The sequence below is a fragment of the Oryctolagus cuniculus genome, chromosome 15 (genome assembly GCF_964237555.1).
Source record: "Oryctolagus cuniculus chromosome 15, mOryCun1.1, whole genome shotgun sequence".
Lineage (NCBI taxonomy): Eukaryota > Metazoa > Chordata > Mammalia > Lagomorpha > Leporidae > Oryctolagus > Oryctolagus cuniculus.
Window position 1 is genome coordinate 50,578,767 of NC_091446.1, and position 120,599 is coordinate 50,699,365.

The 120,599-nt window shown below is 41.2% G+C and overlaps 2 protein-coding genes across 3 annotated transcripts; one reads left to right on the forward strand and one right to left on the reverse strand.

Moving 5' to 3' along the window:
• Positions 1 to 676: 676 nt before the first annotated feature.
• IPMK (inositol polyphosphate multikinase) lies at positions 677 to 62,802 on the reverse strand. Its single transcript, XM_002718484.5, has 6 exons — positions 62,294 to 62,802; positions 45,316 to 45,401; positions 22,983 to 23,079; positions 10,920 to 11,092; positions 9,300 to 9,381; positions 677 to 5,778 (listed from the first exon to the last, which is right to left on the reverse strand). The coding sequence occupies exons 1-6, from the start codon at positions 62,481 to 62,483 to the stop codon at positions 5,156 to 5,158; spliced, it is 1,251 nt and encodes a 416-aa protein (XP_002718530.2). The 5' UTR covers positions 62,484 to 62,802; the 3' UTR covers positions 677 to 5,155.
• A 1,102-nt stretch (positions 62,803 to 63,904) lies between these two features.
• Positions 63,905 to 83,447, forward strand: CISD1 (CDGSH iron sulfur domain 1). Of its 2 annotated transcripts, none has more exons than XM_002718483.5 (3): positions 63,905 to 64,196; positions 72,209 to 72,414; positions 82,738 to 83,447. In XM_002718483.5, exons 1-3 carry the CDS (start codon positions 64,166 to 64,168, stop codon positions 82,825 to 82,827), a joined length of 327 nt encoding a protein of 108 aa, XP_002718529.1. In that variant the 5' UTR covers positions 63,905 to 64,165; the 3' UTR covers positions 82,828 to 83,447. The 2 variants fall into 2 exon arrangements, with proteins under 2 accessions (XP_002718529.1, XP_008268335.1); XM_008270113.4 differs by lacking the exon at positions 63,905 to 64,196 and adding an exon at positions 70,804 to 70,964.
• The last annotated feature ends 37,152 nt before the right edge of the window (positions 83,448 to 120,599 follow it).

The following is a 120,599-nucleotide window of genomic DNA, read 5'->3' on the forward strand; positions in this document are numbered from 1 at the left end:
AGTTCGGTAGCAGTCTTCACCAGAACAAAGGAGAAACTACTTCACCCAGATCACTCCTCTCCAAAGTAGACAAGGCAGCAGGTGTAAAGGCTAAACTCAATAAACCTTCTGGAGCACTGACTTAAGTGGCTTTGATGCTGTGAATCACACAGCTCTTTCTGCCTCTTGATATTAAAACTGACTCCTCTAACACACAACTCTGCTGGATATTGAGAGCTATGAATCACCACTGAGTAGCTTCTTGTCCCACTTTTACCTTTTTTCTTACCAGCACATATCTTGAAAACAAGTACTGAATCTTATTAAACTCTTCAAAATCCCCAAAGGTAAACAAGTGCTGTGCAGATATCTGACAGAGTCCTTTGCAAACTAATGAATGAAAATAACAATCTGGTTGCTGATTCAATTCAAACACATGCAAAACTGTCTTATCTACTTCTTAGGTTTTAAAACTACAGAATATATATTTTACTTAATTTATTTCTTCTTGGGTGCACTTCTACTCTAGGTAGATTCCAAAGATTTTAGGTCATACATTGTAGTTTCCATGATTTGTCATTTCCCATGTGTATATACCCTATCTCCTATAGGCTCTGGTCCAGACCTGTTAAATGAATGAGTAATTTTCAAACTACAAGGCATGTGCTGGCATGTTACAATTAATGGGAAAAAAAGGTTCCAATGCAAAACATTTTAATAGGATGTCAAATATACAGTTATTAGAATTATCTAAATATCACTTATAAAAATTGGTATATCACATTAGATGATTCTATAAAATAAAAACACAAATCACATTGACAATAACCCCTGCAATCCAAGAATACCCCACATCAATAGTACAAATTACAAACACATAAAAAGACATTAAGACATTTAAACCAAAGTGTAACTAAATACATTCATTCATCAAGTACAATTAACATAGCATTGCTGCTTATAGTCACTAAGAACACAATTTTAGGTGCAATTTCACATGCTTTCATAAATCTTCCAGTACAGTTCCCATAGTAAAGTGTCTTTGTGCACACTATTTTCATTTATATGCAAGTGCATCACATTTCATACTTAAGACTATTTCACCTCATAATTAAACTGTTTATATATTGCAAGTGAACACCAGGCCAAAATTCAACCCCAATCATGACAAAAATTTTAAAAGTAAAAAAAAAAATTATTGAAAGTACATCCCAATTTGTTTAATTGCAGAGGCTACCAGAATGAACTTAATAAGAACTTGAAAAAGATGGAGAATGTAATCTTCCTAAAATATTAATAGGCATTTTAAGCAACAGTACTGTCAGTCAAAAAGTAATTTCATATTCATTGCCAATTTAAAATACCAGTGATGAAGATAAGTTTGAGGCCTAATATATTTGTATTAAATTGAGAAATTAAAAAAAAGTGCAGTTAGTTTGCCTGTGAATATGTAATGGAATGTTTTTCACAGTACTTATGTTCAACACTACTCTAAATGGACAGTCTAATTAAACGTACCTTTACCAGCAAGAAAAGTGAAAAATTAAGGCTTTCATTATATTACATATAACTACTGCCCTAATTCAAAAGTCTAAAAGAGGTCACAATGCTGCAAAATATTATTTCTAACCTAACACACTGTTGCTCCATCTCAACTTGATATTTATCCCTTATTTTTACACAAACTCAAATGCTAGTTATCTTTAAATACATATTTGCTTACATCTCTAAGTCCCACATCTTCCCATCTAGACATAATGCTGGAAAAGGTTAGTCTTAACTCATTAAATCACAACTGTACATTCGTGAGCTAAAAATGCATCACACTGGGTTTATATCCAATAAATATTTTTGAATGAACTAAGAGTAAGCAGGTTGACCTCCAAAGGCAAACCTACTGTTTCTTCAAAGTATTAACAGGTAATGGTTATATCTTTAGATAACCACATCAACAATTAAAAAAAAAATTGATGACTTCTAGGCTATGAAAACATAGGATGCAATAGAAAGGATAACTGAGGTGACAAATATATCAAATCAAGGTTAAAGGCACTGGATAATTACAAAGCATTGTAAACAGTTTTTTAAAGCAAATTAAGTTTTAAAAGTATAAAAAGCCAAATTGCTAAGAGAGAACTGATAAAATGGTAATGCTTTAAAGTAGTGGACACAATTTATATAATTTCACATATAAAATCCTTTCACTGCCCTATCATTTTCTTTTAGCCTATGTCTTTTCCAATATTCCAAATCTTTTAAAAATGTGTTTTCATCTGCATGAAGCAAAAAAACTTGCAAATGAAACACATATTTTTAACTGATGTTATAAATTTGATATTTAGACTTTATAGATATGATATAAAGAAAAATACCTAGGAAATCATTAAGTATTATATTCAAAATTCAGAAAAAATTCTTATTCAACTGAACACAGTCTAGAGCCCCTCAATAACAAAACTGTAGTGTAAAGAGGCATAGTAAGTACAATCTTCCCAGACACATCAAACAAAGAATCAGGAATAGAGTTGAAATACCACAAGCTCCATGGTAGAGCCATTTAATATACATATTTTCATAACTGTTTCTTGAAAAACTATTTAGATAAAATATTAGCATTTATAATTGATTTTAATTTGAATCTATGCAACTTCCATTGATATTAAAATATCAAGTATTGTAAATACTTTATTATAAAACTATTATACAATTTAAGTTTTTATTAGAGAAATGTTTTATTCACAGCCACATTCCTTTAGAAGTCTTTTTTATGAATGCATTCCATAGAAATACACTAAAATCACTATGTTTCCTAGGGCAAAAAAGCTATGATAATCCTATTACCCCAAATGATATCCTTACTTTACTTATTTCTTAAACGTTTACACGTTTAAAATACACTTGGTGAATAGTGATCATTTATCCCCACAGTGGTAAATTTCAACATAATCATAATTGACAGGAACTAGATACAGATACTTATTCTGTTACATGTAAGTTTACTTATAAAATAACATAAAATCAGCATTGGATAACAGTGATAAAAAATGTAAACAAAAGAATTAGATGTTAATCCCTTCCCTGAAAAACAAAAGATAGAAATGCTTGTTTTATTTAAACAAAACATGCTCTATTGTATCAAAAAGATACGACACAGATTTTACAAAACTATATTTCCAAATACAGATAAAAGAAAATCTGGAACAGTTGATTCAGACTTTATTGAGCTAAAATGTGCAAAAAAATCTGATAATACTTCAGTTTATTAAATTCATTGTACATAGGCTGACACCATCCCATACAAAAAAGCCTCTTGTCTTCTAAGATTGAAAATAGTGTTTATTATTTAGCTTAAGGTTTATTGAACCACTACCCAAACAATAACAAAAGTCCATATCATAATGGAAAAAATAAAACTAAAAACTTGTATTAATTATGACTTAAATCCAATCCCACAAAAATCTATAGCCAATACCCATTTGGGCAGCAGAGTAAGGCCATTAAGTCCATATGAAAAATACTTATACTGATTCTAAATAAAAAAATTAAAAGAAATCAAATTTTGCTGTTAACAAAATGCATATGAATTTTCAAGTGATTTTAGTTTAATAGATTTACTAAGCACGGAATTCACAAAGCATTTGGTACTTTTATTTGGCTTCAAATATTTGAAAAGTACCCTCAAAAACGGTTGGAAAATAAAGAAACATAAAATTGTGATACTTTCCTCCAGGACACAAAAAAAGTGCTTAGATTTAAAGTGTAATTTGTAAATTGAAGGGAAAAAGGAGGAGAAAATAACAATTTACAAGCCCAGAACATATTCCAGGATTGTGGTGAGCAAGACTGTTGATTGCTTAAATGAGTTAGTAGTGAATCACAGTGTAGGGGATGGCAGAATTGACAAACATATTCACAGGTTTAAGTATGAAGTTTTATATGTTTTCATGGCAAACAACTAGTTAGCCTGTGAAAAGTGGTGAGTATGAAACATAGCTAAATCCTTACAAATCCATGTTTCCAGGAAATGTAGCTTTGTCCCTGTCCACCATAGAATTATAGTAACTCTGCTGAATATGACAGAAAACTGTTTTTGAGAAATAGAAACATGCATCTCAATACACACCAAACCCTGTGTGATGCACTAATTTTGTTAACTCAAGATTGGATATTGTCTTTCATTGTCTAACAGGAATTCTGAGAAACACTATTTTAAACAACAAAATTTTCATATTACTGATGAACTAAATAGAGACATGTATAAAGTTTTAAAGAAAAATCTCAAAATGTCACTCAAAGGAGAAATAAAACAAGGCTTCAATCAGTCAGCTTTTTGATGCTGCAGTTACAGAAAAAGGTATTCTATGGTAAACTCTACTTTTCACAATGTAGTAAATGTAGATTCTAATTTTCCCATAGATCAAAGATTTCTAAGAAAATATTTTGCTCCTTATAAATAATCTTTCTCTTCTTAATCCCAGTAAGAATATTTAGCATTCTTAATTTGAAGATTTTTGTTGTTGTTGTTGTGCATTTCGGTTATCTTCTTTATTAAGTATGATATTTTGTAAGATATCTACAAATGGAAATTAAATGGAAAATCTGCTTTTGGAATGCAACAATTTTAAGTAATTTCACTATGAAGCACCTTTTGATATGCTGTTCTGACTTTTAATGTAAAACCTAATGAGTACTTAGTTCTGAAGCAATTTTCTCCAGTTTTAATCACTTTATACATAGCAATACTAATGATATCAATCTGTGCTTTCTAGATTTTAGTAGGTATAGTAATAACATAGCAGTTTAGATATGGCTCACTGTCAAGGTGGGTGGACAGAGACTTCATGATAAATTGGCTACAGAAAGCGAAATAAACTCTTAATGACTAAAGAATGATTTCCATTTTGCTTGAGCCAAAAAGGTGTTTATGCCATGTACCACCACATTCCCTGCTGAACACTTCACTTCTAAGTGTCTTTTTCTTCATAGTTTTCTAATGAACAAATTAGTTTTCCTGAGTAAGATTATAAAAAAGTTAACCTTTCTACCAAAAGTATAAAGACAAATAAAATGTCAACACACAATACAAACTTTTTACACAGCATTAGAGGGGCAGCTATAACAACTGCTGCTCTTCATTGTGATCAACCCACCCCTTAAAAAGACTGCAGCAAAGGAGTCAATTGTCTAAAACACTTCGAAGTACAGTGATTAAATGCTTTAGCCCATAAACATATCCCTCATCTATTGCGTTGCTAGGAAACACATGAGCAAAATCTATCATTCGCACTTCTACTTCTGCAATCTCTTGGCAACCAGTGGGAAGATGGTAGAAAACTTTTTCCAGTTGGGAAAGTACATTTCCGTTTAAATGCTCCTGTGACGTGCTTTTCCACCCATTGTCTTGCTCTATATTTTCAACTTTCAAGGAAGTCTGACTGTGATGCTTTTTTGAATACATTTTTCTGTGTCGAGCATATATCTTGGATAAGCTTTTGCCTACAGAAGCCTCTATTCTTCCATTCACTAGGGAACTTAACACATGAAAGTTATTGTTGTACTCCAGTACTTCGGTATCTGACAGTTGTCCTTTGGACAAAAACTTTTCTGCCAAAGTTCTGTCATTCGATTTTGTAGTGGCTATCTGAGATGAACCTTCATAAACAAACAGTAATGAACTTGCATAAAAGTTAAGCTGCTTCTGGCTTTCAAACCACTGAAGAATTTTCTCAATCTTCTGAATACTGGCAGCAACAGCATCTTTTCTTAAGTACAACCCATTATGAAAAAACTTGGAGACTCCTATACAAAAACAAAATCATTAGGATTATTACCCAATTATGAAATAGACAGGAAGAAAATTCATCATAGATACAATTCTTCAATTATTTCCCTATCATAATTCCTTGCAATTAATTCAACAACTAATCACAGAAATTTAAGAATTCTAGTCAGAGAAATTTAGACCTCAATTGAATTTTTGGTGAAGATGCTTACTAGAAAGCATTTAAACAACACTGACAGGAACAGGCATTGTAGTACAGCAAGTAAACCTGCTGCCTGTGACTCCAGCATCCTATATGGGCGCTGATTCGTGTCCTAGCTGTTCTACTTCTGATCCAATTCCCTGATAATGTGCCTGGGAAAGCAGCAGATGATGGCCCAAGAAATTGGGACCCTGCCACCCACTTGGAAGACCCAAACGAAGCTCCTGGCTTAAGCCTGACCCAGCCCAGGCTATTGTGGCCACTTGTGGAGTGAACCAATGGATCAAATATCTCTTTCTCATGTCTCTCCCTCTCTCTCTGTAACTATGACTTTCAAATAAATAAATAAATCTTTAAAAATAAAATGATACTAACGTAAAATGAAACATTCTATTTAGATAAAGTAGAAGTTTATTACAGATAGACTACTAGTTTAGTTCTACTATAAGAAATCTAATGCCAATATTTGCTCTATTTACTCTTGGGAGGAATTTTACAGTAAATTACTTGATTACTTGTTTTTTTTTTTTTTTTTTTGGATTCACATTAAAGAGCTACTCTAAAAACCCAGAGTCAAATGAAAACCATTATTAATAGTGTTAACAGGCCAGTGCCGTGGCTCATTAGGTTAATCCTCTGCCTGTGGCGCTGGCACGCTGGGTTCTAGTTCCGGTCAGGGCGCCGGATTCTGTCCCAGTTGCTCCTCTTCCAGTCCAGCTCTCTGCTGTGGTCCGGGAGGGCAGTGGAGGATGGCCCAAGTGCTTGGGCCCCTGCACCCGCCTGGGAGACCAGGAAGAAGCACCTAGCTCCTGGCTTTGGATTGGCACAGCTCCAGCTGTGGTGGCCATTTGGAGAGTGAACCAACGGAAGGAAGACATTTCTCTCTCTCTCACACTCACTGTCTATAACTCTACCTGTCAAATAAATAAATAAATAAATAAATAAATAAAATAGTCAATTTGGATAATTATCTTGGTGTTGACTAAGGATACCAAGGCAAACACTAACTGCTAAGTTCCCACTGTGGATGTTTGTTCTCTATACATAAAAAATTCTTTCATAAATTCTATACAGAGATCTTCTCTATCTCAGCAGACGTAAAAATAATCTAATATCACTTCAAGAAATCTTGGCGGCCGGCGCCGCGGCTCACTAGGCTAATCCTCCGCCTGCGGCACCGGCACACCGGGTTCTAGTCCCAGTCGGGGCGCCGGATTCTGTCCTGGCTGCCCCTCTTCCAGGCCAGCTCTCTGCTGTGGCCAGGGAGTGCAGTGGAGGATGGCCCAAGTGCTTGGGCCCTGCACCCCATGGGAGACCAGGAGAAGCACCTGGCTCCTGGCTTCGGATCAGCGCGGTGCGCCGGCTGCAGCACACTGGCTGCGGCGGCCCTTGGAGGGTGAACCGACGGCAAAGGAAGGCCTTTCTCTCTGTCTCTCTCTCTCACTGTCCACTCTGCCTGTCAAAAAAAAAAAAAAAATCTTGGCTATCACTACTTTTCTAATATCTCAGCCACAAATGTTTTAGAAGCATATACTTATACGTTAACAGACTTTATTTAAACACTTTAATGTTACTTGATTATTCACTATAATAGTTCAACTACAGATGAGAAATTTCAGTAAAAATACACTATATTTCAGTAGAAATACACATTTTGAAGTCTCTCAGATAGTGGCTTATTTCAATACACCACTATCTAAACTTTTATTTGAAAAATGATTTTTAAAGAGGATCATTTGTTATGGTGATTAGGATGACATTTGGGATGCCCAAATCCCTTATCATAGTGCATGAATTTAAGTACTAACTCCACTTTTAATCCACCTTCCTACTAAATGCTATCCTGGGAGATCCTTGAGTCCTTGCCATGCACACAAGACATGTGGATGGTGTTGACAGCTCTGGCAGGTATCAGGGGACTGAACCAGCAGACAGAAGATCTCTGTGTGAATGTGTGTGTCCATCACTTGCTTTTTGAATAAATAATATTAAATAAAATTTTAAAATAAAAGATAATTTAAAAGTATCCTAAGTCCGGTATTCAGCCAGATATCTGGTTCACAGACTTTTTTTTCCCCCTAAAAAAAGCATACTAATAAGAATAAAAATGTAAAACAGGACTATCCATGGATTCATGGTTTGGGTGCATCATGAACCAGAGATTATCATTACTCCAATTTTGTGAGTATAAATTTCTTTTTGTAAAAAAATGGTTTATTTTTATTTAGTCATCATTCAAAAGTAAATTAAAAGTGAAATAACTTGGGGCCGGCACTGTGGCGTAGCAGGTAAAGCCGCCACCTGCAGTGCCAGCATCCCATACAGGCGCCAGTATCCTGGCTGCTCCACTTCCCATCCAGCTCTTTGCTATGGCCTGGGAAAGCAGTAGAAGATAGCCCAAGTCCTTGGGCCCCTGTACCCGCGTGGGAGACCTGGAAGAAGCTCCTGGCTCCTGGCTCCAGATCAGAGCAGCTCCGGCCATTGTGGCCATTTGGGGAGTGAACTAGCGATGGAAGACTTCTCTCTCTCTCTGCCTCTCCTTCTCTCTGTGTAACTCTGATTTTCAAGTAAATAAATAAATCTTTTTTTTAAATTAAATTTAATTTATTTTTTTGACAGGCAGAGTGGACAGTGAGAGAGAGACAGAGAGAAAGGTCTTCCTTTTCTGTTGGTTCACCCCTCAATGGCCACTGTGGCCGGTGCACTACGCTGATCCGAAGCCAGGAGCCAGGTGCTTCTCCTGGTCTCCCATGGGGTGCAGGGCCCAAGCACTTGGGCCATCCTCCACTGCACTCCTGGGCCACAGCAGAGAGCTGGACTGGCAGAGGGGCAGCCAGGACAGAATCCGGCGCCCCAACCGGGACAAGAACCCAATGTGCCAGTGCCGCAGGTGGAAGATTAGGCTACTGAGCCGTGGCGCCAGCCAATAAATCCTTTTTAAAAAAAAGTGAAATAACTCTAGAATTATTTTAACTATCCAATAATAAGAGCATTATTTAAAACTAATTTATTTACTTCTCTGAAAGAGTTACAGTGAAGGAGAAGGAGAGGGAGAGAGAGATCGATCTTCTCATCTAATGGTTCATTCCTCAGATGGCTGCAATGGCCAGGGCTGGGCCAGGCTAAAGCCAGGAGCTTCATCTGGGCCTCCCACGTGGATGCAGGGGCCCAAGAACCATGGCCATTTTCTGCTACTTTTCCCAGGCCACCAGCAGGGAGCTGGATAGGAAGTGGAGCAGCTGGGAATCAAACCAGCGTTCATATGGGATGCCAGCATTGCAAGCAGTGGCTTTACCCACTACAACACAACCAATAAAGGCATTTTAAATTGCTTACCATCCTTTATAGTTTCTTTTGTTAAGTTTCTTCCATAGTGCTGGTTCTGTGTCTCATAGCTATCAGAATGAACATGATAAACCTGTCAAAGACAAGCAATTAAAAGTTAAAAAACTAACGCTTTACCAAGAAAAAAAAAAAAAGAAAACACACACACACACACACACACACACACAGCTAACTAACTAATGTTTCTTGACCATGAGGGGTTTATTCCAGCAACACAAGGGTGAGGAAAGATGAGATCTACTGATGTAATAGATTTCTGAAGAAAAAAATCAGTCTTAAGAATGAAGCAGAAAGACATTTTACTAATTTAATATCCACTATCGATGAAAATGTTTATAAGAAGAATAAATATTTCCAATATTAAAAGTTATTTACTTTAATCCACCAAAAGTTAACCTGAAGTGTAAAGGGAAAATAATGAAGCATTTCTTTTCAAATCAACAATACGTATGAGGAGGATTAGCCTAGTGAGCCGCGGCGCCGGCCTAAAAGAACTCTCTTATGTGAGCCTAGCTCAAATCGCAAATCCACAGAATTCCAAGCAAAATCTAAAACAATCACCTAATGTTTTAATTTCTATTTTGAAAACATAAAAAAATTACAGAAGATATAAGGAATATTTTTCTCATGTTTTTTGGTGCCAAATTACCATATAAACATAATATCATGTTTACTTTAAAAATCTACTTTGCACTTAACCTTAAAGCCTCTTTAAAACAAAATTACCAGAGTCACAGAATTGTGGTTGAAGCCTTCATTGGTTTATTAATCACCTACTATGGGCCAGGACTATTGAGACACTAACCGTGTTTCAGTCAACGAAAAATAAAAATCTCTGGGGCCGCTGCTGTGGCATAGCGTAAAGTTGCCGCCTGCAATGCCAGCATCCCATATGGGCGCTGGCTTGAGTCCCGGCTGCTCCACTTCCAATCAAGCTCTCTGCTATGGCCTAGTAAAGCACTGGAAGATGGCTCAAGTCCTTGGGCCCCTGCACCCACGTGGGAGACCCTGAAGAAGCTCCTGGCTTCATACTGGCTCCACTCCTGCCCTTGTGGCCATCTGGGGTGTGAACCAACAGATGGAAGACACCTTCTTCTCTCCTTTCTCTCGTTCTCTCTGCCTCTCCCTCTCTGTAACTCTGCCTTTCAAATAAATAAATAAATCTTGAAAAAAAAAATCTCTGCCCTCTTCAAATGTTGAGTTGCATGCATGAACCCTCCAAATTTACACTGGTTGATAAATCTGCCTTCTGCCCCCATGATTCAGGTCTTGTTTTTACATGGGTTGTTATTTGTCTCCATTTGTATTAAATTGCTACCTACTCATCTGTTCTTAAACACAATCCACCTGGAAAGTGTCTTTACTTCTCCTACCACCCTGTTTTCTGAATGCTGTGGACTTTTTTTGAATGAAAAATAAAAAGTTTATTGCACAATTAAAAAAAAAATCCCTGCCCTCATAAGCTGACACACTGGGGAAGAGTCAATTTAATCCCAAAATATGCTGTCCTCTGATACACTGGTATTGTTATAATGACATCCATAATTTCCAAGGGAAGAACATGTGAAAAAAAAATCCATATATTTTACTAATAACCATTCTTATTCTTACCCTCATGCCAAGCACCAGGAATCCAATTTCTTCCATTAATGGGTACTTGCTGACCTGTTGCTGAATCTTCTCAGACGATGCAAATGGATCATAGCTTTTTTGCCCTATTTTTACATCCATTATACAGGGCTTATTAAATTTGTGGGTCACATCTTCCAGTTTTAGGTATAAATCTGTGATCATAGAAAAACCCTAGTTAGTAATGCTTGTATTATTATGCAAGTGTCTGCCTGGGAAAACAAAAATGAGGAAATATTAAAACAGAGAAAACAGTTAAAATCAATCTGGAGTTAACAAATGGCATTATTCCAAATGAAAGGAAGACTGACCAATAAATTTATAACAAGTGTGAATATCATAGAGGAACTCTTACAAGAGAAATTTTTTTTAACTTTTATTTAATGAATATAGATTTCCAAAGTAAAGCTTATGGACTACATTGGCTCCCCACCCCCCATGACTTCCCTCCCACCCGCAACCCTCCCCTTTCCCACTCTCTCTCCCCTTCCATTCGTATCAAGATTCATTATCAATTTTCTATATATACAGAAGATCAGTTTAGTATACATTAAGTAAAGATTTCAACAGTTTGCACCCACATAGAAACACAAAGTGAAAAATACTGTTTGAGTACTCGTTATAGCATTAAATCTCAATGTACAGCACATTAAGGACAGAGATCCTACATGAGGAGTAAGTGCACAGTGACTCCTGTTGTTGACTTTACCAATTGACACTCCTGTTTATGGCATCAGTAATCTCCCTATGCTCCAGTCATGAGTTTCCAAGGCTATGGAAGCCCTCTGAGTTCTCCGACTCTTATCTTGTTTAGACAAGGTCATAGTCAAAGTGGAAGTTCTCTCCTCCCTTCAGAGAAAGGTACCTCCTTCTTTGAAGACCTGTTCTTTCCACTGGGATCTCACTCACAGAGATCTTTCATTTAGGTCTCTTTTTTTTGCCAGAGTGTCTTGGCTTTCCATGCCTGAAATACTCTCATGGGCATTTCAGCTGGATCCGCGTGCCTTTAGGGCTGATTCTGAGGCCAGAGTGCTGTTTAGGACATCTGCCATTCTATGAGTCTGCTGTGTATCTCGCTTCCCATGTTGGATCTCTCTCCCCTTTATTTATTCTATTGGTTAGTATTAGCAGGCACTAGACTTGTTTATGTGCTCCCTTTGACTCTTAGTCCTTTCATTATGATCAATTGTGAACTGAAATTGATCACTTGGACTAGTGAGATAGCATTGGTACATGCCACCTTGAACAAGAGAATTGTAACACTCAACATGAGAAAAAGGTATGAGGTAGATATAAGGCTTCCAAGGACATTAGAAAGGGAATGAGATTATTTCAAAAGTTGTTCCAGAATGCATTCATTTCCCCTTTGATATCATTTATGCCATCTATATTTCAGCAAATTTTAGTATTTTAGTTTTTTTAATGATTTTTAAAAGTTTATATTCTTCAGTGCTAGTGTTGTGGCATAGCAGTAGGACTGCCGCCTGTGACACAAGCATCCAATACTGTCGTTGGTTCAAGACCTGGTTAATCCACTTACTTTTTTTTTTTTTTTTAAAGATTTTCTTTATTTATTGGAGAGGTAGAGTTACAGACAGTGAGAGGGAGAGAGAGAGAAAGGTCTTCCATCTGTTGGTTCACTCCCCAAATGGCTGCAAACAGCTAGAGTTGTGCCGACACGAAGCCAGGAGCCAGGTGCTTCTTCCTGGTCTCCCATTGGGCCATCTGCTTTCCCAGGTCACAGCAGAGAGCTGGACTGGAAGAGGAGGAGCCAGGACGAGAACTGGCACCCATATTGAGTGACCCTAGGAAACTGTCATCACATCTATACCATAAGGTTATTATTTTTTACTTGTCAATTAGTAGAGGTTAAAAAAACAAACAATAAGCTGTTCATCTGCTAGACAGAGATGACAAAAGCTATAGTGAATATAAAACTGTGTAAGTCTTGAATATAAAGTTCCCATTTCTTCCTTCTCCTCTTCGAAAACAGAAATATAAATGTGAACTCTGTATATATCAGGATACAATATTTGCAGAATAAATGAGGGTTTGCCCTTCCCAAATATACTACACAGAACTTTGGACTTGGTCTTCCTAACGGTATAATAAAATTGAGTCATTCCTTCAGTAAATGGGACTATCACAGGTTTTATTTACTATTTATTTCGACTGCCCAAGATGCCTTTCTTTATCTTACTTTCAGGTTCTCAATACGCTTTATATGACTGGAATTGCCAAATTACTACTAGATTATTTATTCTTGGCTTTTAGAAGTTAAATCTTTAATTTAAGGCCTAGTTGTCACTCCCCCATTCGCGGAGGAACGACACCAGATCCTGCGCTGTTCTCTTATCTGCTCGGCTCTTCCCAGGTTAGCTGCGGACGACACTGTCCTGGGTTAGCTGCCGGCCCCTCCACGGAGGTGGAGGGGCGGCACCCCCCGCCGCTTTCCCCACCTCCGCGGAGGAGCGGCACACCGCTGGCCGGCTCTCTCGGGGGCTGCTCAGATGTTCCTCAGGTGTTCCTTCAGATGTTGTCTCTCCTCTCCTTATAGTCCTCTTCCACCAATCCCAACTCTGCTACCCATGCGCCAAGCACGTTGCTCTCCTCCAATCAGGAGCAGGATTAGCTCCTGCAGCTTATCAGTCAAATTGGCGAGAGGCAGCTGCGTAGAGGTTGTTTGGTCTCTCTCTCAATGCCATATTGCGGGAGATCAGATGCATAGAATTAGTCCTAGTTCCAGTAATTTAGTGTAGTCTCAGTTGCTCCCCACACTAGTGAGGATTAGGTTAGTGTTTGTCTTAGTTCTTTTGTCAATTCTTTTTAATTGAAAATAAAAATCTCAGATTCTTATTTCTGCCTTTCCTTCTATGTTTTAAAAGTAAACATCAAGGGGCCGGTGCTGTGGCACAGTAGGTTAATCCTCGGCCTGAAGTGCTGGCATCCCATATGGGCACCGGCTCCAGTCCCAGCTGCTCCACTTCAATCCAGCTCTCTGCTGTGGCCTGTGAAAGCAGTAGAAGATGGCCCAACTGCTTGGGCCCCTGCACCCGCATGGGAGACCTGGAGAAAGCTCCTGGCTCCTGGCTTCGGATCAGCACAGCTCGGGCCGTTGCGGCCAATTAGGGAGTGAACCAGCGGAGGGAAGACCTCTCTCTCTCTCTTCCTCTCACTGTCTGTAACTCTACCTCTCAAATAAATAAATAAATAAAACCTTAAATAAACAAACATCAAAGCCTGCTTTAGAGAGAATTCTTGCAGCAGCTTACCACAAGTGCTACTAAAAAAGGTAAACAGTGAAATGGGTCATGATCTGGGCCTTGAGATCTTTACTGATGTCTCAACAAGTTATCATGACAGAAAAAATATGAATATTCATTCACTGTGAAAAATGCAATTAGCAGATTCTTTCTATGGATTCGAGCTTTCTTCAAGGTAGACCATGCCTGAGATTCGGATATTAAAAATTCAAAGTCTCACAAGATGGTTAACACTGCACATCCTTGCAGCCAGCCCCTCTGGGTATAGAGTAGAGAAGTATCTTCCCATTTATAGGATTACAATAATGGATTACAAATTCAACGTAATGGTTTGTAACCAACATCTCCTTGAAGGAAAGGGAATAGAAAAAATATGAGACTGTCTCACAAATTAGTAGCAGTAAGTATGTTTGTGAGGTTAGGAATCAAACTTATGATGAGCTGCAATGTAAAAAAGAATTACAGGTCATAGACAAAGAAATTTTAAAAAGCAGTGGACTAGACAGAACATCACTGTCATGGTGTCTACCTATCTCAAGAACTATTCTCAAACTCATAACAGTAAATGCTTTGGCTTTGCAATCACTGTCATACTTTGGGAATTTAATCCCTTGGCTACAGTCCCCAAAGCAAAAGTCAACACCTGCTACAAGCTTTGCTCATCTTGTCAATAAGGAACTGAGACTTAGCCATAATCTACTGGTAACCTTTGTGGGTTAACAGTGCTATATAACATGTAAATCTCTTAGTGGGGAGGTAGGAGATGGGATGACACAGGAAAGCAGAGAAGAGAGGAGGAAGGATAAAGAAAATGAAGAAAATATACAGAGATCTCCTTTGGCCCAGATAGGTTTTGGTGTCTGGTTCCAAACCAGACACCCTTGGGCTCAGATGCATAGAACCTGACTTTTTTTCTTCTAACATATATCTATTTTATTTATTTGAAAGACAAAGGTACAGATAAACAAGGGTGATCTTCCATCCACTGGTTTACCTCCTAAATGACTGAAATGGCCAGGGCTAGGCCAGGCCGAAGCCAGGAGCCAGGAATTTCATCTGGGTCTCCTACATGGGTGACAGAGGCAAGTACTTGGGCCATCTTCTGCTGCTTTCCCAGTCACATTAGCAGGGAACTGAATTGCAAGTGGAGCAGCCAGGACATGAACCAACACCCATACAGGATGACAGTGTAGCAGGCGGAGGTTTAACCCACTACACCACAATGCCTGCCCCTGCATGTTCACTTTCATGTCACTTCTGGTACCCTTATAATAAACTTTTCCATTTTGATTACAGTTTAATTTTATACACAAAGAACTTTAACTGAAATGAAAGAAGTAATTGTTTTAGAAGCAAATAAATTAGGTTCAATTCTATCATTTGCTAGCCTGTGACCTCAATAGTATGTCTTTAAAACTTAATTGTGGCCAGCGCCACGGCTCACTAGGCTAATCCTTCGCCTTGTGGCACCGGCACACCGGGTTCTAGTCCCGGTTGGGGCACCGGATTCTGTCCCGGTTGCCCCTCTTCCAGGCCAGCTCTCTGCTGTGGCCAGGGAGTGCAGTGGAGGATGGCCCAGGTGCTTGGGCCCTGTACCCCATGGGAGACCGGGATAAGTACCTGGCTCCTGCCATCAGATCAGCACAGTACGCCGGCCGCAGTGCGCCGGCCGCGGCGGCCATTGGAGGGTGAACCAACGGCAAAGGAAGACCTTTCTCTCTGTCTCTCTCTCTCACTATCCACTCTGCCTGTCAAAAACAAACAAACAAACAAATAAAAAAAAAAACCCTTAATTGTATGTAAAATGGACATCATTATATACCAAAGAGATATCATGAAGGCTAAATGAAATACTATATTGTAAAGTGCTTAGCATAGTGTAGGTCCTAGTTTCATAAATGAAGATTATACACTCTCTCTCTGCCTCTCTGTAACTCTGCCTTTCAAATAAATAAATCAATAAATAAATCTTAAGGCAGGGGGGTGGGTGGCACTGTGGCATAGCGGGTGAAGCCACTGCCTGAAGTGCAGGAATCCCATATAGGTACCGGTTCTAGTTCCAGCTGCTCCACTTCCAATCCAGTTCTCTGCTACGGCCTGGAAAGGCAGTAGAAGATGGCCTGAGTCCTTAGGCCCCTGCACACCTGTGGGAGACACAGAGGAAGCTCCTGGCTCCTGGCTTCAGATCAGTATGGCTCTGGTTATTGCGGCCATCTGGGGAGTGAACCAGCAGATGGAATACCTCGTTCTCTCTCTCTCTCTCTCTCTGCCTCTCTATAACTCTGCCTTTCAAATAAATCTTTAAAAAAAAGAAAGTTAACAATGCTCTCTCTGCCAGGGCCACGGCTCACTTGGCTAATCCTCTGCCTGCAGTGCTGGCACCCCGGGTTCTAGTCCCGGTCGGGTGCCGTATGCTGTCCCGGTTGCTCCTCTTCCAGTCCAGCTCTTTGCTGTGGCCCAGGAGTGCAGTGGAAGGTGGCCCAGGTCCTTGGACCCTGTACCCACATGGGAGACCAGGAGGAAGCACCTGGCTCCTGGTTTCAGATCGGCGCAGCGCACTGGCTGTGACAGCCATTTGGTGGGGTGAACCAACGGGAAAGGAAGACCTCTCTGTCTGTCTGTCTGTCTCTCTAACTCTGCCTGTCAAAAAAAAAAAAAAAAAAAAAAGAAGAAGAAAGAAAGAGAAAAAGAAAACAATGCTCTCTCAATCTCTCCAAAATAACATGTTATTCATTCAATATGTAGTTAATGAACAAGGTACTCTTCTGGGATATATAACAGCAAAAGTCCTGTTTCAAAATTTTTTTTTTCTTTTAAAGATGTATTTATTTATTTGAAAGTCAGAAAGAGAGACCAAGTGGGAGAGACAGAGAGAGAGGAATCTTCCATCCACTAGTTCACCCCCTAAATGGCAGCAACAGCCAGGGCTGGGCCAGCTTAGGCTGAAGCCAGGAGCTAGGTTTCATCTGGGTCTCCCATGTGGGTACCTGGGCCCAAGCACTTGGCCTATCATTCACTGCTTTCCCAGGCAAATTAGCAGGGAGCTGGATAAGAAATGGAGCAGCCAGGACTTGATTCAGCACCCATATGGAATGCCAATGTCAACAGGGATGGCTTAACTCCACACAACAACAGTCCCTGAAGCTTTTTTTTTTTTTTTTTTTTTAAGAAAAAAGCCATTGTGGAAAACAGTATGGAGATACCTCAGAAATCTGAATATAGAACTACCATATGACCCAGCCATCCCACTCCTGGAAATTTACCCAAAAGAGGGCCAGTGCTGTGGTGCAGTGAGTTAATGCTCTGGCCTGAAGCACTGGCATCCCATACGGGTGCTGGTTCACGACCCGGCTTCTCCACTTCCTGTCCAGCTCTCTTCTGTGGCCTGGGAAAGCAGCACAAGATGACTCAAGTCCATGGGCCCCTGTACCCGCATGGGAGACCCGGAAGAAGCTCCTGGCTTCGGATTGGCACAGCTCCGGCTGCTGTGGCAAATTGGGGAGTGAACCATCGGATGGAAGACCTCTCTCTTTGACTCTCTGCCTCTCCTTTCTCTGTGTAACTCTGACTTTCAAGTAAAATAAATAAATCTTTAAAAAAAAAAAAAGAAATTTACCTAAAGGAAAAGAAATCAGCATATGAAAGAGTCATCTATATCCCCATGTTTATTGCAGCTCAATTCACAATAGCTATGATATGGTCTCAATCCATATGCTTGTCAATTGAAGACTGGATAAAGAAATTATGTGATATATACACTACACTATGGTTAAAAAAAAAAAAAAGAAAAGGAAATCCTGTTGCTTTCAACAAAATAGAATCAACTGGAAAACATTATACTTAGTCAAATAAGCCAGACCCAAAAAGACAAATACTGTATGTTCTCCCTGATCTGTGGTAACTAGTGAGTACCTAAAATGTAATCTATAGAAGTGAAATTGACACTTTGACATATAATGACTTTAAACAGCCCTTGTCTCCACTTCTGAGGAACAGGTTGTTTGTTTATTTTTTTCATACTATTTGTTGAACTCTGTTCTTAGTGTAGGGTTAACCTTCTATGTATAAAGTTAACTGAAAACAGATCTTAGTAAAAAATAATGGGTACAGGAGAGGGAGGACGAAGAAGGGTGGGAGTGAAGGTGGGAGGAAGGGTAGAGTGGGAAGAATCACTATGTGCCTAAATTTGTATTTATGAAATGCATCAAGCTTGTATACCTCAAATAAAAGGTTTTTGGGGAAAAAAACAAAAGAATTCAGTGGAAATAGCATTATATGTATCATAATTTTGGTGCAAATCTGGCACTCATTATACATGTTAATTTTACCTATAAGCATTTTACCTGTAAGCATATTAAACATGCACACAACTGTTAAATATTAAAATCTGCTGTGTTAGGTCACCAAGGGGTCCAGGTTGAACTTTAATACTAAGCAAAAAAAAAAAATTAAGTTGATTTTTTGGCATCTACACACACTTCAAGATAAGACAAGCATAATTTAATAAAAAATCAAAAGATATAGTCACAATTCAATTAGACTATCCAATCCTGAAGCTAATAGCAAGCCTTGACCTGCAGTTAAATATTAACAAGAACATAGTACTTATTATGTATTGATTTTTGTCTCAAATTAAAATAACTTGTTAAATCATAACTTCAAAACATCAACTGATCACTAATCTCAAGCAGGCCCTTAATGTTGCCCAGCTGTTATATACAGTTCCCAAATCTACCCACTTTTCCATCCTCTGGGATTACTGTTTGACACTTTCATCCTCATCTATCTCCCAGGCTGCCTTTTTTTTAATTCTGAAGAAAAAAATTACAGATTAGTTTAACATCATATATGCTAAATATTACTGCAGTAAATATGAGAGCTGTTTTGGTTTATTCATTCCATTTTAATGTAAAAAGATGTTGTCAAATATGGTCTATCTGGAATAGTTTAGGTTCACTCTGACCTAGGTCAAATATATAAAGTAGCCTGTATTAACATGTTTGGAAAACAGCTTTTAAAATATTTACTATGAGGCACATTAAAAAAGATATAATTTTGAGTATTTAAAAAGCTGATATTTACATATGTAAAAATGTATACGTACAAATCCTGAAAACAGATACCACAATTAAGTAGATTTACTTTTTAAGGTTATCTAAATTCTATTTAGGACAACTGATTTTTTTAAGACAAGTCTTTTTTGTTTATTTTATTATTATCTTATTTATTTGAAAGGCAGAGTTACAGAGGGATAAATGAGAGAGAGAGAGAGAGGGAGAGAGAGAGAGAGATATCTTCCATCTGCTGGTTCATTCCCCAAACGGCTGCAACGGCCGGGACTGGACCAGGTCAATGTCAGAAGCCAGGAATTTCATCCAGGTCTCCCATGTGGGTACAGTGGCCCAAGGACTTGGGCCATCCTTTGCTGCTTTCCTAGGCACATTAGCAGGGAGTTGGATAGGAAGTAGAACATTCGAACAGGTGCCCATATGGGATGCCGGCATTGCAGGCGGTGGATTTACTTGCTGCTATGCCAAAATGTTGGATCCAGAACAACTGATTCTTACAAAGATGATCTTTCAGTAGCCTAATAACTGATACTATAAATCCCAAATCTAAGAGAAACTCTATAAAATTTAATATTAGTAAATAAACTATTCATTAATAGGTGAAGCTCATTTTTAGAGTTAGCAATAACTAAGAATACAGTTAAGTTTAAGAGGCTATAGCCAATAATCTAAAATTTAACTCTTTGTAAATAATACAGGGGGAGGCATTGGGCACAGCAGCTAAAATGTTGCTTGGAGGCCTTGCCTGTCATATCAGATTGCCTAAATTAGAGTCACAGCTCTACTCCTAATTATAGCTTCCTGCTAACGTACACCCTAGAAGACAGCAGAAGATGGCCGAAGCAGTGGGTCTCTGCTAACCAAGTGAGAGAGATGAACTGTGTTCCCAGATCTTGGCTTCAACCTGGCCCTGCCTGGCCATTGCAGGCATTTGTGGAGAGAACCAGCAGAAGATCTCTGAACCTCCCTCTTCCTCTCTCTGCCTTGGAAATTATACAACACTACTGTGGATGAAGGAAACTTTTCTGTTTTGTTAAATGTATATAACTAGTCTAACTAAACAAACATAAATTGACATACTATTTTATAATATGCTAGATATATATAAAAAAAAAACCTCCCTTAAGCTAATTTTCTTCTAGCGGAATAAAGTTTCAACAATCTAGGAAAGAGAGGCAGAAAATTTCCCAGTACCACAGGATGAAAAATGTAAACATCTGAATTATCGGAAAAATATTAAAAACTTACAGATAACAGTAAATATGGAAAATGTCATCTTTTTTAAAGAAAAGACAAGGGGAAGGGCATTTAGGGAACTGAAGTCTTAGATCCTCAATGAATATTAAGGATTTTATAAATTATATAAATACAGGGGCCAATTTCTATTAGATTTTTGTCTACTATATCTTGACTATCTACTAGGTATTAGCTTCATCTTTATTTCTGAACTTTCCAAAAAAGAAAGGCCAAATAAGGAACCAAGGCCCCCTATGAAGCTAAGTGGAAAACCACAGAAGTTTCTGCTTTTTCATGTTAATCATCAACCATTTCTGAGAACAACAGAAGCTGAAAGTAAAAAGAATTACAAGTTGAGACTTTAAGCCCTCAAATCTAGGGTAACAGAGATGGGAGAGAACAAACTTGTAGGCCAGCTTGTGTTATGAAACTTAACTTCTGTTTCACAAAACTTCACTGGTAGCTAGATCTAGAAACCTACCAACCCAGCAGGCTGAAGCTTGCATTTGAAAACAATTTGCTCAAATCAGCTTGATGTTATTCTTTCAAATAACTACCAATATCTAAAGATACATGTACTGTGTGTCTATATACAAGTACAAATGAGATTTATCATATCTAACTGGCCTAAGTCATCAAAGATGACTTCATTACCAAAAATTGTGATGTTTGGAAAAAAAAAAAAACACTAGTCATGTCCTAAAAATAGATAATGGTGCTGACTATACAATTGTAAATACAGTAAAACCAATGGAATTTTATGATTTAAATGGCTGAGTTTTATAGTATGTAAATTATCTCGATAAAGCTGTCATAAAAAAGTCAGAGAGAAAAAAAGCCTTTCTTACTTACTGGTCAGTACATTCTCATGACCAAAGTTATGCAACAATATTTTGTTGAATAATTTGGCTTTCAGTATTTTCCTACTTCTAACATATTACTACTATGAAGTCTAAAAAATTCTAACAGTTTGAAAACATGTATCCTAAGTCCATAAAATGCCCAAACTAAAGAAAAATCAGTCAGTAAATAATGTCATTAATTCAATGAGAAAGAGAAACAGACACATCAGGGGAGGAAGTGGCAGGAGGGAAGCAGAGAAATACAGGCTGAGCACCCCTAATGAGAAAATCTAAAATGCAAAATATTTTAAAATGCGAGACCTATTGACTGCCAATACAACACCACTAATGGAAAATCCCACACCTGACCTCATGTGGCAGGTCATAGTCAAAACAAAGGGAACACCAAAAACACTGTAAAAATTTACCTTCAAGTTATGTGTATAAGACACAAACAAACATAAATAAATTTTGTGTTTAGACTTGGGTCTCATTCCCAAGATATCTCATAGTGTATGTTGAAATGTTCCAAAATCTGAAACATTTCTGTCCCAAGCACTTCACATAAGGGTTTCTCAACCTGTACACAGCTGAAGAGCCTCAACTCACTTTCTTTTTTTCCACACAACAGACTCCTAAATACTCAAGGGAGCCAAGAACTTACTATCACCTAGGTAAGAATACTCCCAAGGAGACACAGATTTCCCATTAATGACTTAATGATACTTGGCAAAGAAAGTCAATGAATGAAAGCAAAAGAACTGAAAGGAACCAGCTCAAACTGGTTCCTCCAATACAGAACTGCATAATCCTCCAATACAGAACTGCATAATCAAAATGTCTTGAGAGTTAGGCCTAAAAATTTGGATTTTAATCAGGCTATAGGTTATTCTCCTCCCCTGCTCCCCGCCCCCCAGATGTATTTATTTACTTGAAAGGCAGAGTTAGCGGGAGGAAACAAAGAGAGAGAGAGATCTGCCATCCTCTGGTTCACTCCCCAGATGGCCACATAGGAGCCTGAAACTCCATCCAATGTGGGTACAAGGGCCCAAGCATTTGGGCATCTTCCACTGCTTTCCCAGGAGCATTAGCAGAGAGCTGGACACGAAGTGGAGCAACCAAGATTGTAAATTATGGCATACACGTTATTCTTAAAGCCATTCAAGTTTGAAATCCTTTCTATCCATTGTCATCAGTGGTTTGGCAGTCCTGTTTCTCCATTAATAATTACATTTTGTCTGCTTTGGCAAAGGCCTTTAAGGGGCAAATACTGCTTCAAGCATTAACTAATGTTAAAAGAAAAATTCTGTGTCCTTAATATAGATCACTTTATCCTCCATGAAACTTTGACCAGTGTTTTTCAGAAGGCTGCAATTTAAAGCCTGGAGGTGAGGGATAAAGGCTTACGTTAAGAAATAGGGATGGAGTCATGGAGAGAAAACAGTTTTCTTATTTTTTTATCATTGAAAACGCAAATGAAAAGCAAGTATATTGTTCTGCTTAGTAGACAAAGGATAGAAAATATGTATTCTGTATTTTCATAATGCCCAATTAGTTTAGTTTTACATAAAGCCTTTTGAAAAACCTACTTTCCTGAATTACAACTAAAAATGAAGGTTTTTAAGAGAACATTACCATTTGGTGCAGTGGGAGGTGACCAAATGCCATAATATTTTGGCAAATATTTTCGTAGTTCTAGAAGAACACTGTCACTACAATCAGCAGCATACACCTGGAACAAAAATATAACGCTTGTTAGTTTCTCATAACATTCTATTTAATAGCCCTACATATTTCTCAACAAATACAACTGAGTCACTGTTCATGTGGTATACGTTTTCAGCTGGAAGTAAATTTGAATTAAGTAAAAGAGATGATTGTGTCTCTAGTAAAAAAAAAAAAATATGTATTATCTGCAGAACACTCCTTTGGCTATCTAATTCCAGGCTTTCACTGTCCTTGAACTGTTTTACAACTGTGAAAGTTGCAATAAATGATAACAAATGCAAAATAATTCTTGTCCCTAACATGCAAATAATTCTGGCCATAGGAGATGCAGGTGACTTCCTTCCATACTCCAAAGGAAGAGGAGAACTTTGTATACAAATCTAAATTCATATCATCTTCTTTCTATTCCATATAAATTTGCGCTTCTTTCTCTTCTCTTTTAAAACAACTGTAACAGAGCCAGCTCTGTGGTGTAGAAGGTTAAGCCTCTGCCTGCAGTGTCAGCATCCCATATTGGCTGCTCCACTTCAATCCAGCTCCCTGCTAATGCACCTGGGAAAGCAGCGGAAGATGGCCCAACTACTTGGGTCCCTGGGAGACACAGAAGAAGCTCCTGGCTCCTGGCCCAGCCCCGACTGTTGTGGCCATTTGGGGAGTCAAACAGAGGATGGGAGGTCTCTCTGTCTCTCTTAGTCTCTCCTCTCTATATCTCTGCCTTTCAAATAAATATTTAAAAAAAAACAGCTGTAACATCTGCCTAGTTTCCTCATTAAATATATTAAGTTAAATACATGTTTATATCAATAAGGGAACTGATTTTCACCTTTTTAAAAATATTACCCTTCAACATAGTAAGTTTAATTTTTGCACACTTAATTCCTTGATTTATAACCACTAATGATTCTAGAAGATGCTAGAAAATTCTAGATATCCTGGAGCCAGGTTCTAGTTTTATTCCCATAAAGTGAACAAAATATTTTTGTTTTAAAAATGACTTGTGGGGGCCGGCGCCGAGGCTCACCAGGCTAATCTTCCACCTTGCAGCGCCGGCACACCGGGTTCTAGTCCCGGTTGGGGCACCGGATTCTGTCCCGGTTGCCCCTCTTCCAGGCCAGCTCTCTGCTGTGGCCAGGGAGTGCAGTGGAGGATGGCACAAGTGCTTGGGCCCTGCACCCGCATGGGAGACCAGGAGAAGTACCTGGCTCCTGCCATCGGATCAGTGCGGTGCGCCGGCCGCAGCGCGCCAGCTGTGGCAGCCCTTAGAGGGTGAACCAACGGCAAAAGGAAGACCTTTCTGTCTCTCTCTCTCACTGTCCACTCTGCCTGTCCAAAAAAAAAAAAAAAAAAAGACTTATGGGGAGGACAGCATTGTGGTGTAGCGGGTAAAGCTGCCGCCTGCAGTGACAGCATCCCATATGGGCGCTGGTTGAAGTCCCAGCCACTCCACTTCCAATCCAGATCTCTGCTATGGCCTGGGAAAGCAGTAGAAGATGGCCCAAGGCCTTGGGACCCTGCACCTTCGTGGGAGACCAGGAAAAAGCTCCTGGCTCCTTCAGATCAGCTTCGGATCAGCGCAGCTCCGGCTACTGCGGCCAATTGGGGAGTGAACCAGTGGATGGAAAACTTTCCCCCGCCATCTCCCTCCTTCTCCCCTCCCCGCTGTGTAACTATGACTTTCAAATAAATAAATAAATCTTTAAAAAAAAGTGACTTGTGGGGTAGATATCTGGCATAACAGTTAAGACACCACTTGGGGGAGGGGTGCTGTGGGGCAGCAAGTTAAGCAGCCATATGCAGTGCCGACCTCCCACATGGGCACTGATTTGAGGCCCTGCTGCTTCTGCTTCCAATCCAGCTCCCTGCTTATGTGTCTAGGAAAGCAGCAAAGGATGGTCCAAGAACTTGGGCTTCTGCACCTACATGGGAGACCCAGAAGAATCCCCTGACTCCTGGCTTCAGCCGGGCACAGCCCCGGCCATTGTGGCCATTTGGAGAACAAACCAGTGGGTGGAAATCTCTCTGTCTCTTCCTCTCTCTCTGTCACTCTGCCTTTCAAATAAATAAATCAACTGTAAAATATATGTATTTTCAATTAAAAAGTTTTCATTTTATTTAAAAGACAGTGACAGAAATAGATCTTGCGATCACTGGCTCATTCCCCAAATGTCCACATTAACCAGGGTGAGTCAGGCTAAAGCCAGGAGCTGAGAACATCTTTTGGGTCTCTCATACAGGTGGCAAGGACCAAAATACTAAAGCCATCACCTGCTTTCTCCCAGGGTGTGCTATTAACAGGAAGTTGGATTTAAACAAAGCCAAGACTCAACCAAGCATTCAAATACAGTATGCAGATATCCCAAGTGGCATCTTAACTGCTGTGCTAACACTCACTTCTAAATTTTTTTTTTAAAGTAACAGGACTGCTGTTGACATTGTGGCACAGAAGGTTAGCCATATCTTACAAAGCCAGCATTCCATACAGAAACACTAGTTTAATTCTCAGCTGCTCCGCTTTTGATCCAGCTTCCAGATAATGAACGTGGGAAAGCAGGAAGTGATGGTACAAGTACTTGAGCCCCTGCCACCCATGTGGGAGGCTCCAATGGAATTCCTGGCTCTTGGCCTTGGCCTGTCCCAGCCTTAGCCATTGGGGCCATTTGGGGAGAGAACCAGCAGATGGAAGATTTCTTTCAAATAAAATAAATCTCTCTTTAAAAACTAACAGTACTGGTATTTATCTTGCCTGTCATGTTGCAGTAATCTAAAAGCCTTTCCATAAAGGTCGAACAATAATAAAAAGAGTGCAATAGAGGCCAGCGCTGTGGCATGGTGGTTAAGCTGCTGCCCGCAGTGCTGGCATCCCATATGGGTGCCGGTTCAAGTCCCGGCTGCTCCACTTCCTATCCATCTCTCTGCTATGGCCTGGGAAAGCAGTAGAAGATGGCTGAAGTTCTGAGCCCCTGCACCAGTGTGGGAGACCCAGAAGAAGCTTCTGGCTTCAGATTGGCACAGCTCTGGCCACTGCAGCCAATTAGGGAGTGAACTAGCGGATGGAAGACACTCTCTCTCTCTGCCTCTCTTTCTCTGTGTAACTCTTTCAAATAAATAAATAAATAAATAAATAAATCTAAAAAAAAAAAAAAAAAACAGTGTAACAAATATTTTCTTAAATGCATAGAATTCCAGGGGGCATGAGGTTCGGACAATCAACAAATCCTGAAGATGTTTGGGCTTCACAGTGGTTCACTATGAGGCCGTGAACCTTTGAAAGGACCCCTGAGCTTAGGGACCAAGCAGACCTGAGGACAGAGTTACTACACTAAAACATGGATAATAAATTTTAAAAAATCTTAAAAACTGAATAGTGAAAACTCTGACTTCCTTTTCCCTTCCCCAACCACTACAACACTTCAAGAATGCTGGCATGCCAGGCTGACTGAGAAAAACAGGGAAGCGGCAAATAAAAACAGGAAAGAAAAGGGAACGATAATTAGATTTAGCAGAAAGAGCAACAATAAAATATTACGAAGAACTCTGTCAAGTGGGTAATTCCAAATAAAAAACAAAATCGACTAGTTCAGGGGCCAGTGTTGTGGGGCAGCAGGTTAAGGCCACCTGCAATGCCAGTATTTCATAAGCAACTGTTTGAACCCAGGCTGCTTACCTTCTGATCCAGCTCTCTCTGCTAATGTGCCTGGGAAGGTGGCAGATAATCCCCCAAGTTCTTGGACCTCTGCTACCCATGTGGAAGACAAGAATGGAATTCCAGGCTCCTGACTTTGGCCTGACACAGCTCTGGCAGTTGCTGCCATTTGGGGAGTAAATCAGTGGATGGAAGAGCTCTCTCTCTAACTTCACTCTCCTCCAAATCCTTAAAAAAAAAAAAAAAAAAAAAAAAAAAAAAAAAGGTTTCTTCCCTTTTCCTTTCTCTTCTACTATTCTTCTCCACCTAGAGGCTGACTTGAATTAACTGTATCAGTGGAGACCATTCCCGCTTGCCAATGGGAGCAGGTTCAAGTCCTGGCTGCTCCAGTTCCAATCCAGCTCCTGCTAACACACCTGGGAAAGCAGTGGAAGATGGCCCAAGGGCTTGGGCCCCTGCATCCAAGTGGGAGACCCAAAAGAAGCTCCTGGCTCCTGCTTTAGCTTGGCTTAGCCCTAGCCATTGCAGCCATTTGGGGAGTGAACCAATGTTTGAAAGATCTGTTTCTTCCTGTCTCTCTATAACTCTGCCTTTCAAACAAACAAACAAAAAATCATCTTTTAAAGATTTATTTTAGTGGGTTAACACCCTGGCCTGCAGCACCAGCATCCTATACAGGCACCAGTTCGAGACCCAGCTGCTCTACTTCTGATCCAGCTCTCTGTTATGGCCTGGAAGAGCAGTAGAAAATGCATCTGCGTGGGAGGCCCAGAAGAAGTTCCTGGCTCCAGATCGGCGCAGCTTCAGCCGTTGCAGTCAATTGGGGAGTGAACCATCGGATGGAAGACCTCTCGTTCTCTCTCTCTCTTTGCCTCTCCTTCTCTAACTCTTTCAAATTAGACTGCTAATATAAAAATAGTATATAAATATCTGTTTCATTCTTATATACTGAAAATCACTGGGAAACTTAATTATAAACAAATAGAATATACAATGAAACTAAGATACTTAGAAGGAATACAACAATCTATGTATAAGACTTGTATAGAGGCCGGCGCCGCAGCTCACTAGGCTAATCCTCCACCTAGCAGCGCCGGCACACCAGGTTCTAGTCCCGGTCGGGGCGCCGGATTCTGTCCCGGTTGCCCCTCTTCCAGGCCAGCTCTCTGCTGTGGCCTGGGAGTACAGTGGAGGATGGCCCAAGTGCTTGGGCCCTGCACCCCATGGGAGACCAGGAAAAGCACCTGGCTCCTGGCTCCTGCCATCGGATCAGCGTGGTGCGCCGGTCGCAGCGCGCCGGCCGCGGCGGCCATTGGAGGGTGAACCAATGGCAAAGGAAGACCTTTCTCTCTGTCTCTCTCTCTCACTGTCCACTCTGCCTGTCAAAAAAAAAAAAAAAAGACTTGTATAGAGTAAACACAATCTATGTAGAAGACTTGTATAGAGTAAACACTTTCTTCAAAAAGGCAGCAGCATACAGTAGCTTAAAGTGCAGATTCTAGAGTCAGACTGCCTACATTCAAATCCTGGGGCCACCATTTACTGATCTTAGTCAAAGTAATTAAACTAGTTGCACTTTGGTGTGTACATCTATAAAATGGGGACAACAGTATTTAATTTGCATGTTGTTGTGAACTGATATTGGTAAAGCACTACAGGAGTATCTAGCAAAGGTTCTGCATGTGTTCAATAAAATAACATCAAAGAATAAATGGAGATAAATGTCATGAGGATGATTCAATATAGTCAAAACATGGATTCTCACCACAATAATCCTAAAACTGTACCCTACGAAATTTATATTCATTAAATAAAAGCATTCTAAAACAAACAAACAAACAAAAAACACCATGGATTCTCTTAAAAGTAATTTACAGTTCCATATTTCAGTAAGAAAAACAAACCAAGGGCAAAATGAGTAGAAGTTATAAAGAAAAAAATTCTTTTTATTTTGTAAAGATTTATTTATTTGAAAGAGAGAGTTACAGAGAGATAGAGACAGAGGGAGGGAGGCGGGGGGGGGGGGGGGAGGTTTTCCATCCTCTAGTTAACTCCCCAAATGGCCACAACAGCTGGAGCTGAGCTGATCTGAAGCCAGCAGCAAGGAGCTCCTTCCGGGTCTCTCATATGGATGCAGGGGCCCACTGCTTCCTCAGGCGCACTGGCAAGGAAGAGGATCAGAAGTGGAGCAGCTGGGACACAAACCAGCAACCATGATACCGGCACTACAGGCCAGGGTTTTAACCCAATGCACCACAGTACTGGCTCCAAAGAGAAAATTTTTGGACTATAAATGAATACAAACAAACCAAAGGGGCAGGCATTTGGTGCAGCAGTTAAGATGCAGCTCAGGACACTCACTTCCCACGTGAGTTCAAGTCCCAGTTTCTCTGCTTCTGACTTGCTTCCTGCTAATGTGCACCCTAGGTGGGAACAGGTGCTATGACTCAAGTACTTGGGTCCCTACCACTCACAAAAGGAGACTAAGATGGAGTTCCAGACTCCTTCTGTTGTATGAATCTGGAGAGTGAACCAGTAGGTGGAAGATTTCTCTCTGCACTGCAAATAAAATTAAATCAATAAAAATGTTTTTTAACAATGAAAATACATTGGATAGCAATAGCAATTAGGCACATAGAATAGTAAAATCTCATCTATTAATGTTTGGTAAAAATTTACTTTATTTGTATTAAAATATATTTTATTTATTTCCCCCCTCCAAAAAAAAAAACATTTTATTTGAGGAATACAAACTTCATGCATTTCATTAAGTACAACTTTAGAAATATAATGATTCTCCCCACCATACCCGCATCCCCCCCCCTTCCTCTTCCATTCTCAGTCCCATTCTCCACTAACATCCATTTTCAATTAACTTTAAACACAGAAGACCTACTCTATACTAAGTAAAGAGATCAACAATTAACACACACAAAAAAAACTTTCTCAAAAGTCGACACAAGGGCTATTCAAAGTCATTGCATCTAAAAGTTCATTTCATTTTTTCTAGAAACTTAATAAACTTTAAAGAAGCACCCAAGAACAATACACCTTTTGCAAGCACTTAGACATGACTATACCTTATGAGACATAAGAATATCCCCTACTTTATATATTAAAAGAAAGTAAGTCCTTGAGAATGAGTTTTATCATTAATTAAGGAAGCACCTAAGAAAACAAGCAATGTAGCTGGACTTCGGCATAACTAAAACTAAAACTCATGAGACATAAGAATACCCTCCACTTAATGCTAAACCGAAATAAATCTGTGAGAACACATTTTATTGTTAACTCTTTGAGGACAGATGTCCTGCATGGGAAGTTAGTGTGCAGTGACTCCTGTTGTTAATTTAACAATTCACACTCATGTATGATGTCAGTGATCACCCAAGGCTCCTGACATGAGCTGCCTAGGCTAGGGAAGCCTTTTGAATCCACAAACTCTGTCAGTATTTAGACAAGGCCATAAGCAAAGTACTTCCTAATGTGATGACCATGTCTTTCTACTGGGGTCTCACTCACAGAGGTCCTTCATGTAGGACATTTTTTGCCACTGTGTCTTGGGTTTCCATGCTTGAAATGCAGTTGTGGGATTTTCAGCAAGAATAGAATGCCTTAAGAGCTGATTCTGAGGTCAGAGGCTACTTAAAGCAACTGTCATTCTGAGTCTGCTGTGTGGACTTCTTCACATGTTGGTGCATTTACTCCTTTTTAATTCTATTATTAAATACCACTTAATTCTATTTATATGTTCACTTTACCATTTAATCCTATCTATATGATCACTTTACCGCTTAATCTTACCCATATGATCACTTTAACACTTAAAATGCTATGTTTACCACCCAGCTTAAGGGGATCTGGGATTCCATGACAAATTTTTAACTGTACCCTTAGAAGTCATGGGAATGTATGCAGAACTATACAGCTTTACAGTTACAAACTTCATACACTTCACAATTACAACTTTAGGAACATAGTGTTATTCCCACCGTGCCCACCCTCCCACCCCTCTTCCTCCTTCATCTCTTACTCTCTTACTCCCAGTCTCATTTTCTACTAACATCTATTTTCAACTAACCTTATATGCAAATGATTAACTCTTAAGTTAAGAATTCAACAAATAAAATGAAAAACAAACTCTCAACAGTCAAGACAAGGGCTGTTCAAGTCACTGCTTCTCAAGTGTCAATTTCACTTCTATAGATTGCCTTTTAGGTTCTCTATTAGCTATCACAGGTCAGGGAAAATATATGGTATTTGTCCTTTTGGGACTGCCTCATTTCACTAAGCATGATGCTTTCCACATTCATCCATTTTGTTGCAAAAGACTAGATTTTTTTTTTAATTGTTGTGCAGTATTTCATGGTGTATATATCCCACTTCTTTATTCAGTCTTCAGTTATCAGGCATTAGGGTTGATTCCATGTATTAGCTATTGTGAATTGATCTGCAATAAACACTGGGCTGCAGATAACTCTTTCATATGCTGATTTCATTTCTCTTGGGTAAATTCCCAGGAGTGGGATGTCTGGGTCACATGGTAGGTCTAAGTTCAGATTTCTGAGATCTCTCCATACTGTCTTCCATAGTGGCTTTATCAGTTTACATTACCACCAACAGTGGATTAGGGTACTTTTTTCCCAACATCCTCCCCAGCATTTGTTGTTTGTTGTTTTCTGTATGAAAGCCATACTAACAGAGGTGAGGCGAGAACTCATTGTGGTTTTGATTTGCATTTCCCTGACAGCTACTGATCCTGACCATTTTTTCAAGTGTATGTGGCTACTTGGATTTCCTCTTTTGAAAAATGTCCGTTTAAGTCCTTGGCCCATTTATTAACTGGGTTGTTAGTTTTGTTGTTGTGATGTTTCTTAATCTCTTTATATATTCTGATTATTAATCCTTTATCAGTTGTATAGTTTACAATTAATTTCTCTCATTTTTTGGTTGCCTCTTCACCTTCCTGAGTGTTTCTTTTATAGTACAGAAGCTTCTCAATTTGATGTAATCCTAGTTGCTAATTTTGGCTTTGACTGCCTATGCCTCTGGGGTCTTTTCCATGAACTCTCTGTCTATCCCAATGTCTTACAGGGCTTCCCCAATGTTCTCTAGTAATTTGAGGGCATCAGGTCATAGAGTTGGGTCTTTAATCCATTTTAGTGGATTTCTGTGAAAGGTGCGGGTCTTGTTTCATACTTCTGCATGTGGAAATCCAGTTTTCCCAGCACCATTTGCTGAAGAGACTGTCACTATTCCAGGGATTGTTTTAGCTCCTTTGTCAAAGACAAATTGGTTATATATGCTTAGGTTGATTTCTGGAGTTTCTATCCTGTTCCAGTAGACTATCCATCTGTTTTGATACCAGTATTAGGCTGTTTTGGTTAACACTTTCTTGTAGTATGTCATGAAATCTGGTATTGTGATGCCTCTGGCTTTGTTTTTGTGGTATAAGATTGCTTTGGCTATTCGGGGTCTCCTAATGAATTTCACCATCATTTTTTCTGTATCTGAGAATATCCTTGGTATTTTGACTAGTATTACATTGAATCTGTAACTGCTTTTGGAAGAATGGACACTGATAATACTGATTCTACCAATCCATGAATACAGAAAAGTTTCTTTTTTTTTGCACCTTCTTCTATTTCTTTCTTTAACATTTTGTAATTCTCATCGTAGAGAGCTTTGACATCCTTGGTTAAATTTATTCCAAGGCATTTGACTTTTTTTTTTTTTTTTTTTTTTTGTAGCTACTGTCAATGGGATTGATCTTCTAAGTTTTTCTCAGCCGTGGCATTGTCTGTGTATACAAAGGCTGTTGATTTTTTTGTACTGATTTTACATGTTGCTACTTTACCAAACTCTTCTATGAGATCCAATAATCTCTTAGTATAGTCTTAGATCACCTATATACAGAATCATGTCATCTGCAAATAGGGATAGTTTGAATTCCTCTTTTCCAATTTGAATCCCTTTGATTTCTTTTTCTTGCCTAATGGCTCTGGCTAAAACTTTTAAGACTATAAAGAATAGCAATGGTGAGAGTGGGCATCCCTGTCTGATTCCGGGTATCAGTGGGAATGCTTCCAACTTATTTCCCATTCAATAGGATGTTGGCTGTGGGTTTGTCAAAAATTGCCTTGATTGTGTTGAGGAATATTCCTTCTATACTCAATTTGCTTAGAGTATTCATCATGAAACGGAGTTGTATTTTATCAAATGCTTTCTCTGCATCTAATGAGATAATCATATGGTTTTTGTTCTTCAGTTTGTTAATGTGATGCATCACATTGAATGATTTGTTATTGTTGAACCATCCCTGCATACCAGGTGAATGATCTGATACTTTGTTGGATTCTATTAGCTAAAATTTTGTTGAGGATTTTTGCGTCTGTTCATCAGGGAAATTGGTCTGTAGATCTCTTTCTCTGTTGCATCTTTCTCAAGTTTAGGAATCAAGGTGATGCTGGCTCCATAGAAAGAATTTGGGAGGATTCCCTCCCTTTCAATGATTTTGAATAGTTTGAGAATTATAGTTAGTTCTTTAAATGTCTGGTAGAATTCAGCAGTGAAGCCATCCAGCCTGGGCTTTCCTTTGTTGGGAGGGTTCTTATTACTAATTCCATTTCCACCTTGGTTATGAGTCTGTTTAGGTTTTCTATGTCTTCATGGTTCAATTTAGGTAGTTTGTATATGTCAGGAAATGATCTATTTCTTCTAGGTTTCCCAGTTTGTTGGCAAAGCTCTTTGTAGTAATTTCTGATGACCCTTTTTATTTCTGTGGTGTCTGTTGTTACATTTCCTTTTTCATCTCTAATTTTATTAAATTGGGTCTTATTTCCTTTTTTTGGTTAGTTGGGCCAATGGTGTGTCAATTTTGTTTATTTTTTTCAAAATGCCAGCTCTTCACTTTGAAGATCTTTTGTATTGTTTTTCCAGTTTCAATTTTGGTGATTTCTTCTCTAATTTTAATTATTTCTTTTCTCCTACTAGTTTCAAGTTTCATTTTCTATTGTTTTTCTAGATCCTTGAGATGCACTGATAGCTCATTTATTTGATGCTAATTTCTTTATGTAGGCACTAATTGCTAAGACTTTACTCTTAACATTGCTTTTGCTGTATACCATATGTTTTGATATGTTGTACTGTTGTCTTCATTTGTTTCCAGAAATTTTTTGAATTCTCTTTTGATTTTTTCTATGGCCCACTGTTCATTCCAGGAGCATGCTGTTCAGTCTCCATGTGTTTGCATATGTGCTTGAGATTCCTGAGTTGCTTATTTCCAGCTTCAATGCATTGTGATCAAAGAAGATGCATGGTATGATTTTGATTTTTTTTGAATTTACTGAGACCTGCTTTATGTCCTAGCATATAGTCTATCCTAGAAAACGTTCCATGCACTGATGAGAAAAATGTGTATCCTGTGGCTGTAGGATGAAAAGTTCTGTAGATATCTGTTAGGTCCATTTGGCCTATAGTGTCAATTAATTCTGTAATGTTTCCTTGCTGATTTTCTCTCTGGTTGATCTGTCCATTGCTGAAAGTGGGGTACTGAAGTCCCTCATTACTACTGTATTTGAGTCTATGTGTTCCCTTAGGTCCCTTTAAATTTCTTTTAAATAGCCAGGTGCCCTATAATTAGGTACATGTACATTTATAGTAGTTACATCTTCCTGTTGAATTGATACCTTAATCATTACATAGTGTCCTTCTTTGTCTCTTTTAACAGTTTTTCTGTTAAAGTCTATTTTGTCTGAAATTAGGATGGCTGCACCAGCTCTTTTTTGTTTTCTGTTAGCATGGAATATCTTTTCCCATCCTTTCACTTTCAGTCTGCATTCATCTTTGTTGGTGAGATGTGCTTCTTGTAGGCAGCAAACTGATGGGTTTTTTTTGTTTTGTTTTGTTTTGTTTTTTAATCCATTCAGTCAGTCTGTGTCTTTTAACTGGTGAGTTGAGACCATTTACATTCAAGGTGACTATTTATAAGTAATTTGCCCTGCCATTTTTCCATAAATATTCCTATTTTTTACTTTGGATTTCCTTTACACTTTTACTGGGAGATTTTCTGCATTTACCTTCTTTCATGGTGATGACCATATTTCTGTATTTCTGTGTGCAGCACATCCTTAAGCATCTTTTGCAACACTGGATAAGTGGTGACAAATTCTTTCAATTTCTGTTTGTTATGGAGGGCTTTATTTCGCTTTCATTCATAAATGAGAGCTTTGCAGGGTACAGTGTTCTGGGTTGACCATTTTTTTTATCTTAAGATTTGAAATAAATGAGAAAAAAAAAAGATTTGGAATATATCTCACTATTCTCTCTTACCCTGTAGGGTTTCTGATAAGAAGTGCACTCTGAAAGTTATCTGGCATTTCTCTCCTGCACATTTTAGAATCTTTTCTACTGTGAAGAGTTTTATTACAATGTATCATGATGAAGATCCTTTCTGGTCATGTCTATTAGGAGTTCTATGTGCTTCCTGTACTTGGATGTCCCTTTCTTTCTCAAAATTAGGTAAGTTATTATTTCATTAAAAAGGCCTTCTAATCCTTTCCCTCTTTCTATGCCTTCAGAAACTCCTAGAACCGTATGTTGTATGTTTTTTAGTATCCTGCAGATTCTCAAAAGTTTTTTCTAATTTTCAAACTTCTTATTGTTTTCAGTCTGACTATATAATTTCCTGCCATTTGTCTGCTAATTCAGATATTCTTTCCTATTTTTCACTGATTCTGTAGTTAAGGCTTTCCACTGAATTTTTTATTTGTTCTATTTAATTCTGCATTTGTAAGATTTCATTTAGATTTCTCTCTTTTTTAAAGATTTATTTATTGATTTGAAAGAGTTACACAGAGAGAGGAGAAGCAGAGAGAGAGAGAGAGAGAGAGAGGCCTTCCATCTGCTGGTTCACTCCCCAATTGGCCACAATGGCAAGAGCTGCGCTGATCCAAAGCCAGAAGCTAGGAGCATCTTCCACGTCTCCCACGTGGGTGCAGGGGCCCAAGGACTTAGGACATCTTCTACTGCTTTCCCAGGTCACTGCAGAGAGCTGAATCGGAAGTGGAGCAGCTGGGACTCAAGCCGGCGCCCATATGCGATGCTGGCGCTTCAGGCCAGGGAATTAACCTGCTGTGCCACAGCGTTGGCCCCGATTTCTCTCTTAAAATATTTATTTATTTGAAGGTCAGCGTTACATAGAGAAAGAAGGAGAGGCAAAAAGAAAGAGAGAGAGAGAGAGAGGGAGGGAGGGAGGGAGGTAGGGAGGTCTTCCATCCGCTGGTTCACTCCCCAGTTGGCCGCAATAGCCGGAGTGGCGCTGATCCGAAGCCAGGAGCCAGGAGCTTCCCCCAGGTCTCCCGCACTGGTGCAGGGGCCCAAGGACTTGGGCTACCTTGTACTGCTTTCCCAGGCCATAGCAGAGAGCTGGATTGGAAGAGGAGCAGCAGGGACACAAACTGGCACCATATGGGTTGCCAGCACCACAAGCGGTGGCTTTATCCACTATACCATAACGGTGGCAACTGATTTAAGATCTCAATTTTGTGTGAGAATTTTCTTTCATGTCATGTATGGATTTCATTAGTTTGTGCATTTGCTTCTGATTACTTTTAAATAATTCAACAATCAAATTTTGAATTCTATTTCTGACATTTCTTCAATCTATTCATCTTCACAATCTAGTACTGTGTTCTTTGGGGGTGTCACAGATAAGCTGGGACTTGAATTGGCATTCCAACATGGGATGCTGTCATCACAAGTGGCATTATCAACTCATTGTGTCAGAACATCACCCCTTGTGTATTTTTTTTAAATCAACGCATAGTAATTGTACATATTTGAGGATACTGTTCAGCAACTCAAGATATGTACATGAAATGTCATGATCAAATCAGAGTCACTTGTCTATTTATCACTGCAGATATATCATTGCTTTGTGTTGGGACTGTGACCTGGAATAAATCTTAACATGTTCAGCTGTTGTTATAGCAGTTATTATAATGAAATGAGGTTTAGATAGTATTTAATTCACTCAAAGTCATACAAATACTAAGTAGTGAAACTGAGAGAAAAAACTGTCAGAATTCTAAACCATTATACTATATTTTGCCTTTCTGATGTGAAATGAAATTGGACATACTTAACATCATCAGTCTTTCCTAAAGTTAGAATAGAGAATATACATAGAATGTGCTCACATTTGCAAATCAAAACCTACAATTCCTTGACATGAATAAGTACATTTAGAATAAGACTACTTTAAGTCAAGACTATTTAAAATATACCATGTATAGCTGTCCGAATGGATCTATGCCCACCCATTCTCATTACATGAAAGACAAAAAAACAAAACAAAAAAAAACCTCTAAAGGCTAAGTTTATGACTTAGTTTCCCAGATACAATACACTGCATCCCATTTGTCCTCAAAATTATAATTTCTTACAAGCTTAATGATTTTTTTTTTTTTTTTGACAGAGTGGACAGTGAGAGAGAGAGACAGAGAGAGAGAAAGGTCTTCCTTTTGCTGTTGGTTCACCCTCCAATGGCCGCCGCAGCTGGCACGCTGCAGCCAGTGCACCACGCTGATCTGAAGCCAGGAGCCAGGTGCTTCTCCTGGTCTCCCATGGGGTGCAGGGCCCAAGGACTTGGGCCATCCTCCACTGCACTCCAGGGCCATAGCAGAGAGCTGGCCTGGAAGGGGGGCAACCGGGACAGAATCCAGCGCCCCAACAAGCTTAATGATTTTTAATTCTACTCATTTAGATATGCTTCAGGCTGACAAGTCAATAGATTAGATTATTCTTAAGCTGGGGAATAGGGAAGTTCCTTGCTTTATGGTAAGGTCTAAATTGTTAATGAATTTATACAAGGTAGAATACTATACAAGTCAAATCTCACTACAACAAATTTCCTGGGAAAACTATAATATAATTTTATTTTTACCAGAAACTTACTTTCAAATCTAAAAGGGAAAGAAAATTAAAGTTAATATCTCCAGAAAAACAACAAATAACTAAGTGAATAAGAAACGGTCTGCATTGACCAGAATAAGAAAATGGCACTGTGACTGAAACATCCTACATGGATCACAGGCTATCACCTAAATCTCATTACAACTCATAGTTAACACCTCTGGCGGGGTATAAGGTATAATGGTGGGACTGAAATCAAGACACAGATCTGTTTCATTCCAAAGTCTATGCCCCAAGGCAAGCTCACCTCCCAGAAATGCAAAGAAAACAAATCTTCACTTTGGAGAGAACCAACCTATTGCAATGGGCTGAACTGTGTTCCACCAAAAGTCATACGTCCTAATCCTTGGTACTTCTAAGCGTATTTGGAGACAGAATATTTAAAGTTGTTATAAGGCTAAATGGAGTTACCAGGGTGAACCTTGGGCTGATGACTGATGTTCTCATTAGAATAAATGAGGACACAAACATATTCAGAGGGAAGATCATGTAAAGATAACAGGGAAAACAGCCATCTAACAGCCAAGCAGAGAGGGTTTTAAAAGAAATTGACCCTGGCAACACCCTATCTTGGACGTGTAGCCTCTAGCAATGTGAAAAAACAAATTTCTGTTGTTGAGGACCATCAGTCTGTAGTATTTTGTTTTATGACAGCCATAGAGAATGCATACACACATCTATTCCTTCCACTATAATCTATGAACCTTCTGATGTCTTATTTGATTTTGTGGCCTCAACATTTAAGAAGATTCCTGGCCAGCGTCGCGGCTCACTAGGCTAATCCTCCGCCTTGCGGCGCCGGCACACTGGGTTCTAGTCCCAGTCGGGGCGCTGGATTCTGTCCTGGTTGCCACTCTTCCAGGCCAGCTCTCTGCTATGGCCCTGGAGTGCAGTGGAGGATGGCCCAAGTCCTTGGGCCCTGCACCCCATGGGAGACCAGGATAAGTACCTGGCTCCTGCCATTGGATCAGCAGGGTGTGCCGGCCGCAGCGGCCATTGGAGGGTGAACCAACAGCAAAGGAAGACCTTTCTCTCTGTCTCTCTCTCTCACTGTCCACTCTGCCTGTCAAAAAAAAAAAAAAAAAAAAAGAAGAAGAAGAAGATTCCTTAGGGTCTGGTGCTGTGGTGTAGCAGGTAAAGCTGCCACCTGCATCCTCAGCATCCCATATGGGTGCCGGGTGAAGTCCCGGCTGCTCCACCTCTGATCCAGCTCCCTGTTAATGCGCCTGGGAAGGCAAAGGGAGATGGCCCAAGTACTTGGGTCCCCATACCCAAGTAGGAAACGCGGAAGAATCTCTTGACTCTGGCTTTTGCCTGGCTCAGCCAGCCCTTGCCATTGCAGACATTTGGGGAGTGAATCAGTGGGCAGAAGAGCTCTCTCTGCCTCTGCTTCTCTGTAACTCTGCCTTTCAAACAAATAAATCTTTAAAAAAAATTAAAGATATATTTTTATATTTATTTAAAAAGCAGAAGAGGATTCTTATGGGGTGAGATAATAAATAGTAGAATACGTTAGGAGAGAGCTTCCAATAAGGGGAAAAATTACCATTCATGTAACACTTAATGCAAGTAAAAATATACTAACCAATACCAAAAAAATATAAAGGACAACAATAAATGAGTACAATTTACTTACAAATAAATCAGATTAAGAATTATTTTAGAGCTGGCATTGTAGTATATCGCAGGTTAGGTTGCCACCTGCAACTCCAGCATCCTGTATGAGCCCCACTTCAATTTCCTGCTACTCCACTTCTGATCCAGCTCCATGCTAATGCACTTGGGAAAGCAGCAGAAAATGGTCCAAGTACTTGTACCCCTGCCACCCATGTGGGAAACAGACCCAGATAGAACTCTATGCTCCTGGCTTTGGCCTGACCCAGACCTGGCTATTGCTGCCATTTGAGGAGTGAGCTAGTAAAAGGAAGATCTATCTCTTCCTCTCTCTCCCTCTCTCTGTCTGCAATTCTGCCTTTCAAATAAATAAATCTTAAAAAAAAAAAAAAAAGAATTATCTTCAAAGTCATACAGAGATCTCTCAAAATTTATGCCAAACTGAAATAGATAATACTAAATATCACTGACTATAGGTCCAGGAGCCATAGTAATTAGCTTGAGAATTAGACATTAGACAAATGACTTAAGAGTTATCACAAGTAAACAGCACCATATTTTTAGTATAGAAATAAGAGTAGTGTAAGCATGAAGATTTGGAAAGCATTTGAGTTTTTTATTAAAGCACATTTGGATTATATGGCAAATTAAAATTATAAAATGTTTTGGAATGCACAAAAGGAATTCCATAAATTGTATAACTGCATGTTATTCCTTAATTGATGACTTTACTCACATAGAATGAGTATCAATTTAGGGGCAATAAGGAGAAACTACACAGTGAGTTAAGCAATGAATATTTAATACAAAGATTATTAAGCACTGATAAAAGAACAATACAAAGATATAAATAGAGCTCTGAAAGATTCCCTATGGCTGAAGGAATGTACCCCGGGAAGGACAAACTTGGAAAGTAGTCCTCAATGGGGCTGGGGTTGTGGTGCAGTGAGTTAAGACACCACCCAGAAAATATATTGGCATTCCCTATGTGCAGGGCTTGAGTCTTGGCTGTTCCATCTCCATCCAGCTCCCTGCTAATGTGTGTAGGAAAGCAGAAGATGGTCAAAGAACTTCAGCCACTGCCACTCACCTCGGGGAGCAAGATGAATTTCCAGGATCAGCCCCAGACATCTGGAGAGTGAAACAGCAGATAGAAGACTTCTCTCCTTCCCTCTGTCTCTCCCTCTAACTTTGCCTTTCAAGTAAATCCATCTTTTTAAAAAAAGGAAGCTTTCATTGTAACCACTAAATGAGAAGTCCGCAATTGCCCAAAGCTGGCCCATGTTCAATAGTGACATATGAAGCAACCATTCAGGGAACAGATAAGACATAGCCAGTGGGCAGAGACATGATCACATAATGGAAATTCAAGAATCAAAGTAGGCAGAAAGCCTGGAGTATATGATGTCCATGCAAGGATGTGGCAAGAGACATGCCCTTAAGAAGCAAATGTAAAAATAAGTCAGGGTACCAGTGTTTTCAGAATGCCCTCTATGTTCATCTCTGAGTTTGTTGAGTATCTGCACATCCAGATATGTGGTTATGCCAGAAAACCATTCACTTCTGACCAATGGGGCAGAAGATGGAATCAGCAGCAGATGGAATCGGCAAAAAAAAGACCTTAAACTCACAGTGCCCTTCTGGCACTCTACTGAGATAAACACTGCACTCATTGTAAGAGAAATACTTACAGGGGCCAGTACTGTGGCATAATAGGTTAAGCCTCCACCTGTGATTCCAACATCCCATATGGGCTCTGGTTTGAGTCCCAGCTGCTCCTCTTCCGATCCAGCTCCCCATAGTGGCCTGGGAGAGCAGTGAAAGATGGCCCAAGTGCTTGGGCCCTTCCACCCACATGAGAGACCTGGAAGAAAATCCTGGCCCCTGGCTTCCAATCGGCCCAGCTTCAGCTGTTGCAGCCATGTGGGGAGTGAACCAGCAGATAGAAGACCTCTTTCAAATAAATGTGTTTTTTTAAGATTTATTTATTTATTTAAAAGTCAGAGTTAGAGAAGGAAAGGCAGAGGCAGAGGGAGAGAGAAAGAGAGCTAGACAGAGATCTTCCATCTGCTGGTTTACTTCCCAAATGCTTGCAAGGGTCAGGGCTGGGCCATGCCAAAGCCAAGAGCCAGCTTCATCTGGGTCTCCCACGTGGGTGAAGGACTCAAGGACTTGGGCATCTTCCACTGCTTTCTCAGGCACACTAGCAGGGAGCTGGATCGGAAGTGGAACAACTAGGATTCAAACTGGCACCCATATGGGATGCCTGCATTGTGGCTGCAGTTTTACTCACTCTATACAGTGCTGGTTCCAATAAATCAATCTTTTAAAGAAAAAACCAAAAGAAGAAGAAGGAAAAGAAGAAGAAGACGACGACGACATATGCCCTATCCCACTCCTTCAAAAAAGAGAGAAAGAAATGCTTAAAGCAACTGACTCTATCGCCAGGTCACAAGGGTGAATATGGGACTGTGCTGTGGAGGGCCATAAACTGTTAACTTGAAAAGAGTAGTTAGTAGTTTTCCAGCACACGAAGAGTTTTCATTTTATGCTAATATTATTTTCTGTTTCAAACTGAGTCTTTTTTAACAGCCAAAATAATCTGAAAAAGAACAAAGTGGGAGGATTCTTACATTACAATTTCAAAACTCACTATATAGCTAAAGTAATCAATAAAAAAAGGATAGACATTTAGATCAATGGAATAAATTTGAAAGCCTATAAAGCATACTGTACCAATTATCAATTTATTGCCTCTCAATTCCAAATTCATTCATTCCTTCATGCAATACTAGACAGAATTCCTTTAAGCATTTTTCCTTTATATTTATGGCCAACTGATTTTAGACATGGCTGCTAAGATAATTCAGGGTGGGAAAATATAGTCAGCTCAACAAACTATGTTAGGACTAGAAACCCAAAGGATTAAGTTGGATGCCTTCCTCATTCATACACAAAAACAGATGAAAGGCCTAAATTTTAGGGCTAAAGCTATAAAACTTTTAGAAGAAAACAAGTATAAATTGTTATGACACTGGATTAGGCAAAAGTTTCTTAAACAGGATACCAAGAGCAAAGGCAACTGAAGAGAAATAAAATAGAATTCATTAAAATTTTAGAAGCTTGTGCTTCAACGAACATGACCAACAACATGAAAAGATAACCTGCTGGGGCTAGTGCTGTGGCTTAGTGGGTAAAGCCAGCATTCCATATGTGCATCAGTTAGGGCCCTCAGCTGCTGCACTTCTGATCCAGCTCCCTGTTAATACACCTGGGAAGGCAGCAGAGGGATCGTCAAGTACTTTGGCCCCTGCTTCTACATGGGAGATCCAGAAGAAGCTCCTGGCTCCTGGCTTAGGAGCAGCCCAGTTCCAGCCTTTGCAGCCATTTGGGAGGTGAACCAGCAGATGGAAGAGTTCTTTCTGTTGAAAGGAAGGAGGAAAGAAAGGGAAGGAGGTGGGAGGGAGGGAGGAAGGAAGGAAGGAAGAGAGAGGGAAAGAGAAGAGAGGAGAGGTGAGGGGAGGGGAGGAGAGGGAAGAAGCAAGGAAGGAAAGAAAAGACAACCTGCAGTATTGCAAAAAAATATTGCAAACCATGCATCTGAGAGGAATAAGTATGTAAAGAACTCTGCAACTTAAAAAATGAGAACTCTAAAAATGGGCAAAATATCTGAATAGACATTTTCTGCAGAAGATACAAAAATAGCAAGTATATGAAAAGATGCTTAATATCATTAGCTATCAAAGAAATAAAAATCAAAACAAGTCATAATAAGATAACATTTCATATTCAAGAGGGTGGCCATTGAAAAAAATAATATAATATGAGGATGTGGAGAACTCTCATACACTACTGGTAGGAATTTAAAATGGTGTATCCATTTTGTGTAGCCATAGTTTGATAGTTTCTCAAAAAATTAAGTGTATTATTATAGGATCCAGCAATTACATTCCTAAAAATACATCCAAATAAATTGGAAACAAATATTCAAACAAAAACTTCAACATGAATGTTCAAAGTACCACTATTAACAAAAGCCAAAAGGTGAAACAATTTAAATGCCCATCAACAGCTCAACGGATAAGGAAACTCAGCCATCAAAAGAGAAGATGCACTGATGTATGCCATAAAGTAGAGGAACCTTAAAAACATTCTATTAAACAAATGCCAAAGGTCACATATTGCAGGACTCATTTATATGAAACACCCTGAATAGGAAAATCCACAGATAGCAGACTGACAATTAACGGGGTGGAGGGAGGGAGAAATACTACAACCTGGCTTAACAAGTAGAGGTTTTCCTGAGGGGTGATGAGAATGCTTTGGTGTTAGTGGTGATTGCAGTACACTGTGAATGAACTAAAAACTATTCCCAGTCACACGGTGCATGAGATGTGAAGCACAGCCCTTTTCTCTTTGTGGAGAGGCATAGCACATATCAGGACATGGAAGACTTTCAGAAATTCTTAAAATAGTAAAAACATCTAATGCAGCATTTCTGAGAACTATAAAAAGCCTCTCAGTGAAGTGTTTTTCAAACTGCAGGTCAAATCCATACTTTGTTGGGGGCCGGCGCTGTGGCATGGCAGGTAAAGCCCCCACCTACATTGCCCAGCATCCCATATGGATGCCAGTTCGAGTTCCGGCTACTCCACTTCCAAACCAGCTCTCTGCTGTGGCCTGGAAAAGCAGTAGAAGATGGCCCAAGTCCTTGGGCCCCTGCACCCACAAGGGAGACCCAGAAGAATGTCCTGGCTCCTGGATCCTAGCTTCGGATCAGCGCAGCTCCGGCCATTGTGGCCAGTTGGAGAGTGAACCAGCAGATGGAAGACCTCTCTTTCTCTCTGCCTCTCCTCTCTCTGCGAAGCTCTGACTTTTCCAAAAAAAAAAAAAAATCTATACACTGTCATCATTTTAGCAGCTTCAAATAAGAATCTTTAAGAAATCACATAGAATAGGTAATACTAGATTATATCACATAAAGACAAGCATTGTGGTTTTTTTTAAAGATGTATTTGTCTGAAACACACAGTTACAGAGAGGCAGAGAGAGAGAGAGAGAGAGAGAGAGAGAAAGAGAGAGAGAGAGAGAGAGAGAGAGAGGGAGAGAGGTCTTCCAACCACTGGTCCACTCCCCAAATGGGTGCAACAGCCAGAGTTGGGCTGATCCTAAGCTAGGAACCAGGAGTTTCTTCCAGGTTTCCCACGTAGGTGCAGTGGCCCAAGGACTTGGGCCATCTTCCCAGGTCATAGCAAAGAGCTGGATTGGAAATGGAGCAGCCGGGTCTTGAACTGGCAACCATATAGGATGCCGGCACCGCAGGGGGTGAGTGGCTTTACCCAATATGCCACCGTACTGGCCCCTATAGTGCAGTTTAATTTTGATGTTTGATTTTTTTTTTTGGTCTAGATGGTCTGACCATTGATGAAAATGAGGTGTTGAATTCTCAACATTTAATATATTAGAGTCTGTTTCATATAATTAAGTGGTCGAGCATCAGATGCATATATTGTGATTATTTTTTACAGCTATATATTTTTAGCACCTCATTCTAAAGCACTGTGTTTCATGAAGCTTTTGTCTGTTACACATAGTAAATGAGGATACACTGTCAAATATATATATTTTTCACAGACTTATTTGAAAGGGAGAGTTACAGAGAAAAGGAGAGACAGAGAGAAACAGACAGATCTTCCACCTCCTGGTTCACTCTCCAAATGGCCACAACCTGCAGAGCTGGACCAGGCCTAAGCCAGGAGCCAGAAGCAGGTCTTCCATGTAAGTAGCAGGGGCCCAAGTACTTGGGACATCCTCTGCTCTTTTCCCATACACATTACAAGGGAGCTGGATTTGAAGTGGAGCAAGCATGCCCATATGGTATGGCAGCATTCCAAGTGAGGCTCAGCCCGCTATGCCACAATGGTAGCCTCCAAATATATTTCTTATTTTGAGTCAATACAAGAAAACGTTGAAAAACACCCTGAACACAGAAAATCTGACACCACTTACCATATTATAGAATTCCAGCTCTCTTGGGCCCCTTGGAGGTGGTTGTAACTGTTTTAAAACTGTGCCATCTGGATGCTGCAGTATACCTATAAAACAAAAATCAGAAAATGTTAATTCTTTCATAATACCACACCTTGCTTCACAAGGTAACTTGTTCCTGAAGTTACAGATAAACCACTTTTATAAATTTAAGATTTACTAGGCCAGCGCCGCGGCTCACTAAGCTAATCCTCCGCCTTGCGGCGCTGGCACACTGGGTTCTAGTCCCGGTCGGGGCGCTGGATTCTGTCCCGGTTGCCCCTCTTCCAGGCCAGCTCTCTGCTGTGGCCAGGGAGTGCAGTGGAGGATGGCCCAAGTGCTTGGGTCCTGCACCCCATGGGAGACCAGGAAAAGCACCTGGCTCCTGCCATCGATCAGCGTGGTGCGCGGGTCGCAGCGCACCGGCCGCGGCGGCCATTGGAGGGTGAACCAACGGCAAAGGAAGACCTTTCTCTCTGTCTCTCTCTCTCACTGTCCACTCTGCCTGTCAAAATTTAAAAAAAAATAAAAATAAAAAATTTAAGATTTACTTTTCCTTAAGAAACTTGAACTTTCCACCAACATGTTTCAGTACTTTTTGTATGCAAAGCAACAGAACACAAAAGCTACAAAACAGCTTAGTTTTACTATCTCCAACCACTACTCCCTTATGGCCCCTCAGACTGTTTGATAAATGAAACATACATAAAAATTTTCATAGAAATTCATCATTAATAGACTTTCTGTGAGATGTTAAATTATAATGAAACAGGACAAACATAATAGCACAAATCAATCCCACTTTTATAAACAAACCAAAAAAAAGTGTTAACAGTAGCTATATATGAATTTAGAAATTTTGTCTCTCTCATCCGTTAAAAGAAAGCACTTACAATTTTTTTATACAGATGCACTGTGCCCAGCTACACACATAATATACAGGTATACAGCCAACAGGAACCATGAGGACTGAAACCAGGCACCCATACTGAAGCAGGAAGGGACACCTTTTTATAACTGCCCACTCAAAGAGTGAATATTTTTCTAAAGTATATATATTATGGGTATATTAACACTAGCCCTATCACCATATGTGAAAACTCATTCCCAAATTTAAATTTTAAAATATTGGGATTTTACAAAAAGAAAAAAAAGCAGAAAAACAAGATGAAGGCATCTAAGATCTGTGGAATAGTATCAAGCAGTGTACAATAACTATCATTATTATCTCAGAAAGAGATGAGAGAAAGGCACACATACCCATGTTGATTATAGCATTATTCACAATAGTTCAGAGATGGGAACAATCTAAATATCCATGAACAGACAGAAAGACAAGAAAATTATTTATGTCCAGGCAATGGAAAGTGATTCAGTCTTTAATAACACATTCTGTCTTATGCTACAAAATGGATGAAATCTGAAGGCATGCTAAGTGAAACTCAAAAAAAATATAAAGACTGCACCATTCCACTTACATGAGGGATCTAAAGTAGTCAGACTCATAGAAAGTATAATGAATGGTAGTTGTCAAGAGCCTAGGGAAAGGGAAAAAGGGGAGCTGTGGTTCAACAGATACAGAATTTGACTTTCTAAATATTTATTTATTTATTTGAGTGGAAGAAAGGAACACAGAAAGGTGGGAAAGCTCTCATCCACTGGGTCACTACTCAAATGTCCGCACCAGCAAGGGCTTGGGCCAGGCTGAAGTTCAGAACCCTAGTCAGTTCTCCCACACAGGTGGTAGGGTCACAAATACTTGAGCTATACCTGCCTTCCAGGTTGATCATCAGTAGAAAGCTGGAATCAGGAGAGGAGCTAGGAGTAGAACACCAGCACATCTATACATAATGAGAGCATCCCAACTGGGTTACTAACGCTGAGCAAATGCTGCATCCCCACCAACCTCCAGGAGTTTCAGTTTCAAAAAATGAGAAAATTCTAGGGATCTGCAGTTAAGAGTGTAGGATTTAGGCTAGAGAAGGGCACAAGAACAGAGGCAGAGAATCTCAAACAGTTTGCTTGTCAGAGCTTGTTTTTCAGAGAATGTTCCAGGAAAGCTTATCTTACAACATGTACTCAGAGGGAGGCAGATCACTAGTCAACCAAGAAAAACTATAAGAAGTTTGAGTCTGGATTTTTTTTTTTAAGGAATTATTTATTTACTTGAAAGAGTTACAGAGAGTAAGAGGAGAAACAGAGAGGGGGAGAAAGAAAGACACACACACACAGAGAAAGAGAGAGAGACAGAGAGAATCTACCATTCGCTGGTTCATTCCTCAAATGGCTGAAACGGCTAGGGCTGTGCCAGGCTGCAGCCAGGAGCCAGGAGCTTCTTTCAGGTTCCCCACATGGGTACAGGAACCCAGGGAATTAGACCATCTTCCCTGCTTTCCCAGGTGCATTAGTAAAGAGCTGGATTGGAAGAGTAACAGCTGGGAGTTGATCCAGCGCCCATACAGGATGCAAGCCATGGCTTAAGCAGAAACATCGCCAGCCTCAACTCATGATTTTCAACATACAATGTATGAACATGTAACCCGTTGCTTGAGCAGAAAGAGCCCTCCCGCTCCCTCTTTTCTACATCCTGGATTCTTTCCTAACCTTGCTATAATTTGCTTCTCAGGAAGGCAGTTTCTATGAGAAACTATACCTTCCCACTGTCTCCTTCACTTGACACAATAAAGCTTTCTTCCAGGCAACTCTCACTTGAGGCTAGTTATTCAACAACACCTGAAACAGAATCCTGGGTACAGTACGAAAATATATATGCACTGTTAACATTACTGTACATTAAAAATGGTTAACATGGTAAATTCTTACATGTTTATCACAAGAAAAATTACAGATTCTGTAGGACTAAAACTTCACAACAGGGGCTGGCACTGCAGCATAGTAAGTTAAGCCTCCGCCTGCGGTGCCAGCATCCCACAGGAGCACCTGTTCCAATCCTAGGTGCTTAACTTTCGATCCAGCTCTTTACTAATAGCACGGGGAAAGCAGTGGAAGATAGCCCAAGTGCTTGGGCTCCTGCACCCAGGTGAGAGACCCGGAAGAAGCTCCTGGCTTTGCCCTGGCCCAGCACTGGCTGTTGCAGCCATTTGGAGAGTGAACCAGCAGATAGAAAACCTCTCTCTCTTTTTCCCTCTCTCTGTTAACTCTTCTTCTCAAATAAATAATCTCTTTTTTTTTTTTTTTAACAAAAATGACTTAAGAACTTTATAACATAAATTCATGTTAAACTTCCTATCTGCGCAGCTGGCGCTGCAGCTCACTAGGCTAATCCTCTGCCTGCAGTGCTGGCACCCAGGGTTCTAGTCCCGGTCGGGGCACCGGATTCTGTCCCGGTGGCTCCTCTTCCAGTCCAGCTCTCTGCTGTGGCCCGGGAGTGCACTGGAGGATGGCCCAAGTCCTTGGGCCCTGCACCCCATGGGAGACCAGGAGAAGCACCTGGCTCTTGGCTTTGGATCAGCGCGGTGCACCAGCTGCAGCGTGCCAGCCACAGCGGCCACTGTGGGGGTGAACCAACGGAAAAGGACCTTTCTCTCTGTCTCTCTCTCACTGTCCACTCTGCCTGTCAAAAAAATTTCCTATCTGCACAAGGAATATTCTATGCAATTTTTATTTCCTTTGTTTATAACTGCTGTACAGAAATTTCTATGATAAATATATACTGCTTTAATTATTTAAAAAAATTGTGATTCAAGAAAATAGCACTCATATACAGTAAGAACTATATATTCCATTTAATCTCAATTTTATAAACACAGCATTGAAAAAGATGGGGGAGAATTTTAAAAGGAGAGAAAGAGACTGAGGAAGTATATGACAATACAGTGGTTGAAATATTGACAAACACAGAGCCAGAAGGGTCAGATGAACCCCAAACAAGATGGAAAAATCCTTCAGCACTTTAAATACAAAAACACAGGGATGGCCAGATGCCCACATCCCAAATTAGATTGCTAGTTCAAGTTCTGACTGCTCTGCTTCCCATCTAGCTTCCACTAATGCATCCTGAGAGGTAGCAGATGATACGTAGGCTTCTGCCACCCACGTGAGACCTGGATGGGGTTCTGAGCTCCTGCTTTCCACCTGGTCCAGTCCTGACTCTTGCAGGAATTAGGAGCAAGAATTAGCAGATGTAAGATTTCTTTTTCTGTCAGTCTCTCTCTCTCTGTTGCTCTTTTAAGTATATGAAAATAAACATGTAAAAAGAACCAATGAACTACAATTATACAGGAAAGACTTGAAAGGGCACAGAGATTCACAAAGGAAAATCCCAGTTACTTTCTCAGTAACTGATAATAAGCAGACTTTTTTTGGCTAAAAAAAAGAAAAAAAAAATTCGAGCCAACACTATCAAACAACTTCACTAAACTGATACAGAATGCTACATCCAATGGGATATATATTCTTCTCAAGTATAAATGGAAAAGGCGTACCAAAATCAACTATGTGCTAGATCATAAAAACAATCCTACAGTCTGAAAGGATTAGAATCATACAGAATATTCTCTGCCCATAATGAAATTACTCAGGGGAAATATCAAATAGTTGAAAAGTAATTGTGGGGCCAGCACTGTGGCATAGCGGGTAAAGATGCCTGCAGTGCCGACATCTCATTTGGGTGCTGGTTTGAGTCCTTGTTGCTCCACTTCTGATCTTGCTCTCTGCTATGGCCTGAGAAAGCAGCAGAAGATGGCCCAAGTCCTTGGACCCCTATGCCCATGTGGGAGACCCGGAAGAAGCTCCTGGTTCTTGGCTTCAGATCAGCCCAGCTCCCGCCGTTGTGGCCAATTGGGGAGTGAACCAGCGGATGGAATCTCTCTTTCTCTCTCTCTCTCTCTGCCTCTCCTCTGTGTAACTCTGACTTTAAATAAATCTTAAAAAAAAAAAAAAAAAAAAAAGTAACCAGCACACTTCTAACTATCCATGGATCAAAATTCACAAGGAAAATTAGAAAGTATTTTAAATTAAATAATAATAAAAACAATATGTCAAAATTTGGGGGGCCAGCGCAGCAGCTCACTAGGCTTATCTTCTGCCTGCGGCGCCAGCACCCCGGGGTTCTAGTACTGGTCAGGGTGCCGGATTCTGTCCCGGTTGTTCCTCTTCCAGACCAGCTCTCTGCTGTGGCCCGGGAAGGCAGTGAGGGATGGCCCAAGTGCTTGGGCCCTGAACCCGCATGGGAGACCAGGAAGAAGCACCAGCGGTAGCAGCCACTGGGGGGTGAAAACGGAAGGAAAACCTTTCTCTCTGTCTCTCTCTCACTGTCTAACTCTGCCTGTCAAAAAATTTTTTAAAAAATAAAAAAAAAAATTTTGGAATGCTGCTAAAGCTCCACTTAGTATTTAAAGAGAAATAGGTAGTTGTGAATGTTTGAATTAGAAAAGAGGAGGGGGTAAAGCCATTGCCTGCAGTGCTGGCATACAATATGGGCACCTTTCTGATCTAGTTCCTTGCTAATGCGCCTGAAAAGGCAGCAGAGAATGGCCCAAGAGCTTGGGTCTCTGCATCCATGTAGGAGACCCAGCAAGAGGCTCTTTGCTCCTGGCTTTGGATTGCCCAGTTCTAGCCACTGTACCCATTTGGGGAGTGAACCAGCAGATGGAAGACCCCTCTCTCTCTCTCTCTCTGCTTGTTAACTCTTTCAAATAAATACAAGAGGCCGGCGCCGCGGCTCACTAGGCTAATCCTCCGCCTAGCGGCGCCGGCACACCGGGTTCTAGTCCCGGTCGGGGCGCCGGATTCTGTCCCGGTTGCCCCTCTTCCAGGCCAGCCCTCTGCTGTGGCCAGGGAGTGCAGTGGAGGATGGCCCAGGTGCTTGGGCCCTGCACCCCATGGGAGACCAGGAAAAGCACCTGGCTCCTGGCTCCTGCCATCGGATCAGCGCGGTGCGCCGGCCGCAGCGCGCCAGCCGCGGCGGCCATTGGAGGGTGAACCAACGGCAAAGGAAGACCTTTCTCTCTGTCTCTCTCTCTCACTGTCCACTCTGCCTGTCAAAAAAAAAAAAATAAATAAATAAATTAAATCAAATAAATACAAGAAAGAAAGAGAGAGAATGAGAGAGAAAGGAAGAGAGAAAGGGAAAGAAAAGAGAGAGAGAGAGGGAGAAAGAGAGAGAGAGAGAAAGAGAAGAGAAGAGAAGAGCAAAGAGAAGGAACTGGCATTTGGTGCAGTTAAGACAAATACTTGGGATGCTTGCATATCTTATCAGAGTGCCTTGGGTTCAAATACCACCTCTGTTTCAAATTCTAGCTTCCTACCAATGTATATTCTGGGAGGCAGCAGGTGACAAGGTAAGTAGCTGCACCCTTGCAACCCATGGGAGACACCCATGGCCTCTGCCTTTCAAATAAATTTTTATAAAGGAAGAGAACGTTTAAGTATTAGGAAAAAAGCATAATAATAAATAGAAAGATGGCAAGGTAAAATTAAAGAAGCAATAAAAAATGAACAAAAATCAATGAGAACAAAATGTGGTTCTTTGAGATCAAAAAACTTGATAAAAAAAAAAACAAACTTCCAGCAGAATGGAAGATTTCTGTCTCTTACTCTCATTGTGTAATTCTAACTTTGAAATGAAATAAATAAATCTTAAAAGAAAAAATCTGAAGTACCATATTTCTACTAAAAATACTGAATTCATAATTCAAAAATCTCCTAAGACAAGCACAGGCTCAAATGGCTTTACTAGTAAACTTTATCAAACATTTACATTAAAATATTAATCTTCCCACATTTATCATAAAATAGTATAGCAAGACATTTGGACAGAGAAACGCGACACTGAGGCTTTAGCAGGAAGCAGGATTTATTTATGCCAGCAAAAGGCCCCGTGGATTCATATCCAAAAAATCTGAGCCCCAAACAAAGCAAGAATTGCCTTATATACAATCTGAGTTCCTCTGTTTCCCTTTATATGATTACATACATTCCGACTGGGTACTTTAAGGTTATAGGATCACTATAAGTAGTTGTAAGGTTTCACATGCATTAACAGTTACTGGTTAGGTCACATTGCCCTTTCTTTGTTCTGGGAGAGCCATTAACTTTCCCTTTTGAAAGTCCCTACATCAGTAGGAAAATATCACCCCCATTTTATGAATTCAGTATAATCATGATTTTTAAAACTCCAACAAGGACTTCATAAAAATTGAGCATGACGTCATATGAACATAGTCATAAAAATCTTTAACAAACACTGAAAAATCTAATCCAGCAATATATGTATGTATGTACCGGATAGTTTATCATGACCATGTGGAATTGACATCCCAGGAATCCAAGTTGGTATACAAATATGTATTTCTTTTTTTTTTTTTTTTTTTTTTTTTTTTTGACAGGCAGAGTGGACAGTGAGAGAGAGAGACAGAGAGAAAGGTCTTCCTTTGCCGTTGGTTCACCCTCCAATGGCCGCCGCGGCTGGCGCGCTGCGGCCGGCGCACCGCGCTGATCCGATGGCAGGAGCCAGGAGCCAGGTGCTTTTCCTGGTCTCCCATGGGGTGCAGGGCCCAAGCACCTGGGCCATCCTCCACTGCACTCCCTGGCCACAGCAGAGAGCTGGCCTGGAAGAGGGGCAACCGGGACAGAATCCGGCGCCCCGACCGGGACTAGAACCCGGTGTGCCGGCGCCGCTAGGCGGAGGATTAGCCTAGTGAGCCGCGGCGCCGGCCCTAAGTTGGTATACAAATATGTATTTCAAAATGAATAAATATATTATTGGAAAAGACAGAGTTCCTGACAAAAAAGGGAGATGCCTATATAGGATGGTGGAAGGCAAAGAATAACCATGCCGTGTTGGATTTAAAAAATAAGTATGAGAATGAACTCAGATTTTTAAGAGTATGAAATTATATATTTCATAGTCCATTCTGCTGAAAGGACAAACAGCAACCACATACAACAGTCAATGAGCACATCTAGTGTCCACGCTATGTTTCTAAACACTGTTCAATCCTTTAAAAATCAGAATTTCTTGATGAAAACCTGGCTCACTGGCCAGCACCGCGGCTCACTAGGCTAATCCTCCGCCTTGTGGCACCGGCACACCGGGTTCTAGTCCCAGTGGGGTGCTGGATTCTGTCCCGGTTGCCCCTCTTCCAGGCCAGCTCTCTGCTGTGGCCCAGGAGTGCAGTGGAGGATGGCCCAAGTGCTTGGGTCCTGCACCCCATGGGAGACCAGGATAAGCACCTGGCTCCTGCCATCGGATCAGTACGGTGCGCCGGCGGCCATTGGAGGGTGAACCAACGGCAAAGGAAGACCTTTATCTCTGTCTCTCTCTCTCACTGTCCACTCTGCCTGTCAAAAAAAAAAAAAAAAAAAAAAAAACAACCTGGCTCATTCCAAGTCTAGAACAAAGTACCAAAGGAACATGGAACATCTTTTTACAACAGAGAGTAAAAAAATGCTGTAAAGGAAAAATTGAGACATGTCCAAAGGACCCAGAGCCAGCTTCAAGAGGCTTCTAGAGGCTCTTAGGCATCTTGAGCATCAAAAGAACCAGCAAGAATGGCTACCATCCCTCTCCTGAAGTTTGAAAAACCTGTCGGTCCATCCTAGAATAAACTAATGAGGAGAATTAAAGAATGAATAAGAAGAATTTTTTCTTTAATGTATAATGGCAGGTAACAAATAAACAGGAATGAAGGAATTTTGCCATTGTGCCACTACTATAATAAAAAGTGACTCTGTGAAATACCAATGGGTGTGTAAATGATTGAAGTTTGAGAAAGAACAAGATACACAAGTTTCAAAATATTCCTCTCAAATTACTTAATTACAGTGTAAAAGCAGTAACTTCAGAGTAGAAAAAAGTAGGTATCATTTAACCATGTGTTCAAAGTTTTACCTTCAATAATATAAATGATATCTTGTACTTTAGGATAAGAAACTTTGAAGACACAACATAATGTATATGCTGCACTAATCCTCCACCTAGCGGTGCCAGCACACCAGGTTCTAGTCCCGGTCGGGGTGCTGGAATCTTTTCCGGTTGCCTCTCTTCCAGGCCAGCTCTCTGCTGTGGCCAGGGAAGGCAGTGGAGGATGGCCCAAGTGCTTGGGCCCTGCACCCCATGGGAGACCAAGAGAAGCACCTAGCTCCTGCCTTCGGATCAGCGCTGTGTGCCGGCCGCAGCGCGCCAGCCATGGTGGCCATTGGAGGGTGAACCAACAGCAAAAGGAAGACCTTTCTCTCTGTCTCTCTCACTATCCACTCTGCCTGTCAAAAAAAAAAAAAAAAAAAAAAAACAGAAATTGAGGAAGGACTACATAAATGGAAAGACACCATGGCTGGGTACTGGAAGACCCAAAATTCACGAAAGCAGTCTATAGATTCAAAGCAATGCCAAACAAAATCTTATTAAGTTTTCTGGGAAAAGTGGCAAACTGACTTGAAATCTATATGAAAATACAAAGAGCCAGAAAAATACATATATATATCAAAGCAGAAAGTAGGATGCTTACTCTAACTGTTCAAGAATTAGTATACAGAAACTGAAATCAAGACAATCAGGTTATTACCTAAAGACAAATAAATAAGTCAATGGAAAAAAAATAGAAAGTCAAAAGCAAATCTAGGAAATTGAATAAACTTTGATATACATACATCATGTTATACAAATGGGCTGTGAAAAAGAATTAAGAAGAGCTCTGTGAACTGATCAATACTGATTTCTAGGATAGATTGTTATTTCTTTAAAAAAAAAAAAAAAAGGTATGCTCACTTGCATCTTCCTGTAAGAGGCCTACTAAAATCTGTGAAAATGATTCACTAGACCCAGAAAATCCCACAAAATCCTACCAATCAAGGGGTTCCAATCTTAATGTTCACTTTAAGAACACCCGTGAAACTGGTCAGACCATCCAGGATAGGCATTTCTAAAAAGCTACCAAGTATCTGAAAGATGTCACTTTAAAGGAGCATTCTGTGCCACTCCCTCAACACAATAGTGGAGTCAGTAGGCGTGCCCATGCCAAACAATGGGAGCCAACAAAGGGTCAGTGGCCCATAGAGTACCGAATTTATGCTGTCTGTGTTTAAAAATGCAGAGAGTAGAGTCAAAATGAAGGGATTAGATGTGGATTCTCTGGTCACTGAACATATCCAAGTGAAAAAAGCACCCAAGATATGCTGATGTCCTTACAGAGTCATGGTCAGATTTCACCCTCACAGGAGCTCCCTGTGTCACAGAGATGATCCTTAGTGAAATGGAACAAAATATCCCTAAGCCAGAAGTTGCACAGAAGAAAAAGATATCCCAGGAGAAGCTGAAGAAACAAAAACTCATGCTGCGGGAATTCAGCATAAAACAAGTACAAATAAAAGTTGAGAAAAAAAATCAATATTTACTATTCCAAGAAGAAACTCAGGACAATTCAGAAAACAACTGAGATTGGTTACCTGTAGGGGATTCTGAGCAATGGGGTGTGTGATGAGGAAATGAAACTTATGATTTTGTTTTTTTGAAAAGTTTTGACTTTTGGAAGCATTTAAATTTGTTAAGTATTCTAATATATAACCAAATAAACAAAAACAGAGGAGAAGGAACTGAATTTAAACAAATAAATGAACCCATTTGCATTTCAAATAAGTAACATTGCTGTGAACCTAATTATTTTTGAACGCAGTTTTCAACAACATACTCTCAGTATAAGGGCATATTCTCAAATTCTGTATTTTACGTTTGTTTCTGCAATATAATAGGTATACAAATTTTGTAAATTATAGGAGTAAGCAAAAGATTAAACATTTGGAGAACCATGATTCTCACTATGGAAGAAGGAAAATACAAATATAATATCAAATAAGGAAAGGAAGAACTCGAGGTTAGAATTAAATTCATGGCATGAAATCATGATTTCTAAAACATACACAGAGCAGCTTTTCTTAAATCCACTGAAAAGGACTGGAAATGACACCTGAGCAGCAATGACCATACTAGCACCCATTTCTTGGTTTCTAAATACCATTTCAAAAGGTAAAAGGAACTATGGATCTTTGGAGAAATGGATGATATTAGAGCTGGAGAACAGAGGGATGCTATCAGTATAAAATCATTTGTAACAGAAACAAAGGAAATACTCCCAATGGCCAAATTCAGGACAGTGTGAGTAGTGAAATAAACTAGTTCTGTAACAAGTTCTTATACACATTATAAAATATGAATCCATGAATCCAAACTGGTCATAAATAAGAATACATATAACACAGGAATAAAAAGAGGGTTATTTCTCCTAACAGAATTCTAACTGTTAAAATGGAAGAAGTGGGCCAGTGCCGCGATTCACTAGGCTAATCCTCTGCCTGCGTACATGCACCCCGGGTTCTAGAGCTGGTTGGGGCGCCGGATTCTGTCCCGGTTGTTCCTCTTCCAGTCCAGCTCTCTGCTGTGGCCCGGGAAGGCAGTGAGGGATGGCCCAAGTGCTTGGGCCCTGAACCCGCATGGGAGACCAGGAGGAGGCACCTGGCTCCTGGCTTCAGATCCACGCAGCATGCCGGCCATGGCAGCCATTTGGGGGGTGAACCAACAAGAAGGAAAACCTCTCTCTCTCTCACTAACTCTTCCTGTCAAAAAAAAAAAAAAAAAAAAAAAAAGGAAGAAGTGGTAGAATCAGAAAAATCATGATTTTTGCAATTATCAGAGTAAAGATTGCTTCAGGCAAGAACTATCAACGGACAGGAAATCTAGTGGAAACATTAGATAATGACCTGAATATTTACATGATCTCAAACTGTCTCCCTATAGATAAAACTACAAGGGGAAAATATTAACTATGTACTGAAAAAAACAGACCACACTTGGACCAGATGATCAAAATGTATACCACTCATAAATAGCAGATGGATACTGTGGGCCTCCTGATGTGATACTTTAAATAGTACACTCTCACATTATGTCCCAGGTAGAAATGCCTCACCTGTATCTCATCATCAGGACACAACAGAAAGTTAAACTGAGTCATCTTTCATAAACTAACTGGCCAGTACTCTTCAAACTGACAATATGATAAAGAGAAGGCTGAGACCATAGAAATTAAAGGAGACAGAGATTTAAGAAATATATATAATCTACTATCCTCAACCGAGAAAAAAAGTATCATAGACATTTCTGGGCAAGCTCACAAAATGAGAATATGAACTATAAAGTATTGTATCACTGTTAAATTTCCCGTATTTGGTTAAGATGCTGTGGCTACAAAAGAGAATATACTTGTTCTCAGGCAACACTATTTAAGTGGCATGATGTATACAATCTACTAACAGTTCAGAAAAAAATAATACAGAAAAAGAGATAATAAAACAAATTTGCCAAAAATTAAGTTCTAATTTTCTTTCGGCTTTTCTGAAAGTATCTTTTTTTTTTTTTTTTTGACAGGCAGAGTGGATAGTGAGAGAGAGAGACAGAGAGAAAGGTCTTCCTTTTGTTGTTGGTTCACCCTCCAATGGCCGCCATGGTTGGCGCGCTGCGGCCGGCACACCGCGCTGATCCAAAGCCAGGAGCCAGGTGCTTCTCCTGGTCTCCCATGGGGTGCAGGGGCCAAGCACTTGGGCCATCCTCCACTGCCTTCCTGGGCCACAGCAGAGAGCTGGCCTGGAAGAGAGGCAACCGGGACAGAATCCAGCGCCCGGACAGGGACTAGAACCCGGTGTGCCGGCATTGCTAGGTGGAGGATTAGCCTTTTGAGTCGCGGCACCAGCCTGCAAGTTTCAAATTATGTTAGGTCAATTATTTGCAGAGGATATCTAGTAAGGCCAAACTAGTTCATCTTCACGAACATCAATGTAAGCCCTTGTTTTTGGTATAAACTACCTCATTTGTTTTTTAAAAGGTTTATTTATTTGAGAGGCAGAGTTACAGAGAGAAAGAAGGACAGAGAGGTTTTCCATCCACTGGTTCGCTCCCCAAATGGCCGCAACGACAATGAAAAGCCAGGAGCTTCTTCTGGGCCTCCCACATGGGTGCAGGAGCCCAGGTACTTGGGCCATCTTCCACTTCTTCCTCAGGCCACTAGAAGGAAACTGTATCGGAAGTAGAGCAGTCAGGTCTTGAATCGGTGCCCATATGGGATGCCAGCGTCAGAGGCGGAGGTTTAACCTACTATGCCACAGTGCCAGCCCCAAACTTAAATATTTTCAATTACTAAAGGCTTTATCAGGCTGTAATCCCAACATAGGCCAAGGATCACATGTATATACTGAGTCCAAAATACAGGTATATGAACATACACAGTATAGGCTGGAAAAGAAAAGTTGCTGCTACATGCTTTGTACGAAAAATAGAATTGTGGTAATGCTCAGAAAAAAAGGCCTAAAAGGACACACAGGAAATACTTATCAGTGATTGTTCCTATGAGAATCAGTAGAGAAATAAGCACCCCTTAAAACAAAATTTTTCCCAAAATACCATGTCCTATTTTTACAATTTGAAAAAATACTTGGAGTATGCCTTCTGGCTGCTCCACCTGCCATCTAGTTCTCTGCTAATGCACCTGGAAGACAGTGGATGACGGCTACGTGTGTTTGCCCCCGCCACTCATACAGGAGACCCAAACGGAGTTCCTGGCTTTAGCCTGACCCAGCCTTGGCTGTTGTAGCCATTTGGTGAACAAAACCATTGGATGGAATATCTCTACCCCTCTCTGCTGCTCTGCTTTCAAATAAATAAATAATTTTTTTTTAAAAAAAAGTCTTCTTAGAATTAAGATTTAAATATACTTTGATGAAATGATTTCAGTGAAGAACACACAACACAACTAATATCAGCACTACTAATATAATCTTAATCTTAACTTAGCTATAACAAGATCCATGTTTCTGTTCAAGCACCTTTGCTGTATCGGGTTCCATGTTTTCCCTTTTCAAACTAACAAACCCAACAATCCTTTTAGGAAATAAGTAAGACATGAATCCTAAATTGAACTTCTGATTACTTAATAACAAAAATTTAAAAACAAATACTCAAACAACATCTTTAACAAAACTTATTCTGAGAATTATTTCAGTTGACAAAGTGTGATCTAAACAATGTACTTTAAACTCTAAGCAATTTATGACCCTGGAAAGACACAATGAACTGTTGAACTCTGAATGTTAATCATTTTATGAGTAGGGAAGATTATCATCATTCAGGTGATCTTTTACAGTACTACCAATATAAGTAGGATTGGATAATTATCTGAGAACTAAATTTGACAAATACATATTACATTTGGAGCACAGTATTTCAAGATGTTGTACCCTGGTGATACAAAGAGTATATGGTCAAAAGATGCACTCAACATTGCAGGAAGTTTATTTTAAATTGAATGTAATAAATAAAATTAAGCTCTACAAATTTCTTCTCAAGAATCTAAACTACTAATTTCATTAGGCAATTTGGATAACAGAGTAACTATTTCAGCCACTGTTTGCAATGTAGTTTTAGTTCACATTTAGGGTACATTTTTAATTAGAGATAACTACTATTATTGAAAAGCAGAGGAAGGTACATAATAAACAAAATTTATTTGAGATACAAAAGACAGAGACAGAGAGAGCAAAAGCTGCCATTCACACACTTCCAAAATGCCTGTGAAGGTCAGGGTTGGGTGGGGACTAAAGCCCTGAGCCAGGAACACAATCCAGGTCTCCCACATGGGTGGCAGGAACCCAATTACTTGAGCAATTGCCACTCCCTCCCAGGATGCATTATCAGGAAGCTAAAGTCAAGAGACTGAGCTGGGTATTAAACTCTGGCACTCACATACCAGACCTGACTGCCAGGTTAAACACCCGCCCCAGCAGTGGTTATTCTTAAGCAACAATCATCACAGAGATTTGTTTACCTTGGATTTTTTTTTTTTAAATCTATTCTTCTTTGCACATAAATCAATCTCTAGAGACCCTTATGGAAAGAATCATTTTTTATCAGGCCTGCTGAATATTATTGGGGCCATTCTCATCACAATTTATTCATTTTACTTTTAATATTTATTTATTTTTATGTATTTGAAAGGCAGGGAGACAGGAAGATTTCTCTTTCATTGGTTTACTTCCAAATGCCTGCTGAAGGCCAGGGCTGGCCAGGAGCTGGGAATTCAATCCCAGTCTCTCACATGGGCAGCCAACACCCAATCACTTGAGCCATCACCTGCTGACTTCATGATGAGCATCAGCAAGAAGCCAGGACTCTAATCCAAGCATTCTGACATAGGATGCCAGTATGCCAATTGTAACCTTAACCTCTGTGCACCTGTCCTCCCCCACTAATAAGTCAATCAGCATTCCTCTATGAGAACGAGATCTGAGAACTGTGAGATTCTCAGTTAAGAACTCACAAACTGTAGTACAGAGATCATGAGATAGTATTTTTTAAAAAGATGAACTCTCAATCTTCTATTCCCAGGCATGACACACAAGCGGAAACTTCTATGCTAAGCAGCTTGAGAAATTCGTTTCCTTCCCTCCGTGTATCAAAAGAACTGCCCACTTTCACTCTTCCAACATTTCCCCAGTGTAAATGAGTTCCAGTCTCTACACATGACTGTAAGATCAATAGGTTTGGTCTTTTTTTTTTAGTTTGTATTTTTTCTTTTTCTTTCTTTTTTTAACTTTTATTTAATGAATATAAATTTCCACCAAAGTACGGCTTATGGATTACAATGGCTTCCCCCCATAACGTCCCTCCCAACCAATAGGTTTGGTCTTTAACCTCAAAGAACTCACAACACAGAGGGCAGATAGGACGCATACAGACAATGTAGATGGCAATGACAGCACCATTAATGCACAATTTCCATCAAGAAAAAAAAGTAGGTGAAAATAATGTAAAATGTTTCTAGTTGCCAAGAAACATAGATTCCAACTAGTACTTATTCATTCTCAAAAGGCCTCGTTGGAATAGTTTCTGCAAGCTCCACACAAGACATTGCTCCAAAGGACAATTCCTTGGTTTCATGATTCTGATACACAGCACCCGTGTGACTTCAGGTTTGTCACTTACTCAGGCTGAGTCTTAGTTACCTCATTTGAAAACGTCAGTTTTATCTTATCAACGAAACATGAATCATTTTACCAGCATAAGCTAAATGTTCTCCAATGGCTGCTGCCGGTCAAAGATCCTCAAAAGTCATACACTCATCTATGGGATTTCCCCTCAGGTCATCAATAGCCAGGGAACCAGTTAGGCGAATTACAGTTCCTCATCTGAGATAGGTCCTGTGCTGTGCTTTAAGTTAGGAACTCACAAAATGGACTGCAGAGGCTATGAGCAGTCTTACAAAGATGAACAAGAATAAGTGAATGTTTTAGCGGTGGACCATTCCAGTACAACAGCAGGGTATATTTCGTACCAGAATTCGAGTTTTTGCACTGCTGAAACCACGCCTCCCAGGGAAATCAAGGAGACACCAAGAAAAACCTCCTCAATGGGGCAGGGAGAGATCCCGGATAAGCCAAGTCAAGCTTTCCCCCTCTCTTCACGAAAAGAAAAAAAAAAAGGAAAAAGAAAGAAAGAAAAAAAGAAAGGAAAGGCAAAGCTGTTTTTTTTTCTTCCCCTCCAGCTATGCAGCTGCACCCAACAGAGAAACAGTAGATTAGCATCATCTGCATTTCATTCCTTTTCTTTTGCAATAGCTCCTCGCCTATAATAAACAGACCTTGTGCTCACGGGAGAATTTCCTTTCCCGTCCAGTAAAAACCAAGTTCCTTATTTTTACTAACAACGTTGTCTCCAATCAACACCCACCCTCCCCGGGGAGACCAGGCCGCCTCTCCCTGCCACCCCTCTGTAAGCCCATCGCCCCACACGCTGGAAATCACCCCACTTGGAGGGTGACAAGGCTCCGGGGCAGAGCGGAAGGGCCAGGGCGCGGCGGGCAGACCAGGGGAGACGTCCAGCCCGGCCAGAAAGAGCCCGACTGCTCCGCCGGCCAGGGGCGTGCGGGGGCGGAAGGGGCGCGCCACCCCCACTTACCCACTTTGTCCTTCCCGTACATGTGCCCGGCCACCTGATGCGAGAGCGGCACGCAGCCGTTGAGGAAGCGGAGCCTCCCGCCCGCCGGCTGCTGGGTGCCCTCGGGGGCGGCCTCGCTGGCCGGTGGGGTCCGCATTTCTGGGGGGCCGGGCGCCTCGAGCCGGAGAGGGGATGGCGGTTCCGTTGCCATAACGGAGAGCACAAACGGCAACGGCGGCGAGAGCAGGAGAAGAAAAAAAAAATAGGACGGAGGAGGGAGGGGGCGCCGGAGAACCCGGGGGTCGCTCAGGCTCGGCCGCCGGGAGGCCCGGGGGTTCCCGCGGCTGGTGCCCGCTGAGGCCCAGGGAGGGGGCCCATGACGCCGCGAAGGCGCCGGCGCTCCCCTGCCCAACTCTCGGCGGAGCGCGGTTCCCGGCTCCCACTCTCCAGCCGCCGCGGCCACCAGCGCCGGTGCTGCCCAGGAGACGGAACCGAGCAGAGCAGCGGCGGCGGCGGCGCCCCGCGCTCCCTGGGGCCCTGACGGCGACGGCGGCCCCACCTCCCGCGCCCCCGCCCCCTCCCGCCGTCCTCCAGTCCCCTCAGCTGCCGCGCGCGCGTCAGCGCCGCCCGCACTGCCGCCGCCGCCGCCGCGAGCTTCCGACTGCGCGACCCGCGGCCGCGGCCGCTACTGAGCATGCCCAGAGGCCGCCCGACGGGACCCCCGCGGCGGGCCGGGCGCGCGGCCGGGCGGGGGCCGTCTCCCGGTCACCTGGACGGGGCGAGCGCGCTGGCGGGCCTTCTCACCCCCAGCGCGGGGCTGGCGTCAGGTTGTGGCCAGCGCTGCTGTGCCCTCATTCATTGCAGGCGGGTTCCAGCGCTCCCCAGGGGTGGGCTCAGAGATGCCAGGGGCTTCCAGGAGTGAGGGGCAGCCAGGTATTTAGGAGGGTTGGGAGGCAGTGGCAGTGCCAGGGGTGGCGTGGGAGGCCACCCTTAACCTGCAAGCAGCTCCCTCAAATCCCACCCCCCACAGAACCAACGGAAGTTAAAAACAGGTCGCGTGTTAAAAGACGCACCTTCAAAATACTCGACAAATTCATCCTAGCCCCCTCCTCAGTTAATGCTTATAAACTGGTCTCATCAAAAAATTTTAGAGCCGAGACGTGTTCAGGCTGCAGAAGCTATTGTCCTAATTCTTTTTAAGTGGAAACGTTGTTTGAAGAAATGAGCAGGTTTTCCCTTTTCTCTGCCACGCGACCTTCAGCTAGGGCAGGTCCTAAGTATGGGACTCAACTCGGTCAAAGGCAGAAGAGAAGGATAAATGCACACCCGCAGCTACGGAAGATTCTGGAATGGGACTCTATCCCCGATCCCCCTGTGTCTGCCACAGGCATCTTACATGAAACCTGGACCTGGCCTTGCAGCTAAAACAAAAACAAGAATTGAGCAAGAGAAAATTCGGGGTAAAAGTCTTAGATACCTGGTGTAGGTGGTAGGCAAGTGCCTTACTAACACCTGTCCTCCGCCGCCCTACACACCTGGAGGAGACGGAAAATCTGGCCTGGACTCCTTATTCCCAAAACTCTGCCTCTGGACTCCAGGGCCCCGCCCCTCAGCGTTGCGCAAACTCAGTCGCTACCTCGTTCAGTCCCTTCCTCCTCCCCTCCTGCGGCTGTCAAAATCCGGACTCGACTTCCTCAAGGCCCGGGGCTCAGCTCTGCGCATGCGGGTGGATCTCTCGCTCACACACACGTGCTGACGGCCTGCCTCGGCGCCTGCGCGCTAGCCTCCCGGTGCCCGTGCCCTTAGGACGCCTAATTGCCTTAGCTTCGGCTGTGGACACTAGCGGGTTCGTGCTGGGTGGCCTGTGCGCACGCCTTGCGAACTGACGGCGCCATGAGTCTGACTTCCAATTCCAGCATACGAGGTGAGGTGGGGCCTGGGAGAGGGTGAGGTTGGCGCCTTGCACGCAGCTTGCAGCGCCCGCAGCTCCTCTGTGTGGTTTGCGCTGCCCTGCGCACCCGCGCGTCCAGTAACCTTGAGGTGCAGAAGGACAAGCGCTTTGCCGGGCCGCGGGCTCTGAGCGGGACGCGGAGAGGGGGCGAGGTCGGGTTACGGGGTGATGGTGTCACCGTGCATAAGTGGCGTGCGACCGTGCAGCCATCTGCTTTTCCTGCTAACTATCCAAATCCCAAAACCTAATAACTCCGCTGCTGGCTTTTCCTGATGTCCCCTGACTCGCTTCTCTATCCTTAGATCGCAGGGCCTGTTGGGGGAAAGTGTTCTCCCTTCTCACGTTTCTATCAACGTGTAACGAGAAAGTCGGTTTCCTGCAATCCTGAAGCGGTGCATGACTAATCACATATTAGTTTTGCAGATTTTTTTTTTAAAGAGAAGAAACCCAATCCGAGGTCCCCAGTTTTCCCTGTTTTTTATTATGCCGCTGGCATGCGGCGCTCCGTGAGAGAGCACTGAAAACTGGGTTCGTTGCGCCCTCAGTTTTTTCAGCCTTCCTTAGATAGCTTTTGGAAGCCGTACTTCGCAGAAGAGCCACTTACAATTAAAAGAATATATAGAATTTGTTGAGTGTGGAGTTTCACTTTATAACAATTCTTGGTGATGTTGCAATTGTTAAATTACCGTCTCCTAGCTACGTGCCCACTCATAAAATGCCACTCCCCAGGGTTGGTTACCTGTAAGTCTAGTTGAGTATAGGTAAAGAGGTTATCTACAGGTTAAAATTAACCCACTGATTCATTCAGTCAATACTGAACGTCTGTCATACCAGGATTTGTAAAAACCTCCCTACTAACTTGAGCCCTAATTTTTTAGTACAGAGGTAGATCCCATAAATGAGAGAGTTCCACTTCCGTTGACAAAATTTACCTGGCAGTGTGAGGGTGATAATCCATGACATTTATAAGTTACTAATGATAAACAGTAAAAATTACTTCAAAGTATATTCATCTTAAGACTTTTACATAGAGTTAAGCCTTGGTACATTTCAGATAGGGAGTGATTTATGTGTATGATTTAAAAAAAAACTATTTGAGAATAAGACTTGTAAAATCATATGATTTTGTGACTTGCACCACTGATATTTTTATACGAAGATGGTTTGCTCATGTGTGGGATGGGTTGAAAGACTCCAAAGTCTGTTTTTGTTTAAAATGTGGGGTCATGTCGTATAAGTAGGCATAAAATTCTGTTTAGGTAGCATACTGTTGAAATGTGAAGTAGAACTTAACATCACTGTCTAGAGACATATCTTTGTTGTAATCAAGATGAGTTTCTTGTTTTTTAAGTGTAACCATTAGGGAATTCAAAGGTGATTTTCCCATTAGTGTGCCACTCCAAGGAATAGGAAATTGATGAAGCAGATTATGAGCTTTAAGTATTCAGCTTTGTTGTTTATTTCACTAAAAAGCAAAAAGGTTCTGAGGCCTCTAAGGGTAGCCCCAAACCCCTGTAAATGTCTTCTACCCACACATAGCTAGTCAAATACTAGGGAAGGCGGAGACAGAGAATGTCTTGGGAATCTGTTAATGCTTAGGTCTCATAAAAGTTTGATGCTGCTGGTTGTTTTTAAAAATTCCTATGGGTCGGGCCGGCGCCATGGCTCACTAGGCTAATCCTCCGCCTTGCGGCGCCGGCACACCGGGTTCTAGTCCCGGTTGGGGCCCCGGATTCTGTCCCGGTTGCCCCTCTTCCAGGCCAGCTCTCTGCTGTGGCCAGGGAGTGCAGTGGAGGATGGCCCAGGTGCTTGGGCCCTGCACCCCATGGGAGACCAGGAAAAGCACCTGGCTCCTGGCTCCTGCCATCGGATCAGCGCGGTGCGCCGGCCGCGGTGGCCATTGGAGGGTGAACCAACGGCAAAAGGAAGACCTTTCTCTCTGTCTCTCTCTGTCCACTCTGCCTGTCAAAATAAATAAATAAATAAATAAATAAATAAATAAATAAATAAATAAAAATTCCTATGGGTCGAACATCAATTTAGATCTTCTAATTAGGGGGAGGGTGATCATATCTTAACTAAATTAATTCATCATTATAAAGAACTTAGAATGGTATAAAACAGTGGTAATCACTATATCCATATATGTCAAAAAAAAGTTAGAAGTACAAATATGTGCGTAGATTCTTGTTTATATTCAGAAAACAATGAGTTATAAATAAAAAGTAATGGTCTTCAGCTGAAAGTCACTCATAATTCGCCATCTCCTTTCAAAAAAAAAAAAAACTGACTACACCATATACTTTTAAAGGACTTCGTTAACCTGTCTTCCTCTCAAGTCACTTTTTCATGCTTTGCTTTACCCTCAAGTTCCAAAATGGAGACTTACCTGTCCACCTTGTGCTTTGTTACCCATCCCACACCCTGATTTTTCTAATACAGGGAGCCAAAACTGCATCTCATAAATTCTTACTCTCTGACTTTTCTATCTTTGTGTATTTTATTGAAATGAATTCTTAATTTTCCAATTCATTTCATCTCAATATAGGAAAACACCGTCTTAGTATCCATAAATTCATTAAGTTATTTAAAGTAACTGTTCAAAGCAGGGCTGAGGGCCATTTGGATATTTATAACATCATTCGTGGGCCATACAGGCTTACCAGCTTGAAAATTAGCCTGCTATAGATTTATTGAATTTTAAGTCCCACCTGCGGCTATCTTAGCAGGGCCTAACCACACTTGTAAAGGGTTCATTTTTTGCCTGAGAAGGAATATGCAGATCATATTTACAAAAAAAGAGCTCCTATAGGTTATGAACAATAAATAAATGATGGGAGGGTGGGATTTGGAAGCAGAGATGAAACAAGATTGGCCATCAGGTGATACTTATTGGAGCTTAGAGAGTTAAATGGGGATTCATTGCGGTGTTCCCTATGTGTAACCCAGATGTTGCATATAATAAAGTTTTTTTCCATTCTTAGGAAGTAAATTCCGTACTTTGAAACAGTAAATTAAGAAGGCGAAGGTGTAAAAGCAATGCAGTGGTAGTTGGACAGATGGAACTGCAAATTCAAATGAATCAGTTATTTCTTTTGAACTCTTGAATGCTGCATGAATGCCAGACACAACCTAGCAATGTATGGCAGCCTCAACGACATGAAAAGATTGCCAAGCCCAGCATACAGTATACCAGATCTAAGGGAAGGTTTTTTTTTGTTTTCTTTTGTTTTGTTTTTTGACAGTTTCCCTCCCTTGGTTCACCCCCCAAATGGCCACTACGGCCAGCACTGCGCAGATCCGAAGCCAGGAGCCAGGTGCTTCTTCCTGGTTTCCCATGCGGGTGCAGGGGCCCAAGCACCTGGGCCATCCTCCACTGCCTTCCCGGGCCACAGCAGAGAGCTGGACTGGAAGAGGAGCAAGCAGGACTAGAAGTCCGGCGCCCATATGGGATGCCGGCGCTACAGGCGGAGGATTAACCAAGTGAGCCACAGTGCCGGCCCAGGGAAGGGTTTATTTATTTATTTATTTATTTATTTATTTATTTATTTATTTTTGACAGGCAGAGTGGACAGTGAGAGAGAGAGACGAGAGAAAGGTCTTCCTTTACCGTTGGTTCACCCCCCAGTGGCCACTGTGGCCAGCGCACCGCGCTGATCCGAAGCCAGGAGCCAGGTGTTTCTCCTGGTCTCCCATGCGGGTGCAGGGCCCAAGCATTTGGGCCATCCTCCACTGCACTCCCTGGCCACAGCAGAGAGCTGGCCTGGAAGAGGGGCTAGAACCCAAGGTGCCGGCGCCGCAGGCGGAGGATTAGCCTATTGAGCCGCAGTGCCAGCCATCAGGGAGGGGTTTAAATAGAACTCCCCTCCCCCTCTCCTGATAGAAGAGGAACATTCTGATTCTATGACAGTTGACAGTGGGCAGTGGTGAGCAGTTTGGGGCAGACAAGGAGCCAAAGGAGGTACGGTTTTATCTAAATTAGAGCAAAATAACCCTCACAGTAAGAAAAATTAGGGAATGGGTCATAAAGAAAAGGTGTGGGGCTTAGGAGCAAATCTATGCTCTGAATAATTTTAAGAGTTTCATAGACCTAGGAAAGAGTAGGAAAAGGAGACTGACTTTGAATTGTTACCTTTATCTGTATTATTGTTCTTTAATGGTATTTGTGTAGGTAGAAAGTATTGTTAAATGATGTTGGGTAAGGTAGGGATTGATCTAACTGTAGCAATCTCTATACCTTAAGAAATGTCTGTGGGAGAGGAAAGTGAGGATAAACCAGAAGAGGTAAAAATCATGCTCAAGTCTCTTCTAGACCTGAGTTCTAAGCCATTGTCTGAAAGGTGCCAACTGAAATTATCTTCAAGACTTGGCTCTTCCTAAAGTCCCATTGTTAACTCAGTTGTGACTGCTCCTAATAGGCTTTTCTCCCTACTAAGGACTTAAAGCTCCTTGAGTTTTAGTACTTGTGTTTCTTTACTTTTCCAGGTTTTCAGTTCTTTGTCTATTCTAATTATTGACTTTTGATTCTGTCATTGTTTTTGCCTGCCTTAGTTGGTATGGTTTCTATTTGCTTCTTTTCCCTATATAGTTATACCAGTGGTATCCGCAACTTTTTTGTCAGAAAAGACTAATTTGGGCTCCAGCAATGATAAAATAGCAACTTTTGTTTTCTTTACTTCTGGGAACTCTTAAATTTGTCCCTAATGAGATTAGAGAATTAGGATTCAGGGGAAAGGACAAAAAATAAATGGAGATTCTTTTCTCTGTGAGTTTAAAAACATTCATTTAGAACAAATACGAAGCCATTTTTTTCTAGCACACGTAAGGTACTATGATATTTACAGAGGACGATAAGTGACCCTTACTAAGGTAGCCCAACAGTGCACATTTTGATATGAGGCAAGCCCATCTTGGGTAATACCTACAGGAAGCTTCCGGTTCTCCCAGTGGTGCCACTGGTGTTGCCTCTTTTCTCTGCCAGTTATTCTGTCACCCCTGTCAATGTCAAAAAACCCAGGGGGAGTAAACAATTTTTTTAAGTTATTGAGTGGGGGCCCAGAGTTATGGCACAGTGAGTTAAGCCACTGCCTGCAGCACTGGCATCCCATTTGAGTGCTGGTTTGAGTCCTGGCTGCTCCACTTCCCATCTAGCTCCTCCCCAGTGTGCCTGGGAAAGCAGCAAAGGATGGCTCAAGTGCTTGGCTCCTGCCACCCACAAGGGAGACCCGAATACTCTGGCTTAGGTCTGACCCAGCCCAGGCCTTTGCAGCCCTTTGGGGAGTAAGCCTGCAAATGGAACATATCTTTCTCTGTCTCTGTTTCTCCCTCTCTGTCACTCTGCCTTTCAACTAAATATAAAAAAAAAAGTTAACAAATGGATTCAGTTGGTAATATGAGAAAATTTTTATGAGTAGAATTTTTTAATGAGCCGGAGAGATTCTTTTGACATATTATGATTTTCAGACAGAAACTCCTGTAGAATTCTCTTTATATCAGGAAAATACTAGCAAAGTAATACTAGCAAATTATAATTGTTCCTTGGATCTCAGGACTTTTAGCAATATGGAGTCACCATTAAAACAAATATGTTAGTGAGTACTTCATAATTCACCTAAAAACAATGGTATTACTAAGATCAAACTGCATTTAGGGAATTGTGTTATTTTAGTCTTTTAAATTTGTACTAAAGGCAGTATTCAGCAAACATTGAGTATATACTATACAAAGCAATGTTTAGCCCATTTGGTTATAGATACATTAGCTACTTAAAGTTGTTTTCCATTAGCTAAGAAGTGGATTGCTACAGCATCTGATGTAGGGAATATGGTCTCAAGAAAGTTCCATAGTAAATAATAAATCAGAAAGGGAGATCTTGAATCAAGCTAGAAATCACAACACAGTGGTGGCCCTACTTGGAATTGCCATAAAGTAATGCCATGAAGCAGTATTAACATTCAAGACAAATCTATGCAACATGTGTATTAAAAAAAAAAAAAATCCTTCCAGGAGGCCAAAGGTTTGAGACTGTCAAATAAATTAACTTGCTTTCTCAGTCATGCAGCACTCGAACACAAAAATTTTAGTTAATGTTTATTTTAGGAGACTATAGCAAGGGGGAATGCAAATGTGGTGGGAAGGAAAACAGCCTGAAGTGCCTTGTAAAGAAAAATATTACTGTAATTGAAATTGAAAATAGAATCCAGGGAACATGGTAATTAGAAACATTTGATAAAAGCTAAATTATTAAAACTACACAAGAGAAGACCAAGATAAAAAGAACTGAATGTGAAAATGATTGCTCCTTTCCATTAGAGTTTTATAAGATTGAGCTTCAGTTCTGGGTAATGATCACATTAGTGAAATAAGAAATTTGATTCAGTAGTGCAACTAAGCCATAAAGTTAATTATTCATCATATGTTTCTATCCCATATTGGAATATGGGGTTTTTTGTACTTATCTGTCTAGGCCTTTGTTTGATAGCCTGGGAACTTATTTTAAAAAAAACTGAAGGTCTGACTCAGGAAGTGCTGGGAAGCAGTCCAGTGTGTTTATTCTGACCCCTGTTCAACTTCTTCCTGCAGCCCACTCCATGCTGAGAATAGACAACTCTTCTCTGAGGCTGAGACTAACCAGATTATGCAGAGCTTTCTTCTCTCCATCCTTGCCTGGAGCTGGGGTAGTTGTTAAGCACTTTTGGGTTTCTAAGGATCCCTTGAAAAGCTACACAAAATAAATGGCCTGTTAGTCCAACAAGTATTTTTATTTTTTTATTATTATTATTATTATTATAAGTAGAATAGTGTTATTAAATTTAAGAAGAGGTTTGTAGGGGATTCAAATAATAATCCACTTGTGGAGAATAGAAATTTAGAATTTATTGACTGAGATTATAACTATAATATATAAAGCATGTTTTCTACAAAATGTAAGATTAATGTATTTTGATTTTTATTGTACTAATGAGAAAGCGCTTTGATGTTTTACAAAAAAAGATTTTTTAATGGTGTTAGAAACTAGAATCTTTTTAAATGTTTTGCTCTAAGGGTGGTTTTATTTGTCCTTTTTTGTTGTTTCTTCAGATACAAATCCTGTTTGTAGTTATACTCTTTGCAGTGGTTGCAATTTAGTTTTGGTAAATTAACTCCTTTAAAAATAACCCCGGGGGGTCTTGCTGTTTAAATTAACTGTGATGAGTCATGTTTGTTAACATAATCACCTCCTGATTTGTCTTTAATTTGTAATCTGAGTTTTTAGGTTTTATATTTTTAAGGATGTATTTATTTATTTACTAAATTTGAAGGGCAGAGGGAGAGGGATGGAGGGTTGAGGGGAAGACATCTTCTATCTGCTGGTTCACTTCCATCTGCTGGTTGCATCTGCTGCCACATGGCTGAGACTGGGCCAGGCTGAAGCCGTGAGCCTGCAACTCCATGCTGGTCTCCCTCGTGAGTGGCGGGCTCCCAAGTATTTGGGCCACCTTCTGGTAACTTTCCCAGGCACTTTAGCAGGGAGCTGGATGGGAAGCAGAGCAGCCAAAACTCAAGCTAGCACTCTGATAAGGGACCCCGGCATTGCAAGTAGAGGCTTAACCTAAAGCACAACTCTGGATCCTATGTTTCATATTTTTTTAAACACTAGCTACCTGAAGTCACATACAGAATTTGAAATCTATTTATCAAAACTTTTTCGAAGTCTAGGCCTTGTTTTTCCTTCTCTATCAGTCAAATGTTTGTTTTGTTTTGTTTTTAAAGTTTTTCTCTTCTATCTTGTTTTGCTGCCATCACTGGATAGGATACACACAATCCCTCAGTGAAGGCTGGGGGAGCTTTTAACAATGGATGTTACACAGTGGTCCTAGACATTTTGAAAATTCTGTAAGAGTTGGGTTGCTTAATACTGAAAAACTAGGTTTTCTGATCATTCATATTAGTTCATCTGTGTATATTTTGATTTTGATCATTATTCCTGCTTTCCCTCCCTCTAGTTGAATGGATAGCAGCAGTTACCTTTGCTGCTGGGACAGCTGCACTTGGTTATCTCGCTTACAAAAGATTTTATGTTAAAGATCATCGCAGCAAAGCCATGGTAAACCTTCATATCCAGAAGGACAATCCCAAGGTAGTACATGCTTTTGACATGGAAGATTTGGGAGATAAAGCCGTGTACTGCCGTTGCTGGAGGTCCAAAAAGGTGAGGAAAGCCAGTCCTTCTTACAAGTGCCATTTCATTGTCACGTTCTCTTTCAACTATAAAGCTTGTCACCAGATACTTTTGAAATAGACATCTCTCTTTTTTTTCCTTCTTTCTTCATGGATTCTATTCTTCTGTTTTTTATCCACTCTTAAGGAATGTGTTTACTAAAATATATAACCACTCTGCAATAAAACTGTGTTGTACCCTCTTTGAGTTCAAGTGTGTTTAGCAGTATTCTTGGCCAAATGAGAGAAAATCCCCTTTAATTTCCTCTTGGGATTTCCTCCGCCATAGTAGATCTTAGCTTCTATTACCCAGGGGGAAAAATGCATAACCTAAACACAAAGGGAAACAAAAGTCAGTTCTTTTTTGTGAGCTTTCAGGCTTTGGATTCTAAGACAAATTTTTGAAATTTTCAGAAGAAAGTTTTTAAAAATTGCCCTTGAGAATTTCGTATATAATAAATATCCTAAACCTTTCAGCTGCAGCTCCTGTAGTTAAATGTCTAGCAACAGAGCATTCTTAAATACTGTATTTCTTTTAAGAAAATTTCATTTTATCAAGTTCCTTGTGGAAGTATAATCTTTGATATCTATAGGTTTTAAACAAGATGGCAGCTAGTGATCAATAGAGGGTAAAATCCTCTCCCAAGGTCATTTTGAAAAGATTTGTACACTGAATGACTTCAAGATTTCTGGTGAATTGTGAGAAATTTGGCATAAACACTGTATGTACTGCCACATTAGCATTCAAATAAAATATGGTTTTATTATTTATTTATTTGAGAGTCAGGCTTACACAGAGAGAGGAGTGGCAGAGAGAGAGAGGTCTTCGATCTGATGGTTGGCTGCAACGGCTAGAGGTGCACTGATCCGAAGCCAGGAGCTTCTTCCAGGTCTCCCACGCAGGTGCAGGGGCCCAAGGACTTAGACCATCTTCTGCTGCTTTCCCAGGCCACAGCAGAGAGCTGGATCTGAAGTGGAGCAGCCGGGTCTTGAACCAGCGCCCATATGGGATGCCTGCGCCTCAGGCCAGGGTGTTAACCCACTGCGCCACAGCACCAGCCCCAAAATGTGTTTTACACAGACACTAGAAGAATCCTCCCAAACAAACCAATAAAAATGATACATTTCTTTCTTTCTTTTTTTGTTTTTTTAGGGTTTATTTTACTTGAAAGGCAGAGTGAAAGAATGGGAAGGGGAGAGACAGAAAGAAATCTTACATCCATCATTCAGTCCCCAATGGCTGCGATCGTTGGGTCTGCACCAGGCCAAAGCTAGGAGCTAGTAACTCTGTCTGGGTCTCCTGGGTGCAGGAGTCCAAGAGCTTGGGTCTTCTGCTGCCTTCCCAGGTGCACCAGTGGAGAGCTGGGTCACAAGAGAAGCAATCGAAGACAGCAACTTCACCTGTTGCACCACAACACTGGCCCTGATGTATCTATTCGTGAAGCATGTTATGTTGGGGACCTCTTCCCATAGTGGACACCATTTTCACAAATCCCATATCACAAATAATGGAAGGGGGCCAGCATTGTGGCATAGCAAGTTAAGCCACCACCTGGGTCACTGGCATCCCATGTGGGTGCCCATTGAGACCCAGCTGCTCCACTTCCAATCCAGTTCCCTGCTAATGCACCTGGGAAAGCAGAGAAAGATGGCCCAAGTGCTTGAGCTCCTGGCTTTGACCTGTCACAGCCATTGCGGCCATTTGACTAGTAAACCAGCAGGTAGAAGATCTCTCTATTCTCACTCTCTCTCTCTCTAACTCTGCCTTTTCAAATTAATAAAAAATAAATCCTTTAAAAAAACATTAGAAGAAGCCACATATGAGATACAGGAAATTATATTTCACTGATGCCTTTCTCCTGATATGATTGATATTATACAATTCAGTGAAATATTGCTTTACTTATGTCATTATGTTCGAAAACTGCTTGGTAAACATGTAGAATATGAACCAAAAAATAATAGGCCCATTACAACAAATTGTACATTAAGACAAGCCCTGTTTGTTTGGCATAGTATTGTCACTAAATATCCTTATTTTTGCTGCAAAATAGTCAGTCAGTAATATTCTATAGACTACACTTGGTCTGTTCTTTAAAACAGTGTGCTTAAATTGAATGGGCTTCATTCTCTTGTTGCTCACTAAAACACAGGAAGTAATGCATGTAGAAATTGTCAAAGTTGTAATAGTTCTTTAGTGAGTGATCTTAAATATTAAATAATTTATTTACTGCCTACTATATATACAAGTACATGCATGAGAAAAGTTAAATAGTAAAATATCAGGTATCATAAATACATATAGTAGAGGTAGCACAAGTATTCCAGATAAAAGGAAGCGCTTACTCCAGTCTAGAATCTTCCAGGAAAGCATAGTCATGCTCTTTGGAAGTTAACTTGCCCTTGGAAAGGTTGATTGCATTTGAATAAACTAAGTACATGGAACTCTTTCAAACTCTGCGGGAGTGGACCTGTAAGAGCAAAGGTAGGATGGATGATGCATCCGTTGCACTCCCCACAAGCATCCTTACACCTCCTCTGCCCCCAGAATAACTCTAAATTGAGTAGAGACTTGAGTTTCAACAGGAAGAGTTTGTGCCTCCAGATGTGGGGGGAGTTCCATTCAGGGATTTCAGCTATAAAGTTGTGATATTTAAAATGCTAGCTGGAAATGGAAAGAAGTAAACAGATATATGAATCTTTTGAGGAGGGTAGGATTAGCCCAATATAATCCTTTTTGTGTGGAAGGTGGGAGAAACGTCACTGAAGGGCCCAGAGCATTCTAGAAGAGGGTGATGTTGCAAACAGAAATAAGGAATTCAGGTTGATGAGCTAATTTTCCAGGACAGTGATAAGGATTTCAATTTCACACAGTGAATTTGAGGCAACAGTTGAATGGAAATACACAGATGACAATCTGAAATGTGGGAGTAAGGCTAGGGCATCGGGGTTAAAGATAGAGATCAACAAAACTGATGAGTCAAGTGTAGGAATGCAACTGATCCTTGATACAGATAGAAACTGAGGGCTAAGTATGAAATCTTAGAGCATTTTCTACATTCTGAAAAAGAGCAAGAGCCAATTAAGGCAATGGAATGAACTAGAACTAAACTAAAAATGTGGCTTCAAAGTGCAAAGGACAGAATTCCCAAAGAATTGGTACTGAACATCAGCTTGTGTAAAGACAACCAGCTAAATAGACTATTACAATAAGACTGAAGACTGTTGGCTTAAGCAACTAGGCAATTGACTGGTATCATTTCAAAGAATAATTAGTATAAAGGCTACATCCAAGAGGATTAAGAAATGCTAGAAGTCAGGGTATGAGGATTTCAGTAAATATAACAGTGAATAGAAAGGAAAATAAGGTAACTGCTTGAGTAAACTCTAAAACTTGGCTTTGAGTTGAAGTGAAGGGTGTTTGCTTTTTTTTTTTTTTTTTGCTAGAGGGTGAAGGATCCAATAAAGTAAATATGGACTTTCATGAACTAAGATCCGAAGTATTTCCGGAAGAATCACAAAATGGACACAATCTAGTCTCTTGCATTTTACAGTTTCTAGTTTCCAGATGGTTACACGAGGGATTGCCAAGAGAAGAAATGCCAGACCAGTCATTTTATTTTCAATGTGTTTTTGTTATTGTTGGCTTATTTTTTGTGCCATTTGGTGATCCTCTTTGCCCATAGGATTTGCCAGTTTTGTGTTTTCACTGTATCTTGGACTCTTTTAATCCTGTATAAATCAGTTGAGTTCACTTTGCATATTATTAAAGTGAATGAGTGCTCTTATTCTTCAGACACCTTGGGAAACTCCCCACATTCCTGAGGCTGCAAACCCCAAGTCTCACTCACATGCCATTCACAGAAGACTTGTCAATATCTTTGACAAATTGGCTAGGTTGAGTTTATATTCAATAATTTTCCCTCATAGAAACCAGTTGTGTCGAATACCTTTTTACCAATCAATAAAATATTGCTGTGATATAAACTCATTCAGTTCTAATTCATTTTTCAAAAAAAATTTATTTATTTATTTGAAAGGTAGGGAGAGAGATAGACAGAGGAGAGGTATGTTCTATCTTCTGTTTCACTAACCAAATATTCACAGCAGCCAGTGCTAGGCCAAACCCAAAGTCAGGAACTAGAAACTCTGTCTCTGTCTCCCACATGCATGGCAGGAGCCTAAACACTGGGCCATCGTCTGCTGCCTCTTGGGTACGTTGGCAGGAAGCTGGATCTGAGGCATGGAGTAGTATGGGAAATGGGCACCACAAAACCTGCTGCCCCATCACACCACCTCTCTAATTCATTTTCTTTTTTAAAAAAATATTTTACTTACCTGAAAGACGAATCACAGAGAGAGATAAAGAAAGAGATCTTCCATCCACTGATTCATTCCCCAAATGGTTGCAGCAGCCAGAGATAAGCCAATCCAAAGCCAAGGGCCAGGAGCTTCCTCTGGGTCTACCACATCAGCGCAGGGGCCCAAGGACTTGGGCCATCCTCTGCTGCTTTCCCAGACTCATTAGGGAGCTGAATTGGCAGGGGAGTTGCCGGGATTTGAACTGGTGCCCATGTGGGATACTAGTGCTGCAGGCCAGGGCTTTAACCTACTGTACCATGGCTCCGACCCCTCTAATTCATTTTTGTGTGTGTGTGTGTATGGTAAAGATTTATTTATTTATTTGAAATGCAGAGGCAGAGAGAGAGGTTTTCCATCTGGTAGTTCACTCCCCAAATGGCCACAACAGCTGGAACTAGGCCAATCTGAAGCCAGGAGCCAGGAGCTTCTTCAGTATCTCCCACATGGGTGCAGGGGCCCAAGGACTTGGGCCATCTTCTACTGCTTTCCCAGGCCATAGCAGAGAGTTGGATCGGAAGTGGAGCATCTGAGACTTGAACAGGTGCCCATAAGGGATGCCGGCGGTGGAGGCAGTGGCTTTACCAGCTATGCCACAGCTCCAGCCCCTTTAATTCATTCTTAAGCTAGTCACTAGTGACCTATTGTATGTCTCTAAAATTATAAGTAGGTTTGCCAACTAAGATGAATCAGATATTTTTGTAATGTGCACAGATTACATTTTCTCCTTTCCTCTCACCAGGATTGTTAACTGGCCTATTTCCCTAGTATTTCACAAAGGACTACTGCTATTTGAAGTGAGAATGCCAGGAGCCAATAGAGAGGAAATGATTAAAATGACTTAAGGGAAAGGTATTGTTTGAGACGTTGTTATCTTGTAAGAGAGTGGAAGGAAATGACAAAGCAAAGATGTGAAACAGCCTTAAAAAGTAAGAGAGAGTCTTAGTTTCCAGTCAGAAAGATTAAAGAACTTTGATGTAAAAGGGGAAGAGTGTGCATCCTAGTCTTGCTGAACTTCTCATTCTCCCAGCCCTCACCTCAAGTGAGTTACATCATTAGGAAGCCAGGGAGGGGTTGACCAAGGACAGCAAGAGACTGCAGACTAAGAAATAGAGGAACACTTTGCTGGTGAATCATTTTTTCATTGACAACTTTGAGATTTGAGTTATGATTTTGTTGGTGGTGGTGATGGGTTTGTTTTTCTTTTGGGGGGTGTATGAAACAGAAAACCTCCATCCATTAATAGTTTGGAGGTTGGGTGTACTGAGTCCATTCCTTCATAGAAACAATATTTTTAATGTTGGTTAAGTTCCTTGGCCAACACCTACATAAGGACAGTCTGCTAAAAATCTTAGTTTCCCACACAATATGTTTTCATGTTATATCTACTATCTTATATTTTTTTAAAAGTACATGTGATATAAAATGTCATTTTGTTCTCTAAAGTAGTAGTTAAGATCTCACTGTTGTAGTTTCCTTCTCAACCAGAGAAAGTGCATTTCTCAGAGTAGCTTGTAGTTCAGGAGCCAAATTGGCCCTGGGCAGTTTGGAACACAGAATCAAAAGTCTTATTAAAAGTACAAAAGTTTGGAAAAATAAGATAATAATTTTCTTAAAAAAATTTTTTTCAAGTGAAAGCAAGAAGTCAGGAGCGTTTTTAAATTTCTGTCTTGACTCACCCTAAAAACAAACAAATTTGAGATGTGGAGCCATTAAAAAGAAACACATTTTGTGTTTATGATAAAAACCCTGATCAAGTTGCTAGTTTTCCAGAGGGAGAAGAAGGATCACTGGTGGTTTTTGTCCTAAACCTTCATTATGGCCTCTTTTCCCCACCCTCCCTTCTCCAGATGTTGCAGGGTGGGCATTTAGCCTAATGGTTAAGACACTGATTCCAGTTTCCTGCAAGTACATTGTCTTTGAGGCATGATAATGGCTCAAGTAATTGGGTCCCTGCCACCCATATAGGAGACTTGGACTGAATTCCAGCTCTTGACTTCTGGGTGACCCAGTCCTGGCTCTTGTGAACATTTGGAGAGTTACTCAACAAATACTAATACTCTCCCCCCCAAAAAAATTTTTTTTTTAAATATTGGCATTTGTAGTTTTCAAGTTAGAGTTAACAAGCAGAATATTTTCTGGACATACCAGAAAATACCAGCCTTAGTATAATGTATTCTTAAGAAATTTATAATCTGGGGAGGATTGTATATTTATAATCTTAAACTGCTTCCTACAATGCTGGCATCCCATGTCAGGTTGGTTCCAGTCCTGGCTGCTCTGCTTTTGGTCCAGCTTCCTGCTAATGTTCCTGGGAAGGCAGTGGAAGATGACCCAAGTAGTTGGGCCCCAGCCATCCACATGGGAGACCCAAATGGAGTTCCAGACTACTGGGTTTGGCCTACCAGGCCCAATTGTTGGGACTATTTAGGTAATGAACTAACAAATGGAAGATCGATCTCCATCACTCTCCCCTTCAAATAAATAAATTACTCATTTGAAAAAACTTTACAGTCCTGCCTTGAAAACACTCATTTTGGCCCTGTTTGGGGGGGAAAATGTTTTTAGTCCTTTCATTATCTTATAAGTGAGATTTCACCAATGAGCAAATATAATACGAAGTTTGGAAGATGATTCTGATTTAAGGTTGTAATTTTTTGGGTTAAGTGGTATAAAAAGTACCATTAAAAAGATACCCATTTTTTTAGAACAAAGTTATTTTAATACTTAGTTTCCATTTTTAAAGCACCACAATTATATATACTTTAAAGGCATGAAAATTTTTTCTTGTTTGCTTTTCAGACATGAGGCAAATAAGCTAACTACAGTATTTAGGCAGAATTAGATTATTAGGAAAATATATTCCCATTTATATATGGCTTTCTAATGTTTTATAATATTTTATTTGTATATTTCTATATTTCTCCTGTTCTTGATTCTATATATTGAAGAAGATAATTTGATTTAAAAATAGTTTCTAATATTTTCAACATGAGATAAAAAAGAAATTAAACATTTCCATTTTAATGAGTGCTTTGAGGTTTTTTATTTAGAAATATTTCATTTTTCATAAATATATTTTATAACCTATATAGACAAAACTTTACAGTAAAATGTTTTACTTATGTTATTTGTAAAAAATGAGGGTCTTTACAGTGTAAACTTTTATTCTCACTGTAAAATGATGTTTGTTTATTAAACATGTCACTTTGAAATGCTATATTTTACTATGAGATACAGTTTTCTTTGGTTTTTATAGTCTCTCAGCCATGCTAAGAAAAAAAGGAAAGCTTGTGTTCTTGTTTTTGCTGAAAGAATTTGTTTTTAATATATATTACATATACATTTTACTAACTAAAAAAAAAGAAATAATGTGAGCTTTACCTAAATTACTTTTACATTACCATCTACTGTGAGATAGAATTATATCTAGAGGGGCTGGCCCTGTGGCATAGAAGGTTAGGCCCCCGCCTGCAGTGCCGGCTTCCCATATGGGTGAAGGTTCAAGTCCTGGCTGCTCCACTTCCAATTCCACTCCTTACTGGTGCGCCTGGGAGGGCAGTGGGCAATGGCCCAAGTCCTTAGGCCCCTGCCACCTATGTTGGGAACCCAGAGGAAGCTCCTGGCTTTGGCCTAGCCCAGTGGATGGAGGATCTCTCTCTCTCTTTCCTTCTCTCTCTGTATCTTTGCCTTTCAAATAAATAAAATATTTTTAAAAAATTTTATCTAGAAACATGATCGTAAAATTAAAATTGGATGTATTTACTATCATCCAAATACTATTTTAATCTAACTTCTGCATATCCTAGTTGAAGATTATATACCTTTATTGTCAAGTTTGAGTTACCTAAAATGATACTCCCTTGAGTAGGAGTAGTAAGTTGATTGTTCTATTAAAGGCCAAACCCCTTGTTAGTTTGCTTTTTTTCTTTTCTTCCCCTCTTTAATTTGGTTTAAGGAAAGGCAGAGAGAAAGATACAGATTTTTTATCTGCTGGTTCACTTCCTCAATGGTCTGCCAACATCCAGGGCTGAGTTAGGCCAGAGCCAGGAACCTGGAGCTCCATCTGAGTCTCCCATATGGATGGCGGGGACCCGAGTGCTTGAGCCTTTATCTGCTGCCTGCTCAGGGAATGCTATTAGCAGAAAACTGGATAGGCAGGACAGGAACCGAAGCACCCAGGAATGCAGGAGTCTGTAGCAGTGTCTTAACTACTATGTCAAATGTCTAACCTACTCTACTCCTCTAAATAGGCTCCTACAAGATAACAGCATACCATTTACTAAACAGTGAAACTCTAGAGTGTAGGTATGTTCAGAACATAAAAAATAACACAAAAACACAAGGATGTTCTCATCATTTCTCATGAAATACAAATAAAAGGTGTAAATACAGAAGGAAAGAAATAAAAAATGTACTGGTAATTGCACCTTCCAAGTGTGAAGTCCTGAGCAGTCACCTAAAACGTTGTATTCTTATTTCTGTCATGTAGCAATAGGAAGGATATACTTGGAAAACCCAGGAGTATTTGTCTGAAACAAGAGTATTCGGATATGAAATATACCTATTTATAATAATTATGAAAATCTTAACAGAAGATGCCTGAGTTCTAAGTATGAAAACTACAAGAGAAATGAGACTTGGAAAAAAAAAAGTGTTAAGTTTATCTGAAAGAATAAATAAAGCTTAATGAAGTTTAACGAAGAATAATAATGAAGGAAAACAATCCATATCAAATGCTGAAACTTATTTTTAAGCACAATTGCCCCCCTGTAGTAGACTGATCAAAATGGTAACATTATATCTATAAATAGGCAATTCAATATGTGGAATTTATTTTGATAAATTATACAAATATAACAAGCTGAGAAATAATGGCCTCTAATAAAACTGAAGCAACAGGATCTTACAAGAGCATTTTGCAAAGTATGCTCTGCAAAATAGTATGCAGGGGCCAGCGCTGTGGCGAAGTGGGTAAAGCCACTGCCTGCAGTGCCGGCATCCCATATGGGCACCGGTTTGAGTCCCGGCTGCTCCACTTCAGATCCAGCTCTCTGCAGTGGCCTGGGAAAGCAGTAGAAGATGGCCCAAGTCCTTGGGTCCCTGCACCCAAGTGGGAGACCCGGAAGAAGCTTCTGGCTTCTGGCTTCTGGCTTCTAATCAGCACAGCTCCAGCAGTTGCAGCCAATTGGGGAGTGAACCAGCGGATGGAAGCCCTCTCTCTCTCTCTGCCTTTCCTTCTCTCTCTGTGTAACTCCAACTTTCAAATAAATAAATCTTTAAAAAAAAGTATGCAAATGAATGGCAGTTTATGCTATCATTAAAGAGGGCTCTCTGGTTTGATTTTCAAACACAAAATGAAAGCAAATCAGAGTATTTTGCAGGATTCAGCTTCCTTGGTGCAGTCTGGGAAACAACAATTGGAAATTGTTTTGTTCCTTTCTCTCGTGAGACATCAACATGTCAGTTATATCCAAAATGTGAAATCATGGGAAGGAATGTAAGTTTTCATTTATCACATCCCTAGAAGAAAGAAGTCTTCTTGAATGCCGTTTAAAAAAGGTGTATAAAAGTGGAAAAATTTAGGATATGAAAAAAGTTAAAGCAAAATGGAAAGGTTTGGGGGGAAAATTCCTATGAGATAATCAAGATGGGATAACATACAGATTGTTTTTAAATGAATGAACTTGAAATCTTGCAAAATAAATAGGTAGTGGGCATTGTTCACTACAAAGGAATGTAACTAGCACAAAACCATGCAGAAAGTTTCCAACATCCATAATCAAATGTCAATGAAATTCAATTAATAGTCTATTACAAGTTGATTTTTTTTTCCTACTTAGTTTATATGCTTTACATTTTGTTATATATCTGAATTAATCATCACTCCACACTCTGCCAAGCATCATACTGATTTTGAGACTGGATGTTTCACATTCTCTCTTTTCTCTTCTAGTTCCCGTTCTGTGATGGGTCCCACACAAAACACAATGAAGAGACTGGAGACAATGTGGGACCCCTGATCGTCAAGAAAAAGGAAACTTAAATGGACAGTTTAGATACTGCAAACCAACTCATCATGTTACCTTACCTGATTGTTTAATTAGAGTAATTACCACTTCTGTCTAATTCACCTCCCTTGGGTTCTAGATGTGGTATATTGCAAACTGCAGCTTTCACATTCATGGCATTTGCCTTACTTGTTGAAACATTGTGGTGCACATTTGTTTAAACAACAACAACAAAAAAAATGTAAAAACCAACTTCATGGCCTGTGGGTTATTTTGGTCTTGTAAGGATCCGTTTCTTTAAATTTAAAATAATGTTATTAGAATATAGTTGTTATCTTGAGGTTGATGTATTAAATTATTCTCCAAATCATGCATATGCAGATTGTACTCATAAGTTTCAAAGAAAAATTACCACCTTTTCATAGCACTTCGTTAAGCTAGAAAGTAAATAGGGTATGATTATGCTACATAAACTTAATGCAATCTAGGAAAAACCTGTTACAACCTTGATTTTCTTCTTGACAGTAGTAATGACATTGAGAAAATACTGCTGCTGTGTTTTCAAAGTTTTCGATCAAAAAATGAACTATTGAGTGTTACTCTGCTTAATTATAACTGTCCAGCTCAATAATAAAAGGGCAGTAACTTCTTGGTATTTATCTTGATGGATATTTCATTGATCAAAGTGGTAATAGATTTGAAGTCATGAAGAATGTCTTACAACATACTGTTCGAAAACTGTAGCCACAGGAATGGCAAGCACTGGAACCGAGGGCACCAGCAGTTGGAGCACACAGAGTCAGCTGTCTTCAAGACAAAGCCCACATCCATGACAGAAATAGTACTCACAAGGTTAGATCAAGGGCATGGCAAGATTTCTCCCACCCTGCCCCTGCCTCTGGGTAATTTAGTGCATGGCATACACTAGTAAAGAGGTGGAGGTACACCTTTCAGTTATGTGATCTTTTTTGGAAGGCAAAGATTTGAACACAGTGTTGATATAATATTCTTCAAGGACTCAGACCAGAAGCATTATATTTGTTGCTGATTCTAAAAAAAAGAAAGAAAAAGAAAAAGAAACTTGAAGCTAGTTAGGAGCAATAAAAGAAAACAGGAATAGTTGATATATGAAGGGTCTTCAAAAAGCTCATGGAAAATACATAGGGAAATCTATGGATGGATTTCCAAAGTATTTGCACCAAAATGAACTAGCCTTTGAATTCCTTTTTTTTTTTTTTTTTTTTTTCTGACAGGCAGAGTGGATAGAGAGAGAGACAGAGAGAAAGGTCTTCCTTTAGCCATTGGTTCACCCTCCAATGGCCGCCGCAGCTGGCGTGCTGTGGTCGGCGCACCGCGCTGATCCGAAGGCAGGAGCCAGGTGCTTCGCCTGGTCTCCCATGGGGTGCAGGGCCCAAGGACTTGGGCCATCCTCCACTGCCTTCCCAGGCCACAGCAGAGAGCTGGCCTGGAAGAGGAGCAACCGGGACAGAATCCGGCGCCCCAACTGGGACTAGAACCCGGTGTGCCGGCATTGCTAGGTGGAGGATTAGCCTATTGAGCCATGGTGCCGGCCTTAATTCCATTTTTTAATGAACTTTCTGAAGTACTTTAGTATAGTTTTTAAAGAGATTAGGTTCCGGATTTTATAGAATGAGAAAAATATAACAAGATACATATGCAATATGGCCAGCTGAACATTTAAAATGGGTAAAACGGGTAAATATTCTCATTTCTTTCTGTTCACTTGAATTCTCAATAGTCATTTGTAAGTTTCCACTTAAGAAAGTCCGCTTAACCTTAGAAGTCAGAAGAATCAAAGAAATCAGACAGCAGTATTCCTAGTTGGATTGCTGCAATTTTTAAAATGTAGTTTTGTGTACTGTAGTAGGTTAAGGTTGATATTAAAGTCATGTGGACTGGGTTTAAGTAGCCCACCTGACTGACTTGGATGTGTCTTTATAACACCCGGTGCAAACTCTAAAATCCTACACACCCTGATGCTATCATTTATAGGATAACTTTTTTCCTAAGATTTTTATTTATTTATTTGACAGAGTGACAGACAGTGAAAGAGAAACAGAGAGAAAGGTCTTCCTTCTGTTGGTTCACTCCCAAAATGGCCGCTACGGCCGGTGCACTGCGCTGATCCGAAGCCAGGAGTCAGGTTCTTCCTCCTGGTCTGCCATGCAGGTGCAGGGCCCAAGTACTTGGGCCATCCTCCACTGCCTTCCTGGGCCACAGCAGAGAGCTGGACTGGAAGACGAGCAACCGGGACTAGAACCCGGCGCCCATTTGGGATGCCGGTGCCACAGGCGGAGGATTAACCAAGTAAGCCACGGTGCCAGCCCTAGGATAAATTTTTTCCATGCTTTATCACTATTTTTCAAATAGATATGAATGGGTCATCAAAAGAGAGATTTATGTTTTGAAAGATCTTCAAAAAATTTGTGAATTCCCAAAGTTTTTAGTAAAGGAACATTCTTGTAGCTTACCAGAGTAAACTATAATAATTTTTATTTTGAATTTGAAGTTGTTGGTTATATATTTTTATAGTTGGATGGGCCTGGAACCAATTCTAAGAAAACTATTTTTGAAAGGTATATTGGTATGTATGTATGTGGTACAATTGGAAATGATAGCTTAACTGGAAATACAAATTTCCTTATGCATTTTGATAGTCCAGGATAAGTAAATGTATTTTCAAGGTCATTTTAAAATTCAGTTACATGCTTTTGAACTAGAATTCTATTATAATGTTAAAACTTTTGGCCAGCGCCCGTGGCTCAATAGGCTAATCATCTGCCTTGTGGCGCCAGCACACCGGGTTCTAGTCCTGGTCGGGGTGCCGGATTCTGTCCCGGTTGCCCCTCTTCCAGGCCAGCTCTCTGCTGTGGCCAGGGAGTTCAGTGGAGGATGGCCCAAGTCCTTGGGCCCTGCACCTGCATGGGAGACCAGGAGAAGCACCTGGCTCCTGGCTTTGGATCAGCGCAGTGTGCCGGCCGCAGCACGCCAACCGCGGCGGCCATTGGAGGGTGAACCAACGGCAAAAGGAAGACCTTTCTCTCTGTCTCTCTCTCTATCCACTCTGCCTGTCAAAAAAAAAAAAAAAAAAAAAAACTTTTGTCAGGGGCTGGTGTTTGGCCTAGCAGTTAAATTGCTGGTTAGGATGTCCATGTCCCACATGAAGTACCTGGGTTTTAATACCTGGCTCCGGTTCCTGATTCCAGCTTCCTACTAGTGCAGCTTTTAAGAGGCAGCAATGATGATTCAAGTCATTGAGTTCCTTTCATCCATGAGGGGGATCTGAACTGAGTTCCTGGTTCCCTGCTTCCTTGAAGGCATTTGGGGAATGAACCATTGGGTGGGAGCTTCCTCTCTGTCTCACTCTGTGCCTCACAAATAAAAAAAATAATTTTTTAAAAAGAACTTTTTATATTTAACCTAAAAAATAGTGGGCGTTGTTAGGTTAATGTGAGATATTTTCAAAAAACATTGTGTGCAGTTGCTGTTCTAGTTAAACGCCTTAGTTGTCATTTGATTGTGATATCAGGGCAAGTGAGTCTTCCCTTTTTTTTGTTCCATCTTATTTTTTTTCATGATTTCTAAATATCCTGTTCCTAGTGTGAAGAGCCTTGATTTGCAGTGATGTTGAGTGACATTCATGTGTTTATTTAGCGGATATTTATTAGGTATCTACAGACCAGGGAACTGATAGACATTTTGGAGAATTAGAAGCTCACAGTTTAGATTATATCATTTATGACTTAAATTGTATGAGTTGAGGCTATATTCCTTGACAAATATTAATCACTACAGCCATTGTTAACAAAAATGTTATAAAGTAGGTGAAATTATTTGATTTTACATTGGTTATGGAGGTTTTTGATTTTTTTTGAAGATAAACATTGACAAAGGTTCCTAATCAGTGACATAGTTGCTTGAATGCCTGGGGGAGTGTATTATGTTACTAGTTGTGAGAAGTTAGTCTTTTCTTGACCCAATTTTAATACTAACTGACCTCAAGTAAAGCTTCTCATGTCTCAGCCTTTTAAATTACAGTGATTGAAATAAATGTCATTTTAGGCAATTGTTCCCAAATACCAGTGCAATTTTTCAGCTAATATAAGGTATTAACTCTAATTGTTATTATAAGAGTATTTTAACTTGTATGGTATTGAAGTATCCTTTTATGAATTTTTTTAGAGACTTATTTATTTGAAAGTTAGAGAAGGAAAGACAGAGAGAGAGAGAGATCTTCCATCCACTAGTTCACTCCCCAAATGGCTCTAATGGCTGGTTCTGGGCCCATCAGGAGCCAGGAACTTTCTCTGTATCTCCCATGTGGATGCAGGGGCCCAAGTACTTGGGCCATCTTCCACAGCTTTCCCAGGTGCACCAGTGGAGAGCTGAATCAGAAGTGGAACAGCTGGGACTCGAAACGGTGCCCACATGGGATGCCAGCACTGCAGGCCATGGTTTCACCTGCTGCATCATATTGCCAGCACCTGAAATATTAATAGTATAAGTTGCTTTAAATATTTTTACTTAGCATAAGAAAAAGTAAGCAACTCTATATTGGTCATATACCCCCACTCCCCCCCCTTTTTTTTAAAGCATCTCCATGAAATTAAGTCTAGGTACCACTAAGCCAAGATCTTGTCTAAAGTACTGAGACTTGGGGCTGGTGGAGCACAGTGGGTTAAGCCACTACTTGCAATGCAGACATCCCATATCAGAATGCCAGTTCCAGTCCTGTTGAAATCCCTGCTTCTTTGTTTCTGATCCAGCTCCCTGCTAATGTCCATGGGGATGCGGTGGAGGATGGCCCGAGTGGGCCTGTCAGCTACATGGGAAACCAGGGTGGCCCAGCCCTGGCTTTCAGCCATTTGGGGAGTAAATCAGCAAATGGGAGATCTGTCTTCCTCTCTGCTATCACTCTGCCTTTCAAAGTAATATTTTTTAAAAAATTGCAATTTTATTGATTTTGATATTGTTTTTGAAGTTTTTAATATGTAATTATAAGCACAATACATTGAGGCTTCATGGAAAGTTAATAATTGTAAGAAATTTTTTTCCTTCCATTCAGTTTAATATTATGGATCCAAACTAAGGCTAATGACAATCTATCCTAATCCCTTCTCAACCTATAACCTTAAATGACTAAAATACACAACTCAGAGATTTACAAAGGATGGGTTAACTGAAAAAAAATGTATTTTTATGGATTTAAGTGAAGAAGTATTTCACAAAAGAATAAATTAACAACTTGCCAGGAATTATACTAAACAATAAAGACTGGAGTAAGATTTTTAAATTGGTAAATCTGTGAAGAAAACGTATTAGATTGTGTTATTCCTTATGTCTCCAAACAGTTAAAAAAAAAGGCTGTAGGCGGGTCAACCTCAAACACAGAGCAATGCCAAACTCAGAATGTTCACTGTGTGCTGTGTAACTGAGGTGCTGTTCACTTTCAGTAATCCCTAAGTTGGTGGTACTCACTGAGAATAGTTACTTCTTTCTGGTTCTTCCAACCCATCTTTTACAGACAACGGAAAGTCACTTTTTGTCAAGACCTCGTTCTTTATAAGATTATTTGCATATGTAAGTGTTCACAGTTGCATAGATTCCCACTTCTATCTTTCATTTAAAATACTGTTGACCATTGCCTAGCAGTCCACGCTCATTGCTGGGAGACATATTATGTTGCCACTGATAATGCTTCCTACCAACATTTAAGCAGTGGCTCTTGAAAGTACACAAGGTAGATGTGAGAGTTGATGTCTCAAGTGGCTCTGTCATCCATTAATCTCTGTTAAATTTATCTCAAAATCCACCAACTCTGAAAGGTAGAGTTGCTCTTTTGTGGTGTGTCTCTGCACAATCTCCCTTTTTCTTTATCTAAAACTCTTCATACAGATTCCCTCTCGTTATAAACCATAAGGCTGTGTCCTCACCTTAATACCAGGGGTTTCAGGCCAGTGCTGTGGCATAGCAGGTAGAGCCACCGCCTGCAGTGCCGGCATCCCATATGGGTGCCATTTTGGATCCCAGCTGCTCCTCTTCCAATCCATCTCTCTCCTGCGGCCTGGGAAAACAGTAGAAGATGGCCCAAGTCCTTGGGCCCCTGCGCCCTTGTGGGAAACCTGGAAGAAGTTCCTGCCTGGCTCCTGGCTTCAGATGGGCACAGCTCCAGCTGTTGTGGCCAACTGGGGAGTGAACCAGAGGATGGAAGATATCTCTGTCTTTCTCTCCGCCTCTGTGACTCTGCCTTTCAAATAAATAAATCTTTAAAAAAGAAACAGGGGCAGTATCAAAGAAATGCAAACAGAAAAGAAAACCAATAGATAGCAGTTTAAAAAAGGGAGGGGTATTCAAGTTTTAATTTTCTCACCCTTCATTTTTCCGATGCAGTCTGTTCTGTAACTCACGTGAACTTTTTCCACACATCTTCACCTTCTCATCCCTTCCAGCAAAGAGCATTAAAGCAACCTCGGCTTTTTCTCTAATACTGTTTGAATCCACACGGAAGCTGCTTCTGGGGCAGAAGCTGTAACTTTGGCTTTCCGTTCCTGGTTGCAGCTTCCATCCTGGCCCTTGGCGCCACCTAGTGTAGAGTGGTGGTGAAAACATTGTCATAAATTACGTTTTATAATTTAATAATGTCATCCAGTATGCACACTTATTTCCCTGATCCTGAAGTGCCTTTGTACCCCCCAAAATTTATCCACTTAACAGCAGCTTACATTACTGTGACTATTTTTTAAGATTCCTTTGTTTGAAAGGCAGAGTTCCAGAGAGGCAGAGACAAAGAGAGAAAGAAGTCTTATATCCACTCCCAAATGGCCGCAACAGCCAGAGCTGGGCCAATCCAAAGCCAGGACCCAGGAGCTTATTCTAGGTTTCCCACGTGGGTTCAGGGTTCAAGGACTTGGGCCAAATTCTACTGCTTTCCCAGGCCATAGCAGAGAGCTGGATTGGAAGCGGAGCAGCTGGGACCCGAAATGGCAACCATATGGGATGCCAGTGCTACAGGTGACAGCTTTACCTGCTATACCACAGCTCCAGCCCCGTAACTCCATTTTGTTTTTCTTTTTAAAGATTTATTTATGTATTTGAAAGAGTTACACAAAGAGAGAAGGAGAGGCACAGAGAGAGAAAGGTTTCCAACTCCTGGTTCACTTTCCAGTTGGCCACAATGGCTGGAGCTGCACCGATCCAATGCCAGGAGCCGGGAGCTTTTTCTGGGTCTCCCACACAGGTGCAGGGGCCCAAGACTTGGGCCATCTTCTGCTTTCCCAGGCCATAGCAGAGAGCTGGATGGGAACTGTAGCTGGGACTCACACCAGCACCCATATGGGATGCCGGCACTGCAGGCGGAGGCCCCACCTGCTATGCCTTTCTTTTAACAACTGGTTTTGAAAACCATTTGTAGTGTTCCAGCACCCACTTGTTTTTTTGTTGTTGTTTGCTTGGTTTTTGGTTTTTGTGGGATGTTTTTAAAAGATTTATTTATTTTATCTAAAAGGCAGAGTTACAGAGAGGCAGAGAGAGAGAGGCTTTTCATCTGCTGGTTCACTCTCCAAATGGCTGCAACAGCTGTAGCTGTACGAATCTAAAGCCAGGAGCTTCCCCGAGGTCTCCCACGAGGATGCAGGGGCCCACGAATTTGGGCCATCTTCCACTGCTTCCTCAGGCCATAGCAGAGAGCTGGATCGGAAGTGGAGCAGCTAGGACTTGAACTGGCACCCATGTGGGAAGCCATCACCACAGGCAGTGGCTTTACCCACTACACCACAGCACAGGCTCCACCCATTTGCTTTTAATTGCCGAGAGAGAAAATAGTGTTTAGAATTTCTGGTCATTACAGTATTCTCGGTCCCTCAATAACTTGTAAGTTCATGGCATATGTTCAATAAATACTTGTTTAATAAGAGATTTGAATGTAAACTTTCAGTGGAAGATGGCCCAAGTCCTTGAGCCCCTACACCTGCATGGGAGACCAGGAAGAAGCACCTGGCTCCTGGCTTCGGATTGGCACAGTTCCAGCCGTTGAGGCCATTTGGGGAGTGAACCAACAGAGGGAAGACCTTTCTCTCTGTCTCTCCCTCTCCCTGTCTATAAATCTACCTCTCAAATAAATAAGTAAAATCTGAATGTAAGCTTTAAAGGACACAAAAATAATTGCCAAAAAGCAAACATATCTGTCTTCTGCCCCCAACCCTTGATTATCCTTGCTTCAGATTTGTGTCTCTTTATCTAGTATTAAAACTTTCAAACATGCCTATTAGGAAAATTTACTGTTATTGTGGCAACATTGGGTGTGCCTCGGTCTACCTAATCACCACTTCAGTGGCTAAACTTGAGATACTAACCCATCAACCAATAAAAACCATCCAGGCCTGCTTGTTTGAAACCAAAATGCACACGGTGCATCATCACTGGGGAGAAACATGGTACTTGGGTTATTTCAACTCTGCAAACAATTCTCTAGGAGAAAGCTATTATGAAAAAGACCAAAGTCTCTGGCATTTGGCAGGCTGGAAATCCTGCTCTGCCCCTGATGAGTTGTGGTTTGTGATGGTCAAGTTTATGTGTTATTTTGGGCCACAAGGTGATCAGATATTTCATCAAACATTCCTCTGGATGTTTCCAGGTTGTGGAATGCCATTAAAATCAGTAGATTGCGTCAAGCAGACTGGTGCCCCTAAAATGGATAGGCGTAAAAAGAAGGAAAAGGCTAAAGTTCTTCCAGAAAGAGAACTCTTCCTTCCTGACCCTCTTGGAACTGACACCTGGGATCTTCCTAGATCTCAAGACTGAAGCCACATCTTTTGTCATTCTGGATCCCCAGGCCACTGATTCTATAGATCTTACCAGCCTTGGAAATAAGATGAGCTGCTTTCTCGCTTGCTCTCTCCCTCCCTCAGCATCTCCATCCTATAAGGTTCTGTTTCCCTGGAGAACTCTAACATAGCCTATTTTTGGTTTCTCTCTTACATAAAGATGTACAAGGGAGGATATACCTACCTGCCCTGCGAGGGTTAGAAATAATGAATTGAAGCATCTATCATGGTTATATCACACAAAATACAGAATAGCTTAGCTTCCTTACCCTAAAACATCATTTGTGAAAGGTACCACAAATATTCAGAGTTGTATCCTATGAAAATAATACAGAGAAATAATTGAACATTGGTAAAATTATTTTGCTAACCTTCCCAAGACAGTATTGAAAAAAGTCCCCTGTTTTTCTGCATAGGAAAAAATCAATTTTTAAAGCTAGGGAGTCTTTCTACAGTATTTTTATAAGGTTTATTTATTTCTTTGAAGGTCAGAGTTAGAAAAAGATAGCTCTTCCATCCGCAGGTTTGCCTGCGGACAAGTGGCTGCAACAGCCAGGGCTGAGCCAAACTGAAGCCAGGAGCCAAAGCTTCATGTGGGTGGCTGGGGCCCAAGCACTTAGGGCATCTTCTGCTGCTTTTCCCAGGCCATTAGCAGGAAGCTGGATTGGAAATGAATTAACGGGGACTCGAACTGGAGCCCACATGGGATGCCAGCATTGCAGGCAGCAGCTTTACCTGCTGTGCCATCAATATGGGCCCTTAGTTTTTCTGCAAATAATTATTGGGTACCTACTATTTGCCAGGCTATAAGTAACAAGTAATTCCTGCTCTCTCAGAACTTATAAGTTTATCAACACAACCCTCCCTCCAACTCTAAGCAGGGGTAAAAGTCAGTGTTAGAGATAAATAATAAGGTCATTATTGAAGAATGATTAGGGATGATGGAGAGGAGTACAAAACAAAAAGCATGAGAGGCATAAATGTAGACCCACAGGCCAGGGTTTCAAACAATTGAAGAATCATTACATTTGGAATGGCAGGCATGTGTCCAGGCTGGGCGACCAGTTCAGAGTAGTCCACTTTATACCCTCCCTCAAGATGGCGCTGGTTGATTCTACCACTTGCTATATCTGCAGAGTACCTTCCTGTGGAATAATATCATTAATAGTATTACTCCCCCCCTTAAAAAAAAAAGTGTTTATTTTCATAGGCAGAGAGAGGAAGAGTCGGAGATCATTCTTCTGCTGGTCCACTCCCCAAATGGCCACAACAGCCAGGGTAGGGTCAGGCTGAAGCCAGGAATATGGAACTCCATCGGGGTCTCCCATGTGGGTGGCAGGGGCCCAAGCACTTGTGCCATCTTTCGCTGCTTTCCGGGGCACATTAGCAGAAGTGGAGCAGCCAGAACTCCAACCAATGCTTATATGGAATGCTGGCATCACAGGCGTGGCTTAACCCACTACACCACAATGAGGCTCCTCCTCCTACTTTTAATGCCCAGGATGAAATGCAGTTGTGAAAGCGCTACAAAGGCAAGATTAAAGCAGGGTAGAAGAGGTTGGCCCTTGTTGCCGTGGCCACAACTTAAAAGGTCTTGAATTCAACTATGACTACTTCACCAAAGAGGCTAAAAGTTTAATCAGTGGTGGTTGTGGAGGGATGTCATCCTGTAGTGAAGAAACACCTGATCCTTAGGGAAATGTTTCATGACCCCAGTACAAACAGTGATGTTTTAAGTTAAGCTGTACAACAATGTAACTTTGAAGAGGGTTCAGTGGGTGTTCATAACAAAACCATTGTCAGTACCCCCTGCCCATTAATGAGCACCCTGGGGGAATCCCTAACAAAGAGTTAAGGCTTCGAGATCAGGTCATTTAACCTCTGTGAGCCCCTATAAAGCAGGGATAATAGGACTATCTCACAGTGCTGTCATGCAGATAAAATGTATATGAAGCACCTATCATACAACATTGCAACCAACGTAGTTACAGATTTAATTGGCTTTTCTTTGCAGTTCACCAATAAGAGCAGCCTTCATTCAACAAAATGGAGCTCCCACTGGGCAATAGCAGAGCAGTAGGCTTTGAAAGGTTAAAGCAAGGAAACAGAATGACAGAAGGAAAAATAGAAGCTGATTGCTTAACATAAGATTCCTTCTGGTTACTTGTTTGTAAGAGTTAAAGCAGAGGAGGACTTCTTAGGAACTTGATTCAGGGAGAGTGCACTTGTTTCAGGAAAAACAGTTCTGTTTTGGATCTGCTCCCTTAAATCTCACTTTGACTATATAGCATTCAGCATGAGTGACTGTAGTTTGGTGTGGTCTGATTCTAGTGCAGAATCTCAATCCTAAACAATGGTTTCCCGTAACTTTTTTTTTTTTTAGCTGCTGTGTCCAACACCGAAGTAACTGTTCTAAATTATTCATTATTGTCCATTTTATTCAACTGTTGAATAGCGTATCAGACTGCTATAAGAATCTTTGCTACTGCACTGTCATGATTGTTCCAATTCAAAGATGCTGTTTCTTGATCTGAAACTATAATTTGATCTTAAGTATTTTTTTAAGACTTATTTATTCATTTGGAAGGCAGAGTTACACAGAGAGAGAGGTGCAGAGAAAGAGATCTTCCATCCACTGGTTCCCTCCAGTAATTGCTACAGTATAATTGCTGTAACAGCCAGAGCTGGGCTCTGGGCCAAGAGCCAGCAGCTTCTTCCCAGTCTCCGACGCAAGTGTAGGGACCCAAGCGCTTGGGCCATCTTCTACTGCTTTCCCAGTCCATAGTGGAGAGCTGGATCAGACGTGGAGCAGTCAGGACCCCAGCCGGTGCCTGTATGGAATGCTGGAACTGCAGCTGGAATTTGAACAGGGGCCTGTATGGGATGCCAGTGCCGCAGGTGGCAGCTTTACCCACCACGCCAAAGCACCGGCCCCAGTCATAAGTATTGTCAACCAACTAGTGTTGATTTGCAGTTTAAGGTTGCTTTGCCTTTGTTATACCCTTTGTTTGATCTACTCTTTGCAAAGACCCAGAATAAGAAGCTGGAAAAAGAAGTAATAAACACCTCACACAAGGGTAAGGAGATCAGGGATTTGGACTGAGAGAAGCAGCCCAAACTTTCCTACATGTTCTTGTTCCTCTTTAGTCTTTAGTCCTTTAACCTCCTCTATGCTCTGCTCTGCTCACCCCTGGTGAGAAATGCAAAGTTCTGGAAATTCCCATGCATTGCACACCTGGAGGAAGAATCCAGGCCACACTTTCCAGGGCAAGATAAGTAGGTGTGGTAGAACAAGTCTCTTTTTAATAAAAGTTTCTCATTAACATTTCATCAAGATCAGAAAGACTGCAGTACTATTGACTAAAGGGAATGTACTATTTCAAAGAAGTGATTTCAACCAGCTAAGTTTTCTTTTCCTAAGAAAAGAAAGAGGAGAATGTCAACCCCAGGGACACAATCAAACACAGCACAGTCAGCTAATCAAAACAAGCAGATCAGCTACTATGGTGGTGCAGAGGTCACCTGTATCCCATATTGGAGTGCCAGTTCCAGTTCTTGCTGCTCTGCTTCCAATCTAGCTTCCTCCTAAGGCACCTAGGAAGGCAGCAGATGATGGCCCAAGTGCTTGTACCCTTGCCACCCATGTGGGAGATCAGGACGGAGTTCTTCACTCCTGGATTCAGCCTGGCCCAGCACTGGATGTTGTGGCCATTTGGGTCTGTCAGTAAGCACAGAAAAAAGGCACAAAAAATTGTCACTTATAGTATAAGAGCTCTAAGAAATCTCTCATGTAATATCAGAAAATTTCTAATTTTCTGTTACCTTCAAATGCATCTTAAACTATGGGGCAGTTTTAAAATTATATACTTCCTTGGTGAAACACATTTCTCTTGCCTTAATCAAGAATTCCAAATATTCATAATTCTTGGCTAGGTAAAATAAAAAGTCAGTTATCTATGTGTATGTATCTGTCTATGAAGGGACTTCAAAAAGTTTATGGGAAAAATGAAACTGAAAAATAAGTTTTTTTTAAAATTTTTATTTATTTATTTCAGAGACAGAGGCAAAGAGAGGGACAGAGAGAGAGTATTCTCATCTACTAATTCACTCACTAAATGCCCACAGTAGCTGGAATTGAGTCGGGCTGAAGCCAAGAACCAGGAACTCAATCCAGTTCTTACACTTGAGTGGCAAGGACTCAACTATTGGAGCCATCACCTTCTGCCTCCCAGAATCTGCATTGACAGGGAGCTGAATTAGGAGGGAAGCCAGGACTTGAGCCTAGGCAACTGCAATATGGGATGCAGGTACTTAACTAGCATCTTGACAATCAGGCTACATACTTGGGCCAATAAGTTTGTTTGGGTGCAAACAATTTTGAACTCCATGTATGATTTTTTTTTATAAAATACATTTTTCATGAACTTTTTGAAGATGTCACATATGCATGGATTTACAATTTTATTGTACCAAAATAAACTTTTTTAAAAAAAAAAAGTAGCCATTTATTTGAAAAGTAAAGTAACAGAGAGTGAAAGCAAGAGCAAAAGTGAGAGAAACAGGACACACAGAGAGAGAGATTTTCCATCTGCTGGTTCACTCCCCCGAACAGCTGAACCAGCAAGATCTGGGCCATGATTGAAGCCAGGAGCCAGGAACTCCATCCTGGTCTCCACATGGATGGCAGGGGCCCAAGTACCTGCGGCATCTTCCCTTGGTTTCCCAGGCACAGTAGCAAGGAGTTGGATAGAAGTAGCGTAGCTGGAATTCAAACTGAGGCTCTGATATGGCATGCCAGTGTCACAAACAGCAGCGTCATCTGCTGTTCCACAATGCCAAGCCCTAAATAAGCATTTCCTTTAACCCTATTTTCCATTAATTTTTGAAAATCCTCTCATATCTATGTATATTTATATATGTGGTAGGTATCTATGATGTCTTACAAGTATCAGCTACAAGCCAAAAAGTCATTTGACAGATATCAATCAAGGTATAAAGCATGCAACTAGATTAGAAGTAAACATACCTTTGGGGGGTCATAATTATTTCACAAGGTGTACAAATAGAAAAATACAGAGGGATCCAGAAAGATATTTAAATTGTAATTTTGTCCTTGTTTTTCAAGATTTATTTGTTTATTTGAAAATCAGATTACAGAGAGAGGGAGAAACAGAGAGCGAGAGATCTTCCATCTTTTGGTTCACTCCCTAGGTGGCTGCAATGACCAGGGCTGGGCCAGGCTGAAGTCAGGAGCTTCATCGGGGTCTCCCACAAGAGTAGCAGGGGCCCAGTTAGACCATCTTCCGCTGCTTTTTCCAGGTCATTAGCAGGGAGTTGGATCAGAAGTGGGCACCCACATGGGACCCCGCTTTGCAGGCAGCAGCTTTACCTGCTATTCCATAATGCTGGCCCCAATTTTGTCCTTTGACAGATACAGACTGCCATGTTCCTTGGGCTTCCATTGATGACACAGACCTCAACTTCAGCAACATCTAAAATAGTCTCTAATTGGATATAAGATTTCAAAGCACGTATTTCAGGACTCATTTGTCACAATACCACCAAACGTACATTTCTTAGGTCTGCATATCAAAAATCTCTGCTTTATATTACTGGATTTACTAGAAAACGTCTTCCACCTAATTGTATTATCTCCAGCCATCTCATTCTTGAGTAGTAATGTGTGTGAGCCATCTTTGACCTGCTGCTTAATGCTATTTCCTGTAAAAACTGTTCTTCAGATCTCATTTTCCTTCAGAAATTTCCTCATACATAAATCATAAGCCTTACATAACATTCAATGTCTCTAAACCTAGGCAAAGTGAGATTTTTCACATCAACGTTTCATCTGCAAAATCCCTAAGGACCAGCTGACATAGAGGCTAATCCCAGCAACAGGTAATCTTTGCAGAGATTTCTGATCCAGTGTTTTCTCTCTTAGACATTGCTGACCTTCCCTTATTTACTGCATGACCTTAGAAAAGTATGTGGATGTCCCAGCAGTATCAGAAGTCCCTTGGCCTTTCAACCTCCTTAAATTACATTGATATTTCTTTTCACTGTTTTTCTTTCTTTTGTTTTCGCAGTAAGGCACAGACACATAGTTCTTCCATCTGCTGGGTCACTGCCCAAATGCCAGCAACCTCTGGGGCAGGGACAGGTCAAAACCAGGAACCTGGAACTAAATCTGGGTCTCCCACATGAGAGCAGGGACCCATCATATTAAAAATAAATAAATAAATAAATCTGGGCCAGTGCCACAGCTCACTAGGCTAATCCTCCACCTGTGGTGCCGGCACCCCGGGTTCTAGTGCCGGTTGGGGCACCGGATTCTGTCCTGGTTGCTCCTCTTCCAGTCCAGTTGTCTGCTGTGGCCAGGGAGGGCAGTGGAGGATGACCCAGGTCCTTGGGCCCTGCACCCACATGGAAGACCGGGAGAAAGTACCAGGCTCCTGGCTTCAGACTGGTGCAGCTCCGGCCGTAGCGGCCACTGGGGAGTGAACCAATGGAAGGAAGACCTTTCTCTCTGTCTCTCTCTCACTGTCTAACTCTGCCTGACAAAAAAAAAAAAATCTGAAAATCTCCCACATTTCTGAATAATGTCCACACCAACTACTAAAGCTGAACCCTCAGCTGGACATTGAGGCCTTTCCTGATAAAACCCTAACTTAACTTTCCGGTCATTCATTACTCTCCAATACATGATTTATATTTAACCCCATTCATTATTCAGTATTCCCCAGCATTTACCTTCCTGTTTTGGCCGCTGTGTCTTTGCTTATATGAGTCCATTGAATGATATACTCTCCCTCTGTTTTGTATCTAATATTACTTTCAATATCACTTCGAATACTAACTCCTTTAAGTTGCTGATGGTATTTTCCTCCTTGTACACTACCCCAATACTCTATTCATTCAGCGCACATGTACAAAGCATCTTTCTGACGCTTTGCTGCAAGGGTGAATGTTAAAAATGATCCTGGGCTTTAAAACAATTCCAGCCCTGATGGAAAGCTAATAATGATAACAACTATAAAACCAAATGTTGGTGCTAAATGAAATGAAAGTATGTATAAAGCACAGTAGTTCAATTAATCCAAATTCTGTTGGGGGTTCCAGGAAGTTGGACTGCCTCTACAGAGAAAGGACCCAGGAGATTTCCCCAGTCAGAAAAAAAGAAGGCCGGCGCCGCGGCTCACTAGGCTAATCCTCCGCCTTGCGGCGCCGGCACACCGGGTTCTAGTCCCGGTCGGGGCGCTGGATTCTGTCCCGGTTGCCCCTCTTCCAGGCGCGCCGGCTGCGGCAGCCATTGGAGGGTGAACCAACGGCAAAGGAAGACCTTTCTCTCTGTCTCTCTCTCTCACTGTCCACTCTGCCTGTCAAAAAATAGAAAAAAAAAAGAATAAATGAAAACATGACACAGGGACGTGGGAGAGAGAAACCACTGGCGAAGAATTGAAGAGGCATTAGGTTAGGGAGTGTGTGCTAGTGCAGAATGAACTTATGCAATGTAGTTCTTTGTGACCTGGACTAACTTCCCTTTGGATGCCATCACTCACCGTCCCCAAGCCACCCACTGGGAGTCATCTATTTCCACTCATTTGGAGCCCTCACCAACTTGCTCACCCTTCATGGAATGCCTCCCCATATTCCCTATCTGCCCTCCTCAGGGACATCTAACTTCTCTTTCAAGAATAGACTTAGATATTGTCTCCTCTGGAAATCCAGCCCCACTCCCTCAGCGAGGGTTGACTCAACAGAACTTGATTTCAGAGGTTTTTGTTAAAAGCCAGTTATGAAATCTTACATATTCTCCTGCTATGTAACATGTGTGTGGATGCATGAATAAATAAATGGGCACCTATTATGTGCCAGAAACTCTGGTAGACCCTGGGAGGGGGAGCACAGTAATCATAATCCTTAAGGAGTTTACAGCCCAGGTCAGTCATAAGCTCTGTATCAGCGGCTGAGGATGAGGGAGAAGGGGGACATATTGAGTTGTAGTTGCCATCTGCTGAGCCTGGAGCGAGGAGAGAAGCAGGAGGATTCCCCAGCACCTACCAACACAAGGGCTGAAAACTGGGGGACCCATAACCAGGAAAAAGCACAGGTAGGTTTTGTCGAGTCTTTTAAGCTAACATTAAAAAATCAAAGATTTTATATATTATGATGGATTTCTGGTTTTGATTCAGAATGAAGAAACAGTTGCCTTTTTTAGAATATCATTTTGTGCATTTCCCAGTTTTAATTTTTTATCTTATTTTTGAAAACAAATATTTGTTAGAGAGGAAAAGGGAGAGGGCAGACATGTTCTAATCTACTGGTTTCCTTCCCAAATGCCCACAACAGAAACTGTGCTGAGTGGAAGCTGGGAGCAAGGAACTCAGTCACTTGGGCCATCACTGTGGCACCTGAGTGTCTGCATGAGCAGGAACCTTTGTCAGCAGGAGCTGCAGCTGGGCATCAGGCCAGGTACTCCTATGTGGAACAGAGGCGTCTTTTTTTTTTTTTTAATTTTTTTATTTTTACAGATAGACAGTGAGAGAGAGAGACAGAGAGAAAGGTCTTCCTTCCGCTGGTTCACCCCCCAAATGGCAGCTACAGCCAGAGCTATGCCGTTCCGAAGCCAGGAGCCAGATGCTTCCTCCTGGTCTCCCATGCGGGTGCAGGGGCCCAAGCACCTGGGCCATCCAGAGGCATCTTATCCACTAGTCTAAACACCTGCATCCCCTAGGTTTTTTTTTATTTTATTTTAAATAAACATTTCAGCTAAGAAGAAAGTGACTTTAAAATAACTGTTGAGGCAGTGAGGATTGTTCCTAAATGATGGTCTGAGGCCATAGAGAGTGACCCATGGACTCTTGGGTTTACCAGCACTGCCCACTCCACCTCCACTCTCATCCTCCAACAATTTTAGTCAAATTGCAGATAGAAGTTGGGTGAATCTGCAAGATTTCTTGCACATTGCATCCTTTATAAAGTGCCATCTGTGTCATTATTTTCTAGAATTAACCTCATCTGATATTCACATTGTAACCCCTACTTTCTTTTTATTTGTTTTTTTTTCTTAGAAAATCTTTCTTCTTCCTCTTATTTTCAAGCTTTCTGAGTAATTTTAACTTACTGTTTTATGTGCAGAGTATACAATGTAAATTTTCTTTACATTATAATTCAACTAGTCTTTGTAGGTACATTGTAGCATATATATATTTATATATATAGTGTGTATGTGTGTATATGTGTGTATATATATATATATGTATAGCCATAGAAGATGATTCTTAGCCCCATTATTTTTTCTTTTTGGCTTTTTCAAGATAGGATTTTTAAATCCTATTTTGTTTTCTTTTGGTATGCGTGTTTCTTCTGACAATTTGAAAAATTTGTATTTTTGTTTGAGTTTTTATCTTTATCATGAAGTGTACTTGATCTCCTATTTGTTTAGATAGCATTTAGCTACTACCTACTAAGAAATTATGACTTAAGCACATGGGTACCTACCTCCTTTACCCTGTTTCTATCACTGCCACCAACCTAAACAGATATCTGAAGATAATAGAAACAGCAAGTGTAAAGGTAGGGGTGGGTTATGCCTGGTTTGTGTATGTGTTTGTTGGAGGAATATCAGGGAGGCTCCTGGGGCTAGAGCCAAGTAAATCAGGGGTTGAGAGGAGATGAGGTCAGAGAGGTCATCAGTGCTGTGTTGGCCAAGGTTAGTACAGTCAGGCACCATAAAATTATAATGGAGCTGAACAATTCCTAGAGCCTAGTGATGTCCTGGCTGTGGTCATGTCATTACCAAATGCATTACTCACATTTTCACGGTGATGTTGTTGTAGAGCAAACCTACTGTGTAGCCAGGCACGTAGAAGTCTGGCATATGCAATTATATATAGTACATAATACTTGACAATAATAATAGATGACTATGTTACTGGTTTATACCATAGTGTACTATACTTTTTATCTGCAAATATGCTCCTACTTATTTTTTAAAAATGATTACTATAGGGGCCGGCACTGTGGTGCAGTGGGTTAATGCCCTGGCCTGAAGTGCCGGCATTCCGTATGGGCGCCAGTTCTAGTCCCGGCTGCTCCTTTTCCTTTCCAGCTCTCTGCTATGTCCTGGGAAAGCAGTAGAAGATGGCCCAAGTCCTTGGGCCCCTGAGACCTGGAAGAAGCTCCTGGCTCCTGGCTTCGGATTGGCGCAGCTCCGGCCGTTGTGGTCATCTGGGTAGTGAATGGAAGACCTCTCTCTCCCTGCCTCTCCTCTCTCTGTGTAACTCTGACTTTCAAATAAATAAATAAATCTAAAAAAAAGTTTACTATAAAAACAGTAGACTGTGTTGTGTCAGCAGCAGCCTCACGTATCTTGTGTTTACCAAGCCACTGGATAGCATTGAGAGGATACGCCAGTGATTGACTTATACCATCCAGGCTTGTGTAAGTGCACTCTCTGATGTTCACACTATGGCAAAATCACCTAATGATGCATTTCTCAGAACATATCCCTATGATTAAGCAATGTGTGGCCATGCTTGGCTTTTGCTCTGAATAAAATAGAATGCTACTACTGAAGGTTTTTTTCTTAAGTTTACCTATTTATTTATTTATTTGAAAGGCAGAACAAGAGAGAGGCAGAAAGATTGAGAGTGACATCTTCCATCCACTGATTTACTCCCCAAATGCTATGACAGCTAGGGCTGTGCCAGTCCAAAGTCAGGAACCAGGAACTGTATCCAGGTCTCCCACATGTGTGGCAGGGACCCATGAGCAATCATCTGCTGCCTTCCAGGGTGCAAGCAGTTGGACTGAAAGCAGAGGTGGGACTTGGTCCCAGGTACTCAGACATGAGATGCAGGTGTCCCAGGCAGCAGCTGATTCCACTGCACCACAACATCCACCCCTCCTGGAGGGTTTTGAGAAGGCGGATGACATCTGATTTACATACAATCAGGTTTCTGTTGCAGAAACTAGAAGGTAGGACACCAAGCACAGAAACAAGGAAATCGTTTGAGAGGCAACAAGTATTGTAATAATCCACATGACCGAAATAATAGTAATCATGTCTCAAATGGTATGGTAGAAAATTGGTCAGGCTCAGGATATATTCTGATGGAAGAATGGAGCAGGTTTGTTGATGGATTGGAGGTAGTATGTAAGAGAAAGAGAAAGGATTACTGCAAGCTTTTTGACCTGAGCATTTACTGGAATGTTCTTCAGCTCATTGTAGGAGAATAGCAAGACCTATTATTAAACCCCAAATTAGCAAGTCAGATATTTAAGCCTATTATTAAACTACAATAAAAATTGAAATGGCATGATAAATGGAGCATGAATTTTTAAAAATATAATAGAAATTTAGAAAAGGTCTTAAGTCACATGAGAATTTGTTATAGAAGTCAACATGACCCTTTCTTCTCCTTGAACAATGCCCATATATGCACATGGCTTTTTCTCACCTTGTAAATAAACCTTATCACTTTGCACATTGTGTTTGTGCCTGTACTTAAGATGTATCTCTAAGTAAGAAGCAATAGCCTAGAATAGGAATTTAGGCCCAGTCTAGCCCAAAACAGTAGGAAGTCATTAGACTGATGTTCAGTAGACCAAGGCTGAGATATAACAATGGGAAATAACAGTAATGAACCATTTTCAACAACTGCTGCCTCCTTCTTTTCCTGTATCCCCCTCTAAATTGCCCTTCTCATGAACTATTCTCTTTGCTCACCAAGAAGTCCAAGTCCCCCAAGAAATCCACATTCCTATTTTTTTCTGGTTCCCCTCCAAGTCTGCTCCTTCTTCTACAACATCAGCCAGCCATACTTTCTTAAAAACAATGTTGTTTTTTAAAGATTTATTTATTTATTTGAAAGGCAGAGTTACAGAAAGGCAGAGGCAGAGAGAGAGAGAGAGGTCTTCCATCTGCTGGTCAACTCCCCAGATGGCCGCAACAGCAGGAGCTGGACTGATCCAAAGCCGGGAGCCAGGAGCTTCCCCCAGGTCTCTCACATGGGTACAGGGGCCCAAACACTTGGGCCATCTTCTACTGTTTTCCTATGCCATAACAGAGAGCTGGATCAGAAGTGGAGCAGCTGGGACTTGAACCGGTGCCCATGTGGGATGCTGGCATTGGAGGTGGCAGCTTTACCCACTATGCCACAGTACCAGCCCCAACATTTTGTTTTCTAAATAAATAGAATGGTTTTAAATTTACAAAACAAAGATTGTGAAGTAGTAATACAAAAATCTGCCATATAAAACCCATTCATTTTCTTGGCTAATTGCTTAGGTTGTGTTCATTTTCTCAGGATGTGTACCCCAAGTTGGACCTCTGTTGCTGGATTCTCATGCTTGTCTTAGGACTAGCACAGCCAAGATCCTAACCGCATCTGCTCTGGGTTTCTCCAGGCCTTGAAAAGGACTAAGCAAGAATCAAACATTCCTCTTCTTTCAAGAATTCTCTACACTCTGCTCCTAGCCCTTTCGACCTTGTGAAGTTGGATGTCTTAGTCTAGGAGGCAGCTTTGTTTCTTTTCTAGTTGCGATATGTCTCCAACTTTCCTGCTCGCAGTCAGTTTTCTGGCTCCCAGATGTAGGTTAACACTTTGTACACAGTGCAGACTCCAGCAATGTGGGATGAATGAACTGAAAGCCATAGGCTTTCATGGTAGGCTGCTTCGGAGAACCCAGCAGATGGTACATGGCATTCAGGGATTAATCTTTCATTCTAATGAAACTAATTTGGTTCCAGATAAGCTTTACAAGAATAAAAATCAGTGTCAGTCTCTGTGAAGGGGATTTTGACACTATCTTTAAAAATCAAAAAGACACTTCACTTCTAGAAATTTGTCCCAGAAGTTTATTCATGCATGAGCAAATGTTACAGTTTTAAGGGTATTACATGACATGCTGTTTGCAATGGTAAACCCAAAGAAACAACCTAAGGGTAAAATAATAGGGTTCAGACAAACTAAATCATAACACATGACTACAATAAAACATGAGGACTCTTCAAAAAGTTTGTGAAAATTTGTACTGTTACAAAAATTATTCATGGAGCTCAAAACGTTTTGATTTTTTTTTTATTTATTTATTTATTTGAAAGGCAGACTTGCAGAGAGAAAGCGAGCTTCCATCCCACTGGTTTACTCCTCAAATGGCCACAGGGACCAGGCTGAGCCAGGCTGAAGGCAAGAGCCTGGAGCTCCATCTGGGTCTCCCACGTAGGTGGCTGAGGCCCAAACACCTGGGCCATCTTCTACTGCCTTCCCAGGTGCATTAGCAAGTAGCTAGATTGGAAATGGAACAACTGGGACTTCAACCAGTGCTCATATGGGATGCCAGCATACAGAAGGCTATTTAATCGCCTATACCACAACACTGGCCCCTAAACTTATTTTTTAGTTCAATTTCTTTGTAAACTTTTGGAAGTGCCTTGTAAAATGCATCCATGAGAGGCCAGCATTGTGGTATAGTGGGTAAAGCTGCCACCTCCAAAGCTAGCATCCCATTTAGGTGCTGGTTCAAATCCTGTCTGCTCCACTTCTGATCCAACTTCCTGCTAATGCACCTGGGAAAGCAGCAGAAGATGACCCAGGTGCTAGGGCCCCTGCACCCATGTGGGAGACCCACAAGAAGCTCCTGGCTTTGGCCTGGCCCAACCCTGGCCTTTGTGGCCATTTAAGGAGTGAACCAGCAGATGGAAGACCTCACTGCCTTTCCCTCTCTCTTCCTCTCCTCCCCTCTCTCTCCCTGTAATTTTGCCTTTCTTTTCTTTTTTTTTTTTTAAGATTTATTTATTTTACTTGCAAGTCAGAGTTACACAGAGAGAGAAGGAGTGGAAGAGAGAAAGAGAGAGAAAGAGAGATCTTCCATCCACTAGTTCATTCCCCAATTGGCCACAATAGCCGGAGCTGTGCTGATCTGAAACCAGGAGCTAGTAGCTTCTTCCAGGTCTCCCATGTGGGTGCAGGGTTCCAAGGCTTGAGCCATCTTCTACTGCTTTCACAGGCTATAGCAGAGAGCTGGATAGGAAGTGGAGCAGCCGGGACTCGAACCAGCACCCACATGGGATGTCGGCACTGCAGGCGGCAGCTTTACCTGCTATGCCATAGCGCCGGCCTCTGTAACTCTGCCTTTCAAATAAATAAAATAAAACTTTTAAAGAAATGCACCCATGAACAGAAATGAGGTAGTAATTTCTATACTGATATAAAACTGATCACAAGAGATAGTAAAAGCAAGATGCAAGAGTTTATGATATGTTGTACTTATAGCTAGCATTCATGTAAAAATATGTACTTGTGTGTGTATTTGTATGTATTTGCATATATACAGCAATTAATTTTCATAAAGTTTCAAGAAAAATCAGTAAAAAATATAGCTACCATGCTTGAAATTTACATTTATGCAGTAGCATTAGCTTCTAAAACTCAAGCCTAAATGTGAAGATGACTGGAAAGGATTAGGGTTGCCATTAGCCAAGCATATAATGAAAATAGATAGTCAGCACCTGTGGGCGCCAAAAAAAAAAAAGGAGCAGATCCAACTTTGCGAGTTTTCTCATGTCATTCCTCTTTTGTTTATAGTTCTGAATCTAAGTACTCCCTTTAAGGCCCTGTTCAACACTTCTCCACAAAGCTTTCTCAACTGAGAGCCCCTAGTAATGGCTCCCTTTCCTTGTCCCAGGTCTTACTGGGCACTTGGCATATATTACTTTGTTGTTTTATCTTTATGTATATGTTTCAAACTCCCAATTAAACTGTGAACACCTGCAGGGCAATATTACTCATTGGGAGGTAGACAGATCTGCATTCAAATCCACTACTAGTTAGAAACCACATGTTACCATGTAACCTTGCTTGCTTTACTAAGCCTCCCTAAGCTTCATCTATAAAATGAAGATAATGAAACCTACTTCATGGGACTGATGTGATAACTGAACTAAGCAGCACATGAGAACCTGCCTGTCCTACATCTGATACATGCAAGCCTCAGATGTGAGTCTTGTTGTTCCCCCAGTTTCTAAATGTAATTTGCAGGAAGAAAGTCATTAGTCCATATTTATTTAGGGTAGCATAGGGGCTTCTTAAAAAAAAAAAAAAAGAAGCCAAACAAGATAGTAATTTTCAAAGATAAACAATGTAGTGGTCAAATATCTTGCAGATTAGATTCTTTAAAATAGTCCTCCCATTCTATATGAGAAACCTATTTTCAGTAATACCATGGAAATAAATGAATGACAAGAGCCAGAAAAACACAAATGGAGAAATTTCTTTTTTAGAAAAGTTATTTATTTATTTGAAAGAGTGATACAGAAAAAGGGAGAAGGAAGAGAAAGAGAGAAAGTTAAGAGAGAGAGCTGTTACCCAGTGGTTCACTCCTCAGATGGCCACAACAAGCAGAGCTGGGCTCCATCCGGGTCTCCCACATGGGTGGCAGGGACCCAAGTAATTGGGCCATTATCTACTGCCTTCCCAGGTGCATTAAAAGGAAGTCAGGTTGAAAGCATAGTAGCCTGGCTGGCGCCACGGCTCACTAGGCTAATCCTCCACCTGCGGCACCGGCCCTCCAGGTTCTAGTCCTGGTTGGGGCGCCGGTCCTGTACCGGTTGCTCCTCTTCCATTCCAGCTCTCTGCTGTGGCCCAGGAGTGCAGTGGAGGATGGCCCAGGTCCTTGGACCCTGCACCTGCATGGGAGACCAGGAGGAAGCACCTGGCTCCTGGCTTCAGGCCGTACCGGCCACTTGGGGGGTGAACCAACGGAAAAAGGAAGACCTTTCTCTCTGTCTCTCTCATCTCTCACTGTCTAACTCTGCCAGTCAAAAAAGAAAGAAAAAGAAAAAAAAGAAAGCATAGTAGCCAGGACTCAAACCAGGTACTGTGATATGAGATGAAGGTGTCCCAAGTGACACCTTAAGCACCACACAACACCGCCACCCCAAGAAATTTTCTTTTCTTTAGTTTCATATATATATTCACTTCTGTAAAAGAACAAAAATGATAGTTCAGTATTTTTTAAAGATTTATTTATTTGAAAGTTGGCATTACACAGAGAGAGAAGGAGAGGCAGGGAGAGAGAGAGAAGTCTTCCATCCATTGGTTCACTCCCCAAATGGCCACAATGGCCGGAGCTGCGCTGATCCGAAGCCAGGAGCCAGGAGCTTCTTCCAGGTCTCCAACATGGGTGCAGGGGCCCAAGGTCTTGGGCCATCTTCTACTGCTTTCCCAGGCCACAGCAGAGAGCTGGATTGAACGTGGAGCAGCTGGGACTGGTGGATGCCGGCGCCCGAATGGGATGCCAGCACTTCAGGGCGGCTTTACCTGCTACACCACAGCACCGATCCCAATAATCCAGTATTAACTAAAGGCATTGATGCTTTTTTGAAAAAAAAAAAATAAATTTTTACTTATTGATTTGACAGGTAGAGTTAGAGAGAGAGGGAGAGACAGAGAGAGAAAGGTCTTTCATTTGCTGGTTCACTCCCCAGATGACCACAAAGGCCAGAGCTGCACCAATCCTGAAGCCAGTAATCAAGGAGTTTCCTCGAGATCTGCCATGCGGGTGCAGGGGCCCAAGCACTTGGGCTTTCACAAGCCATAGCAGAGAGCTTGATTGGAGTGGAGCAGCTGGGACTCATACCATCACCCATAAGGGATGCCGGTACCGAAGGCGGAGGCTTAACCCACTACGCCACAGCGCCAGCCCCTCAATGCTTTTTAATAAAGGTAAAGCATTAATGTTTTGAACATTTTCATTTATATACTTTAAATTTTTTTAAATTTATTTTATTTTATTTTATCTGACAGAGACAGAGAAAGCTTCTATTATTCATTGCTTCACTCTCCAAATGCCTACAACAGCCAGATCTGATTGAGGATGAAGTTGGGAGTCAGAAATTCAACCCAGATGTCCTTTGTGGGTGGCAGGGACCTAAGTACTTGAGCTGTTACCTGCTCCTTCCCAGGGTGCACATTAGTAGGAAGCCAGAACTGAGACACAGAGCTAGTACTCAAATCCAGGAACTCTGATATGTGATGCAGGCATTCCAATAGGCTGCTTAGTGGTTGGGGCAAATGCTTGCCTCTCATTTATGCTTTCTGAAAGGAGAAATACCTATATTTTGATCTGTAGCAGTATTGAATAACATTACATTTGCAGTTTCTGAGTGTTAGAAAAAATTTGTCCTTGACTTCACATTTGATCTTTTCACCTTCACATTCTAGATAGCCACATTTACCAGTCTATCTTCAGGGCAAAAATGTGCTTTAATCATGGAAAAGTTTCTGTCACATGAAGCAACAACACACATGTTGAGTTAGGGAAAGCTTAAGCATGAGGATGAGTTTGGCATAATCATAAAGATCCGATTTAACAAGAAATTGTGGTACTCTTTGTGTCTTTAGGATCAATTCTAGATTTCCAATATCTGAAAAAAATTTTATTAAGATTTTGTCTTTGGGGCCAGCACTGTGGCATAACAGATAAAACTGCTGCCTGCAGTGCCAGCGTTCCATATGGGCGCCGGTTCTAGTACCCCCTGCTCCACTTCCGATCCAGCTCTCTGCTGTGGCCTGGGAAAGCAGTAGAAGATGACACGAGTCCTTGGGCCCCTGCACCCGTGTGGGAGACTCGGAAGAGGCTCCTGGCTCCTGGCTTCAGATCAGCAAAGCTCCAGCCTTTGCCGCTAACTGGAGAGTGAACAAGTGGATGGAAGACCTTTCTCTCTCTGCCTCTCCTTCTCTCTCTGTGTAACTCTGACTTTTCAGTAAATAAATAAATTAATTAAAAAAAAAGATTTTGTCTTTGTCAGAAATTGCTTTTTATAATTTAGTAAAAAAAAAACTTCCTTAAGTTTTTCATTCTAGACAAAAATATTAGAAAATGGCTGAATAATAGTAAATATTTTTGGCATTTTTTGATCCCTGGCTTTTAAAATGGGTGTCCAGTGTTGGTATTCAAACACTGACTATTGGCTTTTCCTACCAGTAAAAAATAGCACCTTTTGTTGTTTCTCTTGGCATTCTTCTTCCAACTTTTATTCTTTTTTATGTAAATGTGCAATTTCCTTACATTTTGTTGTTGTATAACGTTTTCCACAATCTCTATGATAGATATTCAAGGAATAATTTTAAGGCATCACGTTTCCCTGAATATTATTTATATCTGATTCTGGCTGTTCACAAATATTTTTGGATCTGATTAATCTTTTCTAAAAATTTCATACCAGAATAAAAAAAAATTCTTATAGCAATCATAGTTTATTTTTAACCTATTGTTTAAATGCAAGAACCTGTAAATCACAGAGACTGGAGGCAAAAACTGCCAGAGAGAATTCCAGACCATTATGAACTTGCCTCCAACACGAATGTGTGTAACTGAATTCCTCTGGGTCAGGGACCAACAATAGAACTGGAAATTATCCAAAGTAACTTCCCTGCAGTGTGCAGAACTGTTAAAGGATTAGTAATAAAAAGGTGCTAATTAGAAGCTTACACGTGTGTTACTAAACTCAACAATGCAATGAAAATCTGAACTTAGATTGTGCTGATGGCCACACAACTTTGTGAATATACTAAAAATCATTCAGCTCTATACTTTCAATAGGTGAATTTTATGGTATGTGAATTAAATCTCCATAAAGATACATATAAAAGGAAAACTCCAAGAGAAAACTCCAAGAGAAACTGCTGAAATTATGTAGATCTCATTTCAGTGATGTATGTTTGGGGAGAGGAGCCTCTCATCACTAGCATTCTTTAAAATTGCTGGAAATTTTAAATTATTCTTCAATTCTACTTGAATGAGCCCTGTGTGCCTGCGCCCTACCCTTGGCACATCACTGCATCCATAATTCTATATGATGCAGTTGTTACTAAATTCTACTCATGAAGGCTCCAAACTCAGGGCAGGGATCCAAACATACAGTGTGCCTTTTATAGCCGCCCAGATGCAAAACTGCAGTGTTCAAGGGCTTGCTTGTATAGTCCAGCACTAAACAACATATTTGAACATGACCTTGCAGTTTCCCTGCCTCCGATACTGAATTTTCTGTCATACAGTTCCTTATCTGTTTCTCTCTCTCCTCCTCTGCCTTTCCCTTCTCTAGTGTTTTCTGTGTTAGAAATATCTGAAAATTATTCCAAGAGGCTTAATGTTCTTAACGCTGTCGGTGGCCCGAGGCTTTTAACACAGCAGAACAATAAGGTGATTGTTCCTTTTCAAGGTGTGAAGACAGCTGCGCAGCTACAACACCTGCACAGTAATTCCAGCTCCTTTTCTTGCAAAGGCAAGACTGACTTCAATCCAGACACCAGAGCTTTGCTTTGTTTAAAGGTGGATGGGATGCTAATGTGAAGATGTGACTCAGTTCTTCGCATCCTCTGCCAGGGTGATGGACTGGGGAGAGTTCAGAACAGCAGTACTTATGTAAGTAAACCCTTTATAGGGTGTAATTGTCAAAACCCAGCAAGTGGGGCTTGCCTCCCCATTTCTATTCAGTTACCTTCTTCCCATTCCCAGATGGGCATCTGAGCAAACACTGGGTCTCTGCCTAAAGTCTCCGGCTTCTTTTCCTCCTGTTTTATATGTTTTCTCTTCACCCCTTCCCAGACAGCTGTACTCCTCTTCACTTTGAATTTTTGCAGAGTTGACAACACTTCCTCTCACCCCTCATTTTCAATCTCTTCCCATTGCTTCCATTTCCTGATCATCTGATGATAGTCTGTCATTTTTTTCACCGAAACAGCGATGGATGGAGCCCTCTGACAAATAAAATCCAGAAGAGACAGACCCACAAAAGGGACTGACATCTCTGCTCCCCCACAATGGAAGGAAGAAGCAGCACTTCCTGGCCTGGCTAACCAGGGACCAAGCTGGGTACATTGAGAGAATGCCAACTCTCACTCTGAGATCAGCTACTCTTAGAAGACGATGGGGAGGGCATTTGGCGCAGCTGTTAAGACACCATCTCAGGGGCCAGCGCCATTTCAGGGGCCGGCGCCATGGCTCACTGGGTTAATCCTCTGCCTGTGGCACCGGCATCCCATATGGGCGCCAGGTTCTAGTCCTGGTTGCTCCTCTTCCAGTCCAGCTCTCGCTGTGGCCCAGGAGAGCAGTGGAGGATGGCCCAAGTGCTTGGGCCCTGCACCCGCATGGGAAACCGGGAGGAAGCTCCTGGCTCCTGGCTTTGGATCGGCGTAGTACCGGCTGTAGCAGCCATTTGAGGGGTGAACCAACGGAAGGAAGACCTTTCTCTATGTCTTTCTCACTGTCTAACTCTATCTGTCAAATAAATAAAATTTATATATAAAAAAAAAGACACCATTTCAGACACCTGTAGACACCTGTATCCCATATCAGAGAGTGTTAGTTGGAGTTCTAGCTCCACTCCTGATGAGATCGGGAGACTTGGATTGAATTCCTGGTTCTTGTCTCTGGCTTGATTCTTTCCTAGCTATTGTGGGCCTTTTGGTGGTGAACCAGAATAAGGAAGATCTCTATCTGCCTTTCAAATAAATAAATAAATAAATAAAATGTAAAAACAAAAACAGGGTGGTTATTTGAAAATGTATATTATAGTGGAGTGCAAGGTGTGTAGCACAGCCTTTAGCTCAGCAACTTGCAGGCTATGTGGTCTCATGCAATGATCTTTTTCTCTGTAAATCAGTTTTTATAAATGTAAAATGGGCTAATAAAGCTAATAAAGTATTTTCTTCAATGAAAGGCAGGATCTTTTTTTCTATTTCACTGGTTATGAAATTGGGACACCCCTCAATCTGTGCTGGTTTTGGTTGTCTGTATCCTAGTGACTTCCTTTTGGGGTTGTTGAGAGGCTTACAGGTGACAGTGCCTGTAAAATGCGCTTCATCGGTGGGGATTTCTCTAGTGCAGATGCTTTGTCTGCAGGAAGGAAAGGAAGGCCTGTTAGAATCCGTGGGAAAGGGAAATGATGTTTGTGTTGGTGGGACAGAGGTGTATGTGTGTGTGTTCATTTCACTCACAAGTCTTCAACCTGGGCAGGGCTTAGTGGAGACAGCTCATCTCTGTTCCAGGAGGCCCCAGACCCAGAAGCGTGAGTAGGCTGGAGGACCAGCTTCCAAGGTGGCTCTCCTGTATGCGGGCTGTGGTATTTTTAAAAGTTTTTAAAATTTCAACATTTATTTTATTTTGCTATAACTTATGCATCATAAAACCAACCAGTTTAAAATGTGCATTTCAATAATTTCTTTTAGTAAATATATCCAATACAAACATCACTATCATCCAGAATTAGAACAGCTCCTTCACCCCAAATCATTCCTTTGTGTTTGTTTGCAGTGAATCTCCACTTGCATTCTCAAACTTAAACAAATGCTCGTCTGCTTTATTTTGGTCTTTATAAATTCATCTTTGTTGCACATCTCATATAAATGAAATCATACAATATGAAGGGTTTTTGTATTTGGGCTGTTTTACCATTATTTTGTTAAGGCTTGTGGTTTTTTGTTTGCTTGTTTTTAAGTGGTAAGCGTGCTAGCAATAGAAATAATGAAGAGAGTACACCTGGCAGATCAGGTGGGCATCTCAGTAAAGAACAGAGAGCCCAGTATGCATTCAGACTGGAGTTTTTACAGATGCTGGGTGTGGGCCTTTCTCCTTCCCCAATACCCTTTCTGGAATACTGCCTGGTGGAGGACTTTCTGGATGTAGAATCCCACCCAGCACTTCATAACAGTCCCCTGGGTGAAGGGCAGATGAGATTCCCTTAAGCTGCCCCTAGGGAGAAGACAGGGACTCATCCAACCGGGTTTTTGAACAATGGCAAGACTTGAGATATATAAATTATGGTTTGCTGCCAAAGCTTGCTTTCTTGTCCCATCACACAGAAATTCCCATTTTTCTTCAGCCCCTTACACATACATAGGCTCATGTCTACCCAGCTGCCTTAATATTTCTCTCCACCCCAAGAAGTAATCCATAATCTTATGGGGGTAACATGGATGAGAGTTCATCTTCTATGTCTTCTTCAGAGCTGACATATGGACACAGAGCTGCTTATGGGTATTTCTTGCTAGCTGTCCTAGAGTGTTCAGAGGTGGCCTGGGAAATGATTGTTTTGCCTGATGCAGAGGATTGATTATATCATCCAAAAGGATAGCCTGGGAGCCCTGTCTCATGACCATCTGGAGTTGGACAGCTTATACTCTATTAGAAACAAAATGAACAGGAGCATTAAAGAAAGACACATGGTCCAAAGAGAAGCAGCAAGAGTATGAAAGTTAAAGGGCCAAGGAGGGGCAATAGCCAGAATTTCTATGACCAGATGTTAGGCCTAAATTTCCAGCCTTGTTCAGCCTGGTCCTGGCCTTACGGTGAACATGGTTTTGTACTTATACAGTTTGATTGACCACACTCCCTCAAAATCTTTTTAAAGCATGATACAGACACCCCCTTGGGCAACAGTTAGCTTGTCTAACTGCCTACCTGTTTGAAGGACTGGGTTTAGCAGCCCTAGTGCAGGGGCCCCACTCATGACAGCCCTTAACTGGGCTAAGGCTGTGTTTTGTTCTTTCCCAAAGGAGGGGGCCCCTGCTCTGACTTGCTCTTGAAAGCCTGATACAGAGCCTGTTATAGGAACTTTGCTATTTTCCTTTACCTAGGGATCCATAATCTGTTAGTTGGAGCTGGATTAAGGGTGGTGGGGCCAGCACTGTGGTGTAGGTTAAGCCTCTGCTTCAGTGTCAGCATCCTGTATGGGCACTGGTTCAAGTCTCAGCTGCTCCACTTCCGATCCAGCTTCCTGCTAATGTGCCTGGGGAATCAGCAAGATGGCTCAAGTCCTTGGGACTCTGCTTCTACATCGGGTACTCAGAAGTTCTGACTCTTGACTATGGCCTGGCTCAGCCCCAGCTGTTGCAGCTTCTTAGGGAGTGAATCAGCAGATGGGAGATTCTCTCTCTCTCAACTTTTTCCAAGGGTCAGAGAGAGTTACACACAGAGAAAAGGAGAGGCAGAGAGAGGTCTTCTATCCATTGGTTCACTCCCCAATTGGCCGCAACGGCCGGGACTGTGCCGACCCGAAGCCAGGAGCCAGGAGCTTCTTCTGGGTCTCCCACATGGGTGCAGGGGCCCAAGGACTTGGGCCATCTTCTACTGCTATCCCAGGCCATAGCAGGGAGCTGGATCAGAAGTGGAGCAGTCGGGACTAGAACTGGCGTCCATATGGGATGCCAGCGCTTCAGGCCAGGGCGTTAACCCACTGTACCACAGCGCTGGCCCCTAAATAAATCTTTTTTAAAATAAAAAAAAAAAAAAGGTTTTAGGTCAAGAATCTCTTTCATGGACTGTATTCTTTCTGGGGGTCAGTTTCCATTCTCCAGAGGTGAGGATGAGCTCCTCATAGCTTATTTTCAGATACGCCAGTTTTACCCGCTGTGCCACAGCGCTGGCCCCAAGTCAATGGATTTTCAAAAGCAAAGAGTGGCTGGCTTTCTGGGTCTGGGATATGCAGAAAAAGCCATTGTTAAGATCTAGCATGGAAAAGAAATTGACAGTTTTGGGTATTTGGATCAGGAGGATATAAGGATTGGGGAGCACTGGATGGAGTGGGACCACTGCCTCATTAATGAGCCTCAGGTCTTGGACCATCCTCCACCTATCCGGCCCCCTTTTGATGCCCATGATTGGTGAATTTTAGAGGATGAAACATTCCTTAAGTTTTCCCTGTTCAAGGAGGCCATTAATGATTGACTCAAAGCTTCTTTTTATCTCTGGACAGAGATTATATTGTTTTTTGATGGGGAAAATGGGTGGATTGGGGGAGGATCCTGAAGTCTGACTTGTGTGGGAATTAATGCTGGAGCTCTTTAAAAAAAAGTTTTATTTACTTTTTTGAATTTGGAAAAGTGACAGAGAGAAAGAGAAAGGGAGAGAGAGAGAGAGAGAGAGAGAGAGAGAGAGAGAATCTCCCATCCACTGGTTCACTCCTCAAATGCCTGCAATAGCCAGGGCTGGATCAGGTTGAAGCCAAAAGCCAGGAACTCCATTCTGGTCTTTTCCATGTGGGTAGCAGAGACCTAAGTACTTACTGCCTACCTACACCTCCCAGAGTGTACATTAGCAGGAAGCTGAATCAGAAGCAGAGTGGGGAACTCAAGCCCAGACACTCTGATATGGGCTTGAGGCACCTTAACCACTGCACCACATGCCTATCCCAGCATAATGTTTTTGATGTTCATCCATGTTGTAGCACGTTTCTTTTGGTACTTTGTTCCTCTTTAATATTTACTAATATGCCATCATATGGACATACCACATTGGGTTTATCTGTGCACTGTTGAGGGACATTTGGGTTTTGTCCAATTTTTATCTATTATGAATAATACTACTATGACCATTTATGTACCTATGTTTGTATGGATATATGTTTCATTTCTCTGAGGTACATTGTTCAGTGTGCAATTGCTGGATCCTATGTTTATGTTTAACTTTTAAAGAAACTGACAAAATGTTTTTTTGAAAATGATGGTGTTATTTACAGTCTCACAAACAGTGGTTGAAGGTTCCGAGTTTTTCCATAGTTTCTCCAGTACTTGTTTGTCTTCTTAATAAGACCAGTTTCTTTGTTTTTAAATTATGGTTAAAAAGAAACAAAAGACATAAAAGTAACCATCTTAACAATTTCTTTTTTTTAAAAAAAGATTTATTTATTTATTTGAATGTCAGAGTTACACAAAGAGAGAAGGAGAGGCAGAGAGAGAGAGAGAGAGAGAAAGGTCTTCCATCTACTGGTTCACTCCCCAACTGGCTGCAATGGCTGGAGCTGTGTCCATCCGAAGCCAGGAGCCAGGAGCTTCTTCTGGGTCTCCCACATTGGTACAGGGGCCCAAGGACATGGGCCATCTTCTACTGCTTTCCCAGGCCACAGCAGTGTGAGAGGCCAGAGCCCCGCCATCACAGGCTTCTCACAAGACAAAGGAACTGGCTAGGCCCAGGATGCACCTGGTACAAGATGAAACTTGACACCGGGAAGTCCTTGGTCCGGCAGGACCAGATGGGGGCAATCAATAAGGTGGGCTGTCCTTGGTCCAGCAGGGCCAGGGGAAGGAAGGAATGCAGACATAATACTTGTTTGCTCTGGGAGTATAAAAACCCTGGAAACAAAGAGAAGGGGGTCTTGGTGTCCCAGCACTGGGTTGCACAGGAGGCTGGGGCCCCAGCATGCTGGATCTACAAATAAAGTCCCTTTGTTCTTTGCATTTCGGTGGGTCTTGCTGGTTTTTTCTATCTGGGCAATCCGGAACACAACAGCAGAGAGCTGGATGGGAAGTGGGGCAGCCAAGACTTGAACCGGCACCCATATGAGATGCTGGCACTGCAGGCAGTGGCTTTACCCATTATGTCACAGCAATGGCCCCCATCTTAACAATTTCTGCACCCTCCTGGGAGACCCAGAAGAAGCTCCTGGCTTCTGGCTTTGGATCGGCCCAGCTCCTGCCATTGCAGCCATTGGGGAATGAACGAGTGGATGGAAGATGTCTCTCTCTCTCTCTCTGTAACTCTGCATTTTAAATAATAATTAATAAATCTAAAAAAAAGGGGAAGCAGAGCTGAGATTCCATCTGAACATTCCAATTTGGAATGCAGGCATCCCCAGCAGCATCTTAATCACTGCACCACATGCCCACCCCAAGATTGGTCATTTGTGAGTAGTTTATTTCACTTAACATAATGCCCTCAAGGTTCATCCCTGTTGTAGCATACTTCAGAATTCCCTTCCTTTTGAAGGCTCAAGGCATGGATTGTTAAAGGCAAAGGAATGCTGTATTTATTATCCTTGGGATTAAGCAAAGTGCCTCTTGCAGTCCTGGTTATCGAAAACAGAGGAAATGGGAAGGGAAGGAGAAAAACATTGGGGAAGAAATATTCTGAAAGGTAGAAAGACATACAGAAAGCAGTTAGGAATATGATTACACATCTGTTTTTGCATTTTTTTTTTTACAGGCAGAATTAGATAGTGAGAGAGAGAGAGAGAGAGGTCTTCTTGTTCCGTTGGTTCACCCCACAAATGGCTGCTATGGCCAGTGTGCTGTGCCGATCCGAAGCCAGGAGCCAGGTGCTTCCTCCTGGTCTCCCATGTGGATGCAGGGCCCAAGCACTTGGGCCATCCTCCACTGCCCTCCTGGGCCACAGCAGAGAGCTGGACTGGAAGAGGAGCAACCAGGACAGAACTGGTACCCCAACAGGGACAAAAACAGGCGGTGCCGGCCTGTTTTTGCATTTTTATACACACAGTTTTGCCCAGATTGAGCCCAATGGCTAAACTCCCTTTGGTGGTAAGAAGTATCATCTTTCTGGTTTTTCACAATACGGATATGAAGATCCTCCTTGGCAGATGGCTTTTGGAGTCCTTATCACTCTTAATTGATTATAAAGTTGGCCCTGCCTTTACTGCCTCTAATTATATCCTGTTAGGCTTTGTAGGAAAATACAACCAACCAGGATGCAGGGCTCTCAGAAATAAGTTTGTTTGTTAAAGGGCTGTATGACGTAGACTTGTTTAGCAACTTTTATAGCATTAACTTATTTAACACTGTTTAAACTGGGGAGTAGTATGAAACTTAAAAACAACACTACTAGTCGAACAATGCCCTATACCTTGTGTGGTTGTGTGAGTGCAGCCTGTTGAAATCCTTGCTTAGTATATACTAAGTTGATCTTCAGTATATGAAGGTGATTGAAAATGAAACTCGATGAAGGGCGGGATGGGAGAGGGAGTGGGAGAGGGGAGGCCACGGGAGGGAGGGAGGTGGGGGGGGAGCCACAACAATACAAAAGTTGCACTTTGTAAATTCACATTTATTAAATAAAAAAAAACTATATAACAAACAAAAAAAGAAAAAGAAAAAAAAGAACTTAATACTTTACACTTTTAGTATTTGTTATGTTCTACTTAAAACTATTGGTTGAACTCTGTAATTAATACACAATTACTCTTAGGTGTTTAATTAATGCTATAACTAGTACTCAAATAGTATTTTACACTGTGTTTCTGTGTGGGTGCAAACTGTTGAAATCTTTACTTAATATATGCTAAATTGATCTTCTGTATATAAAGATAATTGAAAATTAATCTTGATGTGAATAGAAGGGGAGAGGGAGTGGGAGAGGGGAGTGTTGTGGGTGGGAGGGAAGTTTTGTGTGGGGGGGGAGCTATTGTAATCCATAAGCTGTACTTTGGAAATTTATGTTCATTAAATAAAATAAAATATATATATAAAAAATAAAATAAACTGGGGAGTAGAATTAGAACCATCCTTGTTTCTCAGCAAATTGCAATAGATTTCCTGCATTACCTAAAGAAATGACATAGTGGGGTACTCATTTATGTCTTTACAGAAAAGATGAAAAACTCAGATGCAAAATGTGCAACTGTAACACACAGTGAAAATCCTCAGTGACCAAGCGAGAGGGTGCAGTTGAAGGGCTCCATTCAGAACACTTAGAGCACAGCCCAAAGTAACAATTTTCTGTCAAAGAAGGAAGGGACTACATTTCTGAAAAGGCTTGTGGAGATTCACAGGGTTTCCAGACAGAAGACAAAATTGTAAATGGCTTTGCAAAGCTAAAAAGATCCACAAAGGAGAAACTCTGAAAAAGCATAAGACATCTCATAAGGAAATAAAAGTTTCTGTTCATATAACTTTCTGCTCTCGGGATATTACTGCCTTAATCTTATTTATTTAGTTGAAAAGCAGAGAGACAGAGATAGGCAGGCAGAGAAAGGTCTCCCATCCACTGGTGCAGAAGTAAATCTGGGACTCCAATTCAGGCATTCTGATACAGGATGCAGGTATCCCAAGCAGCATCTTAACTGCTGGGCCAAACACCCACCCCATCTTTACCTTTTTATATCAAAAGACAGAATTGAGTTGAGTAGGGTTATTTTCTCAAAGAAATGTTTTTCATTTTGGAGAAGAAATCATGGGGAGAAATTGCTAAATTGACATTGCTCTTTTTACAAATTTTGATACACTTTTGGGGACTGTGATGCTGAGATTCTGACTGAGGACTTGGATTTCAGTATATCTTCAAGTTCCCTCAACTCCCATGCTCCCCAACAAAGTGTTTTGACGCCCCCCAAAAATGAAAAAATAAATTATTATGCAAATGAAATCATGTAGTATTCATAAAATTCATCTAAGTGTGTTTTTCTTTATCTAACAAGGACTATGAGCCAAAACAGTGGTTTCCACACACGTTTCACAAGGGCTGGAAGCCATTCTTCTAATAGACAACATTAGAAAATCCAAGCAGAGCTACTCCCAGCAGCATGTCTCTCACCCTGTGGCAGTTGGTATGAGTCACCTTGTTTGATTGATCCTATATGGTAGAAGCTGCCAAGGCCACTCAGAGAGTTTAGGAAAACAGGTGCCACTGTACTGTTCTGATACCAGTTGGGGTGAGAGGGGCCTCAAGCATTACCATCCACTTGTCTACCCTCATCACCACCTCATCCCAAGTCGGACAATCCTAGTCCTCTCTGCCTCCTAAAGTGGCCCTTTAGGAGCCTGTGCCCTAGACACTGTGTTGAAGAATGAAATGACACAGCTGTCTTGTTTAAGAAGATCATCAGCTACCCAAATCTGCTCAAAATTTTATTAAAATAAACTATGACTAGAACCACAGAGGGCTTTTCTTTCTCATCTCTTATCAAAGAAAAATGCGTAAGCACTCTCGCTGGAGTAGACATTCAGCACAGAGGATAAGACAATCCTTTGGATGCTCCCATCCCATATCAGAGTGCCTAGGTCGTGTCCCAGCTCTGCTCCCAGCTCCAGTTTCCTGCTAATGGGCACCCTGGGAGGCAGCAGATCATGTACGTGAGTCTTTGCCATCATGGTGGGAGATCCAGATTGGGCTCCTGGCTCCTGACTTTGGCCTGGTTCAGTCCTGGCTGTTGTGGGCATTTGGGGAGTGAA

Bases quoted from the DNA above. Each gene is read 5' to 3' on its own strand.
- IPMK (XM_002718484.5), bottom strand. From the start codon at position 62,483: ATGGCAACGGAACCGCCATCCCCTCTCCGGCTCGAGGCGCCCGGCCCC. The intron at 11,093-22,982 runs GTAATGTTCTCT...CTATGATCACAG, and splicing joins ACCTCCCACTGCACCAAATG to ATTTATACCTAAAACTGGAA. The intron at 5,779-9,299 runs GTAAGCAATTTA...GTTTTTGTATAG, and splicing joins AAAAGAAACTATAAAGGATG to GAGTCTCCAAGTTTTTTCAT.
- CISD1 (XM_002718483.5), top strand. From the start codon at position 64,166: ATGAGTCTGACTTCCAATTCCAGCATACGAG. The intron at 64,197-72,208 runs GTGAGGTGGGGC...CCCTCCCTCTAG, and splicing joins TTCCAATTCCAGCATACGAG to TTGAATGGATAGCAGCAGTT. The intron at 72,415-82,737 runs GTGAGGAAAGCC...TTTCTCTTCTAG, and splicing joins GTTGCTGGAGGTCCAAAAAG to TTCCCGTTCTGTGATGGGTC.